General features: G+C 47.7%; 5 protein-coding genes, 1 non-coding gene and 1 pseudogene across 7 annotated transcripts; 3 read left to right on the plus strand and 4 right to left on the minus strand.

The window, feature by feature from the left end:
- Positions 1-23,434: 23,434 nt before the first annotated feature.
- Positions 23,435-38,705, minus strand: LOC144118709 (solute carrier family 22 member 7-like). Its single transcript, XM_077651556.1, has 2 exons — positions 38,204-38,705; positions 23,435-25,150 (listed from the first exon to the last, which is right to left on the minus strand). The coding sequence occupies exons 1-2, from the start codon at positions 38,525-38,527 to the stop codon at positions 23,759-23,761; spliced, it is 1,716 nt and encodes a 571-aa protein (XP_077507682.1). The 5' UTR covers positions 38,528-38,705; the 3' UTR covers positions 23,435-23,758.
- An 8,902-nt stretch (positions 38,706-47,607) lies between these two features.
- LOC144121443 (protein D3-like) lies at positions 47,608-49,099 on the plus strand. Its single transcript, XM_077654646.1, has one exon. The coding sequence runs from the start codon at positions 47,741-47,743 to the stop codon at positions 48,431-48,433; it is 693 nt and encodes a 230-aa protein (XP_077510772.1). The 5' UTR covers positions 47,608-47,740; the 3' UTR covers positions 48,434-49,099.
- A 5,037-nt stretch (positions 49,100-54,136) lies between these two features.
- LOC144118711 (protein D2 pseudogene) lies at positions 54,137-55,131 on the plus strand (annotated as a pseudogene). Its single transcript, XR_013312115.1, has one exon. The product of XR_013312115.1 is annotated as a protein D2 pseudogene (transcript).
- A 3,209-nt stretch (positions 55,132-58,340) lies between these two features.
- Positions 58,341-74,496, plus strand: LOC144119804 (sodium-dependent low-affinity dicarboxylate transporter 1-like). Its single transcript, XM_077652341.1, has 13 exons — positions 58,341-58,377; positions 61,200-61,306; positions 61,838-61,987; positions 63,390-63,855; positions 64,721-64,784; positions 64,924-65,043; positions 65,811-65,927; positions 67,703-67,783; positions 69,200-69,307; positions 71,881-72,061; positions 72,868-73,029; positions 73,698-73,838; positions 74,034-74,496. Exons 1-13 carry the CDS (start codon positions 58,341-58,343, stop codon positions 74,208-74,210), a joined length of 1,911 nt encoding a protein of 636 aa, XP_077508467.1. The 3' UTR covers positions 74,211-74,496.
- Positions 74,497-86,102: 11,606 nt separating this feature from the next.
- On the minus strand, positions 86,103-86,174 carry TRNAE-UUC (transfer RNA glutamic acid (anticodon UUC)). The gene has a single exon. It is a non-coding gene; the product is annotated as a tRNA-Glu (tRNA).
- A 6,375-nt stretch (positions 86,175-92,549) lies between these two features.
- Positions 92,550-95,273, minus strand: LOC144121444 (beta-1,3-galactosyltransferase 5-like). Its single transcript, XM_077654647.1, has one exon. The coding sequence runs from the start codon at positions 95,109-95,111 to the stop codon at positions 93,993-93,995; it is 1,119 nt and encodes a 372-aa protein (XP_077510773.1). The 5' UTR covers positions 95,112-95,273; the 3' UTR covers positions 92,550-93,992.
- A 3,671-nt stretch (positions 95,274-98,944) lies between these two features.
- On the minus strand, positions 98,945-100,078 carry LOC144118713 (uncharacterized). Its single transcript, XM_077651557.1, has 2 exons — positions 99,748-100,078; positions 98,945-99,454 (listed from the first exon to the last, which is right to left on the minus strand). The coding sequence occupies exons 1-2, from the start codon at positions 99,983-99,985 to the stop codon at positions 99,264-99,266; spliced, it is 429 nt and encodes a 142-aa protein (XP_077507683.1). The 5' UTR covers positions 99,986-100,078; the 3' UTR covers positions 98,945-99,263.
- Positions 100,079-117,472: the final 17,394 nt, after the last annotated feature.

Consider the following 117,472-nt stretch of genomic DNA (forward strand, 5'->3'; position numbering starts at 1 on the left):
GCCCCACGACCACGCTTCGGGCAACGTCCGCACGAAATCGACGAGTACCTGCGTCGAGAAGAGTACACGCCGAACCGCTTTTCGCGCTCACCATCGCCGTCAACCTCGCGCTTTGCGTCGCCACGCCGCAGATACGCAGCCGCGGTACGAGGAAGGTCGCCCAGCCCCCGTAGGGGAAACTAAAGGCAGCAACCTCTGGAGGTGAGGTTGCTCACGAGCTAAACGCCGAAGATCCTCCACCGACCACGCCCCATGAAGACGCTGCACCCGCGACGCCGCACACAATGAGAACCTCGACCACGACGCAAGCTACCTTGAAATCGATGCCGCCACCCAGAGGAGCTTCGACCGCACGCCCAACCCGTGACTCGCATACGCGACGAAGCCGTGACCCGACGACGAGAGCGACATGCAATGCAAGAGCCAGGACCTCCGACCTAGAAGTGACTATCGACGGCCGGAAAGTTACCGCTCTAGTCGACACAGGAGCCGATTACTCGGTGATGAATGGAACATTCGCTGCGCAGCTCAGAAAAGTCACAACGGCTTGGGACGGCCCACAAATTTGCACCGCTGGGGGCCACCTCATTACGCCATCAGGACGATGCACAGCGCGAGTGACTGTCAAAGGACATACCTATCCTGCGACCTTTGTTGTGCTCCCGCGAAGTGATCTTGGGTATGGATTTCCTTAATGAGCATCAGGCGATCATCGACCTGCGATCCAAGCTGATCACGCTTTCGACGGACGAAGCCATCGCTTCGATGAAAACTCGGGAAAATCACGTTGCCCTAAGTGTCCTGGAGGAAGAAGTGAGCGTCCCACCCCGTTCAAGCGTTATCGTGACCGTAGGCGCCACGAAAGCCATAAACACTGAAGCCATCATCGAGGGGAACATGCAGTTGCTACTAGACCGAGGAATCAGCATCGCAAGAGGCATCGCACATTTCCGCAATGGCCAGGCCGAAGTACTGCTGACTAACTTCAGCGAAGAATACCGGCATATTAACAGAGGAACGACGATTGCTTTCTACGACGAAATATCTGACGTACGAGATTCCTTCGCCCTCTCCGACCCCTCCGCAGAAGATCCGCCTGACCAAGAGAACTCGCCCACTTTCGACATCAACCCAGCCCTGCACCGGAACAGACAAGACCAGATCCGCAGTCTGCCTCAAAACTACAGTGAGTGCTTTTCGACATCGCCGAAGGTGCGACAGACGCCAATTGCCAAGCATCGCATTATAACGGATCAACACGTCCGACCTCTCCGTCAAAGCGCGAGAACGACAAGCCATCCGGGACCAAGTCGAAGAAATGCTTCGCGACGACGTCATCCAGCCTTCAAACAGCCCATGGGCGGCACCGGTTGTTCTAGTGAGAAAGAAAGACGGCGCCCTTCGATTCTGGGTGGATTACTGCCGCTTGAACAACATAACAAAGAAGGACGTCTACCCCCTCCCCCGCATCGACGACACACTGGACCGCCTCTGCAACGCCAAATATTTCTCATCGATGGACCTCAAGAGCGGCTACTGGCAAATTGAGGTCGACGAAAGAGATCGCGAGAAGACAGCATTCATAACTCCGGATGGGCTGTTTGAGTTCAAGGTGATGCCATTTGGTCTCTGTTCCGCACCAGCGACGTTTCAGCGAGTAATGGATACAGTGCTGGCAGGCATGAAGTGGCAGATTTGTCTGGGATATTTAGATGACGTCGTTGTCTTCGCCTCGAACTTTGAAGAGCACCTCAAAAGACTTCGAACAGTACTAGACGCAATCAAGTCGTCTGGCCTAACCTTGAAAGCAGAGAAATGCCACTTTGCCTACGAAGAGCTGCTGTTTCTAGGCCACATCGTTAGCAAGGAAGGAGTACGCCCAGACCCGCAGAAAACAGCTGCTATTGAACAGTTTCAACCGCCGGCCGATAAGAAAGCTGTGCGCAGATTTCTCGGACAATGCGCATATTACCGACGATTTGTGAAAAACTTTTCGCGCATCGCCGAGCCCCTGACCCAACTGACGAAGGCAGACGTGCCGTTTAAATGGGAAGCGCCGCAAGCAGAAGCCTTCAAGGAACTTCAGCGTCGTTTACAGTCCCCACCGATCCTTGCGCATTTTGATGAAAACGCCGATACTGAAGTTCATACCGACGCAAGCAGCGTGGGACTAGGCGCCGTTCTCGTTCAAAAAAGTGACGGGCTGGAGAAGGTCATCGCATACGCTAGCCGTTCCCTTTCCAAGGCCGAGGCTAACTATTCGACCACTGAGAAGGAGTGCCTTGCCATCATCTGGGCTACGTCGAAATTCCGCCCCTACCTCTACGGACGGCCGTTCAAGGTGGTCAGCGACCACCACGCGCTCTGCTGGCTTGCCAATTTGAAGGATCCCTCTGGCCGACTCGCTCGATGGAGTCTGCGTCTCCAGGAGTTTGACGTCACCGTCGTTTACAAGTCCGGACGCAAGCACACTGACGCCGATTGCCTCTCACGAGCCCCTGTAGATGCACCGCCGCTGGACGACGATGAGGACGCCTTCCTGGGACCCATCAGCGCAAGCTCTTTTGCTCAGCAGCAACGCTCGGACCCCAACCTAAAAGGCCTCATCGAGTACCTGGAAGGCAAGGTTTCTTCACCCCCCGCTTCATTCAAGCGAGGACTGTCTTCTTTCTGTGTGCAGAATGAGGTCCTTGTGAAGAAGAACTTTACAGCGAACAAAACAGCCTACCTCCTTGTTGTCCCTACTTGTCTCCGCGAAGAAGTTCTACAGGCTTCACACGACGAGCCGACAGCTGGACATCTCGGGTTTACTCGCACCCTCCGCCGCATTCAAGACAAGTATTACTGGCCCCGACTGTCTGCAGATGTCGCACACTATGTGAAAACATGCCGAGAATGTCAGCGACGAAAGACTCCTCCCACACGACCAGCAGGATTTCTGAACCCCATTGAACCTCCCTCAAGACCCTTTCAGCAGATTGGCATGGACTTGCTTGGCCCTTTTCCAAGGTCAACATCTGGAAATAAGTGGATCATCATAGCGACCGACTACCTGACCCGCTACGCCGAGGCGAAAGCCCTACCGAACGGAACAGCAGCAGAAGTGGCCAAATTTTTCGTGGAGTGCATTCTTCTTCGACACGGCGCCCCCGATGTGCTCATCACGGACAGAGGAACAGCATTTACGGCGGAACTCACGCAAGCCATCCTGCGCTACAGCCAAACCAGCCACCGGAGGACAACTGCATACCATCCGCCGACCAACGGACTGACCGAGCGCCTGAACAAAACCATCGCCGATATGCTCGCTATGTATGTCGATGCCGAACATAAAACCTGGGATGTCATCCTGCCTTACGTCGTCTTCGCCTACAACACCGCAGTGCAGGAGACCACCCAGATGACGCCTTTTAGGCTCGTCCATGGCAGGGATGCCACGACCACGCTAGACGCCATGCTGCCCAACGTTACAGAAGAAGAGAACGTCGACGTTGCCGCCTACCTTCTGTGGTATTGTATTCTGTAGTTATGTTTGTATAAACTAGGTGGCGCTAGGCATGCGCCCTATCTGGTCAGCTGACTCGCACATCTGTATATATATTCATCATTGAACTGGAATAAAAGGGAGTTGGTCGAAGTAGGTACGTGGCGGGTGCTTGACGTGGTGGTGCTCCGGCTGCTCCGGGCAGTCGGACCGGGCAGTTCCCCAACGGTACGGGATACAACAGTTGGCGACGAGTGGTGAAGTAACCGAACGCGGAAGCAATGAGCCTGCATCAACCGCCCGAGTTCCTGCCGACGCCCGGGAAGCCCGCCATTCCTTGGACGCAGTGGCACCGCCTTTTCAAGAACTATCTCCTGGCGTCCGGGAGCGACGCTCACCCACCTGCGCGCCGTAAAGCTTTGCTGCTACACTGTTTGGGTGTGGAAGGCCAACGCTTGTACTACGCGTTGCCGGAGGAGAAATCGTCGACGCCGCCTACAGAAGGAAAGGAAGGAAGCGGTACGAGCGACGAGTACGATGCAGCGGTGGCTACGTTGGACGCTTACTTCACTTCTAAAACGAACGTCGTCGTGGAGCGGCATCGGTTCGGACAACGCACCCAACTGCCCGGGGAGACTGCAACAGCGTTCGTCACGGCGTTGCGTGAGCTGGCATTAAGTTGCGACTTCGGTAAGCAGGCTGACGATTTTATTCGTGACCAACTTGTAGCGAAAACGTGCAACCCTGTTCTTCGGGAACGCTTACTGCTTGAAGGCACTTCGCTCACTCTTGAACGCGCACTGGCTATTGCAAACAGTATCGAAGAAGCCACGAAATACTCACTTGAGCTGCAGTCATCGGCTGCGAGCGTTCAAAAGGTCGAAAAACATCGGATGCCATGCCGCTCAGAAACGCAGTTACCGCGTTCGCAGCAGCCGAAGTCCTGTTTCCGTTGCGGGTCTTCAGGGCATCTTGCAGATTCCAAGACATGCAAGGCGCGGGGTAAAACTTGCAGCAAATGTGGCAAACGAGGACATTTTCAGCGTGTCTGTAGAAGCGGCATGCCTGACGAAAGGGCCCTTGCTGTCCGAGAAGTCGACACCTGCAGTGCATCCGGCGATCTCAACGTGTTGCTTCTCGACCGGCAGTGCAAAGGAGGGATACACACAGAAGTCTTCGTACAAGATGTTCCTATACGTTTCCTCGTAGACACGGGTTCTGTTGTCTCCATTCTGTCGAACGCCACGTATTCAAGGTTGAAACGCTTCCCTTTGCAGCCAACATCAGCGTCACTCTACGATTTCTCTCGCCGCAGAATAACCATCGAGGGGTGTTTCACGGCGCCAGTCATCTTCCAGGATCGGCAGGCCGACATTCTCTTCTACGTCGTCAAGGACGGTACTGACATTCTCGGCATCGACGCTGTCGAAACGCTGCGTCTGCAAATCAACGGTACGTCATTGCAATGCACCCATATTACGCAAGCGCCAGAAGGCCTTGACCGTGAACTGTTTTGCCAGTTTCCGCACTTGTTTGATGGCAAGTTAGGGCTTGCAACAAATTTTGTCCATAAGGTCAAGATAAGAGAAGGAATCACGCCTGTTGTTGCTAAGTTGCGGCGTTTGCCATTTTCAATGCGAGACCGAGTACGCGAAGAGCTGCAGCGCCTTGAGCAAGAAGATGTCATAGAAAAGATTGACACGTCTGAATGGGTGTCTCCAATCGTAGTAGTAGCAAAGAAAAACGGCAAGATAAGAATTTGTGTCGATCTGCGCGAACCAAACAAAGCGATTGTCGTTGACAAATTTCCACTGCCGCACACGGAAGAAATATTGCACAAACTTCATGGCGCAAATTACTTTTCAAAGATTGATTTAGCAGCTGCATATCACCAAGTTCTGCTAAGCCCTGAAAGCAGGGAACTGACTACCTTCATAACCGATAGTGGACTGTACAGATTCAAGCGCGTCTGTTTCGGTCTTGCATCAGCACCGTCTGCGTTTCAGAAAATGATGGCCACTATTTTGCAGAACTGCAAAAACACTTTGTGCTACATAGATGATGTCATTGTGTACGGAAGCACACGTGAAGAGCACTTCAAGAATTTGAAACAAGTTTTGCACTTGATTGCAAAGGCTGGATTGAAGTTGAATGACAAATGCATTTTTAATGTGCAAGAAGTCGACTTCCTTGGTCACAGGATCAGTCACAAGGGAATACGCCCTTTACAAAGTAACATTGACGCCATCAAGGCTGTGCCAGCCCCAACAAATGTCGGTACTCTGCGCTCATTCTTGGGCATGGTAGGCTACTACGCCAAATTTATACCTGACTATGCGGTGGTTGTCGAGCCTCTTCGAGAGTTGCTACGTAAGAATGCCACATTCACATGGAACCCTGCAAGACAAGCTTGTTTCGAGCAACTGAAATGTTCCCTGGCCACAAGATGTTTACAGCTATTTGATCCTGCGGGTGACATTATTGTCACTACGGATGCCTCATCCATTGGCTTGGGAGCAGTGTTGCAACAGACAAGGAATGATGAACTGGTGACGATTGCTTTTGCTTCTCGCAGGCTTACTTCACAGGAACAGAAGTATTCTGTAGGGGAATTGGAAGCCCTTGCTTGCTTGTGGGCATGCGAATATTGGAGAGTGTACCTTTGGGGTCGTTCATTCATATTACGCACCGATCACCAGGCTCTGGTCACACTCCTTAGTACAAAGGGAGTAGGTCGCCGACCGTTCCGGATTGCGAGGTGGCACGCCAGGCTGTTGGCATACAACTTCACGATTGAATTTCACAAGGGTGACAAGAATACTGTTGCTGATGCTCTTTCAAGGATGCCCCTTCCAGGTCGTGTGGAGGAAGAGGAAGAAGAGACTGTTTGTGTTGTCTCAACATGCATTACTCATGAAGAGTTTGTCATTGAAACGATGCAGGACCCGTTGCTGCAGCAGGTTATAAAGTGGGTGACATCGGCATGGCCCGCAGTGAAGATGTTGCCTGCCGAAGCAGTTCCGTTCTACCGGGTGCAAACTGAGCTCTCAGTCGTTGGAGACCTCCTGCTTCGTGGTGACAAATTTGTAGTACCTTCGTCCCTCGTAGCACGGCTTCTTGACGCAGCCCACGAGTCTCATCCGGGAATAACGAGGACAAAGCAGCGACTACGTGAGCAATACTGGTGGCCTGCTATGTGCAAGCAAGTAGAACAATTCATTGCATCCTGCGCGGTATGCCAATCTGTTGACAAGTCTGCAAAACCCGTGACACCACCTCTGCAGCCAGTTGCATTCCCATCTGCACCATGGCAGAAGCTAGGCATCGATATTGTGGGCCCTTTTTCCGAAGTGCCGGCAGATTGCCGTTTTGCCATTACAGCCATCGATTACTACAGCAAGTGGCCTGAGGTTTGTTTCTCAGCAAGGGTGACAACTGCAACAGTCATCTCCTTTCTGCGAAGCATCTTCAGCAGGGAAGGATATCCAGACGAGATTGTGAGTGATCATGGTGCTCAGTTTACAGCCTTGGAGTTTGACAGTTTCCTCAAAGAACGTGGCATCGCTCATACGTATTCGGCAGTCTATCATCCGCAAGCTAACGGGCAGGTAGAGAGGTTTAATCGAGTACTCAAAGAGTACGTTCAAGTCTGCGCACAAGAACATCGGCCTTTGAAGGAAGCTATCACCGAATACCTGGGAGTCTACCGTTTCACACCGCATGCGACCACAGGAGTGAAGCCTTCCGTCCTTCTTCACGGCCGTCATCCCAGAACAAAACTTGATCTTGTAGGAGCGCCAGGTAAAGAGTTTTTTCAAGATCCGCAGGCAGCGATGAAGTCCATCCACAGCAGAGTAGCACAAAGGCAACAAGCAAGTAAGACTTACACTGACCGTCGACGAGCTGCAAAGTACTCTCCATTAACAACAGGTCAACCGGTGAGAGTCAAGTTGCCTGGTCACGTGCCTAAGGGCGCTCTGAGCTACTCGAGTCCATTCACCATTGTGGACCAATGTGGTCAAGATACCTACAAGCTCAATGATGGCCGCACATGGAATCGGAGTCGGCTGGTACCTTGCCCCCAACCAGTTCCACCACCTACAGTTCCGAAAAGTTGTTCGCCTGAATCAGCAAAACCACTTGGCGAACCACAGCAGGAGAACCACGACCCACCCCAGCAGCCATCTGTTCAGACGCCAGTTGAAAGGGACGTTCCAGGACTGAGGCATTCGACGAGACAAAGAAGACCACCAGTGTGGTTTAAAGACTATGAAAGACATTGAGTGTTTATTGTGTTTTTCCAGTGTTAGTTGCTAACTCTTTTGAGGGGGAATAATGTGGTATTGTATTCTGTAGTTATGTTTGTATAAACTAGGTGGCGCTAGGCATGCGCCCTATCTGGTCAGCTGACTCGCACATCTGTATATATATTCATCATTGAACTGGAATAAAAGGGAGTTGGTCGAAGTAGGTACGTGGCGGGTGCTTGACGTGGTGGTGCTCCGGCTGCTCCGGGCAGTCGGACCGGGCAGTTCCCCAACGGTACGGGATACAACACCTTCAACGCGCAGAAGAAGCTCGAAGGCTTGCCCGATTACGGATCAAAGATCAGCAGCGGTCCGACGCCAGACGCTACAACCTACGAAGACTCAACGCGGAATACAAGCCAGGAGACCAAGTCTGGGTGTGGACGCCCATTCGCCGCCGTGGATTGAGTGAAAAGCTTTTGCGCCGCTATTTCGGCCCGTACAAGGTTCTTTGTCGGCTGGGTGAACTGGATTATGAAGTCATCCCTGACGCAATGACTGCATCCAAGCGACGCCGCGTACGACCAGAAGTTGTCCATGTAGTCCGTCTGAAGCCGTATTATGCGCGCTAAAGGCCGCTGCATTTCCATGCTCTATTTTCGCAAGATCCGTTGTTTTCCCTTACTAGTCGCATTATTTGTTTTAATGCATCGGGTCGATGCTTCTTTGAGAGGGGAGTAATGCCGCCAATATTTGCAGTGTTTGTTCGTTTTTCAAATCTGCCGCGACACCACCTTATCGCTTTGTTTGCGACGCAAGACGCGACTAGATTTATCTCGATTGATCGCAGCCAGGCAAAGGTTATTCTACGTTGTTCCGGAATGTTCTAGTAACTTTGCGCCCTTTATCTCGAATGTTCGCTATCAGCTTTAAATTGAGCACGGCCGACAGCGGCGGGCATTCTGTTCGACGACCGCCGAGCACGCTTGTCGCTTCGCCGCCGCCGAGTGATTCAGTCCATTTTGGGTGCAAGTCAGCCCAATAAACAGTTTTCTTTTAGAAGACCCTTTCGTCCGTCTTCATCCCTGCTTCGACTGCCGTCACCACTACGTGACAATATCTTAAGAATTTTGTTCCGACGAAGTGCTAGGTATACTATGGATTCCTTGGTAATGAAACTTGTGTGTTGCTTTAATCTTCTTGCGAGCTCATCAGGAAGCTGATAATCTTGCTTAATTCGCTAATCACTGTATGTCGTTTCGCGCGTTATCCTTTGCATTTGATGGCAATGCTCTGTGTGTTCAATTCGCGATTGTTGGCGTACGGAGTGTGCCTATTATAGTCGGTTTAATTTGGATAATCGCAGTGTGGGTTCCCGCAAACACCTTTGCGTCGCAGACGCTCATTTTTCTTCTCTCAAATACCCGCACTTCTGACGTGGCGCAAAATAAAAAAAAAAGTCGGTTTCCGTAGTGTATACGCCCCAGAGCGCTAGTTTGGCAGCTATAGCAGCGTTTTATCATCGTATATCTAGAGATGATAGGGGGACGTTAATCTTTAGAGCGATTAAGGTCCGCGATTCCGAAGTCTAACGCCGCGTGAGGAGGAAGACACAGTAAAGGTGCCTTTTAGGGCGAGCTTTGACTCGCCACAGGCGAAATGGTTGCAATATGCACTGAATTATGTTTTCAAAGTAACGTCAGATTTTTAAAACTCCGTAGTTTACAAAACAGTACGAATTGTCGCCTTGACGCTGACTCCGTCACAAAATGACCACGTAATTTATGATCGTGCTTCACAGTGCTGATATCGATTCAGCACGGACGTCTGAAACACTCCTTAAATGCCTTCGAGGAACTAGCCTAGATAAATAATCCAGAGAACATCATCTTTCCACCACTTAATCTAATCATCCGTTAGCACAAGTAATCATCCAGGAATTTTTCGCCAAACCCTTGATCAAGCTCACTTCTGAAGTAGCCAATAAAATTATATCTCTCTTGAGACCACTAAAACCGGAAAATGTATTCTTTTAAACAGCCATGAGATTTTACATTGACCAGGAAAAAAATCCGCTGCATGTGCATCACTCCGAGGAGCCAAGCTTTATCGGTGAGAAACTTGCTAAAGAAAATATGCATAACGTGGTTTAAAGAAAATGTTCTAGCATTTTCGCAGCCACTATCGCGCTTGTGAAGGTTCACTCGTGAAATGACATCTTTAACTAAATTACCGCAATCTTTACCTCGTTCGAACGCGAGAGGACAGCGCCATAAACAAAGCACTTCCGCTAAAATGCAGTGTTAGGTGAAATTTGCATTTAGCGGATCGTCACTCTGCAGATAAATATTGAAAAATATCCGAATTTAAGTGAACGTCGTGTTAATTAAAATTCTGCCCTATTGAGGAGAACGGTGTCAAAATATAAAAGCCACGTTTAGCGCTTTATCTCACAAAAGAGAACGTGGTAAGTGGCTCGTGGTAGAGTCAAGCATGCCGCATCACTTTCTAGCGGTCGTGGCAGGTGGCAGTTAAGTTAATGACCGCGAGAAGTTACTCGGGAACAGCGACCACGTCGAAACTCATTTGGGGGACGCAGGCGCACTAATCACGCACGCAACCTGTACACATTTCTTGTAGTGTATATAGTTTGTGTATATTACCTCTCCCCCTATATTCTCTTCCTGTCCCCTCACCTCTTTCATTTCATTTCTCCATTCTGCCTGCTATCCTTTATTTTCACTGCCCCAGCTCAGGTGCTTCAGTATCGATGGCAGATTCCGGGGCTAGGAAAAATCTTATCCTTCCTTTTTATTACTATTTTAATAAACCACCACCCCCACTACTACTACGCAGGCGCGATCTGATTACACGAGGAGCCAGCTCCGCCTGCGAAGCGGCAAGTGCGCGCTTGACAGCTGCCGCCATCTGTCGCATGCGCCTGTTACTAACGTGAACGGCGCGTGCGCAATAGGAGGTGCAGATTTTTCAGCCTTTCAGCCAGTGAAGCTGGAGCGAGCTGGAGGACAAGCGGCGCGCATGCACCGAGCGGCCTTGTGAAAAAAAGCGGATTTGAAAATTGGTTTTTGGGGAACGAAATGGCGCAGGGCTTATCCAATCATCATCTAATCTCTTTCATCATGACGGCAAGCCCTGCATCTTCATCTATTCTGTGTTCATCCCTCCTGTCACGCCCATCGTCACGTCCTGAGTTTCATCTTCACTGCCGCTCACAGACTAGAGGACGACAAAGTGGGCAGTGGCGCGGCATGGAGCGCTCGCGCTAGGCTCACCGCCATTAAATCATTCCAATTGTGTGAAGTCAACAACGACAACAACAAAAATCATTCCATCGATTGCTGTCCATCGATGCAGCAGAATGGTCGACGGAGTAAAAATTCCTACGGAGTCCGTCATTGCCACATTTGCAGGAATAGTCTGCCTGTCAGGGATAAAGGTGTGGCCATTGGTATTTCGAGTAGATGCTTTGAGCTCTCGGCCCCTTCAGTGTCAAAACTTCTGGCGATTTGGCCACAGCAGCAAAGCCTGCAAATCGGCCTTACGCTGCTGTGCTTGTGGGGAAGGTCATTACAGAGAGGAATGTTCCGAACAGCAAGAGAAAGGTTGTTTGTGTAGTGGTGCTCACCCTGCTGATTCGCCTAACTGTCCTGCACGTGCACAAGAAGTTCAGGTGCTCGAGTTGATGGACAAACGCAGATGCACGCAGAGAGAAGCTTTTGCTGCAGTCAAGGAGAGAGCCTCAGGCTACTCTAGTGTGGCCGCCAAATGCCCACCCATAATGGATGCCAATTGGTCCCAGGCTATCACAGCGGCAGTTGAGATTGCTGTGGCAAATGCAATAGATCGCATTATGGAAACCGTATCCACGTGCATTTTGCAGGTCATAGCTACCCAGATGACCAATCTGCCACAGGTGCCCACTGCTCCGCTCTTGCCTTCTTTGGCTTCGGAAGTTGCTCCTCCTTCTGTGGTCATCAGTTGCGCTCCACAGGGCCAAAAACAATATGAGCAACAAAAGACTTCTCAGGTCTCTCTTCCGAACAGCATTATGGACGCATCCTCTGTGGGCTGTGTGGATATGGAGTCAGATCTCAGCGCCCAGAAACGAAGTGGGTCTTCTCTGAATATTGCAGGTCCATCTTGCCCCCAGTCAAAGACAAAAGAAAGTAACACAAGTCAAAATCCTAAGACCTGGATTCTAGAAAAGGCAGTCGCGGCTGCGGCACTCCCGCCAAGATAGGGTTCTTAAGTGTACTCCAGTGGAATTGTCGATCTATATTCTCAGCTTCAACATATTTAAATTGCCTATGCAATCAGCTTCTACCAGATTTAATTGCATTACTAGGAAGCATGGCTAACCACAGATTTCAATTATCATCTCAAAAATTACCGTCCGTTCCGGCTTGACCGGTCATCTCGAGAGGGAGGGTTGTTAGTGCCAATCTCAACAAAGTTTTGTCACAGAGCATGCATTCCTTTCCAATATGCGGACAATGAATGTGAAATCCTTGCGGTTGACCTCAATGCCCTGCAGGTCAACAGCCCTTAACGGTAGCTAATGCATATTTCCCGTCAGGTGTACATGACACTCGGCCCCTTGAATCACTCATGTCTAGTAGTCGTTCGCAGGTTTTATTACTCGGAGACTTCAATTCACACCATGCGACGTGGGGGTTTAAAACAGACAGCTTTGGTTCTAGACTATTTGATTGGGTTTCTGACAACAACTTGATCTGCAACAATTCCGGATGGCCTACGTTTGTCAGGAGTCAATGCTGCTCTGCCTTAGATTTAACTTTTTCCTCCCCAGGAGTCTCTGTTACGTCTTGGGCGCCTGTTGAATGTACAACAAACAGTGATCATCTACCGATTAGTTTCAAGTTTGCGTGTAAATCAACTCTTTCTGAGCGACATCAGCGCACGTTAATAAATTACATTTACTTTAAAGACACGCTAAAATCAGCCCTCCAAATCACTTCAGACACTTGCGCTCAGACAAGTGCCGAAAGCAAGGCTGCACATCTATGTTCAGTACTGGACCATGCAAGGCAAAAGTCTGAATTTTTGGTTAAGAGAACCAAGGATGCATTCGCGAACAATTGACCATTTGCGGAGAAGTTTCTGCGCATGCGTGGTGAAGGCGCAGGCAGCGCCCTCTCTGGGCGGTTTGGTTTTTGGTTGGAAAACATGAGCCAGCCGTGCATTCCTGCGCTGTAGTGCGACGACTGATGTGAGCTGTAACTTCCACGTAACTGACATGTAACTGCAACGCGATTTATCTAAGCTAACCACGTGTTTTGCAACAGCGAGACTTGTACGTAATAAAGGCCGCGACGACATACAAGGCGCAAAAGACGAACCCGTTGATGGGGCCTAATGCGCACATCCAGCACGTTTCGAAACGGGTGTTGCTGCTTTATTTCGCGCTTACTGCCGAGTACACACTGCTCGGTCGTTCTAGAAGAGTTTTGCCACCGACGCAGGAAAACCGAATGATATATGCTAGTATGAACATTCACCATTAATGCTACAATGTGCTTCCTGAACAGCGGGAGCACGGCCGAGCGCAGCCTCGCGGATATCCGCGCATTCTAACGCTCCCGCGGCCCGTTAGCACGCAAAGCAACGCTCTGCCGTATCAGCACGAGCCGGGATTGAGATAGTACAACGGGTCCTTTAATAATCAGCTAAGTGTGCCCTGAGGCAAAAGGTGTTGTGTTAAGTTAGCAGAAACTCCGGCCCTATCAAGGAAGCGCAAACGTAAACGTCTGTGTGCATTAGGAAAGTGGATCCCATTATACTGTCACACTCGCCCGCGCATAGGCGCACATTCACGCACATTTTCACTTGGTCATTCGGCGCTCCGTTGAGGTAGCAGAGTGCAGGTATTGCCACACATGGTCGTTTTTCAGGCTACAACGCGAAAATAATCCGCTACACCCTGTTTCTAAAAACGGAAATGGGATGTTCTCCTCTCCCATCATACTCTTTCGTTAGCTGACACACGTTTCCGGCCAATAAACAACACTAAAACAACAAAACAAGCGCACGTGAGCTGCTGAACGCTGCCTTGCGCATGCTTGCTCGAGAGCCCCTTTCCAACCAAAGGTACCGGCGGAGCTTCTCTGTTTGCACGACAGGCGGCGCTCGCTTTTCCGCAAATGGTCAATTGGTGGAATGCTGAGTGCACGCGTGCATATAGACGACGGAAAGCAGCTTGGAAGAAACTTCTCATCAATCAATGCCCAAAAAGATTGGTTGGATTATAAGTATGTTGCAGCAACATTTAAGCGCACTGTCGCCCGTGCAAAGGAGGAGTATAATACAAATCATTATGATTTTTTTTTCACAATCAGGAAATAAACGAGCTTGGTTTAATTTCATGAGGTGCAACAAGGTGATTCCACCGGCTGCCAACATTGAATTCCTCGTTCTGTCCCCTGCTGACATCGCAATGGACTTAAAGGACATTACGTGTGGCCTAGAGCTTCGCTTTACATCTGCTCTACCTTCTTCTACTATATTCACATGCACCTCAAGTGATTTCACTGAGGTCTCTATGCCTGAGCTGTCGCAAATTGTTCTGCGCTTATCCCCGGCGGCTCCTGGCCCCGAGAAGGTCACTCCATCTATGATCAAACTTTTGTTCGATGAATCCCCTGAAGACCTTTTGGCCTTAGTTAACCATTCCATTAAAGGTCCTTGGATACCTCATGAGTGGCGTCTTGCGGAAATAGTTCCATTGCTTTAAAAGCAAGGGGAGGGCTTAACTTTAGACAACATACGCCCAATTTAATTAACATCGAACCTAGTAAAATTGGTGGAAAGGGTCCTTCTCAGCCGTGTCATGTCATTCATTTCGGAAAATGCTCTCTTGAATCCATGTCAAATTGGTTTCAGGCCGGGTTGTTCAATTTGGTGTGCTCATACTTGCAATATAGCAGCACGCAGGAATGACACAACAAGAAGGAACGATTTATTCAGGCAGCCCCTTTTATAGCCCGCCGGTGAGGTGACGTTGTGATCACGTGGTCAAGCCAAGGTTTGCCGACGACGCATCAATACTGACCTAGAGAGCCGTATTAAATTAGCTCGCAATAGAAAACAGTTTGCTGCGCTTGTCACCTTGGATGTCAGTAAAGCATACGACAGCGTGGAGCACTGGACTCTGTTACTAAGATTACAGGAACTGAACTTCCCAAGCTATTTTGTAGCCTGTATTTCTGTTTTTTTTTGGAAACTAGAGAATTTTACTGCTGCCAAAATGGTGTTTCCTCAAGGAGATTTCCACAGACAAGAGGTGTACCGCAAGGATCAGTTCTCTCACCTGTTCTTTTTAACATTTTTCTAACCTCAACTCCATGCATTCAAAATGTGTACGCCGACGGTATTGCATTGCATCAGCAGGTGATATCCATGCTCTTTATCGAACCCTGCAAAATTACCTCAACGTTCTTGACAACTGGTTAGGAAGAATTCACCTGTCCCTCAATGTGAAGAAATGCCCATTGTTAGTATCTCCGGTTTCTGTTTCTGTAAATATCTGCCTGGTCTATAGAAATAACATAATTCCTCAAGTTCAGACGGTGAAGTATCTCGGAGTAATATACGACACTATTCTATCCTGGCGGCCACACATTGAGCAAGTTTCTGCAAAAGGAGTTCGGGCCATTGGCATCCTGCGCAGGCTTTGTAGTGCTAGGTCAGGCATGAGAAGGCATAGACTTCTGATGATTTATAAAATGTACGTACACCCAACTTTGGAGTTCGGCTGTGTTTTATTCTCAGGAACTCCCGCCTATAAACTTCGCCCTCTTGTGCTCTTGGAGCGTGAGGTGTTGCGCCTCTGTCTGGGGCTTCCAAAATATGTCACCAATGCTGTTCTGCACCTTGAGGCGCGAATCCCATCGTTATCAGCTAGGTTTCGCCTTTTAACAGTTAATTTTTAAAATTGTGCGACTCGCCTCTTCACGCTTCCAGTATAATATTTCTTAGTCAACCTTCAGTCTTTTTTAGTGGCGCCTGGTCTCGTTTCCACACTCCGCAGATATGTTTTGTGCAGTCCCTCCTTGATCTCTTAAACATTCATTTCACGGATGTCCGCCAAATGTATAAAAACTCATCTTCTGTCCAGATTGAATTCGATGACATTTTCCCATCGAATTCAAAGCTGCAGCTCTTTCCTCTTTTTCAGGGTTTGTTGGAGGGCCACCTAAGGTCCTTTCACTCTCATATTCGTATTGCTACCGATGCCTCGCAGTATCGCGAAAAGGCAGGTGTGGGAATTTTTCCACCTTCACTGGGTAGGTATTTCTCTCTCCGTCTCCCTGACTTCACTCCAATTTATCTAGCTGAATTATTAGCAGTAATCTTAGCCTTACGAAAATTAGAAACTACCGTTTCCCAGGTCGTGTTTATGACGGACTCTCTGTCCATTTGCTCTTCATTATCCTCACCCGCTGAGGCTCGTGCATTACGCCTCTTTAATTTCCTGATCCCGCGCTCCATCTAAATTCGTAAGGTAAGGTTGCTTTGAGTCCCGGGTCACATGGGCTTTCACTTAAATGAGGTTGCAGATTCCTTAGCAAGAGCCTCTCTCAAAGGCCCAATTGTTGCTGTCCTACCAACGTGTGCATATACAGCTGCGGTGAGGTTTCGCAGCTACACATAATTTCAGGAATTTGTTGCCTCGACTCTTACATCATCCCCCGAATATCAGCATCTTCTGCATCCTTGGAGTAGCAGAGACTGGCGCTCGCGCCAACTAGAGGTCTCTTTCACGCGCTTGTGTTGCCGGGTTCCTCTTCTAAATTTCTGCCTTCACAGATTTGGCCTGGCGGTTCCCCATTGTGCCCTTTTTGTGCCGAGCCTGAGACAATAGATCACTTCCTGCTGTTCTGCCGCCGCTTCTCTCATTTGAGGAAGCGTCTTTTGCAAATTCCATTTCATCAACTGGGTTTGCCTGTGTCCTCTGCGGTTGTTCTTTCCATTGGCGCTTCTTTGCTTGGACGAAGCGACAAGAGCGTGCGCTCTGCTGTGCAAAATTTCCAAGAAACGCAGCGACACCCATTTTAATTTCTTTTTCCCGCTCTCAGTCAGTACGACATTGAAACATTACAGACATTGTATACTATTCTGCACATTAAGCCATTGTCCCGTCTTCGATCTCCAAGTTAACAGGACCCCTGTCCTTCGGTCTTCCAATCTATCAGCCTACATACTATTACTATTCCTTTTCCCGTCAAAACTTCTCTGTATCCAGCAATTAACCGCCTGTGTCTATGCCACTCCCCCACAGTTGGTATGTGCCAGCATTGTTTGAAACCAACCAACCAACCAACCAACCAACCAACCAACCAACCAACCAACCAACCAACCAACCAACCAACCAACCAACCAACCAACCAACCAACCAACCAACCAACCAACCAACCAACCAACCAACCAACCAACCAACCAACCAACCAACCAACCAACCAACCAACCAACCAACCAACCAACCAACCAACCAACCAACCAACCAACCAACCAACCAACCAACCAACCAACCAACCAACCAACCAACCAACCAACCAACCAACCAACCAACCAACCAACCAACCAACCAACCAACCAACCAACCAACCAACCAACCAACCAACCAACCAACCAACCAACCAACCAACCAACCAACCAACCAACCAACCAACCAACCAACCAACCAACCAACCAACCAACCAACCAACCAACCAACCAACCAACCAACCAACCAACCAACCAACCAACCAACCAACCAACCAACCAACCAACCAACCAACCAACCAACCAACCATCGCCATCTGTCATGTAGTCCTGTCTTCACCGGCTTGCCGTCACGTAACAATATGTTGGCGAAAAGGAGGAAACTAGATGGATGATCAGCTTAGATGAATGATCAGTGAGTTGGCTCCCCTGCTTGGTGGGTGTTCGCTGACGTGTCCTTGCTGGCTGCTGCTGCTGCTCTCTGTTTCTCCTGGTGGTTCCGGCTTGTTTATTACTGGTGAGCCCTTTCTGCGTTGAGGGGTTTTGGCCAAGGCGTAGGTTAAGACGCAGTTCATGTGAACCTGAGGGTGCGTTTTGCTGAGAGATGTCGTTGACCTCCCCAGGTGGAGGGTCGGCAGCTTGGTTTGCCAGCGTGCCAGCCCAAAGCGTGCCGCTTGAGCCCTTCCAAAAAAAAATGGCATTGATGCAATTCCCGTGGCTCTCGTCCCAATCGGTGAGGGTGCGATCAAAATGAAAACCCCCAAACTAATTCAACAGGAGCTAAGATCATTGACAGCCCACTATTTGCCGTTCTCTGAAGGGCGTCCATTTGGCCGTAGGGACATTGTGTGCAAGTCCTCAGACATCGCTTGTGTTGCAGACTTGCTTCAGTGCAAAATTTTCAGCTCACTGACGGTGAAAGCATTCATTACCGAAGAGCTTGCATGTGTCAAGGGTATCGTGCGTGGTGTCGACCTATATAGCATCGTCCCCGCAAGAAATTCTAGAAGAATTTCAGGATGCAGGAGTTGGGGTCCTTTGAGTCTACCGCTGTAGTAGAGAGGTAAACGGCTCGTGTGTTGCTACTGAGTCTTTAATAACTTTTTCTGGCTCTTCCTGCCCTGCTGAATTAAAGATTTGTTCGATTGTATATAGTGTGGACAGCCTGGAACCCCGCCCTCTTCAATGCACCAACTGTTGGCGGTTCGGGACGCGCTGGAGCGTCCGTGACCGCAGCGCCGAAAACAGGGATGACACGGAGAGACGGCGAAAGGAAATGAAGCACATCGGAATAATACGAGACAGCGGAAAGAGGAGGAGGAGGAGGTAAAGGAGGAGGAGGATGAGGTGGAGGCATCGCCACGCACGCGCGCGCTTCGGCCGAAAGCATGCAAGTCGGAGACCCGCTGCCGTTTATGTCGAGAAGGTCATACTGCTGATAACTGCACCTCAGAGCAGCCTTATTGTTGCCTCTGCAGCAACATCCACTCAGCTGATGATGCCGACTGCGCATAATGTAGTGAAGAGCGTAGCTTGTTGGAAATTATCAAAGAGAAGCGGTGCTCAAGAGCCGATGCTTACGCTGTTCTTAGCAGGAAAAAAAAAAACAGGATTTTTCCTTCTAAGAACCGCGTAAGCATCGGCTCTTGAGCACCGCTTCTCTTTGATAATTTCCAACAAGCTACGCTCTTCACTAAATTATGCGCAGTCGGCATATGCTAGTCGTGCGCGCGCTTCTGTTGGGGACAATGAGTCCAACTTGACTGCCTCAATTGTGACCACAGTAGAAAAAGCCCCTAATAATGTGGTTGAGCGAATGCTAAACACTTTTTCTGAGGCGTTGGCTCAGTTTGTTGCAGTTCAATCTGTGTCACCATCAACATCCGCTCTGGCAGCAACGTCTGCATCTGTTTTAGCTGGTGCAGCTAGTGCTAGCCGCTCATCATCACCTCCTGATGCTCCCTAGGTCCCACCTAACATCTCTGTTCCTAGCAGTGCATGTCGCACTGACACCTGCACAACAGATGTCGAAATGTCGTGCCCTACGCAGAAGCGCCGTGCTTCCTCGTCACCATCTAAATCTGGTACTCCACAGATGAAAGCTAAAAAAGGACCACCCAAACTTCTTCCATGCTGATATCCTTAAAGAGGCGGTTTCTGCTTCTTCAATTGGTCATTAATCATGGCAGGTATCAAGGTGTTGCAATGGAATTGCCACTCAAAATTGTCTTCTCTTCCAGATCTAGAAATACTTATTCACAAACATAAACCTGATATTGTGCTTTTACAAGAAACGTAGTTATCACCTTATAATTTTCAATGAGAAAATTTCAAGTTTCCAGGTCAGATCGAAATGTTGGCAGGGGAGCTGGATTGGTGACCATGCTTTCTAAACATTTATGTCATCAGGCATCTTTCTCTAAGAAAATTCTTCTCCCTGACTGTGAGCTTTTAGCGAACAAACTTTAATTTCCGAATTGTGCCGATTTTACAATTTCTAATGTCTATTTTCCTTTAGGTGTACGCAGGACAGACTGTTTAGACAGCTTGGTGACTGTCACAAGCAGTGCAGTCATCGCAGGAGACGCGCACCATAGTGTCTGGGGAAGCCGTAGTGATTCCTGCGGCCACCTTCTCTGGTCGTGGCTGCCTGCAAATGCTGTACGCTGCTGCAATTCCAGAGAAATAACCTTTATGCAAGGGGTTGCTCGCTCAGCCACTGACTTAACTTTATCAGCAGGTTGGCTAGAGGCGACTGATTGGTCGACACAGGATTCGGGTACATCTAGCGACCACTTTTCTATAACTTTCATATCCGGTCATCTCCGCTCAAAATTTGTTGTGTAACCCATAAATTTGTCAACCACAATATCTATAAAAATCTGATGTCCGCCTCAATTACCTCTCTAGTTAGTACATGCCGGGATGGCAGAGCGCAGCACACGGTTTCATTTTTACAAAATGCAGTAGACCACTAAATATTCGCTGAGCCCGCAGCAGCCTCTAATAAAAAGCCGTCTCCTTGGTGGACAGAAGAATGTGAGAAGGCGTATCGTCGCAGAAAAGCGGCCTGGAAGAGGCAATCCTGCAACCAGAGTCCAGCTAATTGGTTAAATTGCAAATTCTTCTCTGCATCTTTCAAAAGAACAATTGAAAAAGCCAAGCAGGAGTATAACCAAAATTTAAACGCATATCTTTCAAATCCTCGTAATCGGAAGATCCTGTATAGATTCATGGAACGTAACAAGCGCTCTGCAGTCCCTCTTCTCACCAGTTCAACAGTGTTATAAACACAAAAGGCTCAGGAAACCCTGGAGCTTATTGCTCAGGGATTGGCGTTACGTTTCCAGGCGCAGAAAAACGTCCATTTGTGCACAATCTCACCGCACTCGTATTATACCGAGGTTGACTAATCAGAGGTCCTCTCAGTCCTGGCAATGTTGCATCCTGCAGCTCCTGGACCAGATGGTGTCACTGTTGGTATGATTAAAATTTTAGCCCAGGATTTTACAAGCGACATCTTAGATATCGTCAATGCTTCGTTGGAAAATGCATGGATTCCAAGCATTTGGAAGACAGCGAAAATTATTTTATTGATGAAAGATGCAGGGAAACGATACGTCTTAGATAATATTCGGCCAATTGCGCTAACTTCAAATTTAGTCAGATCAATAGAAAGAATAGTGCACAGTCGCCTCACAAAACATGTTCATGACGTCAACGGTCTCAGCTCAGCCCAGATTGGCTTTCGTCCTGGATGCTCTATATGGTCCGCGCATGTGGATCTAGAGAGCAGAATCCGGCTCTCGCTACGCAGAAGAGAAGTTTCAGCTTTGGTCACTCTTGATGTAGCAAATGCCTATGACAGTGTAAAACATTCTATACTACTTAACAGACTTGCTCAGTTACATCCTCCAACCTACATTTATGCGTGGATATCTGAATTTCTGAAGGACAGATTCTTTTACTGCTCCGAGGGAACCCTATGTTCAAATACATATTATCAATCAAGAGGTGTGCCGCAAGGATCGGTGCTATCCTCTCTGCTTTTTAATATTTTGGTTTGTGGCATCCCCATTCGTCCTGGTATAACATTTTTTGTGTATGCAGATGACATAGCTTTTTTTCGCCCCGGCCAGGAATATTCATTCTCTTTACCAGATTCTGCAGGGATATTTGGATCCTTTTGGAATATGGTTGCACGGTATTAACTTATCCCTGAATGTTGACAAATGCGGCGTTTTGGTATTTCCTCCAGACACGCCTTTGCACATTTCATTAGTCCATCGCTCTAACCAGATTCCACAAGTGGAATTCGTTAAACATCTAGGTGTTACTTATCACCCGGCATTAGATTAGAGCCTTCACATAGAGAACAATGTGTCTAAAGGAGAACGTGCTCTAGGCCAGCTGACAAGAATCGCCAATCAAAAGTTTTGGATGCGCCGCGGCACATTATTGTTACTATACAAAGCCTATGTAAGACCTATACTTGAATTTGGTTGCATTCTGTTCTCTGGTAGTGCAAACTACAAGATTCAACCCTTAATCTTACTGGAAAGGCGCGCTCTACGTTTCTGCCTTGGCCTCCCAAAATCAGTTTCAAACGCCCTGCCTTATCTGGAAGTCCGTATCCCTGATCTAAGTTCCCGCTTTCAAATACTCACGGTGCGAACTTTCCTCAGGTCGTTGGACCCAGTGACTGATATCAGTACTCCTATTTTTGGCTCAGCCGGCCTTATTCTTTTCTCATAATCGGCCACGGTATCAAATGCCACAAATTATGTTAACGCAGAACCTTTTAACACCGATTGGTGTTGATCTCAGTTCTTTGCAGTGGGTTAAATGGCCTACAGATTCAACTTCCCTGCATGCGTCACATATATAGGTTTGTCGGTGTCAACCCACACCTGCATAGACATAAATTCAAACTGGGAATCCTGCACCGCAACCGCGTCATTGATGCCTCACAGTGCCTGGTTTTACACAAACGGTCGTTCCAATTATATGCTTAGTGCTGATAATCAGTGGTATATAGTAAGGGATCACGTAACCAGGCTGATATGTGTTGGAACCGCCGGAAACCGGAAATCACCAGGAGGCTGAAATTCGGGACGGGATGTGTCACTGACCCGTCAAGAGCCGACCTTGCTCAGTAATCAGCCACCTCATTTGAATGAATACCTGCATGACCAAAGACCCAGACAAAACGGACCTCCTTCAAAGCGCATGGGACAAAAATCGCAGGAAACGGCTCATAAATATTTTGTGAAGTTTTAAGGGAGGCTAAATCTGACGTGCTCGCATTACCACCATGGTCGCACCGCACAACGTGACTGTTCACGTGAACAATCAGCGAGAATTATGACTTGAGGCACGTGACAAGAAATTTTGTGCAGGGCCATTCAAAGAGCTAAAATTCCGCAAAGAATATAGGAATATATAATCAGGGATGCGGACAAAAAAGCTCCAGGCCAAATCCTGCGAAAAGATGCCAACTGCAGCTTTTTGGCAGCTGACGGAGGCATCGGTAGAAAGCACCGTATGATAGGGGTATTCCTCTATGTGATCAGAGAGAAGACCGTTTAAAATGTTTGCGGGCGTGTGTTTCGCACGAGATGGGAAGATGTGGTCAAAATGGAATTCCACTGCTGCCAGCGTGTCAACAATTGGTGCTAAAATTTTGTCGCAATATCCTATGGAAATTTTCTTGTTTATGCCAGTACACCTTAGCCAATCCCCCCATGTGGGCATGTGCCATGTCTTAAAAGGACGAAGAAGAAGAAGAAGATCAGTTTACATTATAGTAAAAAATAATGGGGACAAGTCTTTCAAAGGGGAAGCTCAGTTGTTGACAGGGCCCGTCGATATGATGTGAAATACAAACTGCAGCGATACCGTGAAAATAGGAACGAATATATTCACACCAAAGTGAGCCTACGAAGCCTACATGGCAATAACGCGCTTGTATTCGTTGGTCACTAGAAAACAGTGCGCACTGATCGTAAACAGCTAAAAAGCGTTGAGGTCCAACCAAGACTACGCACTGACCTTAACCACATAATCTATAGAACGCATTCAAACGTTATATCAGAACACTTAGACATTCATTATAGTAGTGTAGTCCTAGTGAGCAGTTTTCAGTCGTCGAACCCAAAGTCTTGTGAAAAGTATACCGGCATCGTAAAAGCATTGTCATTTGACGAGAAATCACATTCACAGTTTCGCTAGAGAAACACACTTGACAAAATATATTCGGAAGAAACCAAGAAAATCACAAAATGCAGAGGGGGATAAACACAGTACGGAACGACTATGCCAGTTGGACATGATAAAGGATTCGCGACGTCAATATGTAAAAAAAAAATTATCTTCAGATCAAAAATCACTACCGGCGCTTGTTTTGCCAGTGATGTGAAAAACCGTTGCTTATAAACGACGTCTCTCATAGCGTACTTCGCGCAGCGCGGTTTCGCTCACGCCAGCTGCAGGTGGATGACGACGACTATTTGGCGATCCCCTTAACGTCCGCAATGCTAAAAGAGACGACTGACGTCTTCCTGAGCATTTTCGGAGGCTCCTCTGCCTTGCTCTGCGCTGCTCGATGGCCGCCAGGTTCTTCCGTTGTCACTGCCACGGGCGGAGACCTGGAGAACGATATCTTGCTGGCGTCGCGCGTCAGCAGGAGGACGCACCAGGTGGCGAAGCCTACGGCAGCCAGGACAGAGTCCCACGTCGGGCCGCTCGAGTGCACCACGAACGAGGCACTGAGCGCACCGACACGACCGAAGGCGTACGACATGCACATGCCCATGCTACGCACTCGCGTGGGGAACACTTCGGCCGTGTGCGTGTGGCAAACGCAAAGGACCAAGGTGGCCAGGGCCCTGCGGATGACGCCGGCCACGTCTACTGCAGACACGGACGGCCGAAGGATGCCGCGTGCAGCCGACAGAGCGCACACGAGGCAGATCAGCGCGCAGAGCGTGTCCCGCTGTCCCCAGCGTCGCATGCTCCAGTAAGCAGCCCCGAGGAAAGTGATCTGCAGTGCCAAGAAGGTCTGCTCCTCGGCAAAGCTCTCCGTATACATGCGGCGGAAGTTTATGCCGTAGAAGACGAAGAAGGTGGTGAACCAGCACAGCATGACTGACAGCGAGTCCCGACGCAGAACGGCCTTCCTCACGAACGTGCTGGGCGAGAGAACTAATGTGCTTTCGCGCGCCTGGTCTTCTTTCCTGAGCCGCTCGCGCACCAGGCGGAAGGCTCGTTGCGTCTTTTCCGCGGGTATGCCGTTCGCCGCAGCGGCCAGCAGGACTACCTCTTCGGCAGCCCGCGTCTTCCACCTGGCCAGCAGCCAACTGGGCGACTCTTCGATCAAGTAGTGGCCGCAGACCAGCAGCGACGCGGGCAGTATCAGCACCATGTACGTTGTTTTCCGGTTGAGCCTGTACAAACTGATGAGCCTGTACACGACAGGGTAGAACACAGGGCCGAAGGCCGTGTAGACTACCGCGAAAAGAACCCGTCGCTTCGCGCCGGTCACCTCGTACAGCAGGATGAAGGCAACAATGGTGGCGCTGCTGATGGCACCGGACACGACGAAGCGTGACGTCACGAAGAGGCTGTACGAGGTGGCCCAGGCGCATCCGAGGCCGGCCAGCAGGAGCGTGGCAACCGAGGCGTTGACGACGGGCTTGCGGCCCCAGCGGTCAGCCGCGATGCCCGACACGGGTACGCAGAGCAGGCCGCCGCACATGTAGACGGCCAACGACAAAGGGACCATCCATGCGCGGCTGCAGACCAGGTCCCACTCGCTGATGATGCTCTCGTCTCGACTGGCCGTGTCGTACTGCCAGTCGTCGCACGGAACCTCGTGTCGTTCAGAGCTCACGATGTCCTGCACGAGGTGGCGCGGAGCAGGCTGAGAAAAGATGCAGTTGCAAACAGCGTGAAGGTATTCCAGCTGCCTACGGGTAGAGCAAGACATTGTTCGACAGGAGCTCGCAAATGTGTTCTTCCCAACAGTAGTTTACTTTCCACTGTAAACGTTGTAAAATTCGATCCAGAATTCGAATTTGCGAGCTTCATAAACGGTGCTCAACGCTGGATTTGGATTTTCGCAGGGGTCACAATGCTGAGTGAGTCCTAGAACAGGTTACGAGTGGCAAGTAAGGACTCAAGTGCTCTCTCTCTCAATCGCGTGCTCCGTTTCTGACAATTAGTAAAGCGATATGGCAACTGGAAGTTGCTCGAAGGTAACGCGGTGTACGCACAGCAGTGCTCATTTTCGATGACGCGGTGAAAAGGCTTCCCGTGACTTTTGATCTTCAGCTAGCGGCAACATTTTGGGCCGAATATTTCTGCGCGCCATTATTTCGGCAGTTTTCGGTCCCGCCTAAATACCGTAGCTATTGAATGAATTTTCTCGATTACCTACACTAAACTTTGACATACATTGGTGGAAAGGCAAATGAATAGATAGGAGATTATCGTGGCAAGATAGGTAACCCAGCGTAATCCAGGCGGACGGACAAGACATGGGCCGAAGCTTAAAAGGGTAAAACCAACCTCACTGTAATTCGTTATCATTTTGATTTCAGCTTCACAAACGTGTTACTTTCAACACCCCGTGTTATGTCCATGGAATTGACCCCGCTCCTTCCCCGAAAATGAAACGTCTTGCGTCCCTCGTTTTTGCCTCGTCCAATTGTCATCAATCTTACAAATTACTGGTGTCATCAAACAAGGGGCCCCAATCAAAATCTCAAAACTGTTCGCATGTTCAATATTTAATGATTAGCCAGCCCCTTAATTATTGTGATCTGGGTATGACCTTGTCTGCAAGAAAGTTATGAACCATTCACACACAAGATGAGAACTGAGAATTATTTCAACTGCCGCCGCGGTGGCTCAGTGGTTAGGATGCTCAGCTACTGAGCAGGAGTATCGGGGCATGAACCCGACCGCGGCGGCCACGTTTCGACGGAGGCGAAACGCAAAGGGCACCCATGTGCTGTGCGATGTGTGGGCACATTAATGATTTTCAGGTGGTCGAAATTATTCCGGAACCAACCACAAGAAAACCTCTTTTACAGCGAAGCTGTATACCTCTACCGTCCAAGAAAATTTTCGTGTCGTTGTCGTAAGCAAAAAACGCCAGCAAAAAACTCGGAGTGGAAAAGTACCCAACAGCATTGAAATCGTATATCACACTGATAGTAAAGCAGGTAATATAAAAATAAATTAAAAATATAAGAATATATGAAATATAAATTAATAAAACAAAATTGTACCAAGGGTAAATCTCCTTTCAAATCAGGCATACAGCTCAGCCCTGGTTTTCAATAAGAAAAACCACAAAACAAACATCAAAACCACATAATGGATGATAAGGCGCGTGTGAACAATGGGAACACCGTCCGACGCGTTCCGGTAAACATTAGGTTTACAGCTGCTTCGAAAGGGGTTGAATATGCAGCGATGGCGTAGAGGTAGAACATCCGCCTCGCGTGCAAGAGGACCGGGGTTCAAATCCTGGTGCCGCGCAATTCTCCACCGGGTTAAAAAAAAAAAAAAATCCGCGTGTCGATGGAATTGCATAACCAGGCCTGGAGTGCGGCCTTATCTCGGTGACCAGAACCGACAACGCACTCTCTCACCAGAGCAGGATTTGGCCACCCTGGTGTAGTACTTGGCCACAACCTTCTATGATCAAACCAATTAACCCTCGGCCCTCAGTCCCCAGCGGCTGCAGAGCAACTGACCACGGCGGCGGTCAGACCTGTGACGCAGCGGAGGGTGCTAAGAATCTCTGGCTCCGGACAGGCCGCCATTGGAATCTGAACCTGGCAACGTTTAACGCTAGAACCTTAGCTAGTGAGGCTAGCCTAGCAGTGCTGTTCGAGGAACTAGCGGGAATTAAATGGGATGTGATAGGGCTTAGCGAAGTTAGGAGGACAGGTGAGACGTATACAGTACTAAAAGACGGACACATACTGTGCTATCGCGGGTTAGAGGATAGACGAGAACTAGGTGTGGGTTTCCTCATTAATAAGGATATAGCTGGCAACGTAGAGGAGCTCTACAGTATTAACGAGAGGGTAGCAGCTATAGTAATTAGGCTGAATAGGAGGTACAAGCTGAAAGTGGTGCAGGCCTACGCACCCACATCCAGCCATGATGACCAGACCGTTGAAAGCTTCTATGAGGACGTAGAATCAGCAATGAATAGAGTAAAATCGCAGTACACTGTACTGATGGGCGACTTCAATGCGAAGGTGGGCAAGAAGCAGGCTGACGACCACGCGGTAGGTGACTATGGGATAGGCTCTAGAAATAGCAGGGGAGAGTTATTAGTCGAATTCGCGGATAGAAATAATTTACGGATCATGAATACCTTCTTCCGCAAACGAGAAAAAAGGAAGTGGACCTGGAAGAGCCCCAATGGTGAGATTAAAAATGAAATCGACTTCATACTATGCGCTAAACCTGGCATCATTCAGGATGTGGCCGTCCTCGGAAGGGTGCGTTGCAGCGACCATAGAATGGTAAGGTCTAGAATTAGCTTAGAATTGAAGAGGGAACGGAAGAAGCTAGCGAAGAAGAAGACCATTAACGAGTTAGCCGTAAGAGGGAAAGCACAGGAGTTTAGGATAGCGCTGCAAAACAGATACTCGGCTTTAACTGAGGAAGATGATCTTGATGTTCATTCAATGCACGATAACCTGACATCAATAATTACGGAGTGCGCAGTAGAAGTAGGCGGTAGGACAGTTCGAAAAGATACCGGGAAGCTATCTCAGGTGACGAAAGATCTGATTAAGAAGCGCCAAAACATGAAGGCATCTAACACTATCGATAGAATAGAAATAACGGAGCTATCAAAGTTAATAAATAAGCGCAAGGTAGCCGACATAAGGAAGTTTAATATGGAGAGAATCGAGCATGCTCTAAAGAACGGAGGTAGCCTAAAAACAGTGAAGAGGAAACTAGGCATAGGTAAAAACCAAATGTATGCATTAAGAGACAAGCAGGGCAATGTCATTAGCAATATGGATAAGATAGTTAACGTAGCCGAAGAGTTCTACACAGACCTGTACAGTAGCCAATGTAATCAGAACGCTAATGAGAAAGACAGCAGTGCACAGCAATGCGTAATCCCGCCAGTAACGAAAGATGAAGTAAAGAAAGCCTTAGAAGCAATGAAAAGGGGGAAAGCAGCTGGGGAGGATCAGGTAACAGCAGATCTGTTGAAGGATGGAGGGGACATCGTGCTAGAAAAACTAGCCACCCTGTATACGCAGTGCCTTATGACCTCGACTGTACCAGAAGCTTGGAAGAAAGCAAACATTATCTTAATTCATAAGAAGGGAGACGCCAAGGACTTGAAAAATTACAGGCCGATCAGCTTACTATCCGTTGCCTACAAAGTATTTACTAAGGTAATCGCTAATAGAGTCAGGGCAACGTTAGACTTTAATCAACCAAATGATCAGGCAGACTTTCGTAAAGGATATTCTACAATAGATCATATTCACGCTATCAATCAGGTGATAGAGAAATGCGCAGAATATAACCAACCTCTATATATAGCTTTCATTGATTACGAGAAAGCATTCGACTCAGTGGAAACCTCAGCAGTCATACAGGCATTGCGTAATCAGGGGGTAGAAGAGCCTTATGTCAAAATACTGGAAGATATATATAGCAACTGCACAGCTACTATAGTGCTCCATAAAGTCAGCAATAAAATTCCAATGAGGAAGGGCGTCAGGCAAGGAGACACGATCTCGCCAATGCTGTTCACCGCATGTTTGCAGGAGGTATTTCGAGGCCTGAATTTTGAACAGTTGGGAATAAGAATAAATGGAGAATACCTAAATAATCTGAGATTTGCTGATGACATTGCCTTGCTGAGTCACTCAGGAAGTGAACTGCAAATCATGATCAACGAGTTAGACAGGCAGAGCAGATCGATGGGTCTAAAAATTAACATGCAGAAAACCAAGGTAATGTTCAACAGCCTAGCAAGGGAACAACAGTTCACAATTGGCAGCGAGAGCCTAGAAATTGTGCCGGAATACGTCTACTTAGGGCAGGTAGTGACAGCTGATCCGGATCATGAGAGGGAGATAACTAGAAGGATAAGAATGGGGTGGAGCGCATATGGCAAATTCTCGCAGATCATGAGTGGCAGTTTACCAATTTCCCTCAAGAGGAAAGTGTACAACAGCATAATCTTACCGGTACTCACCTACGGGGCAGAAACGTGGAGGCTAACGAAAAGAGTTCAGCTTAAGTTAAGGACAACGCAGCGAGCCATGGAAAGAAAAATGATAGGTGTAACGTTAAGAGATCGGAAGCGGGCAGAGTGGGTGAGGGAACAAACACGGGTTAATGACATCCTAGTCGAAATCAAGAGAAAGAAATGGGCTTGGGCAGGGCATGTAATGCGAAGGCAAGATAACCGCTGGTCTTTAAGGGTAACGGAGTGGGTTCCAAGAGAAAGTAAGCGTAGCAGGGGGCGGCAGAAGGTTAGATGGGCTAATGAGATTAAGAAGTTTGCAGGCAAAGGGTGGATGCAGCTGGCAAAGGATAGGGTTAATTGGAGATACATGGGAGAGGCCTTTGCCCTGCAGTGGGTGTAGTAGGGCTGATGATGATGATGAAAGGGGTTGACGTTATGCAAAGCCCTTGTGTGAAGTGCAAACCGCATAATGTATGACAGCGGCGCCTGCAAACAATGCGAACCACGTTCCTTCTTCTCACGTGTGTTTCACGAGATTAAGGTTCTGTAAGCTACTCCAAGTGAAAAAAGTACCAAAAAGCTAGAAATCGTATATCATACTAACCATTAAGCAGTCGTGAATGCCCTTGTGAAGTAATAAAGGGTAATATAAGCCCACTTCATTTGTCTCGGGTTTCACTCTGTGTAGAGCCATGTGTGTGAATTTTCAAGTGACGTCGCAATGGGTAATTGGGTGTCGTTTTACAGCTTCGCTCTCCAACAACCCTAATAATAATAATAATAATAATAATAATAATAATAATAATAATAATAATAATAATAATAATAATAATAATAATAACTGGTTTTGGGGGAAAGGAAATGGCGCAGTATCTGTCTCATATATCCGCGGACACATAAACCGCGTCGTAAGGGAAAGGATAAAGGATGGAGTGAAAGAAGAAAGGAAGGAAGCGGTGCCGTAGTGGAGGGCTCCGGAATAATTTTGACCACCTGGGGATCTTTAACGTGCACTGACATCGCACAGCACACGGGCGCTTAGCGTTTTGCCTCCATAAAAACGCAGACGCCGCGGTCGGGTTCGAACCCGGGAACTCCGGATCAGTCACAGCGTAGATTGTAGCCAAAAGTTGTTTTTCTTTTTACTCCGCCCCGCCGCGGTGGCTCAGTTGTTAGGGCGCTCGACTACTGATCCGGAGTTTCCGGGTTCGAACCCAACCGCGGCGGCTGCGTTTTAATGGAGGAAAAACGCTAAGGCGCCCGTGTGCTGTGCGATGTCAGTGCACGTTAAAGATCCCCAGGTGGTCGAAATTATTCCGGAGCCCTCCACAACGGCACCTCTTCTTCCTTTCTTCTTTCGCTCCCTCCTTTATCCCTTCCCTTACGGCGTGGTTCAGGTGTCCAACGATATATGAGACAGATACTGCGCCATTTCCTTTCCCCCAGAACCAATTATTATTATTATTATTTTTTCTCCCACCTTGCTCCGTCCCCTGACGACGCAGTTGAGGTATCCATCTAGCAGTGAGAGAAGAGACCGCCATTTACTTTCCTCAAAAACCACAAATTACAGCACCTTTCCTTTATTTAAACATTAATTCTAATCTTTATAGCGTAAGCTCTGCTACGCCATGTCTCCCAAGGTCATTCATCTGCGTCGCCGTGACCTTGAGCTCGCTCGGAGCGCAAAGTCTTGCAGGTGCTTTTCCTTCCTCCATGGGCAGGTGTGAGTCACATCACGCCGCGCTATCACGTGATTTGCTCTAGGCGATGGTAGTAGTAAGTGGTTTTATTAAAATAATAATAAAAAAGGAAGGAAAACATATTTGCTAGCCCCGGCATCTGCCATCGATAATGAAGTACCTGAGCTTGGGCATCAGAAATAAAGGATAGCAGGCAGAATGGAGAAATGAAATGAAAGGAGTGAGGGCACGGAAAGAGAGGATAGAGGGAGAGGTAATATACACAAACTATTCACACAAGCTCTCTCTAGGTGGGACAACAGCTGCTTCGCGGCTCTCCCTCATCGTCTCGCCATGGTTGGTGCGCCAGCTGGGCCGCCTGTGCATTCGCTTCAGCCAAGCTTCAGGCCGAATCCGTTCATCCAAGACAATCTTCGATTAAAATCAAAGAATTGACCAGGACAAGGCGTGAGATTTGCAATAAAGCAAGCCTTTCATAAACAATCTTTGCAGTCCCTTGTAAAACCAAGTATAACTACGCTTACGCTCGTGAAACTTGATAGAAGGGTAGTTGAACCTCTGCATTTTTTTCAAGATGAAAGGAGATCTCAGCGGCCTCTCTCGAACCTTCGTCACCTCCTGCTCGGTCGCCTTCCTACTTCATCTTCGAACCCGTCCAGGCGATAGCGTGCCAGTGGAGGCAAAACACAAAAGGCACTGTGGGTACTGATCCGCCGCAGTGGTTCAGTGGTTAGGCGCTCGGCTACTGAGGAGTAGTAGTAAGTGGTTCGATTAAAATAATTATAAAAGGAAGGAAAAGATTTTTGCTAGCGCCGGCATCTGCCATCTATACTGAAGCACCTGAGCTGGGCAGCAGAAATAAAGGATAGCAGGCAGAATGGAGAAATGGTATGAAAGAGGTGAGGGGACAGCAAGAGAGGATAGTGGGAGAGGTAATATACACAAAATATTTACACAATGAGAACTGAGCCTGAGTTCCCAGTTTCGAACTCGACCGCGGCGGCCGCGTTTCGATGGAAGCGAAGCGCAAAAGGTGGCCGTGTGCTGTGGGATGTCAGTGCACGTTAAGGATCCCCAGGAGGTAGAAATTATTCGGGAGCCCTCCACTACGGCACCTCTTTCTCTTCTCTCACTCCCTCCCTTATCGTTTCCCTTACGGAACGGTTGGAGCCTTCCACTATGGCCCTGTTTCTTTCTTCCTTTTTTCGCTCCCTCCTCATACCTTCCCTCACGGCATAGTTGAGGTGTCCACCGAAGAGAGGGATTTATGGCGCCTACGCCTTACATTTCCTCAAAAACCCAAAACCAATTCCCTTCCTATTTCATCCGAATATAATGTTGTTGAGTTACAGTGTCCCTATTGCTGAGCGGAGGGAGGCGACGCTGACGGGCACGGGAACTAATGCGATGGAGTAATGAGGCGAAGAAATTCAGAGGCACAAGACGGTCGTGGTTAGCACAGTGTGGGTCTTAGGACACCACTGGGATGAAACATTTACTCTGCGCTGTTAGCGGCGTTGAGTGCGTGAACTTGGTAGCGTTTACAGGTTTCACTGGACAAATTTACAGCGGGAAGCACGTCGAGGACGTTTCTTGAGGGCTTCCGTGAAAAGAAAAATTTTCAGGAATGGAAAGGCGGAGTAACCGTCCCAGTTCTCGGTGAAAATTGGTTTTGAGGGCCCGCTTGGTGGCTCAGTGGTTAGGGCGCTCGGCTACTGATCCGGAGTTCCCGGGTTCGAACCCGACCGCGACGGCTGCGTTTTTATGGAGGAAAAACGCTAAGGCGCCCGTGTGCTGTGCAATGTCAGTGCACGTTAAAGATCCCTAGGTGGTCGAAATTTTTCCGGAGCCCTCCACTACGGCACCTCTTTATTCCTTTCTTTTCCCACTCCCTCCTTTATCCCTTCCCTTACGGCGCGGTTCAGGTGTCCGCCAAAATATGCGACAGATACTGCGCCATTTCCTTTTCCCAAAAACCTATTATATATATTATATATGGCCCGCACACTCAATTTTGGGTGCCGTGAAGGAAGGAATAAACACTGCGGCACGTCTTTCTCTCTCTCTTCTTTCATTTCCCCCTTCCTGTTTTTCCTCCCTGTGCAGCTGGTGTGCACTGTGAAGTGAGAAATTTACAGCGCCTTTAATTTGAAATTAAAAATTGTTTTTTGGGGAAAGGAAATGGCGCAGTAATTGTCTCACATATCGGCTGACACCTGAACCGCGCCGTAAGGGAAGGGATAAAGGAGGGTATGAGAGAAGAAAGGAAGGGGTGCCGTAGTGGAGGACTCCGGATCAATTTCGATCAACAAGGGATCTTTAACGTACACTGACATCACATAGCACACGGGTGCTTTAGCGTTTAGCCTCCATCGAAACGCGGCCTCCGCAGTCAGGTTCAAACCCGGGCACACCGGATCAGCAGCTCAGCGCCCTAACCACTTAGCCACCGCGGCGGGTCCTTTCATTTCCTCAAAACACATTTTTTTCAGAAAGGCTCAAAAGAGAGAGTTGAATTACTGGAGGGTTCCGAGATAATTTTGACCATTTGAGGCATGCACTGAGGTCGGTTGGTTTGGTTGGTTTATGGGGCTTAAAGTTCCAAAGCGACTCATGCATGAGGGACGCCCATTGACGACGGACAGCGTACGGGGCGCTCTTTGCGTTTCGCCTCCATCGAGACGCTGCCGCCGCGGCCAGTTCCAACACAGGGACTCCAGCTCTGTAGCTGAGCGCCCCAAGAATTCAACACCAAACACTGAGCCATCGCGGCAGGTGCGTCCGTGAGGACAGAGAAAGAAGCGGTTACAAAGAAAGGAAAGGCGCTGTAACAGTCTCGCTCTGTGGGGACACCTAAACCGCGCCTTGATGGAAGGGATCAAGGATAGAGTGAAAGAAGAGGGAAAGACGCTGTACAGGCGAATAATAATTCCGAATTAATTTCGACCACCCTGGTTTCTTTGACGTGCAGTGACATCGCGCAGCCCCTCAATTTTATCTCCATCGGAATACGGTCGTAGACCCGCCGCGGTTGCTGTGGTTAGAGCGCTCGGCTACTGAGCCGGCGTTCTCGGGTTCGATCGAACCCGGCCGCGGCGGGCGCATTTCGATGAAGGCGAAACGCGAACGAAACGCAAAGGCGGCCGCATGCTGTGCGACGTCAATGCACGTTAAACTTTGTTGTTGATACTGCAGGAAAAATGAGATGGAAAGTGCACGGGCCTGCCAACTGGCCCAAGCTGAGCCACAATCGTTGCCTCGTGCAGACAGTAGGAGAGTTGAGAGATAGGAAAGATTGAAAGAAAAGACGCCAAATGTGCGAGAGCCCCTTGATCCCAGCCCCACAGGACCAGGAAGCCACCACCCCACGTTAAAGGTTCCCAGGTGGTCTAAATTATTCCGGAACTCTCCCCTACGGCACCTCTTCCTCTCCTTTTGCCATCACTCCCACCTTCCCCCTTCCCTTCTGGCGCGGTTCAGGTATCCACCGCGAAGTGAGTCAGTTACTGCGCCATTTCATCTGAAAAATTAGCTGCGGTTTTACTAATGCTGAACCTGGTTTAAGAGCGAAAGCTATGGTCTATCGGGCAAGTAGACGCGGCTTGGCTTGAGGTCAGCATCTCCCAAGCGCCCAGTTCCATTTAGCCAGCTGCGCGACAGATGGCGACACCTTGCCAGCATCGTATCTCTCGTGGTTGCCGCTTTGAGCCAGTGGGTCGACGAAGCAGTTGTCCGCCAAGGCGCGAACTTGTGAACTCCGTTGCCAGCCGTGCTCTCGGGCTCTAGCCCCAGTGTTTTTATGTGTCGACAGCAATAAAACCTGTCATTATGCTCCTCAAGCCTCCACTTCAGTCATCTCGCGCCAGCAACGCCCTCACACTGTAACGTTGAGTGCGTTCCGCACACGGGGTAGGCAGCGCGCCCACCCTGCATTTCTGCATTGCTTGCTCGAACCCGGAGGCACGAAAGCAATGCAAAGAAAAAATGTCAACCGCATTCTGCACAAGCTCCCTCTACAGGATGACGTCTTGTTAACCGCTCTTAAAGCACAATATCTTACAATTCCACCTACCGCGCTCCCTACTTACACCGGCGGCCCCAATCCTACACTAGATGAGGACATTTCTACATGGGAAGTTAAAGCCGCCATGCAGAAACTACGCCTCACTTCGGCCCCGTGGGCAGACAAAATCAACAACAAGATGCTTAGGAATCTGGACGAGCGCTTCATACAGGCTATAACAGACCTATTCAACAGGTGCTGGCAAGATGGAGCGCTACCAGCACAATGGACGCACGCCCACATAACCTTTATTCCGAAACAAGGCGAACTTCTAGATATAAAAATCCTACGCCCAATGTCCCTCACATCCTGTCTAGGCAAACTGTTCGAACATGTGCTCCTGGAACGCCCACAGAACCATATCGACGATCACGACCTACTCCCCCACACGATGATTGGCTTCCGCAGTCATCTGTCCACACAGGACGTTATGCTTCAGATTTCAGAAGATGCCCTCCACCCCCGAAATACAAAACGCACGCGAGCAATACTAGCTTTGGACCTAACCAAAGCCTTTGACAATGTCAACCACTCCGCCATCCCAGAAGCGCTCTCGGCACTAGGAACCGGCCCGCGCACCTTCAAATACATTTAAGCTTTTCTAAGACACCACACAGCAGAAATCTGCTTCGGGTCTCTCTCCTCCCAACCTTCGCACTCGGCAGCAGAGGCACCCCGCAAGGGTCAGTCCTCTCGCCGCTGCTCTTCAATATAACACTCATTCCCATGAACAAGGCGTTAAACGCAGTACCTAATCTTTCGCACTCCTTCTATGCCGATATTACACTGTGGACAACCACAGGAAACGCCGGAGCCATAGAAGAAACATTGCAGGCCGGCGCCGACCTGGTGGCAGCGCATGCTGCAACCGTCGGCCTGGCCTGCTCCCCTACCAAATCCGAGTTACTCATTCTTCGACCACCTAGATGTAGGACGGACCCAGGCCCCACGCCTCCAATAAAACTCACGTTGGACGGCACCCCCATCCCAGAAGTGGAAAAGGTCCGAATCCTAGGCATCCTTCTCCAGAGCAACGGCAAGAACACCGCCACGATAACCAAACTCACAAACACCGTCCATCAGACCATGCGGCTCATACGACGAATTGCCAACCGACACAGGGGAATAAGAGAACATGACCTCCGTCACCTAGTTCAAGCATTCGTCGTCAGCCGCATAGTATACTCTCTCCCATATCCCTTCCTCACGAAAGCGGAAGAAGAGAAAATGAACGCCCTGATTCGCCAGGCATACAAGACCGCACTCAACCTCCCTCGACACACCTCCAACGAACGGCTCTTACTCATGGGCATACATAACACTAGCTGAGCTTACAGAAGCTCACCGCACGACACAATTTGAACGTCTCTCCTCCACCCCTACAGGCCGCAGCATCATTAAGAACCTAAATCTTGACTCAACCAACACTATCCGGCATGCATACCGCACCCCCGGTGCCACCCAAAAGTTTCTGACAGTACATCCACTCCCAAAAAACATGCACCCAGTCCAACACCAAGCTCGACGCGCAGCAAGATTGGCCCAGGCACTACACAAACGTTATAACCAACACACGGAGGCTGTCTACGTAGATGCTGTGGCATACACCACTCAGCCGGCCTTTGCCATTTCCGCAATCGGCCACAATCTTTCACCTCTAGCCGCTGCATCGGTCCTAACGCACACCTCACTAGAAGCCGAAGAAGCTGCAGTTGCCCTTGCGGTCTTCTTCACTACTGCCACACTCGTATTTAGTGATTCAAAAACCGCGATCAGAAACTTTGCAAAAGGGCGGACGCATGCCGTCGCCCATAAAATTCTCAACTCCTCTCAGCCCTCCACTAGACCCATTCAACTCATATGGGTCCCCGCGCATGCGGGCCATCCAGGCAACGAAGCCGCCCATGACACCGCTCGAGCGTACGTCAACCGAGCAGGGCAAGCCGCCGAGCCAGGGAGCGCCCGTGGCCGATTGATCACATACCACGAAATTTCACTCCACTACAGAGAGCAACGACTCCACTATCCTCCGCCTCACAAATCACTCACTAAATTAGAGCAGGTGACGTGGCGCCAGCTACAATCTCGCACTTTTCTGTCCCCCGCCCTTTTAGCACTAATGCACCCAGGGTTGTTCTCTCCAGAGTGTACCCTATGCGGAGACCCAAGAGCTGATTTCCATCACATACTACACATATGCTCCGAGTTCCAGCCGCCATCAGAGTGGCAACTCACTGACCTCGAGCGATGGGAGGTCGCGGTGTCCAGCTCCGACGCAGCTGTCCAAAAGCAGCTAATGGGCTGGGCTTTGGAAGTCGCCGGACGTCACCGACTGCCGGCCACTTCATGCGACCAAGAGCCAACCTAATAATAGTTTAAGATATGGCTCAATATTTATTAAAGTTTACCACCACCACCCAACCTGCCATGTGGCAGTTAAGTTAATGGTTCATGGCGAGGGATTGGTCACCCAGTGAACGCTGCATCCTACTCTACCGCCCCTTAACGACGAATCGAAACGGCAAAGGTCAAAGGTCATGTCGTGCGACACCATGGTGGACCACATATGGTAAGGCCTATTGCCACACTTGACATCTGGCTCGCTTGACGGTCAACCGGCGGCGAAATCGGCTTTACCTAGCGCAGTGAAGCTTTCGCTTCAAAAACCACCACCGCAACGACCGCGACTTGATACCACGACCTCGTGCTAGCATTGCGCCTTCACGTTGCGATGAATATGTAGCATAATTATGCATGTCGCTGACATCGACGACAAGCGTGTAATAATGCCAGCTATAGCTCAAGGGTGTCACCATGCCAGAGAAAAAAAAATTGCCTTAAAACTGTGAGCAAGTGGCAAAAGAGTATAAAGTCACTTAAAGTAAATTATTCTCGCAGTGTGCACATCTTCACAGCTAAACAACGAAGCTGCCTCACCGGGATCGGAGGGTCGTAGACGGTGCACTGGCTGAACGTGCCGTCGGCGAGCAGCGGTATGGCAGCGTTCTTCCAGGCGCCCGCCGGCAGCTCGGCCAGATCGGCGGGTGGCCGGCACCAGTGGTCCACGGGGCGGGCGACCAGGCGGTACGACAACGTGTGGCTCAGCAGCACCAGCGAGGCGAGCACGCCGAACAGCAGCACGTGCCTCTGGAAGGCGCCGTGACCGATGGCGTCGTACACGTCCGCCACGTCGTCCGTACGCCCGTCGCCTGGGTCGGTCGCGGAGGCCTCCGTTGCGGGCACCGCGCTGGCAGCTTCCATGGGGCCGATGATGGGGCGACGGCCGTTCTAGCAAAAGAACAGAACCGCGGCGGTTGCACGGCGCCTCTTCTTCTGCTGTTCCTGTAGCAGGCACGCGCCACTGCCACGTGAATAACGATGATGATGATGGCCTCTGGTTGGATGGCACGTACCCACGGTGGGGGATTGGCCAGGGTACATTGTTGATAAAAATACACACATGGGTAAGGAGTGGAATATTTGGATAATTTTGTGAAGAAGGCGCAAATTTGGAGAAAAAAGGCGAAAGAAAAAGGAAATGTAAAAGCCGTGAATTCATATTTTAGCATAAGAATCGACCTGATGCAATTATATACCCGTGAATTAAATCTCACACAGATTTCAAGGGATACCCCTTGGCGCTTGAATATGCTCATTCTGTCTGGGATCCCCATCAGATTAACCTAATTAATACCATTGAGTCAGTTCAGAATCGTGCCGCCAAGTTCATCTCATCTGTCTACTCCTATCATACCAGCATCTCAGGTCTGAAATCACGATTGCAGTTGCCTACGCTAGTCACCCGTCGGAACGCAGCATGTCTCTGCTTATTTCATAAGTTCTTTCACAACTTTCCAGAAGCCAATCGATTAATTCCACGTGTGCATCGCATTTCCCACCATAACCACCCGAACGCTGTTTACCCTGAATGTGCACATACCACCACATTCCAGCAATCATTTTTCTTAAAAACTGCCCGTGACTGGAATAACCTCTCCGCCGAAGTGGCCACCATCATGAATCATCGACTGTTCAAGACCACTATCGAGGAAGCCTATTCATCAACATAAATTTTGTCCATTTTTCATTAAGGTATAATATTTTTTGCCGTGTTATCCCCACCCCTCATGTAATGTTCCGAAAGGTACCTTTGAGGAAAAAATAAATAAATAAATAAATAGATAGAGGGAGCCTCAGTCGAGAGAGGGGGATTAACAAGTGATGCATTCTTTTAGGGCTGTGTGACTTTGGCATCGGTCCAAGAACCGGAAGCGAACGAAAAGTTGTCCTAAAATACAAATTTAGCTACTCCCAACTGAAATAAAAGGTGATGAGTTCATAATAATGTATGGACATTTGAGATATATTAATGCGTGTAGGTTCCTCGTGCACCCAACGCGTCCCGTGCACTAGCATCACCACCATCATCATCATAATAATCATCATCAGCAGCAACAGCAGCAGCGGTGCTGTTTCGTAATAAATGTTTCTTTGACGGAAGTTGAAGGAAGCGTTCGTCTTTCTCTCTCACTGCTCGAGAAACAGCATCGTTCTTTTCCTTGGCAGCAATAATAACATACCCATGCAAGATGATGTTTGATCAGGCAAGAAGCTCTGTTGCGATCTGGTTTCCAGCGCCTTTCTAGACAAAAAAAAAAGAACAAGAATAAGGTGCAGGCGCTAACCGCGAAGGGCATGCCACTTGTGTGAGCTTGTTCATTTACGAAAGCAGAAAAAGAAAAATTGGATAGCATGGTGCGGCAGGCCTACAAAGCTGCCTTAGGACTCTCACTAAATGCCTCAGCCGAAAGGCTTACGAGGTTAGGAATACATAACACCTACAATGAACAGAAAGAAGCACATTTAATGACTCAAACAGCGAGATTAGCGAATTCCAGAACTGGCAGGAGTATTCTTACCAGGCTTGGAATTAACTTTCAACCTACGAATAAAGACGCTAAAGTAGACTTGCCCCGCGACGATAGGACGGCCCTACTAATCAAACCACTTCCCAAAAACATGCACCCCACATAACATGAGAGTAGAAGACAAGCATAATAAATGAACATAATATATACGGACACTGTGCTGGAAAAATTCATGTAGGTGTGGCACAATACAAACACACGAATGCCTTTGCAATTGTGGCTGTGAACGAGAATGACCACATCGTCTCGGCAACAATCAAAGCGAAATCCTCTGAAACGGCAGAAGAGGCGGCTATAGCCCTCGCCCTAGCGCATGGCCAAGACAGCATCATTCTCAGCGACTCCAAAATCGCTGTCAATATTTTCTCAAAAGGGCGAATTACAAGCAAGTCCATTAGGTTCCTTAACGCCACCAAATTCTCACCAAATTATTCCGAACTGATACGGGTCGCAGCCCATTTGGGGAATCCGGGGAACGAGGCAGCCCACAGTAAAGCTCGAGGTTTCGTCTGCCGGCAGTGGATGAGTCTGGCTCCCTGAATTTTACGAAGGACTCTATGATCGCATATCATGATCTCATCAATCATTTTAAACTAGAGAGAACTCCCCCCCCCCCTCCGTACAAAAGCCTGACTAAAGAACAGGTTACGTGGCGTCGTCTACGTGACGAGATCGATACGCATCCCATCACTCCTCGCGCACATTTCTCCGGATCTATACACCCCGAACTGTAAACACTGTGACCAACGAGCCAACTACGATCACATCCTGTAGGATTGTAAAATAGAACCACCTCCGGGTGATCTAGTTACCGGTCCTTCTCTCGGGCGGTGGGAGGCCGTGCTGGCTAGCTCTGACCCCAGAACGCAAGTTCTGTCGGTGGAGTGGGCTGACAAAGTCATCGAGGGCTATGTACTCTCGACCACTTAACGCGACCTCTTACCAAGCTCTTTCCGGCGAATAAAAAGTTTTACAATCAATCTTCTTAAGTGTTATGTTATTGAGATCGTGAGATTTTTTCTGTTAACGCTTCTTTTTCTCTACTTTTCTCTCAAATCTTTTTTCTCGTCTCTTTGTTTCCTCGATTTCTATTCTTATGACCTCAAATATTTCAGAATTCATTATTGACCTTTGCTGATTCCTCATTCTTTATTTATGAATTTTTCAGCTGTTTGGATTTGCAGCAAACTCTGGCCAATCTGCCACCGTGGGTATGTGCCATTCCTTCAGAGGCAACAGTAACGATATGTTGAAAACTGTCGCCTGCGCCGAGGCGTGGATATGATCGGTACGACTCTTGTAGCCGTCCAAAGAGCGGCTACTCTCAAGTCCGCCTGTCGATGACGTGACCATAGACAGCACACTTTCCGGAATGTGTCGGGGAACGTTCTGGCCCAAGTGGTCAGTATGCAGAAGACCCACTTGAATGATGTTCTCCTCAGCTTGTGTCATACGACACGGATGTTCAGTTACCACATGCCTCAATGGCCATAGCGGCGCTGATGCTGCTTTTTTTTTTTTCCGGGGGGGGTCCCGTGTACCCCCGTAGAACAAACCTGAAAGTTGCCGTTTAGAAGGTTACGCCACGCTTCAAAATCAACAAGGAATCATTGTAAAGCGTATAGGTAGTAAGTATTCGCTCTCAGTTCATGCTTTGAAGTAAATATATGAACGAGCAAAGCCAAGGGGAAGAGCGGTATATGCATACAAGTACTCCCAGCCTTTTCACCCTTCACTGGGGCATCATGGACGGCAAAGATGGCTGTTCCTCAGTACATGGTGCGCCTTGTGAGAGCTGTCGCGGCCAATTCTCATACGGTCCAGGAGTCACCGTGCCTATAGGGGATGAGTCTTTTGAATAATGCGCTTTATTCACTGGACTCCTCCCCTAGGACCGGTGCCTCCTTTGGGGGTTGCACCGGGTCAACATTATCTTCGTCTTATCAGTTGAACACACCAGTTTTAGGTTCGAAAATAATGCGCCTCTTTCAGCTACGCGCAACTGTATACGAAAATAATGTGTTATAAACCAGGCTCCTGCTAAACCTGAGCGCGACCCTGGCACATTACCAGCGCAGACAATAAGCAGTCCATCGTGTATACTTTGGTTTGGTTAGGCATACTGCCAGAAGAAAAAAGAGGAAATCGCATTAAAGAACTAAAACAAAAAAATAAAATTGTTAGGGCGGTCGTGCTTAGCTCGTGCCTGTTCACACAAAACAGAGCTGTCTCAAGTGTGGCTTGATGGACCAGGCGTGTTCTTTGGGCTGCTGATGGGCGTCCTTTTGCAGCAGCTGCGAAGCGGCATTACATTGTCGCGATTCCTTGCGCATACAATTAGGAGTCCATCATATGTACCTCGGTTTACATCTCATGTGTCGACAGCAAGTGAATCGTTTGTTATGCTGCTCCAAGCGTGCGAAGTTCGACTGCAGTGATAAAGAAAAAAACTTGTACGAGCAAGCAACCAGTAGTATTCTTTAATCGAACTTGTCTTCTAGCTTGCTTTAATATTACTTTTTAAATTAGCACTATTCCTAAGCACACCGGTCATCCCTGTTTTTTTTTAACCGAAATAAAAAGACAACTAGGCTTCATGCACAGATGGCAGGCTCGATCGGGATGATATTTCACAACAGCTGCACATATGTGCTTGCTTTTGCACTCGACATCCCAGTGTTGCAACGCAGACCTCAGGCAAAGTGCAAAGATTAAAAAAGAGACATTTGTAAAAGCCAACAACCACTCTGAGAGGGGCACTGAGCTTGTGTCTTTTCACACGGACCAGCGATATGTCAGGTGTCACATAGTTGGCCAGATGTGCTCTTTTGGCTGCTGCTGCTGTGCGAATAAGATGGGCCCATTTTTGAGGCAACTGCAAAGCGAAATTACGCTGCCACGCCGGGTATGATGTCTTGTCACAGAAGCGAAGGTGTACAGATAATTCGCTTGCATGTAGAAAAGCCGATGAAAGGGAAACTACAGAAGGCAAACGTTCGAAGGATTGCTGTCATGTATAGCGGAAGGAGGGCAGGGTATAAAGAATTCTAGTAAGCGAAGCTATGCACAAGAAACACAGTGTGCACACATGTGTGCGGAAATATCTTTCTGTCCAGGCATCCGCAGTGAATAACTCTTGTTGCGTCTTCAGTCGCGTCTTTTTGCACGTTCCACTTGCCATTGGATCTAGTATGCTCGTGCTGGATCGTATGAGGACTTTTAATTTGTCGTCTGCCGCTAACCCAAAAGTGATTTAAGAAAAGGTATCCGAACATTTAGGGGCACCGAAGGAATAGCAGATCAACAGCGAGAACGCACATAACAGAAGTGCATTTTGGTCCCTTATCATCCCAAACTCTAGATTTCGATAGTACCCGATGTCAGGTGGCGCCAAGGAACAAGGCGGCATCTGCCGAAGAGAGACAGAGAGAAGAGAGGCTCGCTTCGCCGCCAGCTGCTGGTTGCATTGTGGGAGTCCGCCTCTCTATTTCTTTTCAATGAGTGTTTCGCCTGCTACGTGGGCATGGTTAATTGGCAACATGTGACCCGGGAGTGAGGACTATCGAGTCTGTGTCACCAGTGGTAATATGATCCAGGTATACCTTAGAGCAGGCAAATTTAAGGGCGTTGAGAACCACTTCATAAATTCTGTTCTCAGCAAAAATCTACTTTTGGGTTTTTTTGTGAAACTCTAAGGCGCCCGTGTGTGAAACGCTAAGGCGCCCGTATGCTGTGCGATGTCAGTGCACGTTAAAGATCCCCAGGTGGTCGAAATTATTCCGGAGCCCTCCACTACGGCACCTCTTCTTCCTTTCTTCTTTCACTCCCTCCTTTATCCCTTCCCTTACGGCGCGGTTCAGGTGTCCAACGATATATGAGACAGATACTGCGCTATTTCCTTTCCCCCAAAACCAATTATTATTATTATTTTTTGTGACTGTGTTGATGCTTTTTCTGCAGGAAAGGAGAATTTATTTCTGAGAGAAGTGGATTTAAAGACAAAACATTTTTTTTCCCTGCCACTGGTTTCAAAAGTGTGACGTAAAAAAGGAAAAATACCGAGTGGTCACCGCTTGGAAGTGAATGGTGGCGTAGGCTCGCCTTAGAGAACCGCGCTACGAAATTCAGAATTGACGTAATCACATTTTGCTTGCAATAATGGTAATAATGTTTGCGATTAATTTTTTCCGTCTTTTCCAGGAGCCAACTTCAGTTTATACTCTGCGTTTATCTCAAGAGGAAAAGGGGGGGGGGGGAGGGGAGGGTGAAGTGAGGCACTGTTATCATTGTCACTTGTCACAGGTGGGGAAACTTAAAAGTTCGGGAGTATATTTTTAACAGCGTTTTAACTCTTGCAGCGATGCACAGTAAAAATAGGATGAGAATCACGTGCTTAATAATGAAGCGTGTAGCTTAGTTTCAACTGGAGCGGCTCCACAAGCGGGAACGCCAGACTTATGTCCACAGCTTTAATTTTAACTCTCGATTGCACGTACAGCCATGAACAAAAATTTGCGGGATGTGTATTCGCAGAAACACAAGTTTTCCGTGAATCTGCATCCCGAATACTTTTGAACATGATTGCACTTGCCAGCCACGTGACTGTTGTATGAAAAGCTAAAAGGGGCCCGAAGTTGGAGTCCACGGTTCATAAGCTCAATCGAGCTTGCAGAAAAAAAAAAACTGTTGCTCCATTTTCAGCCCCGAGAGTGCTGTATGAACTTCGAGAAGAAGTTGAACGCTGTGCAGAAGTGAATGTCTTCTTGGTTTTCTGCATCGAACTTGTGCACAGGCTTTTCGCTTTGTGTCGCTTTGATGATCGTAATAGGATAGCGCTTCCCTATAAGGACTCTTTTATTGAATACAACTCCCAAAAGAGCAATAAGATATTGCCTCTTCATAAAAGATTTACCGCCCAATCTTTCGCCTGTATTTAATTTTTTCTTGTTTCAGCAAAAACAGGAAAGCTCGGAGGCGCCCCCAGAAGCGTGTTCTCACAACTTTAGATTATTGTTGCTCTCACTGTCTTATGAACATATCGGCATGTCACAAGTTTGAAAACAGCAACATTATGCCTTTCGGCGGCAAGTTTTCTCTGCCGGTGACGACAGGTGGCTGCGCCAGGACTCGTACATTGCAACGGGACGACGGTACCGCCCTCGCGTCACCCACGTTATGTTATAGAAGTCTTCCCATGCGGTCCTTTTTGGCAATGCAGCGTGAAACGCGCCGGGATAGCTTTCCTATGATTTCGGTCTGTGCACACATATTTTTTCAGTATGCCTCACTTGGCATTTCTGGGAAGGGCTGATTTAAGCGAGAAGCTGAATTCTACAGTGCCATTCTTGTGCACGTGCCACTCTTGTGCAGCATGTTTTAGATGCGACATTAACAAGAGCTGTGTGGTTTAAATTATTATTATTTTTTAGTGTCACTAAGTCGCTACGCGGAAAAGGCCCAGGAGGCATTCGGGTAGTGTCGAACACATAACAAAAAAAGCCACAAAAACAGCGTGCTATGCTCTGCAAAGATAAAACAAAAACCTCTGGACTTTTTCTATGGACGCAGGGTTGAATCTACTGCAATAGCTCTAGCATATTGGTTGGTAACAACTTTATTGGAGCCACTTCTGTCTAGCTGAATTCTGTTTGCTGCTGCTGATTATGATGGTGGCAATTAGGCGTTCAGTGGCCTTGACTCATCGATTCTTTCACTGCTTAGAAAAAAAAGTGGTATACAGGGGCTTGACTATAAACCATAGCGGCAATATCTTTTCATGCTTAGGAATGCAATCTCAAAGATGCTGAGATCCCGGCCGCGGCGATCGGGGCCCATGTACGGTCCGATGTCAGTGCATGTTAAAGAACCCCAGGTGGTCGAAATTCCGGAGCCCTTCACTACGGCGTGCCTCATAGCCTGAGTCGCTTTGAAACGTTAAGCCCCCATAAACCAAACCAAACTAAATATACTGAAGACAGTTAATACGTAGGAAAACTATAGATCTATAGGTGTGTTTTCTCCACTCTTTCGGATCGTGTTGTTGATAGAAAGCTCCGAGTGGCGATTGGAGCATTTATCTAAATTTTGTATTATATTTACTATAAACTGATAGGCACAATAATATATTTATTACGCCATGCGTCTTATCATTATGCCCATATCATCGCGCTCCATTAGCATACTGAGAACAAGCATTCCTGCCCGTATAACACGTGCACTCCAAGCGATAACGTTAATATAAACACTACTCCCGGCACCTTGCAGAAACTTTCCTTCTTTCAAGAAAAAGAGAAACAAGAGAGAGAGAGAGAGAATAAAAAACAAAGTGCCTTCCAGCAAAATTGACCTTTTTAAAAAGAGCCATGAGCCGAAGTCAGACAATGAAGAAAAAAACAAGGAATAGCGAACAAAGGGCACTCTGCTGCAAATCGATAAGTTGTGCAGCAAAAGATCGCATACACATGCGTGGTTATTCAGAGGGGCTCTCTCAATATTAGCATTTGCAAAAGACGCAGCCTTTTTTTATGCAGCCTGATGAGCTCCAATTTGATTATTATCCTAATTGGCCTTTAGCACAAGTTGGCAGTATTCGTTCCCTTCATCCTGGGTGATTAAATAAAAAAAAAGAGAATGAACTTTCCTCATCTCAAAAAATTTTCAAAATAAAATCTGACCCCTCTTTTCGCTACCGATTTTGCTGTGTGCTTTTCAAAATCACACATGGGCAAGATCAAGAGCGCGATTTTATTTTCGATATCCTTGTTTAGACGGGGAAGTCGTATGTCCATGCAGTGCAGATGTTTAGTGGTGTGCATAAAGTGTTGCTTCACACGAGGTCATGACGAGAGGCTTTCTTAACGCACAACGCTTCTATTGGCCTCAGCGGATGGTTGTATGCAATGAATATTATTCTTCGCCATGACAGCAACGCACTGTTCGCGCTTCTTGGCAGCCATTCACTCCCACAGCATTGCCAGAACGTTAAAATTCATTGCCGTCGATGGTTTTTGATATGTGCAATCCTCATAGCTTGGTGAAACATGAAATTGTGCAACAAACATTTGCTTGTTATTTCACCTTGCTGTCAAGGCAACGTGCACAGCAGTTTCTCATCCTGAGCTGCTATAGCAGCTCAGTACCGCGCCCCGACGAGATTCGGGACGCATATAGCGGAGCATTCTATAAATCACACGCCCTATACAACAAGCGTGTAACACCGAAGATTCCCCTTACAAGGAGTGGTCTTAATATACAAGTGAGCTGTCTGCTACCGCGTTCCCACTGCTTCGGTCGAGGGCGCGTAGGCCTCGACAGAGCCCGAGCTGCCGCTGCCGGTCGGTGCAGCTGTCGCCTGACAGGAGCGAGGTAGAGCAAAATAGACTAAATCTATACAAAACAACAACACAGACAGCACACGCCGCAGACTACGGCTGTGCCGGCAGCAACTGCCGCAGCTGCTGCAAGGGGCGGGGCGACTAGTGAGAAAAACACTCAAGGACTTCGGCAGCCGGCGGCGCAGCAGGAGTGTCTGCGGCTTCCGCGTCAGATGACTCTGCTTGGTCACTCTAGTAGTGAGCGCTGTTTGGCGGAAGACGAGAAGATGAGGCTCCTTCCGACGTCAGCCTTGCTTATCTTGGCCCTATGGAGTGGCAGCCAGGTGAAAGAGGCTACCGCACCGTGGGCTGCGACGAAATCGTCGTCCCAGTGGAGGCAGCAGGCAGAGTCTGATCTGGATTTATGGACGTCCTCGGGACTTGTGAGGGACCTCTCGCTACCTGATACGCTGCATGCCGAGCTCGAAGTGAGGTACGGGAGGGTGTCGGTGGTCATGAACGGAACACTGACGCCCGCACAGACTGCCATGCCTCCGACGATGGTCAGACTGAGAGGAGCCGTCAACTGCATGCCTCCGTTCGCGCTGGTGATGGTCGACCCGGATGCACCGAGTCGCAGGAGACCTACGGCACGCAGCTGGTTGCACTGGATGGTGGTGAACGCGAAAAGCACGAGGAGGCTGCATGAAGGCAAAACAGTGAAGCGGTACAACGGTCCGACCCCGCCCAGGAGATCAGGACCACATCGGTACGTGTTTCTGGCCTTCTGTCAGGGCCGCAAGCGCGTACGGGGCAGGAAGATTGCGCCGAGGCGGAGGAACAACTTCAACCTGGCTAAATTCATCAGAAAACTGAAGGCGGGAAACCCGTTCGGAGGCAACTTCTTTTACGCCGAGAACTCATGATGTGTGTTAGTGGGACTACGTGATGAGTGGTTCGATGAAGGTCGACATTTACTGACTTGCTCAGAAATTGCGGCTGCATGTGTGCTGTCACTGAATAAGAATGAAATTAATGTAATAATTCCTTTTCGTCCTCTGCTGCATCGTAATATTGATATTCCTCCCTGGGTATTACGCAGTGAGTGGTGATGGCTGTGGTCTGCTGATGATGCTTGTGAGGATGGCGACTATAAGAGTGAAAGAGTTCTAATGCGGGAGGCAAAGACTTCTCGAAAGCCAGCTGTTTTTTGCACGTCAGGAAGAAAGTGCATAAAAAACATAGCGAGAACTGACGTGAAGTAAATAAAGTGGTGCAAAATTTTAATTAAAGGAGCTTCTGTCAAATTAAATATATAGATAACAGCTTCCATTGTATTGTAATTAAATTTTCAATTCATATCACTTGATCAAGTTTTAGCGCTGCTATCAGGGAAAAGTTTCCTCTTTAGCGCAGTGTGGTTTGTGAATAAAGAACGCAGAAATAAAACTAAGTACAGCAGATGCTGCACTAAACATTTACGCTGCGTTAGGAGTGATGGATGTATTCCGGGTGAGTGCTAGTGTTTATGTTCTGCAGAACAATCCATACGTGTCACAACGAGTAAGGTCTTGAGCCAGTGTGAAATGAGATCGAACGATAAACAAACATGCAGCAATGTAATGCCTTGAACCTTTGTAATCTATGTTTTTCTATGTTCTTTGTATAGCACTGCCGGCCCTTGTCCTTATCACTTCTTTGTTGAGACGCGGCCGGATTTCTCTGGAAGTACTGTTACCGCGCGCGACAGTTTCTATGATGTTTGAGGTTGTTGTCGATGTTTTAGACACCTTACTTCGAAAGGTCGTCGTTGCCTTTAAATTGAACGCGGCCGATAGTGGCGGAAATTCTTAACCCATCGACCGCTGGGAGCCCATGCTGCTGTCGCCTCCTCCAACTTTTTTTCTGTTTGCAGGCACATCTTCACCTAAAAAAAAAAAAACATTTTGAGTTCTCCATCAGCCTCTTTGTCTGCCGTTTACGAGTGTACTTGACGTCTCACCACTCTTGAAAATATTACAGGTGTACTGGCCGAAACAGGCCGTGAACGAAGTTTTAAGGTTTTGTTTGAATATTTTTTTTTGTGAAAGAAAGTAAGACGTTTATCCCACAGTTTTTATCGCGAAATACAAGGATAGCAAAATTGTGCTATGCCTTTGAACTTATCGGACGAACCAAAAGTTTTTATCACGGTGCCTATGTAATTACTCGCTATCAAAGATAAAGTGGCATAGATGAGACAGCACAGCATAATTTAGCAAGACAGTGGTAAAATCAGTGGATTATTATTATTGTTCCATAGCGCTGCAGGACAGTTCAGGGATATATAAACTATATTTAAAGTGCTGATATGCTACGTGAACTATTACTCTCTATAGGCTGCCTCCGTCTAGATATGAAAGGAACTGTGCCGCACAATCCATATGCCACGTCGTGGTTTCGCCACCGTCTTGATTCTGTTCCCAGCGTAGCAAATGAAGCTTGGCAATGTCTGACAATAAGATATTAGTGTACCCGCTTTGGAGAAATGAATGCCCCTTAGCTTCCTCTTCCGCAGTTGCGACCACAGGTGCAGGTACAAAAGCAGTCTAACTCAATGGGCCACTCGCTGACTGTCACATCAGTGCTTAGTAAGACAGCATACCCTCGTTAGTATAGCTAATGCCGGAATGATGACAGCAAGACATTTTGTGTGATGAGAGGCTTAATTCTGCTGCTACATAAACTTCGTCATAAACTCGGGGATATCTAGAAGAGGCCTAGAAATACCTCTGTGAAAAGCAGATAAAAGCATAGCAAGGCTAAGGGGGTTCCTAATGTGCCTCGTTAGTCGAACCTATGTCTTTGGTATGGTGTAAAGAAAGCACAATTGCAGTAAAATAGAAAGGTCAGCTTTTGGAAAGTGCGTGCTACTTTGCGAGTAGCTCTCAAGCCGCACAGCGCGCCGTTATGCGAAAGAGACTAAACGTAGAAGAAGGAGGCGCGCATGTGGTGGTGTGCGTATTATTGTCGGTACAGTGACACTGGGGCATTGATTCAGTCAAGGGCGCTAACGTCGTCCTGTTCACAATGGACCGCCTCGAACGAGAACTCATTGATCACGGTGGTCGTGAAACTTCGCTTCGAACCCTTCGAAAAGGTTAGCAGATGAAAGAACCTGCTAAGAGAGACAAAAAAAAAACTGTCACTTTATTTGGGGAGAATCGCTTGGCACTGTTGATGTCATCGATTCTGTCGACGCTTCTGCTGTGATCAACGGTAATGACGTGCATCGCGTCAGCGGCCTTACTCCTCCCATTGAAATCGCCGACCCGACGTTTTTTGCTGTTCCGCCGGTGCCGCTCCCTACGCGCCCAGCTCGTTGCCTTGCTCATAGCGGCTCCCCGCGTTCATCGACTTCCATCAAACAACTTTGGGTCGTACAGCAACTCTTGACTACCATATAAACACTAGCACTCATGGTACTGTGCGCCAGCGCAACTACCAAGCATCAACCTCTGACCGCCTTATCATCGATGAACAGGTTAGCGACATGCTCCTACGCGGTGTGATCCAGTCCTCTCACAGCCCGTGGGCTTCCGTGGTCGTGTCTGTAAATAAAAAAATTAACGGTGGTTTACCTTTGGCTAAACCGAGGGAGAAGCGGTAGCTTCACAATCGTTTAGCATGGCAAAGTCTTATGCTATGCTTTGGTCGTGTCTTTGGTCAGGAAGCTACCGCTTCTCCCTCGGTTGAACCAAGGCTAAACCACCGTTAAATTTTATGCTCGCCTGAAGGCGTGACGTCACTGCCTAGCACGTGAACACGACATGTGGACTTCGTGCCTAAGCGCGCCGGCGCTCCTTCCGCTATGTACTCGGTTTAGGAGGCCGTGACGTCACGGCATAGCACGTGAACACCGCATGTCGACTTCGTTCCTAGGCGCGCCGGCGCTGCTCCCGTTGTGTACACGGTTTAGGAGGGCGCAACGTCAAGCCCTATCACGTCAGGAATTTCGCTCGTATTATCGCCCATCGACTCAACTTCTTGCCAGCAGCCCCAACGTTCGGCCTGGTCGCCTGCGAGTGATGAAGCTTTCCCAACGCTGCGCTTCTTCTCACGTCTTCTCCGATCTTGCGTAATTTCGACCTTGCGCGCCTATAGAACACACGGACGCCAGTGGCATCGGTGCCGTTCTCACTCGGAGCAAACATAGTTACGAGTACGTTGTTGCTTACGCAAGGTAGGCATCTACAAAAGCAGAGATAACTATGCAGTCACAGAGGAAGAAAGTCGACTGTTTGGGACTATCAGAAAATTTCGCTTTTACTTGTATGGGCGTCCATTCGATGGCGTCCACCGATCGATCACCATGCTTTTTGCTGTCTGTCTCCTCTCAAAGATTCCGCCGGCCGCCTCACTCGTGGGGCTCTCCGTCGGCGGCATTATGACTTTCAGGTCATTTATCGTTCTGGACGTAAACACTTCGATGCCGACGTCCACTGCAGCTCCCCTATGGCCTTTGATTCTGAGATACACCCGCACTCACTCATTCTTCCATTGACGTCACTGCTATGGCTTCTGACTAGCGCGAGGACCCCTGGGCTGCTTCAATACCGGATTTCTTGTCCATCAACAACAACAACATTCGCCGACGCGCGATCTTGAGTTCTGTGCATGCGCAACAGTGCAGTGTAGCCATTTCCGGTATCGCCTTCCGGCTGGTGGAAAAGGCTTTTAAACGGCAACTTTTCACTTAAAATATTTCAAAATACAACCTAAAAGCTAAACAACATTGGCAGAGGATTAATTGGTTTCCGCGTAGATAATTGTAGGGACATGAAAAAAAAAGACGGATGAAAAATATATTTCTAGAAACTGGTTCAAACGGCGATTCTGGCTCAAAATAACCTCAGAATGCTACCTAAAAGTGAACTTACCCACAGGTATAAACGATAATGTTCGGGCTGCCAACGTTTGGTCAAGAAAAATAGAAGAAAATGTATCCGCAAACACCAAATTCAAGCCATTGTCCTACGCGCTCAAAAACGCAGTATTAATCTATTGCGCCACATGAGCAACGCGAATGGCGGCTTTTAATTGTTGTCTTACCCGTACTCAAAAATATTGCCACATATTCGCGCATGCGCAGAACAGCAGATCGCGCGTTGACGAATGCCTGATCAGAAACGCTGGCCTACGGAGCAGCAGTGCTTTAGCAAAGATTGCGGCTGTCCACATTATTTGTCTGATTAGCCTCTTTACACAAGAAACAACATGTTAGATCACTGTGGCTGCCTCGTCCACTTCCAGCAGTAATTACTGGCGTTACACCAAGTTTTCTCGCAGCACCATTAAGGAGAAATCGTCTTTCCTTTTCTGCTCACACAGTGCCTGCAAGTTTTGCTCAGTAGTCGCCAAAGCGGAGTGATGTCACCAAAGAAGAGGCACGTTGCGGTAGGAGGGCCTTGTGTCCTTTTTGCTGAAGCAATCTTGTTAGGTTGCTCAAGGCGTGGAGATCCTCAGCATACCATGTTAGGATGTCAAGAGAAAAACTAGCATGCGTTGTGGTCTCTAGTTTTAGGCCGCTATGACAACAATGTGACGACTTCTGGATATATTCTTATAAGATATTCCGGCGTCTTGCTGCATGATCTTGCGGTCATGGTGAGCGTGCTGAGGTTTTGAGAATTCTTTACAGTGTGAGTTTAGACCTGTCAAAGTATTAGCGATGGTATATGCCCGGAGAAACTAAAGAAGCCGAATCTCGTCAGTGAGGTTTGGGTAACCTCGGCACCATGACGCTCAATTACACTCACATTCAGTCAATCCCACTCGCTCACACTGATATACGCTCACTCACACTCACGTCCGCTCACATTCACATCCACTCACACTCAAATCCACTCGCTCACAGTTATAGCTAGCCACACCGTTCAATCACGCTCACGCCCACTAACACTCACGGGGAGTTAGGCGAAATTAGTGCACTAATGAATGATAGTGCCGACCTTTGTCTTTGAACAGATTACCAGCAAAAAAATTGGTGGTGTTTTAGCTCTGGTTAAATCTGGAGTGACGCGATAGCTACAGGTGGCCGAGTGGAACTTGGTCACGTGCCACCCACGTGACGAACCACGTGATCGCGCCGCCGGCAGCTGCTCCGCACCACGTGACCAACCACGTGACAGCGTGGCGGCGCCGCCACTGTGCTGTGCACCGCCACAGGGTGGCCACGCTGAAGGCTCGAAATGCTACCGTAAATAGGGGAACTTGCGCTGAAGTTTGCGGTGCCGATTGCAGCGCCATAACACACTGCCTAGCGAGAAGAGCAAGCAGCTTTGGGTAGTACTCTTAGTACTTTTCCGCGCCACCTTCAGGCGCTTATTGGCGTGAGCCTCCACGCTCTGCCGAAGGCGCTCGTGCCGTGCGTCAGCTATCTGGGCTACGCCGAGAGAAACTAGGCGATGAATGCTGTCAGCCAAACACGGGTATCTAATCGCGCAGAATCTGTTCTCGCGTTTGCAGCGGCCCCAGCGAGCGGCTGACAAAAGCAGTTTTGAGTCACCGAATGGAACAACTGCAGTGCCACCTTGGCAGCGCAGGTTCCCCATCGCTACAAAATTGCTGGTAGTCTAGCTCTGGTTAACCCTGCTCGAAAGCGAAAAGCTGCATCTCTCAGGCTAAGCAGCGACCACTTTTGTGTCGCTGATAACGCTACCTCTGCTCGAAGCGATTGCCGCGGCTGCAGCGAGGGGCGTATCGACCAATGAGATAAACATACAAGGACGGCGAAAGCCGAGTCAGCGCAGCAGTCTGCTGACGGCACCCGTGTGGGAGACAACTCTGCCCAGTCGTGCAAGTGTGCTTCGCCACACGAAAACACAAATATGGGGCTTGTTTTGCCTTCGTCCCTGCTTCTCTTGGCCCTATGGAGCAGCTGCCACGCGGAGGAACCTGCGGCATCGTCGCAGTCTGAGCCGGACGTATGGACATCCGCAGGCATAGTGAGCGACCTCTCGCTTGCAGACACGCTGCGTGCCGATCTCGAAGTGAGGTACGGGGATCATCTCTCTGTGGTCAAGAACGGCACTCTGACGCCCGCGCAGACTGCGGAGGCCCCGACGCTGGTCAGACTGAGGGGCGCCATCAACTGCATTCCGCCCTTCGCACTCGTCATGCTGGACCCGGACGCACCGAGCCGTGAGAACCCCACAGCGCGCAGTAGGCTGCATTGGATGGTGCTGAATGCGGACAGCACGACAAGGCTTCATGAAGGCGAAGTAGCGGTGGCGTACACGGGTCCCAACCCGCCCAGGGGATCGGGAGCACATCGGTACGTGTTTCTGGCCTACTGTCAAGGCGCCCAGCGTGTGTTGACCAGCGAATTTACCCCACAGCAAAGGAACAACTTCAACCTGACAGATTTCGTCAAGAGATTGAATGCAGGGTACCCTTTCGGAGGCAACTTCTTTTACGCCGAGAACGCCTGAAATGTTGCATTTAGATCAACTTTTTTTTTGAAAGTGTGGCTAGAGTTGGACTGACCTATGATGAGCTCTGCAATAGACGAGATGCGGCGATGTGCTAATTAATAGCCCACGCCAATATGCATGCCGACTGAATAAAAAAAGTATTAGATGCATACTGTGTGTTTATTCCTTGAGACGCTTGGGTTGTTAGTTTTCTTGCTTCGTATCACAGTTCGAGTGGTGGTGGTTGAGACATGTTCATTATCGTGAGGATGATAACTAGAACAAATCGGGTGTAATGGGATAACCAAACCCTAGTGGGCACCTCGGCTACAGTCACGATCCCATCCTCGTCGCCAAAAGTTGTTGTCTTGGGAGGGGAACGACACTGTAGCCGAGGTGTAACAAGAACTCAGGTTTAATGTCAGCCGGCCGTCAGACCGCGCGTCCAGCTGGTCGACGACTGCCCGTGCAAACCAGCACACCATGCACTTATATCGAGATACAGACAGGCGAGGGGGCGGTGCCCAAGCACCGGCACGTGGCCATGAGTTCGCCGTTTGCTTACCGTGATACAAGCACTACAGTTGACTCATTTCCTGTTTTCTTCGCAGTGTTTGGAGAACGGTCAGTAATTTAGGGGGTTAAATGCGCGAAATAGATAAATTGGTGTCATGTGCGCCTGTTAGATCACCCCAGCGTGCGGCTTAAGCAGTGACGGACGTGACATGCCGCGGAACTGCGTGTACTGATGACTGGTTGTCAAGCTGTACGAGGCTGGAGTGGGGCCTGCCACTCCTGTTTTTTTTTTTTTTGCACTGAGAACGCAGTGTGCAAACGCTGCGAAGAACGTACAGCGACAAAGGATCACCTGGTCGAGATGGACCTCCATAGGATTAATCCTGGATGTTTCGTGGTATTTCGCACACGGGGCGTGTTCCAGATAGGTCGACAGAAGTGTTGTATTGACAAGAAGCTGCGTCACGGAGAAGTTGTCTCATACATCTGTAGTTGCAAATGTATTTGTATTTATCGGTCACTGAGTAATGGTCCTGCTTGATCGGGAGTAGTAGAGAAATAGCACCGAACTTTACTCGTGCTGGCAAATAATAGCGACTGATATAGAGAAATTAAATCCCGCTTAGTTGCCGCTATATATATATATATATATATATATATATATATATATATATATATATATATATATATATATATATATATATATATATATATATATATATATATATATATATATATATATATGTGCATTTCACTACATACATTTCCTGTTTATATCCGGCCGAACTGCTCCCCTGGAACTCTACATGACTTGTAAACTGGAAATACAGGCGTAAAATAATTATTCGAGGTAGTAATAACCTGCAGCATGTAATGGAACCGGTGAATACACAATAAATGAACATTTACTGCAGAGTATATATACACGCGTGCAACCGACCATACACCACAAACGGTGGGCAGGAATTTCTGCTCAGTACAGTACTCCTCACGTGCGCCACGTTTAAGGTTTTTCGGGAGCACAGAATGAAACGGAACAATAGGCAAGGTGGAGATATATTAGACGTGTACGAGCCGGAACACGTTGTTTGGGCAGTTTTTGAAGCTTTCTTTTCTTCTACTTTCTGCGGAAAATATGTGTCGCACAGCAAGTCTCGCAATGAGCAGAACGTCCGTTGATTTCATGCAAGTCACTAATCTCTTTTCGTTGATCGTCCTCGAAATCCTGGAGCTATAGTAAAAATTTTTGCACCAAGGTGTATAAACGCTCAGCAACAGAATTGTGTTAAATAAAAGCAGTATAGAAAAGAAAGGTAATGAATTCACTCTGCAAAGTGCACTGAATCGCAAGATTTGGGTCCGCAAACTGCCAAATTACTAAATTTGTACCATAAAAGATGTACCACGAAAGTATCCAGGCAACGAGGCTGTTTTTAGAGCTTTTCATTGCTGCTCAGATAGAATTCGGAACGTTCCAACATTACTGAAGGTTAGAAGAGCATTCTCCTTTCCCAGTTCAGGGTTTACATCAGCTAGGGTTACTACCACAACCGTTCGCTGCGAGACTTCGAAGTAAACACGGTGATAAACAGGAACGTTCGCAAAGGCGGCGCGTCAGTAACTCTTATCAGCGACCACGAAGAACAAAAATCGAGCACGCCGGGGCATTGCTTTTTTTATCCCATGTTTGCTCGGAGGCCGCCAACGCAGGAACCCCTCTGCTAAATGCTGGGCAAAAGGTCAGGCGTATTCAGATTAGATACCTTTGTAGGGTTTTTCTATTGCCCTTTCGACCGCCATACTCGGAAACCAAGATCATGGCCTATTGTTGTAGACGCCATACTTTGGGCGTTCAAGTGGATATGTGTAGTCGCAGCTGTGTTTTGGAACACGGGACCTTATCGTTGTAACGAGGAGAGCATAGTACGGGGAGGGCTGTTTTGCGTCGCAAAACATCGCCTGTTTGCGGTGCAATGCCACATTGGGGTTGCAGGGGAAGTACTTTGAAGCCTGGACCAGATATTGTATACATGATGGCCTGATAAGGGAAAATCCATCGTTCGTGTCAAGTTGTCGGCCATTGTCGACGTGGCTCGATACGGGATTGCAGTCGACCTTTTGCTGTTTTTATGAACTGCTATTGGAGTCATTTTTCGAACTGTTGCAATGTTTGTTGCAAGGGAATCAGAGGAAAATGAAAGTGGACCGTAAGTCAATGCAATGCCACTCACCAGCGGCGTTGAATTTAAAAAGGTTACTCCTCCGTGCGTTTAGTTCTGCTGAATTTTTCGAACTCCCGTAACAGTGCACGAAACGTGACAAAAAAGCGTCCAAAAGACTTCGCCTCAATAAAGCGCTTAAGTATCGCATGGAATTTCTGAGCAATGAATCACGAATGCAATTACTATAAACCCATTATAGAAACCCTCCAGCGTAGTGTGCTACCTTGAAGCTACCAGCCTCGTTAGTATAAATAAAAAGACAAAAAAGACAGCGAAGCCTGATTCCATTATGTGTTGGCAACGCGACAACCTTGGAAGCTGTTGACGCCTTTGCCGGAAGTGATTGGTGGGGCTTGTGAGTCCCAGCTGGCTGCTCTTTCCGAGCTCTTTCCGTACACCACCTGCCACAATTGGCCGATGAAGGTTTTACAGTGGTCTGGAGACGTCACTGCTGGGCTGGTGAGATCACTTCCCTGCAGCCAATGAGATTTCGCCGCGCTGGTCGCGTCACTGATGACGTCACTGCTCGCCACCCAATCAGAATTTTTCTGGACGACGCCGGGTGCTTGGTCTGGTGAGGCTTCTATGGTAGCGCATAAAACAGCAAACAGAAGTTCTCAGAAGTGAGCGTGCATAAACAGATGAGGAGCCTCCCAGCAACAAGAGAGGCAGAAAATGGTAAGTACTGCCCCAAAGAATCTGGAATGGTCGTGATTGCCCCTGCGAACTCCTACGTATTTATTTTTCTCCTAGTTTTCATTCGCGTCTACCGCAACCCTTTTTTCTGATGTCAACTGTTAACTGACTCCACTCAGCGCATATTCTATTATTTCGCTCGATTAGCTTGGATGGATGAATAGACGGATGGACGGACGGACGGACGTTAGGACCGTCGCCTCTAAAACTGGGTGGTGGCAGGCGCCACCTTGGTCGGCAATTCTATTCATTTATTTTTCTCTAACCAATCTGTCAACGTTACAGTATTGCCTAGTAATTCTCTCTTTCTTTGAAATACAAATTCTATTGACTTTTACGCTATACTAACTTTTAATACCATTTTTTAAATCTTTAGGACATAAACAAATAAATAAAGGGCTGTCAAATTGTTATACAAAAGTGGCCTTATGGAATCTGCCCTAAACCACGGACGCTAGGTTTAGCTTCTTCAACGCTGCGTGGATGATGATAATAATGATGATGATTAAAACATTTGTAATTGGACCTAGAATTGGTGCACTCCAGGAATGAGGGCCCGCCCGGCCATTCTATGGATTAAACGTTTTTCTCCCTATCTTTTTTAAATTCCCGGACGGTCTTCCTTTACCGGTAGTTCATCGGATTTTGCAGCCGCTCTTGCCCTTTCGATCAATTCTCATCGAGCTGTTCCTGGTGAATATTTGCCAGGTGATGCATCAGTAAAGAGATTTGAAAAAAAACTGCAGTCTCTGAATACGTGGCCACTCCTCTGTTGTCTGTATGTGCCATTCGCGGAGAGAGAAAAGAAGAAAGGGAAGAATAGCGCATGAAGTGCGTGCAGGGGGAACGTCTCGGCTCACGCGCGCTCCCTGCGAACGATTTTCTCGCCGTCATCAAGCTCCGACTGCACGGCAAGTACTAATGACGTCCCTCAGGAAGCGAGGTACGTGTGGTTCTTGTGCACTGGGGCTTCACTTGGTGCTTGTCCCCGCTGCGCTATGCACCGTTTGCTCTGGTTTTGTGGGGTCTTCTATCTCATAGTCATGATGTTAAATAAACATGATTGATTGATTGATTGATTGATTGATTGATGTCTTTTCGCTGTGCCCTCTGGTATGCCGTGGTGGCCATTTAATGCCCAATGGACCTCAGGTGTCCTTATATCTACAGCCGGCCTCAAAAACGACTCTCGGACAACTCTCCCTCTGTGTGGCGGATATGCAAGAGCTGCAGCGAATTTCGACCCGCCTCCCTAGTGACCTCAGTTAAATCGTCGTTCATCACATCGTCAGCCTGACTACGCCCACTGCAGGGCAAAGACCTATCCCATGTCTCTCCAATAACCTTGTCCTGTGACAGCTGCGGCCACCGCAGACTTCTTAATCTCATCCGCCCACCTTACCTTCTGCCGCCCCCTGCTACGCTTGCCTTCTCGTGGAATCTGCTCCTTTACTCTCAAGGACTAGATGTTATCTTGCCTTCGCATTACATGCTCTGCCCAAACCCATTTCGTCCTCTTGATTTCGAGTAGGATGTCATTAACCCGCGTTTGTTTCCTCACCCACACTACCCGCTTTCGGTCTCTTGGATTAGATTTGAAAAACATTTTATTTCCTCAAGAAGAGCTCGGTGATCCGAGGGGCGTGTTAGGTGGCTGTTAGTCCACGACACTTGGCGACCTGGTTGGCCCGCTCGACGGCCCGGACTTGCGTCTTCGGGTCTGAGCTGGCCAGCCCAGCATCCCACCGCTCGAGAGAAGGGATTTGTACTAGCTCCGCCGGAGGTAGTTCTTCCTTACAATCCCATTAGATGTGGTGCATTCGCCACAGCGGAAACATTGGTGTTCGCATTGCAAGGGGTACATGCGTGGCAGATGCTTGGGGTTCGTGAGGGAGCGTGTTTGAAGCCGTCTGCACGTGGTTTCTTGTGCTTTGGATAGAGTTTTAGCCGGAGGGGGACAAACCCGCCTGCCCAACGTGTGATGGTGAGTAATGTCATGAAAAGAGGTCATGCCGTCTCTCGTAAACCCCGGATGAAGAGGCGAGCTCCCTGCCCGGTTGACGAAACCTCGGGCTTTATTGTGAGCTGCCTCGGGCCCCGGATTGTCCGAGTTGGAAGACACCCAAACCAGTTCGACCTGTCTGGGAGGTTGGGCTGCTTTTTAATAACGCTGAGGGTGATGGGTGCTATTCAGCCCCCCGCGAAATTTCGAACGGCGAATTTTGAGTCGCTGAAAATAACATCAGCGGTGGTATTAGCTATAGCTAAAGTTATTGCCTCCTCCTTCGCGATCTCGGATGAACTTGTTTTGATAGTCGCGTCTGCGAGCAGTCCGTCGGGCCCATCCACCGCCACCAATGCGTAGGCCTTGTTGTGTGGGTACTCCGCTGCATCCCCGTACCCCACTCCCGGGTGGTGCCCGTGCTTTTCGTGCAGAACGCGTGCTCTGGCGTGACGACGGCCCTCGTGGTGCACGGGATGCATGTTGTTGGGAAGTGTTTTTATGAGTAGGTTCTTCCGAATATGCTTCGGTAGCTGAGTTTTCGCGTCTCCTCTCGGAGGTGCGCTGCGCATTCCTAGTCAGGAGAATGTCTCTGCCAGCATTGGTACGAATGAGTCTCTCCGCTTGTGTCGTGAGGTGTGCGTCGCAGAGTTCATCTAGCGTATTGGGTATGCCGAGCTCTGAGAGCATCTCTGCTGACGTGTGACGCGGTAGACCGAGGGCGGTATTGTGCGCTTGTCTGATGGTACTATAGTAGTAGTAGTATTGACGTACCTTTCTCTGTACCTTTCTCAATCCGCAGTGCACGATTTCCTCGCGGAGAAGGAGAGCCGGTTCTTCGGGGCGCTGACGCTGGCGGCGTATTTGGCCCCCGTCTACCTGACGCCCCTGCTTGCACCTGGTACCATGGTGCGAGGACATGCTTTTTTCCCAGCACCAACCCGCACCACAAACTTTAAATCGCAGCATCATATGAGAGGACAGGGCGTAGGAGGATGCCACCACTGTGAATTTCGCTTGATTTCTTATACAGGTCAACCATGAAGGGCGAGAGTGTGAGGACTGTTTTATGGCCGATGCACTACAGGAAAGAAGTACCTGCAATAAGAATCTACTTGATACGCAGTCAAAGACCCTAATGTCATCTGCGCAGCCTTTACTAACAATTACTTACTGCTGACTTCGCAGCTGCTTGAAGTCCAAGAATTACTTGGCCTTGCTGCAGGTCTCATGAACAAAAAACAATGACGGGACACTTAAGAGGATATGACGCGATAGCGTTAATGACTTCATTGAGCGGCCTGGGGTCCTCCTTGCGTATCAGTTCGCTTAGGTGCTGCCTACATTTCGATATATGCGAACTCTGTCATTCTGTACTTTCCACTCATAGATCGCGAGTAGTCCTTATACCGCACCTGCGATGTTGGTTGTCGCACTCAGGAGGGCCGTTGCGCCTACTGCGTGCTGCTGATGTTCGAGTTCTGGGCGCTGAACGTGATCCCTGCGCCCATGGCCTCGTTGGTGCCCTTCGTGCTGCTGCCTCTGCTGGGCATCATGGCACCGGACCTCGTGGCCCAACACTACCTCAACGTACGTTATGTGGCACTCTCTCTCTCGCAATCACCATGTGAAACCGGGAGGAGTCCTTATCGAGATGATGCTGTATCTAGTATGGTTGTGCGAATATAACTTTTTCCAAACCGAATCGAATACGAACACTATACCTTTGCTACCGAATCGAATTCGAATAGTCTAGCTAAAACCCGATAATATACGAATCGAATATTTTTTACGAATATTCGCTAGTTGTGCCAATATTCACTGAGCAATCGTGAAAAAACCGAAGCGCTGCTTTCGAAGTTATAGCTGTATCTTAAAATAAGCAGCAGTGATTTCCATAAGGGGTCCTAACGCAAAGCCAGTGCATTAACTTTACCTTCTCATGTTATGCAGATAGGAAAAGTACCTTTTGCTGTTGATAAACGAAGATATTAAAATAGCGTCACATCTTACTACATGAAGTGGGCGAAAGCTATACGTTTAAGGCATGGCCTCCGAGGTCAGGCACAAAGGCCGAATTTGCTGTACCTGCCTGGGCCCTGCCGCGTCGTCCAATCTCTGAGGCCATGTGTGAAGAATATGAACACCGCCGCATGAATGGGTTTTACCGCGGCGCTGAACCCTCCATCCCGCCCATACCGATCGCGGCGGCATTATACGTGGCCTGTAGGGTCCCTGTTTTTGGAATAGTTACGGAAAGAAAATACGGCAGACCTTCGAACTTCACGCAGTTATTAGAAACGCATTAGAAGATTTGAGGAAATATTCGATTCCTTTCGAATAATTCTGAACATACACTATTTGATTCGTTGGAATAACTGAATAAGAGGATATATTTGATTCGGTATTCGAAATTTCCGAATATTCGCACCCCCTCTAGTATTTAGGCCTGAAAAACCTTAGCCCGACGGCATGAAGAGTTTGTAAGGGAAAGCCTTTCGCAGATGTCCTCCCTTGTAAGGATGCTTTGTGTGCCCTGAAAAAGTATGCGACGACTTCTTACTAAGTATCTTGCCAGTGATAGATAGCAAACTGCAGTGCACGGTCCTGCAAAGCGTATTTCTTCTGTCTTGACCCTTCTTAATTGCACGGACCATCTGCAGGATTTCGAAGCAGGTGTTCTTTTTTTCCCATTCTAGTAACTGGCATAAACGTATGTCGTATGAAGAGCTCCCACTGAATTAAGGACGTCTTCGTTGTTTATTCATATCTTTCGTTAGTCACTCCTGATGGCCATAATCGCTTTGGGTATGGTACGCAAAGCAGGGCATGAACACAGTCGTGTACGAGGTGTGGCTATTTTTGGATAAGAGAAAGGTGGTGGAAATACCGATTTCAAATTCCGAGGATGGTCATTTTTCCCCCGTCCTGCCATCGTCGACACATGTCAGTCACCGGGAATGAGCCCTTGCTTCTACCTTTTGGGGCGCAGGACACGATGCTGTTCATCATCGGCGTGGTGTTCCTGGCCCTGGCCGTGGAAGGCACCAACATGTACAGCCGCGTGGCGCTGGGCATCCTCGGCCTGGGCGGCGCTGGCGTCAAGGCCGTCTTCACGGGCCTCGTGGCGCTCGCCTTCTGCGGGGCACTGATCTTCGAGAACGTCCTCTCCACGCTCATCGTGATGCCCATCGTGGAGTGCACCATCGTCGAGATCGAGAACGACGCCATGACCAACGCCCGGCGACGACGCATGCTGCGCAGGGCCTCGGTGATGGCGCGCATCCTGGGCCAGGCCGACAACGAGCCGGACGCGGTGGTGGCACCCGCTATGGTCACCTCGCCCAAGCCCACGACGGGCTCTGCGCAGCACTCGCGCCGTGGCAGCCGCGGCAGCCGCGACACGATTGCCACGCCGGAGTCGGGCATCTCCATCGACCACAGCAGGGGAGCGTTTGGTAAGCTTGGACTTCGGGCGGATTGAATGCCGCGTTTTTTGACACCCCAAGAACCGAACCTTCCTTCTATATGCTGCCTTGTGAGCTGTTTTACGTACAGTGCCAATACAGAGCCCCTAACTGGAATATGAAAAGATCTCGGGGCAGTTACGAATGTGTAACGCGAATTCTTAACCGTTAGCGGTGGTAGGACAGCAAAGAGAAGCTTTGAGTGGTCCGTATGACTCTTGTACCCACACTTGCCCGGTGGTGGGCTTCGAACTGACCACCTCTCGCAGCCGAGGCGGACGATCAAGCCACTAGGCCACCAGTCGACTTTCCCTCTCTCTCATCTCCCTGAAAAGTGGAGAGGTAGATTTGTCTTTCTCCACTTCACTACCTGGCAGGTGAGGTGGCAGGTGGCACGGCAGACTCCGACGATGGCGGGAAATTGAGGAGATAGCTAATAACAGCTAGCGCTCTAAAAGAGATCGTGCATAGGCATACCATCATAATAGCAATTCTTATGAAATCAGAGGCAGGTTCCGTGTCTCGCTTTGGCTGCTTTAGGAAACGAATCTAGAGGGACTCGCTCTTCTTTCTCTGCTCTGTGATGAACAACACGAATGCGGTGCACCCTGAACACAGAAAAATTGACAGTGCAATTTGGCAACGCAATTTTTATACAAATTTCTTCAACTTCCCCTCACTTTAAAGATGTTAATTTTTGCACCCCACGCGGCATAACCCATGTCGGTTACCGAGCGTGGTGACTGTCTTCGCGCCACGCGAAGCTGGCATCAAGCTGGCATTGTGTCTTTTGCAATTTTTTTTACACCGGAGGGCAAAGTTGTAGATCTCCATTCTTTTAATTTCTTGTCCGCAGGGAACCGCCGGAAGAGCAGTGCCGTCAGCCTGGACTTCGCGGTAAAGTTCGAGCAGGAGACCCAGTGAGTGGAACCCGCGTCTATCCCCATTTTCGTTGAAACTCGGAGACTTCCACTGCGCTTCCGGCCGTGCCTTTACATTTATGCGCGTACTGCGTTACGTTGTTACCCGAGCACTTTTCGACACTCTTCCCCCGTGCAGGAAGTACCTGCTGATCCGGCGTGTCCTCCTCCTCTCCGTTGCCTACTCGGCAACACTGGGCGCCATCGGCTCTGTCTTCGGCAACCCGGCATCTCGGATCCTCCGCATGGTCCTCGAAGAGTAAGCACACTTTCCCCTCACCCGAAATTCGCTGCCTGTTTGCTTGCCTTCTGTCTGAAGAACAAGAAACGTACGACATGAGGTTCCATAGCTTAATTGGTTTATGACCAGGCCTTTTAGGGTTCTCGACACCCATTTTTTGTTACTCTGCGGCTATATAGAGAAGGTATCCAGTAAAATGAAGCCTTGCGTCGAAACAGTGGCCGTGAGTGACCGGTAATGGTGTTGTCAAGTGGCACGTTTATGACAACCCGGTTACGGCTTTCATTATAAGGATGCGTGCTCTGAAACCCACACAACGAGTATCCAGTACCAAAGCCCGATTGCCGGTGCACGTTTTGCTATTGCGACCTTCCAAATGAATAGTATGGCTTACAGTTACCACGGCAACGTGGACTCAGTGCATTGTACTGTCGTTTTCATTAAGTTCATGTTGTATTTCGCACAGTTCGTGCCAGAGCTCCATGTAATCTACCCATACACTTCCTTAAAAGCAGGTCTACTCACGAAAGCCTTGATCTTCACTTGCATAGACTTGGGAATTGAGAGCACTGAATTTAACACTGAAGTTGGGGCTGATGTAGAGCACGAAGGCTACTGGGTTTTATCCACTTCGTTCGTGGTTGAGTACCGTCTGCTTCGAATATGGCATTTGACGTTATTTTGCCAGGCCAGATGAAACAAAGTGCCTTGATTGCATTTGATTCTTAGTTTAATTTTTTTGTAAGTCTTACACTGATGGACTTCTCTTTCCAATCTTTCTCCAGACGCTATTCGTACGACCACCTCTTCACGCTGCCATGGCTGGTCATGTGCCTGCCCATCGCGGCCGCTGGAATGGTCGCCTGCTGGGTGGCTGTGTTCGCAATCTTCCTCAAAGACTAGTGAGGACCCCCACTTTTTTCGCTGCTAGTCCTCATGGCCGCGGACACTACTTTAGTGGCTTTCATCTTTGCTTGTACACTCGACCCCGTAGAGGGCGCGCTAACTGAAAAAAGTGTTAAGTGCAGCTTAGACAGCAGTGGCTAACACCAACACTCGCTGGAGGTCTCACAACCAAAAGCTAAGAGTAGCTTCCCCCGTCACAGAAGGCAACTTTCAAGACGTACCTGTGGAGGAGCTCAGTGATTCCACCTTGAAAACGAAGCGCGAAAGGCAACGAGGAAGAGATGAAAAACCTCAAAACACACACTTATGATCAAAATTCTGCAGGCCATTCGGTATGCGTTTCAGGCGTGCAGTGGAACACTTATGGGAGCTGACAGAAGCCGTGCAGAGACGTCCATCAATGTCGATGTGTTTCGAGTCACAGTAGGGATTGCCGTTGGCCCACTGTAGCGGTTTTCGCGCAGTCCCGACGAAGAAACTCGTGGCCGCTATAGCTGTCTGGGTGGACGGGAAGTGGGAACATGGTCAGTGGCTGTCTTCGAAGGCCAGGCGCACGGAGGTGACGGCATAAAGTTGAGAGCGGCGACACCTAGTCGGCTGCTTCGGAGCATGGCAATGTGAAAGCCGAGTCGAAGGATTTGACGGGAGTAGCGGTGGGGAAAAGACAACTTCCGCAGGAGTGCACCGCAGACTCTTCTTTAAGGTAGTATGCAGGTTGAGAAGAGCCCGGGCCCTGTGACACCGTTCAATCATGCCGCTGGGGATGGGCTTGTAAGCCGTAGTGCGGATTCTCTAAATTCCGAGCAGGGCCATAACTTTTTTACTGCGGCAGGACTAGAACCTTTGATCCCGGTCAGTGGTCGCAGCCACGACGGCTCCTTATCGAAACACCCAGCATGCTACCACGATTCTCTAGATGGTTCCATTTAAGACGGTGGGAAAAGCTCTTTTGGCCTTCAGGGGTACCGTAAGGGCTCTACAAATGCTCAGAAGGATGTCACGCGACCTAAAGACTTTTGAAAAACGTTGGATATTACTGCCAGGAAAGTTAGCACTGCAAGGTCATTCTGTCATAGGTTACCGTGCAGAAAGGCTATAGCTGTAGTTGAAACAAACTGTTGAAGAGATCAAAAGCTCCATGAAATAGTGAAAGAACGATAACTCGGAAAAAACAGTGACAAGATAAAGGAATACAGACGAGCGCTGAACTTGAGGATGGCGTTGTTTATGCGGTGAATGTACACTTAGATACCTTTCTGCCACAGGACACGCTCGTATCATATTTAACAAGAAAGAAAATTCGGATACGGATGCGAATATCTGGAGAGCAGCACTGTCATGCTGCTATGGCCGTGAATTGTACTCCACAAACCCTGTATCGCACTAAGTCAATGGTATGGAAACGTGGCTCACACACTTCACTGCTTCTTGGTGGATATGACAGGCCTCTATCATTTTTTCGCCAGAGTTAACCTTTGTGGCTTACAACACAACTGTATTGCTTACATAAGGACTAAATTGGCTGATCTTTCAATGCACTACCCCTCGCGTCTTTTGCGCGGTTACTGTTATTTTCATCATTACCAACTCTCCCATTAGGCTACGTTTCTGCTAGATCGTTGGTGTCGCGTGTACTGTACTCCGTTTGTGAAATATATGCAAATATATGCAAATTAACTCTCACACCCTTCTGCCCTCCTTAGATTAATTTAAAATTGCTAGCTCGGCAATCATTTTTCTTCCGCTTTCTTCTTTCTTTGTTCACGTTTAGCGATTGCGAGGAGGACGAAGAGACGAAGGAGAGCATAGCGAAGATCCTGGAAGAAAAATACGTCTCTCTGGGAGGCTTCAGGTCAGTGCTGCCGCCGGATACGCCCCTAAAGGTAACCCCTGGGGCCGTATTCCACAAGCTGTCCGTTTTGAAATTGCCATTTCGCGTCCGTCTGGTAATCTTTCATTTATATACCCGCGGCTTTCAAGTGTCTATGGAAAGCGACCCGGTCATTTGGTAGAAGGCGCCCGGAACTCACCGTTGGCTGTACATTGCAGCCAATGGCCGCCAGTGGGCAGGTCCGGTCGCCTGCTGTTGACCAAGAGCTGCAATGTACCTCACCAGCGGCTGCGTATCGCAGTCAGTGCCAACCAATGATAAGGTGCGGTCGCCAATCACGCAATGGCTGGGTTGCTTTCCACAGACGCTTGAAAGCCGCTAGTATATCTGAGTGACCAATGAAAGATGACCAGACGGACGCAAAACGGCCATTTCAAAATGGACAGCTTGTGAAAAACGGCCCCTGGTATGCATATAGGAGTGCCAAGAAATGACGTACTACGCACACCCGTCTTCTGTTGCTTTCCACCGCCCGAAAAATAATGGGGCCACCGCAGTGGTCTGTGATTTCGCTGCAAAGATATTTTTGGTCAGTATATCAACGCGGCCAAATGGGGGAAAGCTTCGGGATCGATCTTGTACCGAACATGATACTTACTGAATCCACAGCATTTGACGGGCCACCTCCTAGCACTCTCCTGACCCCATCGGTGCAACATAGCCTAAACGATGTTCATAGCCGTCACGGGACATGGTGCTGCTATTAAATGTTCAATTCTTCCAACTAAGTGCATTTTGTTTTCTTTCTATGCACGTACCAAAAGCTCCTGCAACTACCCATTAAATGTGTTAATGGTAGCTGCATGATTGTCCGAAACCTACTCAAGAAAAACTGTGCTTTGTGGCACATTACCTCAGGTTCAATGTCTGTGACGCTCAATTATGCGCCAGGTTTCTAACGTCGCATGGTGTAAAAAAATATTTGATGAAATGAAGAGTAATACTCGAATTCAGGTTTCAGGCTCGTCATCGCTGCATGCTCTACATTTCCTGGGCTTATAACGGCAGTTGAGGCTTATTTAATATGCTCTAGTTTTCCCATAGTTATGCCTAAATATTGAAGCTGTCTGGGCAGGCTGAATGTTCGCTCCTTCTTCGGCGTCTGATGGTTGTATTCTGAAAACTAAAACGCACGGTCGAGCTGCTACCTGATAGAATAACATCACAGAGTACGAAAAAGGGAAACTCAGCAAAGGCGACGGTTGTTCGTTACTTTCTCAACAATAGTTGAGCCATATTAGTAGGCTTTTATCAATACTAAATGTCTGCAAAGGTTTGCAAAGCTCAACGCTGCGTTGTATAAAAATATGCGGCGATAGGAAGTAGGGCGCAGATGATGATTTCACTCCAAGCGGGCTCTGTTCTTTCTTCCCACAGCAACCTCGAGTTCTTCGTCATGGGCTGCCTGCTCACGCTTTTCGGTGTGCTACTGGTCCGGTCCAGGATCACCACAACGCTGGCACAGCCGGGCGAGTTCGGACTGGTGTAAGAACAAACACTTCGTCGACGGAAATGACTGAAATGCGTCAAACACGCGAATAGCTGCGACCCGCTTGCATTTTTCTCGCAGTCCATGGCATACTGCCGTCACTGTCAGCTTCCAGCTTTCACCATGCTTGACGCAAGAGGATCAATAAATTGCACCGGTACAATCGCCTTCCCTTAGAGGGAACACTGAGGAGAAATTGAAGTTGGCTTGTATCGATAGAATACCAGCTCCTGATCACAGAAACACTACTCTTTCTGAAAACAAAGCTATTGCAATGTAGAAAAAAGCCAGAACTAAAATACAGGTATCACCGCCACAGGTCAATATCGCAAGCATGTACAAGCGTGATGAATAAATGGTATAAAGGACACCACAGATCTGTGAGGCCGACAGAGGTGCTTTAAGGTTACGTGTTTGATCGATATTAAAGTATATAAGTTTTGTTTCGAAACCACTAGTGCATTTTTGTCACACGAGGGAGGCAGAAAAAAAGACAACCTCAATGTTGGAAGTCAAGGAAAACCTGCGATTTGAGGCGCAACAGGCGGCCAGCTGAGTCTTGGTATGTTTTGGGGTACTTCGTGGCTATGCATTCTACGTGCTCCGCGTGGTTTCGTTATGCGCCTCGATTTACAAGGGCGGAGCAGAAGAGGACCTCCAAGTGCCTGAGTGCTCCTCGAACAAAGGTAATGCAACTGCACTTAACTGCGACAAAGAAACAGCAGTGTATAGCCATTGTTCAATGCGCCTCCACGTTAGCAAACGCGCCGCTCGGCGTGTTCGCATCGTCAACGTACCAAGACGCTGGGCTGCATAACTAGCCCTACGAAGACTATTTTTAGAGAATTTAAAGATGCCCGCACGTACCAGTAGCTGCACATCAATCGTGAAGGTGGCTCGGCGGTGGCAGCAGCGCTGCTGTCTTCTCGGCGCTAGGACTTTCTTGCCAGACCCGCCGCCTCAGCCCTCAATAACTTCGCACGCTGTGTGTGGTTGAGGTCGCTGAATGTAGGCCGCAGTTCTTTGCGGGAACTTCGTTGTCGGAATCGGGAACGGGATCAATCGTAACGTTGGTGCAAACGTAAACGAAGCGACGACGGCTGATAGAGGCCTTCAACGTGCGGATGGCAGCAGTTTTCATTTCGGCTGCTGCTAGGCGGGAGCGCAACGCTCGCCGACAGCAATCACGGAGTCCTCGTTTCCGTTTCCGCCGCTTTACGTCGCTCTTCTCCGATTTCGTCGTCGACAGTCCCGAGTTTGAATCGTAGCGGCGGGAAAAAGTTTTTCAGCTTCGAATCCAAATCTCAGCAATAAATGCACCTTTCGCTGCCGGACAAGCGGTAACAAAGCCACAAAATGCCGAACTATCGGATTTTACTGACAAAAATTTGGCACAATGCATAAGCTTGCCGAAAAAAAATTAGCCCCTATTTTGTCAGGTTATAAGCTAACTGCGAACTAAAAGAGTTATCACCTTCGCCCTTGTTTTGCTTTGTTTTAGCGTTTTATAAACTTGAAAATTCGAGTTGCGCCGGAATGGTATTGCCGTCGTTCGTCGCCTTTCCTTTTTCGATAAGCCTCCGTAGCCGCTCGTAACAATTCGAGTCTCCGTTCCCTCTGTTCCATAGTCTTTGAAGCTACTTGTACTAGCTGCTCTACTGCACGTTCCTGTGGCGTCATCATTCGCTGCTTCCTTCTCGCTCTTCTCAGCGTTTTTGCTCTTATCTTTTTCCCCGCCCCGTTTATTGAGGTAATCCGAATTTGCCGCTCTGCTTGGGCTTGCCGCAGCCCTATATCCACTAGATTCAATGGCTCACGTTGGCGCTCTCTGCTTTTGCGTTGCTGTTCAGCCTGCCGTGTAGGTCGTTCGGTTTCAGAATCTGTCGAAGGAGCGGCTTCATCCATGATTTACCGTTTTCTGCACTCCGCTTTGCTCCTGCGGCTTCATCATTCGCTTCTTTTCTCTGGCATCTGTATTTGCACGTAGCCGTGTTTTTCACCCTTCATCTTCACGCCCTGTCTCCACTAGAATGAAGCTGGTGCGACACCCTCCTCCCATTGGCTGCAGCTGGCGCGACGCTCCTTCGGACTTACCCGAGTTTCTCAGAGGCTTCATCCGCACATCACGGCTTTTTCCGTCGGCGACCCATCTAGTGCTAGCGCACTGAAAATGACAGGTACAAGAAATAAAGCAGGGGGCATTATCACAGTAAAGCTTCCTGACATTACACTGTACCGGACAGCTGCGGTAAGGGAGAGGGGGGTTATAAAATGCACAGGAGCGAATATTCCTCCTGTCTTTTCTTGATTTAGTCACTCTTCGTTCTCCTTAACAATCTTATGGATAACCATTTTAAGGCACTGATAAATTTGCAATAGAGATAATTTCTGATAAATCCAACATTTCTTTCTGTGGGCATACTATGGAGAAAAATTGCTAAAGTAAAGCAATATGCAGTAAAGGCCGGGGCTTGAGTTATGAGAAAGTCTTCAGTGGACGTGAAGGAGCCTACAATATGCAGAACAGGGCGTCTGCAGCAAACAACGACGCCACGTTCCCCTCGCGCAGGAGCCACCGGGACACGACGGCCCTCTTCGTGCTGGTCCTGCTGTTCTTCGTGACCCCGCAGCGTCCGTGCGAGCGCCCCTTCAACGAGTACCTGCTCGACTGGCACCTGCTGCATCGCAAGGTGCCCTGGAGCGCGTTCATCACCTACGGGGGTGGCCTGTGCATAGCCGGCGCTGTCAAGGTGTGTGCACAACCGCAGCTGGGTTCATTCGCCGTCATGGCTCCAGCAGGTTCAAGTGAAATGTCTCTGCGCCGCGATTTAGAAGTCGGGGCGCGCATTACTTAGAGGGGCTGAAGAGAACAGTGAAGTTTGCTTCTTGGCCGTGTAGTTGTACTCTTGAAGCATGCGGGGAAGTGTTAACTTGGGGAGTGAGGAGGGCTATAGTTCCGCTTGCCTTCACGATATTTTGAACGTCGGGCATACGTGACGAGCCACACGGAGTGGCCCAAAAGGAAACGCCCGTGAGCTGTAAACTTCTGGTGAAGGGTGTACTATGACCTTGCCTGGTTTCCCTATTTGCTGTAATACAGATGATTTCACCAGCAGTGTGTTGCTTCCCAAATCTTGTTCCGATTGGGCACTTTGAGAGGGACATCAGTAGAAAAATTGTGCGCCCTTAAAAATGCGCAGAGCAATTATTTCACGCGCATATGACGCATGCCAAACCACATCGCGGTCGCATCGCGGCCAGTCAGTGTCCTGTTTTCAGTAGGTTTTAGATTGGTAGGTTCTGAGCACCCTGAGGCTTTCCCCTCCCTTGCTGACTTTGTGATTGTCAATATGTATAGCGCATCAAACAAATCATAAGGTACGAAACGGCGCAACTAAAACGAAGGACCAGAAAAAGAATACACTGGTCCCTCTGGTTCTTCCTTTTCTGGTCCTTCGTTTTAGTTGCGCTGTTTCGTACCTTGAGATGCAATACCAACTCGCCCACTTTGCTGTGTTGTTATCAAACGAATCACTCTTCTTCGACGCTGGTGCAGGAGTCCGGCCTGATGGCGTGGCTGTCCAGCGTGCTGCTGCTGATGCGCCACTGGCCACCGGCGTTCGTGCAGGTGGTGCTCATGCTCATCACGACACTGCTCACGGAGGTTAACAACGACACCGCCGCGGCCACGGTTCTCATACCCATCGCCTGCGACCTGGTACGCTTGCCGCCGCAAACTAGGTTCTCGGCTCTATTGCGGGATGTGAATACAGCTCGCGCTACTTGTGCAAAAACTTCGAAACGGCGCTTTCCGGGAATGTGCAAAATACGTGTATTTATGAAGTTAAAGCCAAGCGAAGAGAGAACTTTAAATCTATGTGGCTACGGCGAGGTTTACGTTTAGAGATCCTTGTAGCTCGTACCAAACCATGCTCTGTGATACTGTAAAGACAACTCGCTTTACCAACCGGGCTAAGGATGAGTGCTGAAATGTGGCCGAATAAGATCGTAGTCGTCATCAGTTTGGTGCCAATGACGCATTCCAGTGTACCTAGACGAATATCGAACAACGAAATGGGCTTGCACGAGCGTGTTTATCCATGTGCAGAAGTCCTAATGTGAAAGACTATCCGTGTACTTTTAGCAGTAATGGTTCTTTGTTTCGCAGCAGAGCTGGGTGAGGTCACTTGTAGGGCCAAGCGCGCAGTGAATTGCGTGAATCCACCGTAATACACAGTAACCTGGTGCCAGCGGTTATGCCTGGACTCACGTTAATTATGGAATGTGTTATTTGATGCACGTAAAAATAATTCTGGCCAGCGCTCAGATATGTTATAAAATCAACACCTACTGCAAGGAACCACCTTGCACTTTATTCCTTCGCAGGCCGAGTCGTCCCGGGTGAACCCGCTCTATTACGGCCTCCCGGTGACCGTGGCCTGCTCCACGGGACTGCTACTGCCGGTGGCGTCCCTGCCCATGGCGCTTGTCCACGCCAACCTGCTCGACCACCGGTTGGCGCGCATGGTACGCGAAGGTTTTGATCCGGATCATTGCTCGTACGACCAGCACCTTCCTGATTTCAATGCCAGTCAGCCAGATTATCCTGTCGTCAAGCTGGCCTTAGCCTCGTGGCTGATGCTGATGCCACTTTACCGCGTCCAATGAGGAATTGACAGCTATTTGCAGAAATGCACTGGCAGGCTTTTTCGTTTCTCGCAGCTGGCGCCTGTCTTCGCCATGAAGTGTGCCACCATCCTCGCCACCTTCGTCGCGGTGCACACCACGGGGGGCTACTACTACAGCTTCCACCATTTCCCCCAGTGGGCCAACAAAACAATCGCGGTCAACGGCACCGCAAATGTCATGCCCTATTACGCTGCGCCAAAGCTGACCTAATACATCATGACGTACCGATCAAGTAATATGCGACTCAAAAATATTCGACCGCCGAGGCTGGACGGTGCTTCTCTCTGCTCTTGCCTCTTGCGAAAGGTGTTTGAAAATGAAAATTCCGGAAATTTCCTTGCCAACGTCGTGTAATCTTATCTTTCGTGTTTGTGAAACCCTGCCTGTCTTCAGTTTTGTGACCATCTACGGTGTTTCATTCAATTGTATCGCTGTTTCTTTTTGTTTCGAATATTGCTTGTTTCTAGTTATTGCCCATCCTGCGTGGATCGTATGAGGTCTGCTGTGTGATGTAAATAAAACAAAAATGACCTCCTTCGAAACATATGTGCATTCCAGTCGTCATGCAAAACGAGCTGACAGTCGCGCGCTTGAATGGCTGAAAACCTTTGTACTCAGCCGTTCTGCAGTCTCGGTTGATAGAAGCACTAATTTTGTGCGAATGAATTTTGCCACACTCGCATTAAAGGTTGTATATGGCGTTACATGACAGAACTCCTATTCCCAGAAGAAGTCTATGTGTACGCGAACTGATAAAATGATCTCATCGAATATTTTTACGTGCTTAAACCCTGTGGGTCCACTCGTTCATATTTATGAAGGTATGGACCGCAGTCCCGCATTTTTGGCTGGTCGTGTGGCGTCCTCTATTGCGCATGACTGTGCCAGCAAACAAGTCGCGGCAGTTTTTTTAGTGCGAGGCAGAGCTTGCCCATACTGGTCTTTCTGAACTACGCAAGCTGCTCACCGGAGACCGGGAGGCAGCCCAAGCCATTGGCATGCTGGGATAAAAACCACCACCAGCGCAATTCCTTACACCCAATAAAGCTTTCATTCATTCATTCATTCATTCATTCATTCATTCATTCATTCATTCATTCATTCATTCATTCATTCATTCATTCATTCATTCATTCAAATTTTCATCTTTGTTCAGGGTGCAACTCTCATGAGAATGCATACTTAAGTAATAGTCTGCAAGTGATTATAGCTATCGGAACCAACTTCTCACAAAAATGACTGCATTGAATCAAAGGGCGGAAACGTTCCGTATATAAACAGCAGTGGATGTAGTTTTGAAATATTAAATGAATTGTGCCACGGCACAACGCGTCGTGGCTCTGCAGCTGCATCAGGCTTCAACCGGAAATGGCTGCGCCGCAGTACGGCAGCCTTTTTTTTTATAGTGGCCCTAAATTGATCATTTTCACTTATCGAAACAGTTCTTATCTCGCGAGGTGTTGAGGCATGCGTCGCCGCTACAGGGCGAAACGGCAGAGCAGCTTCTGCGTGCCGTCACTTACAAGTTGAACTGTACAGAGAAAGCAGCCCCGCAGAAGGCAGCGGGGGTCAAGCAGAGAGCTTTCTGCACGCACACGCAAGGAGGAAACGCGTCTCAACTACGAATGCAAGGAGCGATTAAATGCCGGCGTCAGCACAGACAAAGGCGGAGCTTGTCGGATTACGTTCTATGTACACACCTCAAAACTCTCACGAAACTGCATACTTAAGTAACTCTGCAAGTGATTATAGGTATCGGAACCAACTTTTCACAAAAATGACTGCATGAACATAAAAGGGCGGCAACGTTCCGTATATCAACAGTAGTGGATGGAGTTTAGAAATATTAAATGAAGAGTTGTGCGGGCTATAGTGCGCGTGCGTTTAAAGAAGCACCAAGCGTTTGATATGCGTGTATCCTGTATAGTGTTTGCCTATGTAACTGCTATTTTACTCAGAGCTATTGTCACCCCCAGGGAATATAATGTGCGTTGAAGTGACGCGTTCAGCCCCAAATGAGGAGTCTCCTCCCTCCATTAGCATCATCCACGTTCAGACTGCACTCTCCTAGGTAGAGGCCTGGTCACCCACCCGCTCTACCTCAGCCCTCCTCTACCTAACTCTACCCCTGCCCAACTCAATTCTGCAGAAGTTTTCTACCCACCAGAGGCCCACGCAGCAGCTGAGCTGCGAAATCAGACTCAAAGACGTGGTGGAACAGCCAGGTGCCTTAGAAACACCACCCACCCACCACCTCACCTCCTCACTCCACGAGCGACATGTGCTCTTACGCATCACATCCCGCCTCCCACACCTTACACCTGGCCAGCCTCCCACGGCGCAGTGGCGCCACTGACTCGACAGTCCCCGCCATTGTACTTTACTCCAACAGATCGTTTCCACTGTTGGTTCACTCCTTCCAAATTACTCAAGATCAGCACATCATAATATTCATTCAGTGGGTGGGGCCACTCTGGCCCAGCGAGGTGGATGCGATGCGTCCGCCCCACCCCAGGTTGAGTATCTTCATGCTTCCCTCTTTTCATTATAAAATTACCATTACATTATCTCCTTTCTATTCATATCATCAAGCATTCAGTCGTCAACCCTACTGCGCACTGACCTTCTCCACACACTCGACCATTTCTTCAAGGTGTGCAGCCTTTTTGTACGTCTATTTTCCCTTTTGTTCTCTCCTTTCCGTTTCCTCTCTTTTCACCTCTTTTCAGAATGAACCTCGCCCGTCATTTGCTCTGCACACCCTGGGGTGCCTGGCTTTATTGTTCCTCTTCTCTTATTCATTTCCTTCATTACTTCATATCCATCGCTTTCTTCTCCTCTTGGTGTCTCTTTCACCTTGTTTATGTTATTCTATATATATATATATATATATATATATATATATATATATATATATATATATACCAAAAGGGATTTCTGGCAGCTGATTTGGTCAATATAATATAAAATCACCAAACATTGAAGAAACATAACAGGATTTAATTCACGACGTTTCGGCTGGAGGACCAGCCTTAACGTCGTGAATTAAATCCTGTTATGTTTCTTAATTTTTAGTGATTATATATATATATATATATATATATATATATATATATATATATATATATATATATATATATATATATATATATATATATATATATATATATATATATATATATATATATATATATATATATATATATATATATATATATATATATATATATATATATATATATATATATTCCCTCTTCTGGCACCTTCGTCGCTTCATTATGCCTTCGTTTCACAATAAAACAGCTGTTCAACAAGGTTGAGGACTGGGCGAGTTGGTAAGTATTCATTTTAAACCAGCCAGAAGACGCGACACAAAGGAAGAAGCAAACAAGACAAGGCTGGACTAACAACTGAAGTTTTATTGAAAGGAAGAAAACAACGAAGACTCGCACTGAGATGCGCGCGCACATAAGCCGTATCAGTGAAAGGGCACACAAAAAATTTTTCAATGTCAGGGTCTTACTAACAAGTTATCTAAAAAGGCAAATTCCTTAGCGTGAAGGTTTACCGACGGCTTAGCCACACACGCGTCCTTAGCCTTAGCAATGTAGAACGCTTCAACTATCTCGCGACAGATTTGTTTTTCATTTCTATAAACTACAGTAGTGTCGCTGAAGTCAGGCGTGCAAAGAGACAGATCATCGTCCGATTTGCATTCTCGAGATTGCACGTGCAACGCCAGATTAGTGTTCGCCTTCCCACCCAGAGAGTTAGAATGCTCCGTCAGGCGCACATTTAGACATCTGCCCGTCTGCCCGTAGTAGCATCGACCACAAGGCAGCGGAACGCGATACACCACATTCTTTCTGCAAGGGGTGAGCCGTGTCTTATGTGACACTGTGCATCGGGAACGATCACTTGATGTTTTATCAAGCCTCCTTTTTACGCTGGCGCACAAGCCTCCTATCTTGTTTTTAGCTGTGAAGACAACGCCTACGTCATACTTCGCCGCAAGTTTCTTGAGTCGGTGTGAAACACCATGGAGGTAGGGAAAGGCGGCCACCTTTTTTCGCCGCACCTCCACGTCAGCATCTTCCGGCCCCGTGTTGCTCTTTCTCAAGCGAGTCAAAACACGTTCAGACAAGCGGGCAAGGTGGGCAGTTGGAAACCCAGCTGCCATTAACTTTGAAACCTGCTGCGAGAATGAGTCCTCAACGCGGTGATGGCAAGACTTACGTAAAGCGGACTTGATGCATGCGACTGCCAAGCCATCCTTTACCAACCTCGAGTGGTCTGACTGATAGCTAAGCAGAGGCTTCCCTGACCTGGGGCTGTAGCCCCAACATACGTGATCGTCCCCAAAGCACAGGTCTAAATCAAGAAACTGCAAATGGTTATCTTTAGGAAATTCAGACGTAAAAGACAGGCCCTGACCGCCCTCCTTGAACATTCCTAGAACATCTTGTGCCAACCTATCAGAGTCATCCTTGCCTAAGAAAATCAAGTAGTCATCAACGTAGCGAAACGCTACTACGCCGATGGCTTCCAAACCAGGCTGTAAAGCAGTGTCAACTTTGGAAAGAAAAATGTCGCTGAGCAAAGGTGCGACCTGTGACCCTATGCAAACTGGAGCAAGACGGCCGACGGAATAACGGAGTTCATGTGGAAGACTGTACGCCTCACGCTGCCTGCTCAGAAGAGGCGCACAGTTGCTCAGGGCAAACTGCTAATCCTGGGAGACGAGGAAATAGATGCACGGCACAAGCGCATCTTGGAGCGTGGGCCGAAGTTCTGTCTGCAACCTGACGTAAGTCCAGTTGATCTTTTGGCGATGTCTCGAAACATTGCTCGTCACGTTCCGGAAGATGAGAAGAGTCGGTTTTTGACTGAAGCCACGGACGTAATAGGGGCACGGAAACGTGAGCAGAGGCCACAGTATAGACTGAAACCCGTGTGTGACTACTTGGTTGACAACCAATTGCGTCTGATGGTGTCTGACAAGGAAGGCTTCTTTGTCGTTGTGCCCAACGGCATCTTTTCTGAAAAGGCCTCGGCTGCGATCGCCAAGAGTTTTAAGAAGGTTAAAGCAAAGCCATCATCTTACAGGAAGAAGGCTATTGCATGGCTTGATGATCACAATCTGAGGTCTATGAGTTCGAGGGTGAAGGCGGCCTCAGAAGCCCATTTGGACGTTTTCTTCACGGCGAAGACGCACAAGGTGGACATTCCGTTCAGGACTATTGTTTCAGAACGTCGCACCTGGCAGTACGAGATTTCCGGGTTCCTGCAGAGGCACCTGAAGACGCTGAAAGTTCAGGATTTGTTTTTGATTCCAAGTTCTTCTACTGTGATCCAGTTTCTTATGGACAAGAACCCGGGCACGTGCTCAGCAATGAGCATCGATGTGGAGGACCTTTACTATTCATTGCCACAGGACAGACTTCTAAGGTGTGTGCAAGATCGCATCACGGTGGATAATGATGAACAGGATTTCATTGATGCGTGCGGAGTATCGGTGGCTAGCTTCATGGAGCTGTTGTCTTTTTACCTCAACTCCACGTTTGTCTGTTGGCAAGACAGCATGTACGTCCAGAGGTCAGGCGTTTGCATAGGGTCAATGGTCGCACCTTTGCTCAGCGACATTTTTCTTTCCAAAGTTGACACTGCTTTACAGCCTGGTTTGGAAGCCATCGGCGTAGTAGCGTTTCGCTACGTTGATGACTACTTGATTTTCTTAGGCAAGGATGACTCTGATAGGTTGGCACAAGATGTTCTAGGAATGTTCAAGGAGGGCGGTCAGGGCCTGTCTTTTACGTCCGAATTTCCTAAAGATAACCATTGGCAGTTTCTTGATTTAGACCTGTGCTTTGGGGACGATCACGTATGTTGGGGCTACAGCCCCAGGTCAGGGAAGCCTCTGCTTAGCTATCAGTCAGACCACTCGAGGTTGGTAAAGGATGGCTTGGCAGTCGCATGCATCAAGTCCGCTTTACGTAAGTCTTGCCATCACCGCGTTGAGGACTCATTCTCGCAGCAGGTTTCAAAGTTAATGGCAGCTGGGTTTCCAACTGCCCACCTTGCCCGCTTGTCTGAACGTGTTTTGACTCGCTTGAGAAAGAGCAACACGGGGCCGGAAGATGCTGACGTGGAGGTGCGGCGAAAAAAGGTGGCCGCCTTTCCCTACCTCCATGGTGTTTCACATCGACTCAAGAAACTTGCGGCGAAGTATGACGTAGGCGTTGTCTTCACAGCTAAAAACAAGATAGGAGGCTTGTGCGCCAGCGTAAAAAGGAGGCTTGATAAAACATCAAGTGATCGTTCCCGATGCACAGTGTCACATAAGACACGGCTCACCCCTTGCAGAAAGAATGTGGTGTATCGCGTTCCGCTGCCTTGTGGTCGATGCTACTACGGGCAGACGGGCAGATGTCTAAATGTGCGCCTGACGGAGCATTCTAACTCTCTGGGTGGGAAGGCGAACACTAATCTGGCGTTGCACGTGCAATCTCGAGAATGCAAATCGGACGATGATCTGTCTCTTTGCACGCCTGACTTCAGCGACACTACTGTAGTTTATAGAAATGAAAAACAAATCTGTCGCGAGATAGTTGAAGCGTTCTACATTGCTAAGGCTAAGGACGCGTGTGTGGCTAAGCCGTCGGTAAACCTTCACGCTAAGGAATTTGCCTTTTTAGATAACTTGTTAGTAAGACCCTGACATTGAAAAATTTTTTGTGTGCCCTTTCACTGATACGGCTTATGTGCGCGCGCATCTCAGTGCGAGTCTTCGTTGTTTTCTTCCTTTCAATAAAACTTCAGTTGTTAGTCCAGCCTTGTCTTGTTTGCTTCTTCCTTTGTGTCGCGTCTTCTGGCTGGTTTAAAATGAAAACAGCTGTCCTAGGCATTCTCACCCTTTGTGCTCGCTGAGCCCTTTTAGGCCAGTAATGTTACCGTGCCCATCTTTATTTTTCCGATTTGCCTTTTTCATTAAATTTTAATTATGGCCAAATGGGCCCTGTTCTTTTATTTTTAAACAGTTTAAGCCTGTTCATGCTCCGCAGGTGCAAGCTCTTTCTCATTATGCTTTATTTTTGCCTTTATTTTTCGATTTTAGCATGCAATGAGACTCTGATTGTGGCGGATAATAGCTGGTTGCCCCTTACTTTAGAGAGTCCAACCTCAAGCACATGTTTCCCGGCCCATGAAATCGTGCCACATACATATTGGCGAGGATACTCAGTGACAGGCTGCACAGCGGCGGATGTTTCCTGCACAACAAATTGCACTGACAGCGAACAACAGCTTAGACACCGCGAAAATTTTCATGTTAGAGAGTACAGCAGAGGCACCTGCAAGAAAAGGAACTGGGTAGACTAGGGTGCCTCGATCCATGTTCGGTGTTTGATATCAACGCACCTCAGGAGAGGTTGCACAGCTGTTCCCTTTCTTTGGATTGGTTATGATGATGAATTTCGGTGGCGAAATGTGAGCTTGGCCAAAGAGCGGCAAGGCGTAAGGTATTTTTCGTCTGCACAAAGCGAGGTGAAATACTCATTTTTCCAATCATTTCCTTCAAAGCAGAAAATTTTGTGCTCATTTTAACACAAGTGGGTACCCGGCGGCGCTGGAGGATCGAACCCTGCGCCTCCCACATACGAGGCCGATGCACAAACTACTACAAGGCTACCGCTGTTCCCTTTCTTGGGCGCGTTTGCGTTTCATACTCTTATGAAATTTCTTAGCGTGGCTTGCCCAACCCTGAGGAAGTTCATCACATCGCTATCTGTGTAATTTTTTGCGACACTGCTAAAATGAAGGGTGTGAGAGATAGCAATAAATGAGTTGTGGTTCGCTCGTAACGGCGCCTGCTTATAGCATTTTCCACTGCACGCAGCCATTGTTAAAATATCGGTGTTCTATAAAGGAGCGTTTGTTTCTGTGAAGTATTTTGTTTCCAGAGCAGGATGCGGTAATAATAACCGCCTTTTTCAGCATGTATGGCGGCGACTGAAGTGCTTTTCAAACATAAAGCAAGTATTGCAGCTATACCAGTACTAAGCACAAGGTATAAATACTCTGGAAATAGTGTAGTCCTCCAAGGGAGTACATTTCAAATAAAAGAGTAAAGAGAGATTTTGTAGCGATAGCTATATTACGGTAGCATTTCGAGCCTTCAGCGTGGTGGCGCCGCCACCCACTGGCTGCGACGCCACCCTGTGGCTGCTCCGCCACGCTGTCAAGTGGTTGGCCACGTGGTGCGGAGCAGCTGCTGGCGGCGCGGCGCCGTGGCTGATCACGTGGTTCGTCACGTTGTTGGTCACGTGACCAAGTTCCCCTCGGCCAGCTGTAGCTATCGCGTCACTCCAGGTTTAACGAGAGCTAAACCACCTCCAATTTTTTTTAATCAGCATCCACCCAACTAATATTATCTGGGGGATGCTAATGAGACTTTACTCTCTTAACCTGGACATACAGGGCATTGATAATGCCAACTATTGATGATTTCGTTATCCTTCGCTGCCCAGCGATCAAAGTAGTTGTGTCCACCACGGGAGCCACACTTGTTACTATCAGACTTTGTTCTGTGGGGTCACCGCAAAGTCTACCGTATAGTATGTTATTCAAAAAAGTACCGTGCTGAATTTTCGTCCGAACTTTCAGCTGGCGGTAGAAGTGGTGCCTTTCGAAATTCGGCTGCCGCCAGTGCAACACGTCATACATTTGCTTTGTTTCACTTCGGCATCACTTAAACGTAAGGAATTAAATGTGTACCAGAAGCAGATTAGGTCTCGCCATAGCTCGAAACCGTATTGCTCTTTTCAGAGACCAGAGTGCTCAAAATAACACCAGGTCTTCGAATGTGTGCTAAGAAAACCGCTAAGGTTTCTATGCAACGCGGGTGGGAAACCTCAGCGAAAGAAAAAATCTGTGTACTGTAGATATATGGGCCGAAAAATTTATGAAAATTGAAAATTGGTTTTTGAGGAAAGAAAATGGCGCAGAATCTGTCTCACATCTCGGCGGACACCTGAGCCGAGCCGTAAGGGAAGAGATGGAGGAGGGGGTGGGAGAAGAAGGAAGAAAGAGGTGCCGTAGTGGAGGGCTCCGGAACAATTTCGACCACATGGGAATCTTTAACGTGCACTAACGTCTTACAGAACAAGGGTGCCTTTCCATGATTATGATGATGGTTTTTTATGGCGCAAGGGCATCTGTGGCCAAAGAGCGTCTTCTACTCAAGGTGCGGTGAAACACCCATTTCCCAAGAATTTCACCCTAAAGAAGCCGAGAACTAGGCAGGGGAAAGGTTGTACCGATTGTATCACCGGTGGGTACCCAGCAGCACTGGGGATCGAACCCCGCACCTCCCGCATGCGAGGCGGATGCTCAACCACTAGGCCAACGCTGCGGTATCACGGGTGCCTTTTGCGTTTCGCCTCCATCGAAACGCGGCATTGGCTGCAAATTTTATGAGGCGACGAAAATCATTATATTTTTTGTATTTAACAGCAGAATAAAAATGAATTATAACAGAGCGAGACAGGCTAGATAGAAGATCGATAAAAAAATGCCGTTGGTTTGGCTGTGGTTAAACCAGGCGTGACGCGACAGCTACAGATGGCCGAGTGGAACTTGCTCAGTTGAACTGCAAAGTCAGTCTTTCGCCACTCCGTTTCGCTGGGCGTTCCCTCTCCATCTTTTTTTTTTTTGGTATTGCTCTCGCCCTGGTTGACAGGCGCAGGCCTTTTGTATACAGTGATTCAAAGTCAGCCGTTAGGGCCTTCGAGAAGGGCTCTGTGGCTAAGGTTGCTTTTAAGATTATGCAGACCTGTGAGATCTCTCAACACTACTTATGTTGGTTTCCTGCTCACCTTGGGATGATTGAGGGAGCCCCTCCGAATCTCAATGAGTGCGCTCATGAGGCAGCACGAGATCTTACCCTCCGCTCTGCCCCGCGCCACGGCATGGTGGTACTCCCCGAGAACAGAGACTCCCCTTCCACATACAATGAGATCACGAAGTATTACCTTCTTAATCGCAGGGTTTACGGCTTGCCGCATCCTAAACTAAACAGGGCTCAGGCACTTACATTGCGCTTACTACAGACTGGTTCTTAACCTTGCCCACGGAGGTTGAACATGTTTTATCCTGAGACGTATACGGAGCCTTATTGCCAGGACTGTGGTGCTTTAGCCACGCTCGAACACATGCTCTGGACTTGCGCAAGAATTGAAGACTCGGCGATCAAGGACGCGTCCAAGTGGGAGGCTGCACTTCGCAGCCCGCAACTGGATGAACAATTATGGGCTGTCCAGCAGGCTCACGACGTGGCCGTGAGGCTTGGTCTTCCGGTCCCGACGTGGGAGCGGCCCACATAGTGGTTACTTATCACTACTTGCAGGACCCAATAAAGTTTTCCATCCATCCATCCTTCTCCATCTTCGCCAAACTTGTCACGGCGCATGCGGACAGCTGTGGCAGCTCGGTTTCGCCGGAGCGTCGCGCCGCCGGCAGCAGCAGCTCCTCCGCACCACGTGGTCGGTCACGTGGCCAACCAGGTGACTAACCACGTGACAGCGTGGCGGCGCAGCCACAGGGTGACGGCGCCGCCACGCTGGAGGCTCGAAATGCTACCTTAATGTAGCTATCGACCCGCCGCGGTGGCTCAGTGGGTAGGGTGCTCGACTACTGATCCGGAGTTCCCGGGTTCGAACCCGACCGCGGCGGCTGCGTTTTTATGGAGGAAAAACGCTAAGGCGCCCGTGTGCTGTGCGATGTCAGTGCACGCTAAAGATCCCCAAGTGGTCAAAATTATTCCGGAGCCCTTCACTACGGCACCTATTCCTTTCTTCTTTCACTCCCTACTTTATTCCTTCCCTTATGGCGCGGTTCAGGTGTCCAACGATATATGAGACAGATACTGCGCCATTTCCTTTCCAAAAAACCAATTATTATGTAGCTATCGCTACAATACCACGCCAGCCAGTAGCCAGAATCGAACGAATGCATATGGTTTTCCCCTCTTCACCCGAACCATCGTGAATTAAACGCACCTCCACTTAAGGTTGCCTACATGTCATTACTAAGTTAGTTCTTGTTTGCTGTGGAAGATCCTGCGTCCCACAGCGTCGAATGTCATTCCTCTCCACTTCGCTCCTGCCTAAACGCAGCTTTTGTCAAAAGGCTAACGTCAACTGCATGATCGCGCATAGGAATTTAGTCATACTTTTTCTCTTTTTCTTTGATATTGTATTTGTTCGCACTTAGATTTTTTTATTTTCTCTAGTCCTAAAAAAAGTAACTAGTTTGTGCTTTTTAGCCACTTTCAGTGCTATTAGTTCTATTTCGTTTCTTTGATGACTTTTAGGAAATATGCGCAGCATATAGGCGACATTACAATTGTTCCATTCGACCACTAAACACTACTGCCATCAGCTGCTTGGGCCCATACAAAGGCGAGAGCAACTCTGAACGATTAGAGGCCCGCGTTCGGCTTGATAGCAATCGTTGCCTAGTTTTCCTCGGCGTAGTCGAGATAGCTCACGCTTCGACAGGGCGCTTGATTCTCTCGCTAGGCTGTGTGCTACTGCGCTGCAATGGACACGGAAAACTTCAGCGCAGATTCCCTTTTTATGTGAACTGCGGTAGCATTAGTGCGAGAGAACTACTCCGGACGCACCAACTCCGAGCAATAATCTCGTCCTGTGTGCGAGAGGCTCCCGAGCAACATGGGCCGCAACAATCCCTAGGGGTGGCTGTGACAGGAACAGCCCCTGCCAGTGCAGTGGCCTATCACTTAACAGCTGCGCCACTGCGCTGGTAGCGGTATGAGGACTCCCAGGGATCTATGAATGCTAAGTAGATAATGAAAAATTCTGCATACATGGCAATTAACCCACTAGAGATATCGCGTCATACCCTTAAGGCGGAGCTTAAGTGTACCCTCCATTTGAAGTACGAACACCCGCATTTGTAAAGCTGTTCAGTTTAACTCGGCTTAACCCCCTTGCGACTTTTTTTCTCTACTCTGTTGTTATAACCTGTGCCCTGCGCGCAAAACAGCAGATGACCGCATTTGAAAGTAAAAAGTCGACCAACCATTTCCGACGCCGGGAATCGAACCCGGGCCTTCTGGGTGAAAGCCAGATATCCTAGCCACTAGACAACGCCGGAGACATGCACGCTTGCAGCTGCGGAGCATTTTAACAATACACGAAAATACGCTCCGGCGCGCCGAAACGTCGAGATGATGGAGCGGCTGTATGTGGCAAATGCAGCTGTTCTGTGACGTATCGCGTCTGCGTCAGCCTAGGACGCGTCACGTGGCGTGCTCTATAACAGATGTTCTGTTTCGGTCGCTTCTATCAGGGCTTTAGAAATCATGTAGGACTGGTCTGACATTAAGACACATTATACGAAGAACATTTCGGGCATACTGAAGTCTAAAACACGAAATTTCTTTGACAATTTCACTATCCATGTAGAAAAATAAACAAGAAGGCGATGAACATGTGGGGGGCTGCCGCATGTTTAGTGGAATAGTGGAATTTATTGTGGAAATTTGCACATTACAAATTTTAAAAGCCGCAAACGTGAAAGTAATGTTAGCTTTAAGCCGTTCGGTTTTTTTTTTTGGTTTTTGCTTTTTTGGTGAAAGGTAGTTAAGCACAATAACAGGAGCGAGGAAACGACTCAGTTGATAATTTAAACAAGATTTCAGATGTTTAAAACCGCTTTGGCCGCCCTCTTCGCGGTATGATTTTTATGGCCATGGGGAGGAGCGAAATGCCTCTTTGCGCCCTTTTTTGTTTTATTGGTTAGAAAGTTAAGGTCGCTATTTTTCAAACGTTACGACGGTCCGTGTAAGCAGTTACTGAAGCTGCCGCCGAATTTTTGTTTGTTTTTATTTGGCGAAAAGAAATCCAGATTAGTTAGTCTGCTGCTGTTATTGTATGTTATTGAGCCCTTTAAACGATATGGAATCACATACTAATATTGAGATCACGAATTATAATAATAATGATTGGTTTTTGGGCAAAGGAAATGGCGCAGTATCTGTCTCATATATCGTTGGACACCTGAACCGCGCCTTAAGGGAAGGGATAAAGAAGGGAGTGAAAGAAGAAAGGGAGAAAGAGGTGCCGTAGTGGAGAGCTACGGAATAATTTTGACCACTTGGGGATCTTTAACTTGCACTGACATCGCACAGCACGCGGGCGCCTTAGCATTTTGCCTCCATAAAAACGCAGCCGCCGCGGTCGGGTTCGAAGCCGGGAACTCCGGATCAGTAGCCGAGCGCCCTAACTACTGAGCCACCGCAGCAGGCGCATGATATAAAAGACAGCTACATGGCGTAACAAAAATAGGCCTCGGGAGATAATGAAAGAATAATTTTTTTTGTGCATGATGTGAACACAAAAAGTTTAGTGCTGAAAGCACCCGTGTAGGAGGTTTTTTTTTCTTCTTGGCACCGCCTCTTTGCTCTCACGAGTCCCTTCTGCAACTCGTGCAGCTCATGAACATTTTTTCGATTTGATTTGTGCAATTGTTGACTCATATTTGTTGTAATTAGATAGTAAAGAATTTCCACTGTTACGATATATGTGTTCGCATATATTTGTGCCACATTATCATAACATCTTCCCTTTTTTGCTTCCCTTTGCTACACTATGGGTTGGAACAGCGGCGTGACAGCGTGAGTATTCATTTAAATAATAATTCAAAAAAATTCGAAAGTCGTGATAGCTGAAAATTTGATTTTTGCGAAATGTGGCGTTGGCTTTCCGCAACCATAATTTTTGCAGATACAACTATGCTGTTAGACAGGAGTTGTCTGGAGAATAAATTATTTGAATTAAAGTTGACGTCATTTTCTCGTGATCTAAATTCTCCATAACAGTACTAAACAATATAATGCTAATCATTGCATATTGTACTTCATCTAATGCCTGTTTATATTATCTCCTCTCGTTGTCCTTAGTACTTCGCAGCTGAGGCTGAAATTCAGCACAAGTCTATTTCCTTCCGTCATAAAACACAGGTAGAAGTGTATGCAAATGTCAGCAGATGGTCATGTAAATGCTACAGCTCTATGTTATAAAAAAGCCTCAACTTTGACCACTGAGGTTTTTCATAATATTTATGACCAAGCAATGTCATTCACGGCAATATGTGCTTCGTGCAAGGGGTTTTTTTGATGCAGATCAATGACACCTGAACATGTCCTGGGATAAGTGTCCACAATGTTCGAAACACGCAATGTGAGGACGCTAAACAACCTGCGGGGTTTCGCGTCCTTGTCGTGCAGCTACACCGAGCAGTGAAGTCTCCGATTAAGTCAAGACTCGCGAGCTGTACAGCCGCGAGTAAAAAAAGATTACGTCAATGACGTCACCGGAGTGGGGAAAATCGCACCGCACGGCCGACTCGGCGCCGTGCTTTGCGAACACAACTGGCACTTTTGTTATCGGTGTGTTCGTAACCGCGGCGCCGAGCGTTGCTATCTGCCGCTCCTGTGGCACGTCACTACATGTATCTGGAACATGTGTTCCAGATACATGTATGTGGAGCTTTGTGTTCTGCTTAAAACTGCCCTCGTTTACCTGGAGCGTTGTTCCACATATTTCTTTAGCTGTATGTCTGGAACATCGGTTCCGCTAATATAAGTGGTACTTATGCGGAACCAGATTAAGAGTGCGCATATGTCGAAACTTCTGTCGCTTTGGGGTTTCGCTGAACACACTTTTAAGCGAAACATTAATTAGACCTAAATTCTAATATGTTGCATAAGTACCAGTGTAAAGTCATGAGAACTTCACACCATCTCAAGTGGTTAAAAATGCAGCACCTTTATTCTTTGCCGCCTTCAAGAAAGTGAAGCTCGAAAAAGGGGAAAAATCTATTAGCTGACTGCAGGAGAAGATGCACACGCGGCTCCCGAAGAGCAGCCCTCACGAATATGAAGGGAAAATCGACTGCTTTAATGTTCAGCATTCTGCAGCTCAAATCTTTACGTTTCTCTGTTTGTGGTTCAGCTGTCTTGCTAGTGTTTCAATTGACGCTGTTGTGCAACTGGCATGTCGTTCATGAAAAGGTCATCAAAGCGACAATTTATATCTTTTCGTTAGCACTTCCTTTTCTATGTCATATATGAACCTATTACCACAATGCGCACTTCCCATTGCCTAATATCTCCCTCCTCATACATTTCTTCCTGCGCCAGTCTCGAGTATCAAGTCGAAATACCAAAGTGTTGCACTAAGACCTGCTTTCAGTCTTTCATTCCCCACGGCTTTCCAAAACTGAAACCGCCTTCTAGGACAAAGGTCCTCCACTAAAGACAGCGGTGTTTTGTAAAATTTAAGCCCCCACTGCTAAATGAGCGGCCGACAGTGAGTGCGTCACATTTTTAGCTGCTTTTTGCTGTTTGATATGGTCCACCTTTAAACCCACTCCCTTCAGGAAGGCTGCTGGCTTTGAAGTTAAAAAAATATACGATAAAAATAAGCAAACATGAAGTCTACAGCCGTCAGTCTTCGGACGAGTGCGCCATGGCAATCCTACCAGGCGGTTTGGCCATCCGCTCGAAAGTATAATCTACCGCTACTTCCTGTCTTTGCATCACTGCCATAATGGTCTTAAGAAAAAAAAATTACGAAAGGGCTACGAGTACAACTTCAAAGCAAGCACTTATCTCGAGTTTTGAAAACACTTGAAAACAAGTTCTTTTCTTGAATTTTTCACATCGTGCATAGGGCGACAGAGTGCAGCTGATTTTCCTCTAACGTGCAAATGATTTGCAATGTTCTGCACAGCACTTGTGAGGTCAACAGTCGGGCTCCCTCCGACATTCGACATTTCCCAGAGCAGCTTTATTTCTTGTTTACAGACCAGTTGCTTCATTGTTAAAGTGTTCTGAGTTTGCTTTGGAAGGCAGCTAGATGAACGGCTTTTTATTATTTGGATAATAAAACTTCGTGCGTTGAAAGGTGTCTACGTGGCCAATAAACTGCTAAAATAAAGCGCTGAGCATAGGTCGTACCACTGCGCCGCACTATAATCCATTCAGCCGTTCAAGAAGATTCCTCCCCCATTGTCCCTATCGACATTTTAGTCTGGTAATAGTTCACTTAACCCCTGAAACTGCTTCTGCTGTACGTGGAGGAAGCTTGCTGCGCGAAACCACATGGCATTTCAGATGTTTGTTTATTTATTTAATTCCGCTACTCTCGTGGGCCACAGAGAATTTATATAAAGGAGTGGTACGCAAAATAAAAATATGCACTAGCGGCAAGGAGGGGGGGGGGGATAAAACACATAGCAAATAAATAATTGCTTCACAGGATTTACGCAGTAGCAATGTGAAGAAAAACAATAGGAACAAAAAGCATCAGTCAAAAACAGGAAGAACGCAGAGAAAGAACAAATACTAATACTGAAAAAGAGGAAATTCAAACCAAGAAAAGCGAGAAAAAGATCATCACTATTGGTACAAATAATTAACACCACCACTAGGCACTTTGCAGAACGCTATAAATACAACACAATTCGTGGTTACAAAGGATGAAAATGTACCGACTGAAAACAATCTAAACCAAAGCAATGGTAAGCGATAATAATCATATAACTTCGTTTTAAGTTCACCAGTGTTACTCGCAAGTGCAACGTATGGTGTTAGATGGTTTCCATTCCGACGGGCGTTTGGAATGAAAGTGTTCAAGCAGGATGCGACAAGGCATCGGGGGACAACAGCGGCACGTGGGTGATCTATGGGGGATGAAATACATGCTGGTGTCGTGACTCGTGATGAATGCTTCTTCAAGAATAGCATTCGTGATGGAAAAAAAAACGAAAACACACATGCGGAGTAATTTTCTGCGTAGAGAAAGAAGGAATGATGGCAATGCGTTTTTTTATATCAGTGTCATTGGACAAACAATCATAATCATGGGCGTTAGAACGTGCTGGGCGATTCTTTAGTGCTTCCAGGATGTCAATAAGAGAGTTATTGTGGGGATCCCCGTACTGAGTTCGAATATTCTAATATAGAGCGGACTCCTATCACTAAGTCACTAAGAATTAACGAGACAGGAAAGAATGCAAGCCTGGGAAAGATGAGCGCATTTTTTTTTCTAGAAAAGGCGTAGATTGATCCTTCTTCTGCGCCTCTATTCGCTCTGCGCAGGGCGATACGGCTAGAATTTCACGCCCCTTTGGCAGAAAAGGAAAGGAGAAGTTCATTATTAAGATGCAATGGCTGAATACCACGCATTTTTCTTTAAAGAAGTCGCGTACCCTGTTGAGTAATCATCAGTTATTGTCAACGCGAACCTGTCCATCGGGCCTCTGAGGCGGTGAGAACAATTTTAAAGGCATACAGAAAAAGCTGCCCACATTTTGTTTTCTGTAAGAATAGAATCTATGGCTCTTTCTGGTCACGATAATGTTTGTACGGCTGACGTGTGCACCGGAATGTACTCCGTCATCACAATTTGAAGAGGACAGTAGCCTAGTAGCATCGGCATAGTAGCATCGGCATAGTAGCATCGGCATAGTAGCATAGTAGCATCAGACTCTACATACTATTACCACTCCTTTTCCCTTCAAAACTTTCCGGTATCCAGCAATTAACCGCCTGTGTCTTGGCCACTCCCCCGTAGTGGGTATGTGCCAGCAACGTCCGAGGCCTTCCTTCCTTCCTTCCTTCCTTCCTTCCTTCCTTCCTTCCTTCCTTCCTTCCTTCCTTCCTTCCTTCCTTCCTTCCTTCCTTCCTTCCTTCCTTCCTTCCTTCCTTCCTTCCTTCCTTCCTTCCTTCCTTCCTTCCTTCCTTCCTTCCTTCCTTCCTTCCTTCCTTCCTTCCTTCCTTCCTTCCTTCCTTCCTTCCTTCCTTCCTTCCTTCCTTCCTTCCTTCCTTCCTTCCTTCCTTCCTTCCTTCCTTCCTTCCTTCCTTCCTTCCTTCCTTCCTTCCTTCCTTCCTTCCTTCCTTCCTTCCTTCCTTCCTTCCTTCCTTCCTTCCTTCCTTCCTTCCTTCCTTCCTTCCTTCCTTCCTTCCTTCCTTCCTTCCTTCCTTCCTTCCTTCCTTCCTTCCTTCCTTCCTTCCTTCCTTCCTTAGAATATTGTACTTTAAACACTAAGCGTAATCGGCGGCGCCGATACTCTAGTGCTCCCGCGCAGTGACGAGCCAAGATGAATTTTTCCATGCAATGTTACATTTCACTATAATAATCAATATATCCGCAGGTCACCCCAAGGTAGTCTTGTATTTTTTTCTCTATTAACGTTTTTGCTGTCGTGAAAAGCGTTCCCCATTGGTTTCATGTGCCAGTTTTGACTGTTGGATGCGATTGATGAAAACAAAGATTTTGCTACATATCAGAAGGATTTGTGATTGTCGGCAGTTGTTGTGGACGTGCCCAGTGACAGCTACTGTTAGAAAACGGCGCCTCTGGGAGGTGGACCTGCGGAACCGCAAACGTGACTATGTGAAGCGGACTATGAACACTCATTTCATCGGCAACCTCTGCGACTACTTCAGCGAAACGGGTCTGCACTCCTTCTTTTAACTTTCTATCTGCTGTATTCCTTCCCCCTTTCTCAACTTATGCCTCACTGCACACTTCTCGAATAAAAAAAGAATGGACCATAACCTTCAATATTTCCCTAACAGTGTCTTACAATTTTCTAATTTTGAAAATTTCCGAGAATTTTGGACATGGATTACTGCACCCAGATGGCAAAAAGTTTGTTCTGGTTTTTTGAGCAAAGGAAAAGACGCAGTAACTGTCTTCACATATCTCGGTGGACACCCGAACATCGCCGTAACGGAAGGGGTAAAGGATGGAGTAAAAGAAGAGAGGAAAAGATAGAGGTGCCGTAGTGGAGGACGCTGGAATAATTAAGATTACATGGAGATCTTTAACGTGCACTGACATCGCACAGCACACGGGCGCTTTTTGCGTTTCGCCTCCGTCGAAACGTGGTGGTCGGGTTCGAACCCATGTACTCCGGCTCAGTAGCCGAGCGCCCTAGCCACTGAGCCACTTCGGCTTTTTTTTTTATTATCTGAGCCACCGCGGCGGGGGATAGAAACGCGACTTTCACTGAAAACGGCCCTGCATGAGCAAGAATATGCATGAAAAAAATGAATAACAGGTGCCCGAACCGCAGGCCCTTTTCGTAAGCAAAGTGCGGTACGTGAAAACAGTTTTTCGTCTCGCGAATCTCCGAGGCCAGGCTGCACAGCCATGTCTTCGAAACGGGGATCACGCAGTGCTTTTCCATCGAGTTTGAAACCATTGGCGGTGAAAATTTTTATGCAAGTTAGACAAGAATAAATGTGCATTTTGCTGCCGGTCGGACATCAACATATCCAGAAGGGCATAGAATATATTTGCCAAGAACAAACATTGTGGCGTTCTCAGCGTCTCTGACTATAGCCATTCGTCACTAGAGTCCAGATGGACGTGGTCACTGAAAGTTCATGAAGTACACACTGCTCTAGTATGAAGCAGCCATACTTGTTTGCTTTGAACAGCTTGCAGTTTACGCAGCCTATACTTCTGTTTTCGTTTGCGCACTCGTTTCGTGCAATTCGTAGCCGTGTTTTTTTTCGTTTTCTTCTGCTGAGTTTATTTTTATATACTATACACACCAGCGCTTTTGCCAGAAATTACCTTAAGCGTAAAAAAAAACTAAACTTTCGTAACCATAGCGATAGCAAGAACTACTTCTAGTTTTCAATGCTTTACAGGAGGTATCGGAAAATGAATAGACGTTGCTCAAAAAGCAGGGGCGACACAGGATGGCGTGGGTTATGTCAACAGAGTGACTGCGGTGTCTTTCATGCGCTGTAAGTAACGTTGCGAGCGAGCATGCAATTAAGTAAAGTAAGGCCCTCTACCAATCTCCGAAATCAGGCTCCCCACGTTGAGTGCACAGCGAGATGTGGAAGTCTAGATTTCAAGCAATAAATGCGATGAAGTGACATGAATCTTACCGACTTGTTAACAGGCGCCAATCAGTATTGCCAGTTTGTTTATCTACCCAGTCTACCAACCAAGGCAGTGTCTTCCGATGACCCACACTCACCCTCCATTTATAGTTTTCGCTCACAGACTGATTCGCGAGCAGAACGCTCTGCCACAGTCGGTCGACTTTGTGGCGAAGAAAGTTGGGTCCTCCCGTGTTCACAAACAATATCGAGTTTCTCACAGTCTCCGTTTTGTTAGAGAAAAACAAACCAAAGTATAGCTTAATGTTCACCATATCTACTTTAGTTAACGACGCCAGGATTCCCGTGACGTAGACGTCGTCCACCCAGAAGACTGGAACGCGTCTCGACGCTTGGTAGAGCGTGGACAACACCGCAGGGCGCACCATAAAGGCTGCGCCTGCGCAGTATGCCGGGTACTTAGCGGGGGCGTACTCTTCTTTGGTGACGACCCACTTGGACTTCTTCCTCTCGGGACGCACTTTTGTGTACACAACGCAGTGGATACCCTTCCTCGACATCACAGGGCTGGCAACATACGCCGACAGGGCGAACACGTTCACAAGGACGTCGTCATCCATTTTCACAATCGTGGTGGTGGAGTTGAGGCCGCAGTTTTCCAAGACCCACTCGGCTCCGTGGATGAACTTGAGCGACAGATTCCTGTAGGTATCCGTGAAGTTCAAAACAACGATGTCTCCTTCTCGAGCGGCCTCTTCTTCGACGGCGAGGCGTTGGTTAGTGTCCGGCGCCAGGCCGACAAAGAAGACTATGGCGGAGTTGACGAAGGCTTCGATTTCCGGATTGCCTATGGTCTTCCGCAACCACGCGCGCAGTTCCGCGTTCTTGGGAGCGGTGTGCACAAAGTAGAGGATCCGGAGTCCGGGCCGACGACACGCCGACGCGGCAGACAGTTCAGTAAAATTCTCTTCCAGCGACGACTCGTTGAAGCTGGCATTTGTGGTAGTCGTAGCTGTATCCGTAAACCGGCGACGACTCTGTCCAGGAACACGCTTGATGTAAACGACGGAGAAGAGCACCATCGCGGACACAAGTCCGCAAACAACTAGAGCGAGCCTGCGGGCTTTCTTCCACTGAAGGCACATAAAGGGCGAACTCATTGGTATTTCCAATGGCTGGGCTTCAACGGCTTTGGTTCTTAGGCGACTGGATGAAAAGAACTTGCTCGCCTCGAGTGTCGTGCCGCAGCTGTTCGAAGCACGTCACAAAGTATCACTGCATAGCGATGCCTCTTCGCTCAATACTCGACAGACTAAAAATAAAACTGCTTAGATTGCACGTGGCATGAAACTATGACCTTTTCTGGAGCCGTCAGAGCTTCTCTGCACACTTTAGTAGAGTGCTGTTTGAGTTTGAACAATGAGAAGGGCAGAGAGGAATAGAAAAAAGATTTATCAACTTAGACTCCAGTGCGAAGTTGACATGGTTGTTGCTACGAGGATTAGCGAACATTTTAATTATTTTGAGAAAATAGATATTCCACGACAGAAATAAGTGTAAGTCTCGTAATTTATGCAGTATAGTCGTTGTGTGCTGTTAATTGTGCATTTTAGAACGCAGCTGTTAGGAGCACATACACGTTCCTACATACCCCGTTGTAGTCGGCGTAACCGTTTTTCAAGTTGCAGAGCGTAGCGCCACCTGGAAGGTGGCGGCCACGGGAAGGTCCAACAGGGTGGCTAGCTGCGTAGCAATCCACCTGCCGGCTGTGGAAGGTGGTGTTTGAGGAGCTGCACTGAAATTTCGCACTACCAAATACCGTAAGCGTGCGCTACTTTTTTCTCGTTCCGTTTTTTTCTCTACTCAGATGGGACATTTTTTGACGTTTTTTTTTGTATTTGTGACACTACGTGAAATATCTCGGTTTACCTGGCTCCTTCAAGCATAATGAGGCCCGCCGTGTCCTGCACTGAACGTAGACTCCAAGTCTCCTTTATATGAGCTAGGGCTTTATGAAGCAAATCCTTAGTGAAACGCCGATTTCTGTTCGCGAGTGCAGACACAGCAGTGGTAAACTTCCACGATAGAAACGAAGGTATATCTGGTTCATAATGGCGCTGCAACAAACTACAGCATTCATGCATCGTCCTTGGTATGGCGTGTACGACCGCAAATTACTTGAGCGCGCTTCGCTCCAGACGACGTCACCGGTTACTAATTTAAGAAGCCTGTAATAAGAAGGAAAGAAATAGGCTTGACGGTTGCAGCTTCGGGTTCTAGCAACGAACCGACCTTTTATCGCAGCAGGCTCAAAAAGGCGTGCACAATCATCCAGCTGGTCTCAAATTTCCTTGTCAGCCTAAAAGAGAACGAATGGTGAAAATGCCACCAAACTTCATTTTTTTAAAACTCATTATGCACCTCATCAATCACCAAAGTCAGCCAGAATCTGACGTTATATTCTGCCTTGAGGTTTACAGGAAATTTCTTCCAAACAACATAACTATGAGGCTCCTTTGAAAATAATCCACCCTACGGACAACACTATTTCTGCCATGTTATAAAGAAATGAGCAAATATGCTTACGTAACAAAACTGCGTCCCTCCTCTGAAAATAATTAAGTGCATTGAAAAAAGCAGTATAGATGTGAAGTTTGAAGAAAACAGAGACAATGTGATTGAATATAAAGAAACTAACACATCAAGTACTACCTATAAAATTAAAGGTGCAAGGTTTATTGCCTTCAACGCGGTTCACACTCGAGCAAAGTCGATTCTTTCGTCATCCTCTCCCTTTCGTTTACACAAACTGTCACTGCCGACGCTATTGTCAAGGTCAAAACTGTCGTCATCAGAGCTCGAAGAATCACAAAACTGAAACCGCGCTTGCGACTTCGATCACCGCCAGAAGACACTACGACTGCATCTGCGCGCTATACTTTAAGATAATTTTTCTTGGAAATGCAGCCAAGGCAAGACAGCCGGAACGCGCCTTCTCTTCATACGCAGCAAATACAGTGCCTGGTTTCAGTTATTAGTTCGCACTTAAAACACTCCACATTGATACCTATAGTTATTTAATGCATGTTTCTAACATAACTGCGTTAAGATCAAGGTTGAGTGATTTTGACTGGCCACACTGGGGTTAGAGAAAGAACTACCCGGAAAGAAACACTGAAAGGACGAACTTGGCTTGGTTCTATTGTGACCGAATGGGTCGCACCCGGATGGGATACTGCCTTAAGCTGGTGCCCCTTGAGCTCGGCGGATGTATAAAGCAAACAGATAATGATTACTGCTGTCCAATTGGTGAAACAAAACTGGCAACTCTCTTTTAAAATCTTGGCTTGCTGCTGTGTTTAAGTCGCAGTCTCAGGTCGGGTTAATAAAGATATTCCTTCCAGTTATATTCTGTTCTGACATCAGTCACCAGCAATTTTATTGTGGCATGACATCGCGTCCACCCATATCCTTATACAGAATCCCAGCCACGAGTAAGTTCATTTGTAGTGTTATGATGCATTTTCTACGATACCCGCCCGCTGATTTTTCATTGGTATGGCTGTTACGACGAGAGGTTATTGAATACTTTAAACACATCGGGAACGTAATAGTGCAGATCAGTGTTTTAGGCGTTACCGAAAAAAATTAGCTAAATACGTTACTCGTTACGCTAAAAAAAAAAAGAAACGCGTTGCCACCCTACGTTAGCTACAAAAAAGGTAACGCGTTACCGTTAGCGTTACCGAAAACAAGTACCGCACGTTACTTTGCCTTTACTCCATGGACATAAATTTTATTCAATTCGTCATCGCTGCACGAACTCACGATAACAATTTTATAAAGGTCATATTTCACATAAAGCTTCTAGCCCAAAAAACAATTTTATCCGAAATTCTGATTTAACGAGAATACTGTGCACAAATGTGCAGGACCTTAGCAATGTTACAGTGGGCTAAAGGAGTCGGATACAACTTAAGTCTTCAGCGAAGCTCCGCCCACATTCAGCCGCCGCACACAGAATTCCTCCACGACGAAAAAGTAGTCCGCTGCTTAAATGTTTCTCGTTAACTAAACAAGAAGCTTATCACAAGAAAATAATTACGTGCTTTAGAATTTTGATACGTGAATTGTTTGACATAGCCAAACATCTAATGTTCGGCTAGCGGAGTAGTGCAGGACGCAAAGGATGGCGTCCCAGTGTTATGAACTGTTCTTTTTTAAAATTGTATCCTACTTATAACTCTGTGGCACATGGTGAACAATTTTCAGAATGTGACACTATAAACACAGAATGACACTTCATCTTAAATTCTGAATTCCCAAAGAAAACATAGCTGGACTCTAACAAATTTGCAGTAATTCTAAAAAAATGCGATGTTCCAAAATGCTCGGCATGCTTCCACTCTTCAGAGAGTTGTGTGTGTGAGTTGCTTGGGAAGGGGAGGTAGGTGAAGACAAGTGTGTGAATGCGTGTTCGTGCTCGAGTTTCGTGCTTTGTGGGTATTCTTTTTCTTTTAATTGGGTGCGTCGAAAAGGGGGGTGTTTTCTGGCATCCATACGATCCGCAACAAGTGTCGTCGAGAGCACCTGTACGGTTTGTTTATTTGAAACATCGCTTTAGGTGCCCTTCCCTTTTTATCTAAAAAAAATAGGGGCGGATGGGAGGAACAATTGCAATAAAAAGTAACTAGTAACGTGACACCCCACGTTACCGAAAAATGTAACGGAAGTACGTTACTCGTTACAGTTCCGAAAAAAGAAACGCGTTACCGGTAACGCCGCTACTTGTAACATGTTACCGCCAACACTGGTGCAGATATATACCGAATCAGCCTAGTGCTTACTGCGCATGCGTCGTGGCCAGGTGGTGGCGGACATCTGTCACTGTGAATTCGCAGCTGCCAACAGGATCTTTCGGTAGACATATTCGTTGCGCTAAACCTCTAAAAACGAAGCTTTTAACACGTTTCTTTTAGCAGTTTGGCGGGAATTTTATCATGAGGGCGGGTTCCGGGGCATATGCTGGAAGTTGCCGCGCATCGTTATCAAACCTAGGCGTCACAATCAATGCTTGTATTGCTTGACACACTCAAGAAGATTGCACACTGGCCAGTACCACACGGTTTAGTCAACGCTTCAATCCTTAACTTTCTCTTCCCGCCGAAAGACTCGACCTTTCCTCGTTCAATGACGATCCCTCGGCGACAAGTTTCCAAAGTATTGTGCGGGAATAACGAATAAGTTTTATACTGAAAAGATCTTTCACCCTCGGCGCGAGAACGTGAGCGTTCCGGTAGCCCGCGCACACGTCACCCCTCCGCTCGGACGTCCGTCAAGAAGTCGACGATTTTCTGCCGCCAATAGAGGAGCAGGAGGAGCAGCACGGTGAGGTTGAGCAGTGTGATGAGCAGGAGCGTTGGCGAGCACCGGGAGAGATAACGATGCAGGGCGTTACCCCGCCTGCGTCGTGGTGCCTGCCTGGGTGGAGACGCTCCAACTCCTGGGCATCAGGTAGGGACGGAGAGTTGTTCGTCTTACGAGAAGGAAAAGGCTATAAAGACCGGAAATGCGCTGCTGTTGTCGCACGGTGCAGCGGTCAAGCGATGCGTAACTGGCCCAGCAGGTGGCTCCACCTGTGGAGCCAGGTTGCTCTTCACGACTAACATATCGCGTCATTGGCGTTGGCATCTTTCTCTCACAACGACAAAGACTGCGACACTGCCGACACCATACTTTGCGCGGAACGGGAGCCTTAACGCTGCCGCGTTAACACGATCACTGCAAGCATCTCACCTCGTCCTTCCTCCAGAACAGGTCCGCGCTGGGACATGTTTGCTGCCTGACTAGCATCGTCGTCGCCGCTGCCGCCCGGTCGATCGTACGAGCGTCCCACGTCGCTCATTCCGCGCTCGGCGGGGCCGTGAGAAGATTCCTTGCTAGCGCTGACCCCAGCCGTCGTAGGTGGGGTGGAGCGGGACTCGCCATCACACGGCTCCACCTCGGCGAGCAAGGGGGCTCGGTCGGCGTCCATGTTTCAGAGCAGGCGCCCTCCCTGGCTTTTCCTTAATGGCTTCGCAACTCCAACGGGCACTTGAGAGCCACGCACCGTCAGTCGAAACCTTCTAAAGATGAGGCCCGGTGGTTTAACGTGCGCTTCAGAAGCGTTCTTCTTCTTCTTCTTCTTCTCCTCAAGTAACATGGCACAAAAGCGTTCCTGAGGCATTGTGGCACCTCTTCTTCTTCTTCTTCTCCTCAAGTAATATGGCACATACCCACGTGGGGGGGATTGGCCAAGGTATAAAGTAGAATGCCAATGAAGCATTTGCGCGGGGAAGGAAACGTCAGAAGACTGAATCAAGATAAAAAAATTGGAAAAATAAAATGAATTCAAGAGGTATGAGTCATCCGGAATAGAATCAATCTAGCCTTTTTTGGACATGCGAAAGAATTTTGTATATAGCTAACAAGATAATCGATTAGTTGCACTTATGTAATCGTGAAGGTAGCCGCATACACTGCTTAACGGGAATCCCTTGGCGCTCGCACCAAACGATAGAAGAACTGTAAGAGACAGAGGCAGTCCTAGTCTCGAAAGAGGAACCTCCTTTGAGATTCCTCTTCTTCTTCCAAACGCTTTGGGAGCACAATGTCCTAGATTACTTGTTGTATGAACGACATGCAGACTGCATGACAACTATATTAGCTGTACGAAATTTTTATGAAGCGAAATAAGGAGAAAAGTTTCATACGCAGTAACAAAAAATAAAAAGAAAAGGATGTACCAGTCCACGAACAGACACAAGGGTAGAAGCACGCAGTGCTTGAGAACCGATGGAGGACAAGAAACTCAGCGCTTGTTGTTGTTGTTGCCTCAAAAGCGATTGCACGGGGGGGCGGGGGGGGGGGATTGGTTAGGGTTTGGTGCAGATTCAAACAGGAAAAACCTCCTCCAGGTTTATCTCAAGCGGCTCATAAATTGAGAAGACTGAGATAAAAAGAAAATCACGAATTTTGACATAGCTTGAGGAAATCGGAATGAAAATCAAGGAAACAAAGCGGTGCGAGTACAATAACTAAATTTTAAGGAATTAATCAGAAAGAAAATAATTTTGAGAGGAAAGTAAAGGCATCGAGAAGTTAACACAGAAATCTCCCGGCTTCAATGATATAGCCGTGAAGAAGCTCACACACCAGCTTAAGGGCATGCCCTTTGACGGTTGCACCGATGGAAAGGAGGACGGGAAGAGTAAACGGCAGCCCTAATTGAGCGAGAGGATTTTCCAAAAACTGAATTCTCTGCCGTGCAAACCGTCGGCAGGAGACGATGAAATGACCTCAGTAAACATCTCTTGTGTTCTTCAGTCACCTCTGTCATTTCTTTCGTGCTGTGCATCTCCAAATGCCCTTCACGAACTTGTGCGTGTTGTTATCTTACAGAATTGAGATGTGTTCCTTAGAAGGCTGACTTCTGCCGCGCGATTTTTTGATGTTTTTCTAGTCTTCATTTATTTTCACCGAATGCAACTTTCGTTCTTCCGGTTACGCCTCTGACGTTGCGTTTTCTGCGTCTGTGACTGACATTTACTTTTATTGTGAGTGTTTGTGAGCCTTTTAATGAGCTCCGTTGATTATATCGCAAACCATTCAACTCATTTAAACAAGGAATCGCTCCGGCATTTTTTCCCCGCTCCAAACTCCTATTTTTATCTTTTTACCTTATCACCTTGAATTCTTTTCCCAAGGTTAGGCTGGAATATCTGGAGCTTATCCAGTAAAATAAACTCAGTTGGAGCCCCCACGCTCAATATGTCGCTGGGAAAGGAATTTCAGCAGTTCGATACGCTAAACGGGAGGCGGTCAGGCATTTCTAGATCGCACTCTTAATTATTAAGCGTACATGTGCCCGTGATATTCAAATTCGACGCACTGTTTTTATCTGGGTGACCTGATTAGAAACTTCGTGGCAGTATTCTAGGCCGAGTAGCGCCTCTGTTATGCACGAGGCTGCGAATGTTCCTGAAGTCATGCTCCTGGCATGGTATTCGTAACTGCAGGGACGTACCCCATTAAATACGATTCGTATTTTCACCGCCCGGGGTCATTTTTTTAGTACCAGTGTCGCATTTTCACATCTCGCAGGTTATTTATGTAGAGAAACACTGCTGTATTGAAATTTTAACGTGCAGGTAATTAATACCCCTTTGAATGCGCGAATGGAAAATTTTATGCCGGCGTATTTGATTACAATACCTCCAGCAAAGAACGAGAGTTGGTACAAATATCGGAAGGGGAACCTTTGCATCCAGAATAGAAAGGCGAAGTTCAGGAATGCTATGTCCACATCTAGATAGGCTCTCCCTTAGCAAAAAAAAGGCTGTGCTAAAAATGAATTTCGAAGATATTGTATTGATTTCATAAGAAATTTGTATTTTTGTCCCCATTTTATATAGCAAAACGAATCTTTTTAATCCTTCTAAGTATGCTAGAAGTAGTATTTTGAACATTCTTACAAATATGTATAAAATTCAACTTTTCCCCACTTATTATACGTTCAAATACACTAACATATACATTAAATACAGTGCATTGCATTTAAATATACACTAAAATTGTGGGAACCTGCCCCGCTGTCCCCTGTGGTTTGCTTCCCCGCGATGCGTTCCTAGTTAGTTACCTTAAATACCAAGGGAGGGCGCCGGCGTTGCAGCTACACGAGCGCCACGGACGGCGGGATTGCTGCGCGCGCGGGGGAGAGGATTCTCTCTTCGTCTGGGACGCTCGTCGCGAGCGGACGTGCCGCCCGCAGCGCTCCGCTCTCCGCCAGCAGGGCGATGCCTCGTGGGGAGGAACGTTCTCCCGCATCTCGTCCCGTATAGCCGCGAAGTATCCCCCTGCCCTATCGTGGGTGAACATTCGCTCGTAACCGTGCTGGTCAGTCGGACGACCTCGATTCATTACCGTGTTTTGTTGCTAGCTGGCGCTATTGTTGTTGCAGCAATAAACGCTTGCTTGTGCCAGCCAGAGTATTGTCCCTTTGTTCCCGCAGAGCAAGGCCCGCCGTGGTTGGTGTGCGCTCTGTAGCGTAAGTGATCACGAGGTGGGGACCGGCGGCTTTGAACTGTGTCAGCCGCGGTTAAGCGGGGAAATCGTATCAATCTCCCCAATTAAAACCCCATAAAATATACATTAAAGTCATTACATAAAACATAATCAAATATATCCTCTTCGGCTTGTCAAAGGGGTACCAGTCGGCTTTACTGGACGAGGCTGATTAAAGTTGTCAGCAGCAGGACTAATAACTGAGTCGCTGATACAACAGTTTTGTCGATGACCCTTTCAATGCTTTAAGCATAAGGAGGCCCGCCCCTGACAACACGCGGCGTCGTCATCATTCAAGAAGTTCGATGACATTGCAGGGTCACATGACGCCATTTACACGGGATAGATGTCGCCATACCACAAATGCTGCCAGAAAGTGACGTCAGCAAACTGGAAATGTTCAGGTAAGCACAGCGCCTGGCTTGCCTTATGTACAACTTGTATACTTCCCAGGAGATGACATATTTATTGTCCGGGGAAGCGTTCCTGACGCCAAGACTGTGGGACCCCAAACTGTCGCACAAGGGTCGGGCTGGTCGCGTACGAATCTGGGGGCGATCTAGAACCGGACTGCTTGTCCTAACTTGCGTCAAGCATCTGTCAAGATTCGAATACACTACCAACAAATATATAGGCGTCTATGGAAGCCGATGGGCCTGGCGAATCGGGGGTCCTTTTCGCTGGCATTTTCGGGCCTGGAGGTGCCCAAGACGTACTTCCCGGTCTAATGGTATCACATTCTCCACACGTAATGTAATTAAGCGGTGGTTTTATTCCTGCTAGAAGTTACGATAAACAAAAGGACGAGTTTGGCTGTTCCCCGAAACGAGACCTCGAGCACTAGACTTTTCCACGGCAGCATGTAATGTGCTGCAGATATGTTCACGACAACTGCCCAGTCCACGTCAGCAGTATGGGATCTGACACACACCGACGAGGCGGAACAGCGCGGTGCGCAAACCTCTTCTCGAGATGAGCACATGAACGAGAGGCACGACGTCGGAAACGAGCGGCGAAACAAGCACAAAGGCATTCAGCGTTCCACTCCATCACAGCGAACGAGTGCGCGACAAGAATGCGACGCGCTTACAAACCCGCGGCTTGAACGGCGGGTTTGTCACAAGGAGTACTTCTTCCTCGTGATTTAACGCTTGATCTCTCCGTCTGTTTTTTTAAATATCAACTGCGTTGCTATGAGCGATGGCTCTGTTGGGTCTTTGCCTGGTTCCTCTCAGCTACTGCATATTTGTTGAGCCACAACACCGTATAATTGTCGTTTGTAACTGGGCGCTAAAATCTGCATTATCACAAGCTTTAAGCCGCTGGGTTGCCGCCAAATGTTAAGGCCGGGAGCCGTGGCGCAGTCAAGCTTTCACAAGACAGTTCCTAATACAGGCACCCTCCCACGAAGTATTGCGTGATTGGAAAATAAACGTCATTATTATTATTATTATTTCTTTCTCGAACTAAAGTAAATGCCCTCATTCGTGCGGCCAAGCGTTCGTACAATAGAAATCGCTTGCATCAATCTCGAGGTGAGAGGTTCACCTTCAAACTCGGCATGATGTTCAGAACAATTTTTATTCAGATTTATCAACAGTCGTTAACGACTTTAACTAATTTTTCGCTAAGTTTTTTGGGGCGTTCCAGCCGTCGTGTTACACTGCTAGCACAACTAATCCGGTAATTGAATTCGTTTTCCTTGCCTCTATCACGGAAGAAAAACTTTGCTCTTTATCAGGCAGCTTCGGCAAGTATCAATCACCAGGAGTCGATAAAATCCGCATGTTCGATCTTAGCAGGAATTTCGGCATTTTGAAGAAAGTCCTATTAGAAATCCTAAACGGGATAATTGTCAGCGGAAGCATTCCTGCACGTTTAAAAACAGCCGTTGTGCGGCCCTTTTTAAAGGTGGCGATGCTAAGTGTGCGCATAATTACCACCCCATTTTCATCCTGCCTAGTTAAGCGAAAGTTTTAGAAGAAATATTGTTAGTAATGAACAGCTTTATCCAAGTGGGGGGGGGGGGGGGGGGGTTTCGATTGTCAATACGGTTTTGTCGAAAAAAGAGGCACACAAGCCTTATTACAAGAAATGAGTGACCATTTGTTTTCTGCACTTGAAAGAAATCTCGTATCATGTGCACTTTTTTTGGATGTCGAAAAAGCGGTTCACACGGTATGCCATTCTGTATTATTAGATAAGGTATAGAATTTGTTTGTTGTTTTTTTCGGTTATTTAATAATTTTCTTACAGGTCGTTCCCAGCTTGTTTCCATTTCAAACATCTACAGCTTCCGCGTTTTTGTCAAGGATGGTGTAGCACAAGGTTCCATATTGCCTCCCTTACTTTTTTAATGTATACGTTAAGGACATGTGTAGTGTGCTACCTATTTGCAAATCATTTCGATATGCAGATGATACTGCACATGTAGCTACTCACGTGAATTTTTCCAACGCATTTTCAATGTTTCAGAATGACGTCAGAAAATTAATGGAGTGGTTTGATATGAATTCAAATGATGTAAAAAATCTAAATCAAGGTAAGTTTGCTTCCGCAGCCCAATCGATAGTGACTCCCTTTCTTACTCCCTTTATCTAAAGACATCTCGATGTATGAACTGCTCTTGCCCTCCAGTACATTTTTCGGATTCTGTAAAGTATTCGGGCATTTGGTTTGATGCCGGTCTTCTTTTTTTTCTGTTCACTTATCCTCCGTATGTGCGAAACTTCGTAAAGTCGTCTGTTTGTTGTATCGCATTCAAGATGTTTTTACCTGTTTCGGTCGGGAAATTATTGGTTCATTCATTAGCCTACAGTGTCCTCAGGTATGAAATCACAACTTTTGTTCATTGTTCTGGTATCTGGCATCAACGTGTAAAAAGATTGTTAAAATGCATGTTAAAAGGTGTTACTTACGATTTGTATTCCAAAAATGTGAACATTTTCAGATGCTAGGAATTCCCAATTTTCGATCCATTTTTGTTCATACAGTGGTACTGAAACATTTCTGGAGCGATACAATTAAATTCCCCACCGTGCTTCCCCAGCCTTTACGTCATGTGCCTAACTTTTCAGTTCCTCACACACGGGCCAGATTTGGTAAATGTACACAAGCTTATTATGTTCCAGATATATTAATGCTCTTCCTTCTGAAATTAGATCCTGTGAGTGTATACATAATATTCGCATAAAACTCAAGAAATTGCTCTTTGAATAATTATGATGTATACTTTAATTTCAGTGCCATTGTGAAGGTTCTTGGTTTCTACCTGTTTTCTGCTTTGCATTGTTATTATTTGAGATCCGTTTGGTTTCTTTAGTGTTTCATTTCTTTTCTCTTCCTAAAAATAGTCAATCTTGCGGCCGAATCTTGATGTTGACTGAGAGGCTTCGCGTGACAAGCCACAATGATGGCTTAGGCGAGCCTGATTTCTGTAATAGAATTTGTAGATTTGTGAACAAATTTACTATTGTTGTTATATTATTATTATTATTATTACTATTATTATTATTATTATTTTTATTTTTACAATATTTGACCCCAGCGGTGGCCAAGTGGTTGAGCATCCGCCTTGCATGCGGGAGGTGCGGGATTCGATCCCCAGTGCCGCCGGCTACCCACCGGTGACACACTGGGCACAAGCTTTACCCTGCCTGGTGCTCGGCTTCTTTAGGGTGAAATGCTTGGGAAATGGGTCTTTGACCCCACCTTGAGCAGTCGAAAATACCTTGTGCCATGGCGCTTTTTGGCCACAGATGCCCTTGTGCCATAAAAATCCACCATAATCATCATCATTATAACAATATTTGGCAGTCGGTGGTAGTTCTGCGCCGTTGACTAATCGGAAACGCTCTTGCTTGACAGACACCAAGACACGCGATCTACGCCAGGATACTCCCGCCCACCCAGGACTGCTGGCAGCGACAAGCCTGAATCCGTGCCGGCTCAGCTGTATCACTTTCCCTCGACACGCGAGGAAACAAGTCAAAGGTGCATCGAAAGAGTACGCCACCATCACCCGGCGGCCTATAAAGGTCACGGCAAGCCAGCACAGCTCTGCAGTCGGCGGCAGTTCTGCGCAGTTGACTAATCGGAAACGCTCTTGCTTGACAGGCGAGCATTTTCTAGACCAAAATTATTTTTGATTTTTTTTCCTGATCTGCCGATGACTGCACCTGTGTTCTGTATGTTTTTGAAGCGAGACATTTGCGCTGTGTACTTTTCCCATTTTTTGTTTTTTTCTCTGTTTTCATGTGGTCATGTCTGATGTGAAAAACTGCCCTGTATCTTCCCAAAGACGGCAGATACCTGACTTGCGCAGAATGCCGATATGGTTATCACCTTGAAAAAAACATGCTCAGGCGTTGCTGATAATACATTTATAGCTATGGGCCAAGCGAAGAGACTCTTGGAAGTGCAAGGGTTGTAGATCGTCTCAAGTAACACCGTTACCGTTGTACCCGCACAGTCTGAATCTGATAATACTACCGACGGCACTTCTGTAACCCAAGAGCTAACAGCGCTGTGACGGCAGCTGGAAAGCATTAACAATACCATAGTAGGCCTCTTACCCTTAGAGGGAAAGGTGGATGCACTTCTAGCTCTAACAGACAGGATCGATGAGGTCCTGGATTTGAAGCAAGTGGTTACAGACCTCCAGAACTCAGTACAGTTCATGTCATCAGCTTATGATTCTCTGGTCGCTCAGAACACAGCTCAGGATGCTGCAAAAAAGAGCATTGGAGAGAAAGTTGCCGCACTGACGACAATGGTGTCATACCGGTCTGAAGCGATTAGCCAGCTTCGGGCTGAGCTAAATAATGCAGAGCAATACAGCAGGCTTTCAAACTTAGAATTGCATGGTCTTTCTGTCACCAATGGTGAGAACTTGAAAGTTGTAATGGCCGACTTGGCTACAAAAATGGAGCTGAGTGATTTAAATGAAAGAGACTTAGTTGCGGTACATCGTCTTCCCGCCAAAAAGGATAAGACGCCATTCGCGACACATGACTTCTCGCTCGAAGCAAGCTTAGATCACTTGCAGGAGAAAAGATTATCCCCTCAGTGTTGTACTTGAACGAGAACTTGACACAGGCGAACAAAGAGCTGTTTTGGATGACTCGGATCAAGGCGAAAGAAATGGAATGCAAATATGTGTGGAGAAAGAATGGCAAGATTTTTGCCAGAAAGGAAGATGGTAGTTCCTTAATAAAGATGGTAACCAAAGAGAATATCCAGAAACTGATCTAAAATGGCTGTACGGTTTCATTCTATTCCCAACTGCACCGCTCTTGGCACGGGTTTTGAAAAAAAAAACCTCACGTCTTTTTATGTTATTCATGTTAACTTGCGCAGTATTAAGAAATACTGGGATCACTTTTTAGTCTGTATCCGAGATATTATGCACCTAGTTGAAGTTTTTTTCTGACGAAAATAAACATTCCGCACAACATAACAGATCAGTTTCGTCTTCCAGTGTATCACGAATACTTCATTACCAGACCTAGAAGAAGGGGCGGCGGCATAGCGGTCTTTATCAAATCGAGATGGCCATCTGTACCCTCCCAGCCAGCATTTAAGATAGCTCAGCCATTTGCACTTGACCTTGGGCTGTCTGGAATGACCATAGCACTAGTTAATGTTTACAGGCCACCATCTGAGCATGTTCCATCCTTATTACAGGAATTAAGGCAGAATTTAGAGCTATTATCGTCTTCTAGCAATTTATGTCTAATAGGAGACTTTAATATCGACACTTTAAAACTGGACAAAGCTTTGACGATTATTTAAACATATTAGCTCAATATGGGGTGGAATCGATAGTCTATGAAGCAGCCAGAGAAGAACCTGTTTGTGACGGACCTGTAGTGTGATGCATTGACAATGTACTAGCCCGGTCTGAAGGGTGTATGAGTGTAAATTCCGCGTTAATAACAGAAAAGCTGGCAGATCATTACTTTGTTGGATGTAAAATGTATTCTGCTCACGATCCATGTTTGCAATCGGTATGCAATAAATATTTGGAAATAATAGATAAAGCTAAGCTTGACAGATTAGTTTCGCAATATGACTGGAAATCTTTAGGCTCTATTACTTGTCCGAGTACGGCCTATAAGAAGTTCGTTGAGATATTTTTAGATATTCGTGACAAGTCTAAAAAGACAGTTTCTGTCAAAAAGCGCCAAGTGAATATGCACTGCATCAATCATAATGTATTACATGGAAAGTGAGAGTAGCGCAAAACGGGACAAAGGGACAGAGAAAGACAGACGCAACACAGGCGCTAACTAGAAACGTAATTCACAAGGGTAGAAATTTGGGCGAGTCGGTAACGGTGATCCATGGAAAGTGAGAGTAGCGCAAAACGGGACAAAGGGACAGAGAAAGACAGACGCAACACAGGCGCTAACTAGAAACGTAATTCACAAGGGTAGAAATTTGGGCGAGTCGGTAACGGTGATCCATGGAAAGTGAGAGTAGCGCAAAACGGGACAAAGGGACAGAGAAAGACAGACGCAACACAGGCGCTAACTAGAAACGTAATTCACAAGGGTAGAAATTTGGGCGAGTCGGTAACGGTGATCCATGGAAAGTGAGAGTAGCGCAAAACGGGACAAAGGGACAGAGAAAGACAGACGCAACACAGGCGCTAACTAGAAACGTAATTCACAAGGGTAGAAATTTGGGCGAGTCGGTAACGGTGATCCATGGAAAGTGAGAGTAGCGCAAAACGGGACAAAGGGACAGAGAAAGACAGACGCAACACAGGCGCTAACTAGAAACGTAATTCACAAGGGTAGAAATTTGGGCGAGTCGGTAACGGTGATCCATGGAAAGTGAGAGTAGCGCAAAACGGGACAAAGGGACAGAGAAAGACAGACGCAACACAGGCGCTAACTAGAAACGTAATTCACAAGGGTAGAAATTTGGGCGAGTCGGTAACGGTGATCCATGGAAAGTGAGAGTAGCGCAAAACGGGACAAAGGGACAGAGAAAGACAGACGCAACACAGGCGCTAACTAGAAACGTAATTCACAAGGGTAGAAATTTGGGCGAGTCGGTAACGGTGATCCATGGAAAGTGAGAGTAGCGCAAAACGGGACAAAGGGACAGAGAAAGACAGACGCAACACAGGCGCTAACTAGAAACGTAATTCACAATGGTAGAAATTTGGGCGAGTCGGTAACGGTGATCCATGGAAAGTGAGAGTAGCGCAAAACGGGACAAAGGGACAGAGAAAGACAGACGCAACACAGGCGCTAACTAGAAACGTAATTCACAAGGGTAGAAATTTGGGCGAGTCGGTAACGGTGATCCATGGAAAGTGAGAGTAGCGCAAAACGGGACAAAGGGACAGAGAAAGACAGACGCAACACAGGCGCTAACTAGAAACGTAATTCACAAGGGTAGAAATTTGGGCGAGTCGGTAACGGTGATCCATGGAAAGTGAGAGTAGCGCAAAACGGGACAAAGGGACAGAGAAAGACAGACGCAACACAGGCGCTAACTAGAAACGTAATTCACAAGGGTAGAAATTTGGGCGAGTCGGTAACGGTGATCCATGGAAAGTGAGAGTAGCGCAAAACGGGACAAAGGGACAGAGAAAGACAGACGCAACACAGGCGCTAACTAGAAACGTAATTCACAAGGGTAGAAATTTGGGCGAGTCGGTAACGGTGATCCATGGAAAGTGAGAGTAGCGCAAAACGGGACAAAGGGACAGAGAAAGACAGACGCAACACAGGCGCTAACTAGAAACGTAATTCACAAGGGTAGAAATTTGGGCGAGTCGGTAACGGTGATCCATGGAAAGTGAGAGTAGCGCAAAACGGGACAAAGGGACAGAGAAAGACAGACGCAACACAGGCGCTAACTAGAAACGTAATTCACAAGGGTAGAAATTTGGGCGAGTCGGTAACGGTGATCCATGGAAAGTGAGAGTAGCGCAAAACGGGACAAAGGGACAGAGAAAGACAGACGCAACACAGGCGCTAACTAGAAACGTAATTCACAAGGGTAGAAATTTGGGCGAGTCGGTAACGGTGATCCATGGAAAGTGAGAGTAGCGCAAAACGGGACAAAGGGACAGAGAAAGACAGACGCAACACAGGCGCTAACTAGAAACGTAATTCACAAGGGTAGAAATTTGGGCGAGTCGGTAACGGTGATCCATGGAAAGTGAGAGTAGCGCAAAACGGGACAAAGGGACAGAGAAAGACAGACGCAACACAGGCGCTAACTAGAAACGTAATTCACAAGGGTAGAAATTTGGGCGAGTCGGTAACGGTGATCCAGCCGCCCAAATTTCTACCCTTGTGAATTACGTTTCTAGTTAGCGCCTGTGTTGCGTCTGTCTTTCTCTGTCCCTTTGTCCCGTTTTGCGCTACTCTCACTTTCCATGGATCACCGTTACCGACTCGCCCAAATTTCTACCCTTGTGAATTACGTTTCTAGTTAGCGCCTGTGTTGCGTCTGTCTTTCTCTGTCCCTTTGTCCCGTTTTGCGCTACTCTCACTTTCCATGGATCACCGTTACCGACTCGCCCAAATTTCTACCCTTGTGAATTACGTTTCTAGTTAGCGCCTGTGTTGCGTCTGTCTTTCTCTGTCCCTTTGTCCCGTTTTGCGCTACTCTCACTTTCCATGGATCACCGTTACCGACTCGCCCAAATTTCTACCCTTGTGAATTACGTTTCTAGTTAGCGCCTGTGTTGCGTCTGTCTTTCTCTGTCCCTTTGTCCCGTTTTGCGCTACTCTCACTTTCCATGGATCACCGTTACCGACTCGCCCAAATTTCTACCCTTGTGAATTACGTTTCTAGTTAGCGCCTGTGTTGCGTCTGTCTTTCTCTGTCCCTTTGTCCCGTTTTGCGCTACTCTCACTTTCCATGGATCACCGTTACCGACTCGCCCAAATTTCTGCATAATGTATTAAAAGCTATAAAAGAAAAAGAAGAACTTTGGAAGAAATGCAGACAATCGCCGAATAACCAGCTACTAAATGATCCGTACCGAATTGCGAGAAATAATGTCATGGCGTTGTTGCGAGCTCCTAGACGGCAACATTATAACAGTAAATTCTCAGCCTCTCGTACCAACCCAAAGAAAATGTGGACGCTGGTCAACGAGCTCCGTGGATGTCAGTCACGCAGCTACTTGGATAGCCTTAAAAAAGGATTCGTCGAAATATCAATCGGTGTCTCAAACTGTCAGTCATGAGCGGCCCCATTATCAGACGCCAGGGAACGTCACAGCCGACTCAGCCTACTGGCCGCAACTTGATAAGGAAACCTTAGAGCACATAATACGGCACTCCCGGAAAAGGCGCGCTGTTGGTGTAGACGGGATAACTGCGGATGATATCTGGCGTAACCTGCAAGTATTGGCAGAACCGGTTCTTTTTATTCTGAACGCTATTTTACATTCAGGCCAGATACCCGACGAAATGAAGCAAGCACGCGTCATCCCTCTATTCAAGAGCAGCGATCCTTCGAAGCCCGAAAATTATCGTCCGATATCTTTACTGGCTATGTTATCTCAAATACTGTAAAAACATGTTTTCGATGTTATGTACAGTTTTTTAGAAAAGCATAGCTTGCTCGCACCCTCTCAGTACGGATTAATAACAGGCAGTGCATGGTACGCACGTGCTTTCTTGAAAACCTGTCATATTATCTGCATGAAACATTTGAGCAAAATCAGATCACATGCGCTTTCTTCTTGGATTTAGCCAAGGCTTTTGACTCCGTTAGTCGGGATATACTATGCAGCAAATTGTATAGCTAGGGATTCCACGGTCACTTTTATTTTTTGCGTAATTATCTGTCACAACGGTCCCAGATAGTCTGTCTAGGGGATTCAAGAAGGGAGGTAAAGTTCACTCATGCAGGAGTACCACAAGGATCAATGTTATCACTATTACTATTTAACATTTATGTTAAAGATTTTAGCTCGGTTATTCCCTACAGTAGTATTTATCAATATGCAAATCGTGCACTTATTATGGTTAGCCATATAAATTATGAGAACGCTGCAGTTGGATACTACAGAATCCATGAAATGGTTCCAAAAGAACCAGATAAAAGTAAATTCATCCAAGTCACGACTGGTATGTTTTTATAATCACCTGCGAACCATCAGTACAAAAATACAATTTATCTTCATTCTCACAAATCTTCGTCGTGCTCATGCCCTCTCGTTGAGTACACTGATTCAGTAAACTATCTTGGCGTCTACTTTGACTCAGACTTGGCGTGGAACAAACACATGTCTTTTATATGTATACGACTTCGTGCTTAATGTATCGCTTACGATCAATCGTTCCACTACGAACAATAAAAAACTATCCTGCATTCATTCGCATACTCGATTGTACGGTATGACAGCCTGTTTTTTCAACTATTCATTGTTTTGGAAAGATAAAATTAATGGACCACTCAAGACCATTCTTAAAAGTATTGCCTATAATACCAATACCCCTGCGCCTGGGCGTACGTTGTTTCAGTATTTAGAATTTCCGGATTTTGACACTCTTTTTCTTTCTTTTTTTTTTGAAGCGATGTTTATTGCCTCAGGGCATAAAAACTATGAAGTCAGAGATGAGTAAGATACTTAAATAATTGAAAAAAATGTGGGCTGATTTGATGAAATCTAGAAGTGAACGATGATATGGACCCTCTGTCCAGGCAATATAGCAATCCGGATTGTCCGGTGAGAGTCCCTCTGCCGCCAGGTGGCGAATTCTCGTCGGCTTCAGCGCCGGGCAATCCCACCACAGGTGGTGGATATCCACCTCACAGTCTCTGTTCTTGCAGACTGGACACCCGGGGCGGGGATATAAATCTTTGAAATGCGGCCACTTGCGTGTCACAGCTGGAGTGAGGGCAACCCCGACCCGTATCCTCCGAAGCGCTACCTCCTCTGCACGGGTAAGACCACGGGGGAGGGTTACCGCACACGGAGGGATTAGAGCACGTGTGCGGTGCCGGAGGTGTTCCTTTCTTGTTAAAAGGAGGGTGGTGTCATCCAGAGTGAGGACTCGAGGCAAGGACGAGGTTGGGGTCGAAAGGTGGGTCGCAGAATCTGCGCGGCTTTGTGCGCTCAGGAGGTCACACGGGACCCACTCAATACGGATTTGCTGCGGGATGCGTGCTGCTAGACGACGGATGTCTTGACAGATTTCTGGGGTGCGACTGACTCGTCGCAGTAGGCGTGTGACGTGAAGGGCGTCGGTGCGAATGACAATGCGGGCCGTGGGTAGCATTGGGAACGGCGGCCACAGAGCGAAGTGCCTCTTGAACCGCAAGCATCTCCGCACAGAAGGAGGAAGGAGGTTCTGAGAGGCGAAACCTTGACATTTTGTTCACAGCAGGCTTGCAAGGACAGTAAACTGCCGTTGTTGTTTCGCAGGCCTGGATGATTGCGTCAACGTATATAACGATGGAGCCATGCGGCAGACTGGCGTCTTGCTCTGTAATTCGGTCGCGAAACGACGATACCGCGCGGGTAGATGATGGCCGACGTAGATCAGTTGGCTTGTTGTCGCTTAGCTCTTTTTCACTCCTACATTGTACCCAAATACGTTTGGAACACTGACTTCCGACAGCGACGCAGCATCGGGAGAACATTACGTACCAGTTCTGGTTTTGAAATACCTTCGATAAGAACACAATACGGAAAAAGCATAAGAAAGTGCTACATTCCTCAGACCTCCCTAAAACAGTATTACAACAAACAACACGATCCGGAGTAAAAAGAGCGTTAATTGAACTTCAAAAATAATTGGTGCATAGTGCTTTAATACTGCGTTTTATGATGTTTTGGAGCATCCGATAGTTACTTTCATTGTGTATGTGCGCAAAGGCGTTGTTCGTTGTGAACATTCTTTTTCTTTGTTTTGCCTCCCTTTCTATGTTGACATCATTGAAAGAGTATTAAACATGCATAAATAATTTGTTTAACATACTTCTAAAATACAATTTTGACTTTAAGTGTTTTCTGTAACCGTATGTTTAAAAGCTTTTATTTTATTGAAAAAGCGCATACCATTGTCTCCGAACGCTGGAGCTGCCCCGCTGCTGGGCACTGCCTCACAAGCCATGTAGAGGTATCGGCAAGCCCGACAACATATCATATGTATTCAAGGAGGAGTAATAAAGATTTATTATTATTATTATTATTATTATTATTATTATTATTATTATTATTATTATTATTATTATTATTATTATGATGATCTTCCCAACATGGCGCCCAGTAAGGACGCATGTGTGCTGTGCTCCCGTCCGTTTTTTGGTAAGCAGCAGTTTTTTCGTTGTGCCGACTGCAACAAACGTGTACACGCGAAGTGTGTCACTTGGAGTGACGACGAGCTGCAGCTTTTGAAGTCCGGCTCGCGACCATTCATGTGCAACCTGTGTTTGTCGTCTTGCGGCGGTGCTAAGCCTAGCGACGGTGGCGTGTCAGCGGCTGCATTCCTTTCTTCCACGGCCCACCAGCCCCATCACCCGACCGACCCGACCGGTTCCCTCGCTTCCTCCCCGACGGGCGAACCTGACGGTGCGCTTGCCTCGCTTCGGGCTCTCCTCCTCGACGCACTTGAGGGAATCTCGTTTCTGAGCGACGAGGTCGCCCAGCTGCGGGAGGAGAATGAGCGCCTTCGTGGTGACAACTCGCGGGCGCTCGCTCTCCAGGCCGAGGTCGTTGCCTCTCTGCGGGCTGATGTTCGCAGCCTACGCGAGGAGCTTGCGAGGCGCCCTGCTTCGTCGCAGCGTGATCCGCCTTTCGTCGAGCCCCTGTCCGCGAGCAGTCCTTCCCGTATGCTCCAGCCATCCAAGAGCTACTCTGCTGCCCTTCACAGTGGGATGGCACCCGTTGATTTGGCCACCTGCCCGACATCCCTACCCCTTCTTTGCCTAAATTTTAGTTTGTATGCCCCCCTAACCTCCTGCAACCTCCTCGGCTACGAAAACTGTGCGATCCAAATTTTGGTAGGTCATCCCATGCTTGCCACATGCAACTGGTCATTTAAATAGCCACCGCCTGGTTATGGCCAATCCCCCTTGTGGGTATGTGCCATTGTGTGAGGTCAACAACAACAACAACAATCTGTATCTGTCCCCCCACTTGTAGTTAATTCGCCTGAGGCGCAGAAGAAGCACCGAAGCCCAGCCATCACTGGCTCGTCGAGCTCATCCAGTCTGAACGTCGCCAGACCTCAGAAGCGCCCGAAGGCTATTTTCGTCTCCAAGCTGTGCCCCGAGACAACGTCGGCTGATCTGACGAACCATCTGAAGTGCGTGAACGTCACCCCCCTAACCTGCCGGCAGTTGAAAACGAAATATGACTCCTACTCGTCCTTCCACCTCACAGTCAGCGCGGTATTTTACGATCAGCTTGTTGACCCTTCGATGTGGCCTACGGGCTGCATCTTCAAGGCTTTTCGTGGAAAGCTCCTGGATGGTATGTTGCATCCTTCCGAGCTGACAGTTGATCGCAGTCAACCCTAACTTGGATATATATTATCAAAATGCCCGAGGTCTTCGGACTAAGGGACCTGTATTTTTTTCTAATTCATTAGCCTCTTGTTACTCGGCTGTTGTAATTACTGAGACCTGGCTGTCTAGCGAAGTTAACTCAGGTGACTTCTTTCCTAATAAATATTCTGTTTTTCGAAGTGACCGCCCTGAATCAGCTTCTAAACAAAAGGGAGGGGGAGTGCTCATTGCTATTGACAGTTCCGTGCAGTGCGTTCGGCGTTCCGACCTGGAAACCATCGAAGAATCTGTCTGGTTAGAGGTCACTTTAACTCGACATCAAAAACTCTTATTGGCAGCTTTCTATATTTCCCCTAATCTGCCTCCTCCTGCCTACGATGATGTACTACATTCTATTGAATATGTTATCACTTCTCATAGCAAGCACAAACTGCTCATTTTAGGGGATTTTCATACTCCAGGTATTAACTGGAATACCCTTACATATTCACACAACAATCATTATGTAGTTAGTAAGTGCAACCGGCTTTTAGATTTCATAGCTTTTAACACCTTGCAGCAACACAATTTAATTGAAAACTGTTGTGGTAATGTTCTTGACATTTGTTTATCTAATTTTGAAAATGTTCGAGTTTCGTCATCTGACATCTCACTTACTCGCTGTGACAAATTTCATCCTCCAATTCTAATAACGGCTTCGGTTTCTGTCCCACCTTCTGCTAATTCAAATCGTGCGGGGAATTCCCCCCGTTTCGCTTACGCACTTGGCGACTATGTTGGTCTCTTCGGTTTCTTCTCTTCTGTCGACTGGTCTGTTTTAAGCGAAATCAGCGATGTTAACGAACAAGTCAGTCGCTTCACTGAAATAGTTCTCAATGGTATGCGCCAGTACATACCTATGCACACTCCTACTCGCAGCAAG

This window comes from Amblyomma americanum, chromosome 2 (assembly GCF_052857255.1).
Source record: "Amblyomma americanum isolate KBUSLIRL-KWMA chromosome 2, ASM5285725v1, whole genome shotgun sequence".
Lineage (NCBI taxonomy): Eukaryota > Metazoa > Arthropoda > Arachnida > Ixodida > Ixodidae > Amblyomma > Amblyomma americanum.

Coding starts and splice junctions, on each gene's coding strand:
- LOC144121444 (XM_077654647.1), bottom strand. CDS start 95,111: ATGAGTTCGCCCTTTATGTGCCTTCAGTGGAAGAAAGCCCGCAGGCTC.
- LOC144121443 (XM_077654646.1), top strand. CDS start 47,741: ATGACTCTGCTTGGTCACTCTAGTAGTGAGCGCTGTTTGGCGGAAGAC.
- LOC144118709 (XM_077651556.1), bottom strand. CDS start 38,527: ATGGAAGCTGCCAGCGCGGTGCCCGCAACGGAGGCCTCCGCGACCGAC. Junction 25,151..38,203: donor TCTACGACCCTCCGATCCCG/GTGAGGCAGCTT, acceptor CACCTCGTGCAG/GACATCGTGAGCTCTGAACG.
- LOC144118713 (XM_077651557.1), bottom strand. CDS start 99,985: ATGGACGCCGACCGAGCCCCCTTGCTCGCCGAGGTGGAGCCGTGTGAT. Junction 99,455..99,747: donor TGTTCTGGAGGAAGGACGAG/GTGAGATGCTTG, acceptor CCTGATGCCCAG/GAGTTGGAGCGTCTCCACCC.
- LOC144119804 (XM_077652341.1), top strand. CDS start 58,341: ATGAGGAGCCTCCCAGCAACAAGAGAGGCAGAAAATG. Junction 65,928..67,702: donor GCAATCTTCCTCAAAGACTA/GTGAGGACCCCC, acceptor GTTCACGTTTAG/CGATTGCGAGGAGGACGAAG. Junction 67,784..69,199: donor GTCTCTCTGGGAGGCTTCAG/GTCAGTGCTGCC, acceptor TTCTTCCCACAG/CAACCTCGAGTTCTTCGTCA.